Source organism: Salarias fasciatus, chromosome 18, assembly GCF_902148845.1.
Source record: "Salarias fasciatus chromosome 18, fSalaFa1.1, whole genome shotgun sequence".
NCBI classification, from domain to species: Eukaryota; Metazoa; Chordata; class Actinopteri; order Blenniiformes; family Blenniidae; genus Salarias; species Salarias fasciatus.
In genome coordinates, this window is record NC_043762.1 from 16,595,698 (window position 1) to 16,719,443 (window position 123,746).

Sequence of the window (123,746 nt, forward strand, 5' to 3'; positions counted from 1 at the left end):
TTCTGGAACTGGCTAAACTGTAACCATCATACGGTGTCAGTGTTTCCAGTTTTCCAATAAGAATGTGACTGAAAAGTAAAAACTATGTAAACATCCCAAGTGATGGAAACGTCCACACTTTTGTCTTTTCTTCTTTTTTTTTTATGAAAGCAGTAAAAACAACTGGCCAGTGCTGGAGCTCTTGTCTGGACTGCTTCTCCTCTATGAAAACATGTCTGTTTGCATGATGACTCGCAGTAACAAACATTAAAAAAAACTATAACAAAAAAAAAAAAAAAAAAAACTCAGTCAAAATCCAATGTTCCATTGCACAGAAATGAAAGTCATTTGCAAACTACAGCATGGGACGAAAGAAAAAAAACAAAAAAACACTTGATATGCATACACAATATTTATCATATATACAAACGTTGGGACATCCTTCACTGCTACTTAGAACTAACCTGTACAATATGTCTGCTCTAAGAACAGCTGCGCAAAATACCATTTTGATATAATCTGTAATACTTTTTTCTTTTACAATGTACAAATTTTTTAACTGTCCACACAATAAAACGCAAAGCACAAGCCCCAAAAGGCCACAAAAGTGCATGTCATCAGGTCAGTTGGAAGCCACTGGAAGGAAGGACTGGTGTGAGTGTGGGACTTCACGCTCCCACCGGTGCCGTTTCGGCACGCTGCCAGATTAATGGTTAGTGGAGGGAAATCTGGAGCGCGTTTTGCCATTCGGGCAGGCGACAAAACGACTTCAGACGGACACAAGAACATCCAGCTTGTTAACGACACGTACAGACACACAAACAATGAGGCAATAAAACTCCGTCCGAACACTTCCGCCTTCTCCCCAAAGCGTCACATTATATTCAAGTAGCGTCATTCTCAGAAGATGCTCTGTACCGTTTCGGGCGGTCGCGCACTTCGCGTGGCGTTGGAGGACGAACAAGGACAAACTGGTCTCTGGGTTGTTGAGTCCTGAACCGTGACTGGAGACTGAAGCCGGCCCCTTTTAATGAAGATCAACTGTCAAAAGTAAAAGGCCACCTTCAGTCAAACCCAGTCACCACCGAGCCACAGAGGAAGAGAACACTGAAATAAGTCAGTTTTTATTCACTTCGTCTTCACCAAAATAAAAAAAAACAAAACAAAAAAAAAGTCTAGTGTGTGGCGGAAACGCATGATGAGCTCATGTGTTACTCCGTGTGCGGACCGTGGCTGCACCGCTCAGAGGAGAATGCTAGAAGTCAAACTCTCTGTAGTGCAAAGCTCCAAGAGGCTCAGGTGACCTTTCTCTCATACGTGGATCCACCGTGACAATCTACCTTTAAAGAACATTCCTGAACCATCGCTCCCATCATACAGCAGTCAAACAGCACCGAAGCAAGTGCCGGCAAGTACAACCAAGCAGCGCCAAGTGACGGATCCTGAAGTATTATATTTGACCTACATTTCCTCATCTAACCTGTCAAGTTGTGTTTGCCTTCCAGCATTCTCCTTTCACAGCTGTCTATATGAGAATTAAGTTTTTTTCTTCTTCCCAAAAAGTGACTGATTCAAAAACTCCCTGTTTCCTAAATTCTTCACCAGTATTTCAGTGCCTTTTTTTCTTTTCTTTTCTCATAAGCACATCCCCCTCTCTCTTCCAGCAGTCTGGGAAAGTGTGAGGGAATCCTTCCTTTCGTCGTCATCTGGTCCTCTTGAGTCTCTTCGGGGTTCCTTTGGTCTTCATTTTCGACATTCCTTCCACCGCTCCGTGCCAAAGGGCCTCCCTTCCTGTCGCTGGCGAACAGCCTCCCCCTCCGGACGCGAGGGAGACGTTCCGGGCCGCGCTAACGGCTGAGCAGGTAGACCACCACCTCGTAGGTGCACATCATGATGGCAGTGTTGGGGATCTGTCTGACGAGGTGGGTGGTGAGGCCGCGGTACAGCGCCCGGTAGCCCTCCTCTCTGGGTACCGTCAGCAGGGTTTGGAAGAACGAGCGGTACTTGCTGCCTTCCTCTCGTAGTCGCGTCCGTATAACCTCTGCGAACGAAAGGAAAAGGGAGAAATTCCCGGTTGACACATGATTTCCAAAATCTCAATGAGGGAAAACCAAGGGTGAAGAACTAAGAGATTCGAGGAGTTTGTATAAGCGTGTTTACGATCCGATCAGTTCTAATTTTTTTTACTTGAGCTCTCCTGCTGTGAGTACATCATCGAAATGAGTCTCCAGTGAACTAAACTTCCTGTTTCAGAGTTGTTTGTAAGACCAGCAGCTTTTAGCTGTTCCAGCAAATTATTCAAGCTTCCCCTCCTCACAAATAAAAATCGGCTATTTTCCTGGAACTCTAAGCGGACCGTGTCAGCAGGAAGAGGACTGATGTAATCAGCCGTTTGTGTACATGAGCTCTACCTTGTTTCGCAGAAAGAGGAGCAGAGTGAGTGAAGAGTTACCATGAGGATAGGCAATGGAGGTGGCGCAGGTTTTGGAGGTGGCCGCTGCGAGCATCATCCCCACAAAGTCCGAGGCGTCCTTGACGGTCTCGTCCTCTTCGTCCATGCTGGCGTGAGCCTTGGACTCCTGGAGTTTCCGTTTGATGCTCTCGTAGATGACAAAATGGATTACAGTCTCGGAGATGCCGGCGTACGAGGCCGACATGCCCCTGTAGAAACCTCGCAGGCCGTCCATCTGGTACACCCGCCGCACGCACTCAAACGCGTTCATGCGCCGCTCGCCGCGGTTTCTGCGTTCACAAAGGGAAAGGCTGGTTAAACTCCCGATTGTTCCGTCGTCGTTTCGAGGCGTGTCCGGCAGCGTTTAGGAGGGTCTCACCTGGCGTCCAGCTGCAGGCGCGTCTTTATCAGCCAGATGGGGTTGGTGGCTGTGATGGCGGTGAACCCTGGGGAATTCAGAGGAGGTCAGAGGTTCAGACAGATGCAGAGACACTCAGAAGAACACAAACAGCTAGGCTAAACATTCAGTCCAGAGCTACGGCAGTGAAAAAGCACTTCACAGGATCAAAAGGCTTTTGTTTTCACGCTACCACAGGCTGAAGCTACAGCTGATTCAACCCATTAAAGAAATTAATTCAGACACTATTAGCACCAGGTTGAAATACACTGTCAAACGAAATCACTCAGAACTGTTCTTCCAGGGAATTGTTAACATATTGATCCTCTTCATGTGAAATGCTACTCAAGTGCAAACCAATTTCCACATGAAGTAAACATCTCAGCTACCAACAGCACATGAAAGAGGCAGTCTCACGCTCTGAGTGCTGTTTATTTTTCCATTTTTTTAACTCATAACCCGAAAAATATCTCATAGTAAACACTGAAAAGTGACGCCAAGCTGGAAACTGAAAATGCGAAATTAATCTGATTCAATGAGTCTCCCTGGATTTTACACAGACATGTTTCCTTGAAATATTCTTTTGTTGAGAGGCTAAGCAACAAGCTTTCGTAGTTTTCAAGTTTACATATTTGTGCTTTACTGGATCCTTTGACTGGCTGGATCCTACAGTCAAGCTGAAGGCATCATACTTGCGCAGCTTGTAGAAAAGACCACAGCAGCACAGATGAAGAAAAAAATAAAAGGCATTTCTGATAGACTGAATAATTCACTGGGATGAAAAGCTTCTGATAGGCATGAATGTGTAGCCTTAACTCAAAATATTAGTAGAAAAGCAAACTCCATCATCTGCTGACTTTACAACGGGAGCTGACATGAAACATTTAGATCTTTCCACATGGACGAGCGCTAAATCAAAGCTGATTAATACATATTTCATTGCTGTTAATGTTAGGTACAGATGCTAGACCAAAGACGCTGCAACATAAACCTGTTGTGTGCATGTAGTGATTATTATTTGTGCACTTTGTATCATTAAGAAATGACACAAAGTGTCTTTGAGCACGACCACTTGCAAGAAAACAGCTAAAACCGGAGGGAGTCTACACAGAGAGCTCAGTCGCTTCTAGTGTATGAGAGCTACGTTAAGGCAACCGTGTGAAGAAGAGAAGGAATTCACAGGTCTGTCCAAGAGCAGAAGAAAAGAACGAAAAGAGGAAGAAGAAAAAAATAAAAGAAAGAGGGAAGTAGAATGAAGTAGCGTCTATGGCGTGTACTCACGAGGGAGGGGCAAAGCTCCTCCAGCTCCTCCCTGCTGCAGCTAGTAGCCTGCAGATATGGGGGGCTCAGATGGCGGGGATGTCCCACCCAATCACGCAGGGGTGAAGGCTTTACAGTAAAGCCCTAAAATAGACACAGGCTTTTCTGTACCACAGTCACACACAAGCAGCAGTCACATCCACCCCCAAAACCCCACCGACCACCCGCCCAACCCATCCCACCGTCTGATCAAGTCGATGGAGAAGAGATGAGCGGCGAAGAGCCGAAACCCCGCCCCCCTCCCCACCCACCCCATCTTTCCCCAGGAAATAATCCCAACCTCCACAACCCACCCCCAAGGAATTAATGATCTGTAAAGTTTGACATTTCTTACTTTCAGTTTATTCCCACTTTATCAAATGGAATTTAAAAAAAAAAAAAAAAAAAAACTGAACAGGAGCCAACCCGATGAAAAAAATCCTGAAGCCTCATCTCACGAGAGAAAGACAAAACTGAGAAGGCATTCTTCAACATTGTGCCGTTATCCTTTTCTAATCCATAATTAGCAAAAAATGGCATCTAATTATGACTAAGATGAGTTCTATAAAGGGAAGCGGGTGGAAATGCTAACCTTGCCGATCGATTGGATACAACGAGTGAACGTGATGTTAGTACTGAAGTGAAGGATGGAGAAGTGAAGCGAGACGATGAGACGGAGCGGTGACTCTCAGCGAGGCTGACACATACCTGTCTCTGCACTCACCTACACTGTTTTATAGGCGTGACCAATTTAAGGCTCACGTTACACTGTTAAAGAACAGGTTTGCGGTCAGGAGACTCATTTCTCTCAGCGTGTGAAATGGCAAACACGCCGAGTGACTATGAAAAGGTGCTTCACAGTACAGTTACAGTGAAGACTGATGATCATGCAGAGTGGGATTCTTTACTCATGAGACAAGTTAATGTTTGAAATGTCAATACAAGACCACTGATGCTCATTTTGTGGTTATAGTGTGGAGATCCAAGTACTACAGAAGACAACTCGACAGGAAAGCTGGTAGTGATTATTCAGTAATTACAGAAAAAAAAAAAAAGGGGCAGATTTCCACTGAAAGAACAGTGAATCTACTGTGTCCGAAAGACCCAGTGGAAACCAATGAAGTCTTAGTTGGTAAACTTTCTAAGTTCATGTTTGTACAGAAAAAAAAAAAACTGTATGGCAACTAAACAATGTGACAGGAGATGGGAGAGCAGAGGCTGTATCTTGTAATTATTACAATATCAATTCTAATTCAATGAATCACTAATTCAACATATCACTATGCAATGGAATAGATGATACGGCAGTAACAGAGCAGCTGTATGGAGGTTTGTACAACTAAGCTGTTAATGCTGGCACTTAAATTTAAACCGCCCAATTTATTAAAACATATAATCATCATAATAGCGTTAATACATCAACAGTGAAGCACTCAACCTGCAAAATGCAGGAATTACGTTTCTCTCAAACTTTTCAAAGAAGTTCTTGCTTGCTTTCACATCTAAACAAGCCGCAATATTTATATCTTACAAATATTTTGACACAGTTTATAGAGTTTATACAAGTGCAGATCCTGAGTTGAACCTCTGCACACCGACATGCTTGTGCATGCCGTACATCGGCAGCTTTCTATAGACTGATACAGACATTCTTTTACGAGCGCTCCTCGGCGGTTTGACCTACATTCAGAAAACACAGTATGGTTTAGATTAACTGCTAGGGGTGGGAATGATGGAAGCCACGTTGGGGGATCGGCTTCAACTCTCCAATCACGAGTAATTTTACAAACGATAACGGAGAGGACGCAGGAGGAAATCCACGACGATTGGGCAAAACCGAAGGCAGTTTTCCGTCGTCAGAATCATATTCAGCTTTTTACTTGAGCTCCAGGTTTTGGTTTTCACCACTGCCTGCTCTGGATCAAATCTACAATCCCCGACTGGTCACTACTGATAAGCCGGAGGATTTTGGAAAAATGTGCAAGCCAGAGACAGTGGGCTTATCGGTTCACCTTAAATACGAAACCTTTGTGCAGACCACTTTATGAGTTTTCCAGGACTTTTGTGCAGTGAAATCAGGTTATGTTGAACATCCTTTCTTATATTTGTGTGGCAGCAGCTTAATCAATGCAGGTAACTGCACTGCCAATACAGGATGAAGCAAAGACAAGAAGAAAAACTCAGCTTGGTGAAGTTTCTTTATGCGTCCTACATTTCACGGCATCTTTAAAGATTTGAAATGCAAACTAAACTCAGTACTCATGGGGTTAAATTTGTTCGGGATGTTCAGGAAATTCAGCAAGGGGAAGTCATGTGGAAATGGCTTCGGTCCTTCAGGAGATGGACTTCGGGATTCCCCTTGTAAAGGAATGAGTGACGCACAGATGGTGTTGATGAATGATGAGAAATCGAAACAAATGGAGCGCGGGCTACTGTGGTGGTGACAAGGTTAGCATTTCATTTGTGCTGAACAGCAGAGAATACCCACCAAGTGTCATGACTTTACCTGGACTATGTTGGTGAAACAAGCTGATGGCGAGGTGTGCAAAGACACAACCTCGCCATGGCAGCAGCCTAACGCTACACACCGGCAGCAGACGCACTGCTGGTAGCAACGGTAATATCATTACAAGTGAGTAACCATCATCAACGTTCTGATATTCATTAAAATCACCATGGATTTCATCATACCAGTGTAAAAAAATGGGGGTGCTACCTGACGTGTCCCGCCCGAGTGCCGGGGGCCCCGGTTGATCTTTGGGGGCCGAGTTCTCTTCTCTATACACACACAGAGCAAAGAAGGGGGCCCAGACCACATTGTTTAAGTAACAACTGGGATGTTAAATCATTTACAGAATCCTCTGGAGAGACCTCAAAATGAGATAATGGAAACGGGGGGAAAGAAGGGCGAAGAGGGGAGAAATTAAAAAGTAAATTAATTGGAAGACATTGGGGGAGGGGCGACAGGAATAGGAAGGAGGAAAGCACAACCTAAACTTCAAGGACCATGCTTTTGTTTGTTTTTTTTTTCTCCTTTACATAACAGATGAAATATGCAGTGACGCCAGCAGTGAGTGACCAGAGTCTGGCAACATGAAAATGTTACACTGCTGTTTAAAGTTGTCACTAAACTCTCACAACAACATCAGGAGTGTGGTTCGGCGAATTAAAAAAAAGGAAATATTTAGAGAGTAAGACGCGATGCATAAATATGTGACTGACGTGGCTCCAAAGCAGGAGATCAGCTCCCTGAAGACGATCCGACATATTTCGAATACTGCGATATCAGAGTAAACAAAGGTTCTTTTCAAGGTCAGTTAGATCCTGAGAGTCTTAAATTGTGCTTTCTGAAAAACCAATTACTTATATTTAATATTTCTATAAATGAAACAGCGAGTAAGCGCCTTCATAAAAACATTCTTAGCATTAGCATGCTTCAGGTGTGTGGGTGGGGGTGGGGGGGTTGTATACTCCAAATAGAGGGGAAAACGATGAAAAGAAACAAATGAAAACTTTGTGATGAAGACATTTATTAAATTCACTATCATGTCTTTTTAAAGATATGTATATCTATAAAATGAAGCCCATCAGGTAGATAGACTGCCCAAGAAGACGTACAGACAGATAAAACAGACAAGGACAGAGAGGCAGACACACAAACAGCAGGGTGGGGGGGGGGGGTAAAGAGCCATCATTACCTGCCATCCCAGCGGACACCATGTGGACCTGCGTAGAGTCTGGCTCCAGCACGCCATTCAGTTTCTCCTTGGCTGTCGAATATGCTGCAAAGTAGATCGCTCTGTGGCAAAGGACACAACGAGAGAGAAAAACAGCAACGTTTTACAAAAGAAGGAAATGAAAATTACCGCTGCATTCCAGGATTACAAGTTTAATTCAATCCCAAAACCCAAGGCTGAGCGCGGAAAGAAACTGTGATTGATGCAACTCCTGCTGGTTTTATAAGCTACGGTTTAAGCAGAACAGCTAAAGTCATATCACCCTGAGCATCCAGGTATTTAGTTTGTGTTATATAAATGACTATATAAGAAGAAGCTCCATTCAGTAGTGGCCTATAAATCATATTCAATGGGTAGTTTGATGATGTTTCCGTCATTCTGATATTTTTGAGAGAAACAACAGGTGCCTGAGTTTTATAAAATTCTATTTAAAGTGTCTTTTCAAAACAGCCAAGGGCAAAGGAGAGCGCAGTGAGGTGGAGGGGGCGATGCGTGAAATTTGGTTTGGAGGGCAGGTACTATATTGCCATGGGGAAGGAGACCGCTCAGGACGAGAAGGCACCCCAGGACAGAGCCCTGAGGTAATACTTTGTTGAGAGACGTCTCAGGTAACAACTATTTAATGTTTGTGTGGTACAACAGTGTGAGAAGTATACAGATGGAGGATTGCCACACTAGATGTGGAGCCTATTGACTTAAACACACATGGTTCATTTTTTATGCTTCTGAAGTAGTTAATCATCATTTTTTTATGAATACACGATACAGGTCAAATAAACATCAGTTTATTGGGAAGATTTTTTTTTCTCTTTTTAATGGGAGCATATGATGCAACTATTCTGCAAACTGACCGTAACAATAAATTAAATGCATCAATCATTATTCACCAAAAGAAAATTCAAATCGGATAAATCTCAACATCAGGGCACACAGCAGAGGTAAGCTGAGCTAATATCTTTCGGAAACAGAGAGCGTTGAAATGAGTTATCCGACTGAGCGTGTAAAGCTGCAGATTTATCTCCTATGATTCTCCCTACTCGGCGCTAAATAAAATCATGGGATTTAGTCAATATCGCTGCTTACTGGAATTAAACCCTGATGCCCTCTGCTCCTCGCCCTCATTCTGAGCAGCATGTGTGCAGAATGGTTTCGCACTGCGATGCAGATGAAGATTGTGTACATCTTTTCCATGTAGCCAGTCACATGGCCGCCGCGAGCCGTCTGCACACGAGCACGTGTGTTATGAATAAATGCCAGCAGCGTGTGCGCCGGTGGATCCTGCTCTCGTAGCAGAACGCTGTTCATAATTATAGCAGTTGAAGGTAACTTTAGCCCAGCGACAGAAAGCCCACCTCGAGGAAATGTAATTAATCAGTTATTACATATAGTGTATTTATGATTAGATATTTTACTACCTAAAAGCAGAAAATTCTGTTCATCATTTGATTGCAATAAGGTCATTAATTAATTCAGCGCCCATTGTCTGCAGTCCAGATAACCTTGAGCCAACACCGAGTCCTTATGTAACGCGATCCTCCTATAGCACCATGGGCTGCACAGCTGTCGTGACGGGCCATTTCAGCAGCTTTATAACTGCACCACAGGACTGACACACACACACACACACAACCAACAGCAACTGTTCCCTCTGAAACTGTATGAGCCAGACACACGAGGAAGGCCTGAAGGACAAAACATCAAAACATTCCTGAATTAAAAGTCACGTGGGACACACAGAGACAGCAGAATTGAGGGTGGGATTAATCGCTCGGGCACAGACCACAACAAACCGATGAGTCGGGGGGGGGGGGGGGGGGGGGGGGACAATGGTCATGTGATCCAGAACAGCAGCTCGGGAGAACTTAACATGGCAGAGACACAACTGCTACGCTGCAGAATCGCCATTGTGAAGACGACGGCTGTCACGACGCGACACGGTCACGGCCGGCTGCCGCCTTCTGCTGCGGTTTCATTCTCATTTTGATTGACTGAGTTCAGGCCGTTACACAACCTGCTAATTTCCGCTCAGCTTTACCACACAGACTTGCACCGCGCTGCTGTTAGTGTCGTATTCATTTCTGTGACTGCAGTCACATGCGTGCATGCAAACTGTGAATGAATGACAAACTGAATGAAAAACAGAGGACAGGGAAACATGGGGAGTCGTCAAGAAATAAAATACTACTGCTGATCCATTCTTTCATGCTGGTGGTTGATGTGGAATAATGCTTTGTTTTCAAAGTCCTCAGGAACACAGTGTGAAGGCCGCTCTGTTTTGTCTGAAGTCACTTGGAAACAGCGTCTGCTAGTCTCGTGAGATCTAGCTATATGAGATGGCATGGCCGGAAGTCATGCCAGAGTCGGGCTGGATTCTCCCCGGAGCAACAGCCTTGCTCTCAATCAGCTGATTTGTGTGTGCTTCCTCTGCAATCCTCAATAAATCCTCCTTGTGCAGCGTCAACACCTTGACTCGTCATCTTTGGCTCTGATTCACCAAAAATTCCACAACAGTTTGGGGGCTCGTCCGGGATCTAAATACAACATAAACGAGGTGAGTGCAAATGTTTCCTCTGTTAAATATTTAACTCAGGAAGTAATGCCTTACCTGTGGGGATGTTTGACTAGATAAAAGAACTATTTCATGGTTGATTGGAATTGTTAAAGCAAATTTCTAAACATAAAGAGCCAAAGATGTCCCTAAATTTTTTGATTGATTTTTATCAATCAACTGCTAATCATTGATTAGTAACAATTGGGTTGTAATAATAATTTTATCCTAATTCGGAACTGTGGCTGAGAGAGCTTAGGAAGAGTTTCTAGACTTGGAGTCTGGACGGCCCTGGGGGCCACTGGCGTGGAAGGGCTGAGCCCCTGAAGCGACTTTGTTTTCACTCGGATTGGATCCGAGATTGGCGTGGAAGGGCTGAGCCCCTGAAGCGGCCTGGTTTTCACTGGGGTTAGATCCGAGACGGGCGTGGAAGGGCTGAGCCCCTGAAGCGGCGTCGCCTGAGGAGATTTCTGCTGGTGAAGCTTGTTGAAAACTGGGTGAGTGTGATTCTGCAGGTCACCTCACGACTCTGACTCTCTCTTTCACGTTAAAAAAGGGGGTAAATAAAGAAGAAGGTCATGATGCTGGGAGGTTGTTTAGGTTTGTAGAGGACATGTGTTGCTGTTTGTGTTGCTGTTTTGTGTGCAGTTATTGTTTGTGCTAACCGTTTGGTAAACACCAAAGTGTTAAACATAGGAAAAGAAGAGACAGGAAGTAGAACAGCACGGCGTGGTCTGATCCCGTTGAAAGTTTTCAGCAACTATTCGATAAGTTCACACCGGTCGGGGTGGTCGGCAGGACCAAGATATTGGAATGTTTAGAAGAGTCACAATCTACGGCCCGAGCGATGATTTCTGGCTGGTTACGCAGACCACCGAGTGATCTGAGAACACCGAGAGAATTAAAGTTTACTTTAATGCATGGTGGTTTTGATTTGCTGGTTCTGTGTAAAACACGGATTGCGACTCCTCACTCGTGCCACAAAACCGGTTGTTGAAGAGAAGTGTGAGGATAGAAATGCTGAAGAGAGAGAGACAGGCAGAGAGAGAGAGAAAGAGGTAGAGAGAGAGAGAGGGAGAGAGGCAGAGCAGGTAGAGAGAGACAGAACAGAGAGACAGGCAGGGTGAGAGAGACAGAGAGAGAGAGAGAGAGACAGAATAGAGAGACAGAGAGAGAGACAGGCAGGGTGAGAGAGACAGAGAGAGAGAGAGACAGAACAGAGAGACAGAGAGAGAGAGAGAGAGAGGCAGAGCAGGTAGAGAGAGACAGAGAGAGAGACAGAGAGGAAGAGAGGCAGAGCAGGTAGGGAGAGACAGAACAGAGAGACAGGCAGGGTGAGAGAGAGAGAGACAGAGAGAGAGAGACAGGGCAGAGAGAAAGACAGGCAGAGAGAGAGCGGCAGAGTGAAGTGAAGAGATGAAGGGTTTGATGAACAGGGAGGAAGAACAGGAAGTTAAGAAAAATAAGCAGGGTTTTAACCAAAGGGAAAGGTTTTCAACCTGTTTGTTTTGTTTCCTGTTTTTTACATGTTTAAGATAAGGAATCCATCAACGAGTCAACAAATTTGCTTGTTGAACATGTAATCTACTCCACTATTTTTAACCTGAAGTCTACTGAGGACACCCAAAATTTGAATTTATATTCAAATCATTGAATCTAATAGCCTGTCTGATCACGATGGGTTGATTAATCTATGATGTGATTGATGATTGGTTCTCTGAGAGAGATTCACTCTGCAATCTTAAAAATTTGATTAATCTAAAAATTGAATTCATCTGAAGCTTAAACCAAAATAAAGAAAAACAGTAACTGTTTTCTAATGAGAGGGAATTCATTTAATAGAAATAAATTCCTGCTTATATCTACACACAAGACAAGCTGTCTTGACATAGTTTTTCATTATTCCTCTGAGGAACAAACTTTGAATGCAGCATTTTATCAGATGAATCAAATAGAATGTCTGCTACTGACAACACAAAACATCCATTGGTTAAAAGTAACAATACTTTGAGCAGTTTGTCTAGAGACATGCTTTGCACTCATAAGTATTTTCTGACACTGGTACTTTTACGGGTCATTGAGCATTATTTGTACTTCAGTACTAAATTTTCAGAAACCTCTGCCTCTGGAAATTTGTCAAAATAAATTTCTTTTTTTCCATCTTCAGTAGGTGGGCAGAGGCCAGGAGAGCCACCTGTGAACCGTTTCCTGGATAATGCTGTAAAGCAGTGATTCAGGCCTGTTTGAGAGAAAACTGATTTCTCCAAGACTGCCAGCTGCATGCAGGGTCAGAGGTTGCTGCTAGAGTCATTGACAGGTTTGAGGATGGTTCCCTGAGGACAAACTCTCAGGATGATTATTCATGATTTTCTATTGAATTCACTATTTTAAACCCTCCAAAGTGAACTGCAGAAAGCAGTTCTTTCAGTGGTTCCTCCTTATCAGACTGCTGAGGAGCTGAGGACCCTGAACAGAAAACAATCCAGAGAAAATATCAGCACTAGTGAGAGAATGGAGACGAAGGTCCACCAGTCACATTGTTTGATAGACAAATATGATAATATACTAATATGTTTTTCTCTTTTGAGTGTTTGTTTTGTTATAAAGTCCTGTACAGGCACTCGCCGCTCCGATCCACAGCCCCGATCCTCACGGCCAGCTACACTGCGCCAGCCAACCGGGAGGGAGAAGCTCTGTCAGCGGCGGGAAGTACAGACACACGCACACAGGAGTGATGAAACTCAGATTTTAGCGAGAAAATTGGTTTTTCTATGATGATGACATGTGTGGTGATTCTCTGTTCTTCTGTTCTGCTGAGACTTTCCGTACAGGAGGGGAGATGTTGTGACTGCAGAAGCAGTGGACGCATTCTTGGAGAGGGCTGCTCCTGGTGGCTGGGTGGCTGGCTGGGAGGAGGCTGTGGAGGCGGTGGGTTTGATTACGACGTGAAAACATCGGACGTGAAAACATCGGACGTGAAAACATCGGACGTGATAACGACGTACCGCAACGTGATGGAAAATATGAGGCAGCATGACCGTGACAAGGTCAGGCCATGAACACACACACTGGGGGGAAGAGAGATTAGACTTTAAAAAGTTTTAAATTCCTTACTTTTTTAGCTTTTGAATGAATTATGTGTTTTGTTTGTTTTATAAGTCACTAGGAAGATATCAGTGGGTCGTCGGGCTGAACAGTCCTGATCAGACTGAACCAGAGGCAGCAGGAAGCCTCCATGATGGTCACTTCTTTCCCCACATCACTGTAGCCTGAAGACAGGGTGCGGGGCTTCTAGTTTTAGTGAAATGGTTTTAATTATCAACCAATTGCTCAGTTGGGTGAAAAATTAAAGTGAATTAATTAAATGAATTTGTTTCAATACAGTTTCAATGAAATAACTTGGAGGTCACATTCCGGGTTTTCAAACTGAGTGAAGGGGGAGACAGAGGCAACAGGTTTATCTCGACCTTCCCCTTCGACATAACAAAACTAGCATGACAATGTTTTTACATGACTGTGCTACAAGAATTTGTTACTCTCTATGAATCTACATTCTTAATTTTGAAATCTACTGAAATGAATTACATTTTCACCTTTATTTGATTTAGTTGGAGTATTTGTGGGCTAACTAAGAGATTAATCAGATTTAGCACTGACCACACCTCACAGAATCACACGGGAGCTAAATGTCTAACTGATACAGATAGACAATAGAATGTTTGTCCAGAAGTCATGGGAGGTATTGAATGTCTTATGAAGTCATTGAATGATTCAATGATGTTTAGTACCGACTCTTTTTACACCAAGATGAAGAGGACCTGATGGGTGGACATTTTTTCCAAGATTTTATGGAAATCAACTGAACTGTACTATCTTCTACTTCAAAATCTGCTGATGTTAAAATCATTTTGTCTTTTGGACCTCTGACTCATGCTACTGTCCAGTCGTTGACCTGTCTGACCTGTCTGCTGCATTATTTTCACTCAGATTGGATCCTGAAAGGCAATATTTGCCTGCATTCACCTAAAAAGGTAAATAATGCTTCACATTTGGCCCAGGACTTTGTCTCTGGTCTGGGAGTTTGTGCATCGGCGGTGAGGGGATCTGGGTCTGGACCTGTCAGGTGGGAAATCTGATACAGTATGAGGATAATGTTTTCGGATTAAAAGGTTGAAGGAAGCTTGAAGAGCCTGACACTGTTCTACTCCTGAACCGTCTTCCTGAGGGAGGCCGCCGAGCATCCTGAGCCCAGCTGCAGCTGAAAGTGACGTTCCTTGGACAGGTTCTGGAGGAGAGGATCTGGAGGAGAAGAATCGGTCCTGGTCTTCGGGAAGACCTGTACTGTGGTCTAATCTGCCGCTACAGACTAAAGGAAGAGACGTCGTCTTTTCTCGGTCTGGCAGAATGCTGTCGTCACTGGATTTTTGGTTTGCAGCTGTAGACTCTGTGTTCGAAACAACCACACAAGGATGTTTCTGCAGGACTGGAGTGAACAGAGACCAGGTCACAGGAGGGTCAACATCTGGAGGAAGACTAAACATCGGCCTCTGGTCTGGGATTACCTGGCTACGGACCGTCCTGTCATCTCTATTCCAAGAGAAGGGACGGTTCTCTACAGGTATTCTGGTTTGGACACATGGATCACGGTTTCACCCTGATGCTTATTTCTCTTGCAGACTCCTGACTGGGTTCCTGGGCTTCTAAATAGTCTGTGAGCAGCTGATGCTCCAGCAGAGATTATCATTGCAGCAGGTTTTGGTTCGGGGCGACGGATGCGTAGTACATGCGTCACATTCTGCTGCTGGTGAATAAAGCACAGAGTGCCTGTCAGCAGGGGGGTCGGGGTGTGAAGCCATGTTCTGTGGTTTTAATTTTACCTTGGAAATATCTGCTCAATTGAATATGGGTGAATGTGGCTATGACAGTGTTACGGCTGACAAACTAACTTACTAACAAACTAACATTGACATTGATGACTGACTTTGAGAACGACCAGATGTTCAGTGTTTTATTTTTGTGTTCAATGTTTTTGCTGATTTTAAGGGTTTTTCTTTCTTTTCTTAGTTTAGCTTGATTGGACACATCGCGGCCACTGATTGTCTTTTGCCTTCCTGGTTGATTGGCCTGGACCAGGATTGATTGTTTGGCATGAAGGTATTTCCAGCTGTCACTGTCCCATGGTGCTGGTTTGTTTAAATTGTGCATCATGACTGAGTGCTGCTTGGTGTTTTTGTGACAGTGGGTCAGTTGGAAATGGTCGTTGAAACATAGGTAACTTAGGACATATAAAATAAAAATGACAATGCACTTGGAGGAACTGATCTTATTGATGTTTATGGAGAACATTAATATTGACGTGTGATGCAAATGAAAAGTGGTTTTACTTTGTCTGGCTTTACTGTCTCCGATAGTGAGTTAGATTATTGTTAAAATTCGAATTTATTTTGTGTCTGGTTTTGTTTAAATTGAAATTTAACAACAGGAGGGATTGATGTGGAATAATGCTTTGTTTTCAAAGTCCTCAGGAACACAGTGTGAAGGCCGCTCTGTTTTGTCTGAAGTCACTTGGAAACAGCGTCTGCTAGTCTCGTGAGATCTAGCTATATGAGATGGCATGGCCGGAAGTCATGCCAGAGTCGGGCTGGATTCTCCCCGGAGCAACAGCCTTGCTCTCAATCAGCTGATTTGTGTGTGCTTCCTCTGCAATCCTCAATAAATCCTCCTTGTGCAGCGTCAACACCTTGACTCGTCATCTTTGGCTCTGATTCACCAAAAATTCCACAACAGTGGTAATGTGAAACATGTGCAGATTTTGATTTCTTCTTGTCGTACATTTATACCCAACAGGTTAAAATAAGCAACAGACGAGTCACAAGATGATAACACACTACATACCTGGAAGGTGCCACACCTACAAGGTTGGGACCAAGTCCTCTGAAGAGTGAACGAGGCCCTTCTCTCTCCAGGATTAATCTGCAAAAACAATCGTTTCACTTTCTATTAGTCATTCTGTCAGAGCACTGAACAAGAAAATAACAACTCCAGTACTGTTTCCTTTCCTGAAATTCTGTTGATTTTAACTCGACATGAAAACAAAACAGTGAAACAATGAAAATCCAACCAAGTGGCTCAAACTGACTTCTACTCTTTGCATCCATTTTCCTTTGATTTTGAAACACTGAGAACCACTTCTACTGCCTTATTTTTAATACTGAAGCCATTACAGTGTTAAAGTGTGTCAATTCAATGTCAGGAGAGAAAGAGAGGACTGACAAGTCCCGTGTGACAAAAAACGAGATATAAAAAAAACTGAGCTATGATAGGAATGGGAAGATCCTGGGAGCTACACCTTAAGCGCCATGTTAACAAAAAAAAAAAAAAAAGTGGTCAGAAAGAAAATGAAAATATTGGTTAACAGCATGTGAAGATACAGACATTTTTGGATAAATTTTTATTTTGTGGCTTCAGAATTGTCTATATCGTTCTTTACCTACAGACTATTTTCACGATAAGCTATTTTAGGTCATGCAAACAATGTCACATTAATGGGAGTCACTGTATGATCGCAGATGAAACTTTCATTTCACAAAACTTTTCTATTTATAGCTAAATCTGTCCATCGCGGCAGCGCTGAGCAGATAAATTTGACAGTGCTGGGCATCAGTCCCGGGACACTCCAGTCTGGCCTCAGGGTGTAACCCAACACCTAACGGCGGCCGTGGCGACCCAGCATAACTGGAGAAACAGGTGGGCAGAAGTGACACTTTCCAAAGACATTAACATAACAGCTCACGTGTACATTTTCAGTCGTCACCCAAGCTCAAAGTCTTGTCCCCACATTAGCCTACTAACCTAATTCGGAGTGAGCGTGGCTCATTGTTCACCTCCTTTTGTTGGACATTTTTAAGGACAGTAAAAATAAAAGTCCGAGGTCAAAGGAAGTGATCTAAAAGGTTAAAAAGTTAAACGATCCTGTAGGGTTGATCACACTATGACTGAGTGTAAGACACTGCCTTCATGCCTGCTGAGGAACATTTTGTGCTGCTACACCTATTTTTTCATTGATGTGTGAGAACAGGTTTGTCTGTTTACTTTAACTCAAATTGTTTACAGTGAAATCCATAAAAACCTAAACTTAGAGAGCACCCAGAGCTGAAGTGATGTTCAAAAACCCAAAACCACAAGCTTGCATGCTCGGCTCTAAAATGGATCTTTGGTTTTTTTTTCACCGCTGCAACGCTGACCCACTTTTTTTTGTGTGTGTGTGCGTGTGTGTGCTTTGCTCTACATGCTGTTCTTCCCTCTTCTGCCCTGCTCTACTTGTAGCACGTGATTAGTTCTGTTCCATGTCTGCCTGTGGCTTTTCGTCTCAAGGACAACACAAGAAGCTGCATATAATGTCGGCACAAGACCAATGTTGAGCCAAAAACAAGACCCAGATTAGGTGAAATCTATCAAAACGAGGCGTTGGTTTGGTGCTACTATACAAAACCTGGAAGATGACACTGAAATTAAAAGCATCAACCACAGAAACACACCGGTTTCATGACCTCGATGCTGATGTGTGAAAACGCTCAGTGCATCTGAGACCTTTGGTCTACCCATCTTTCTTGATCTGAGCTGAGCTATCTAGTCAAACATGGTAAATCTATCAAAGACTCGCAACGACTAACGAAAGCTTTCTGCGATGGAAAATTCCACGAACAGCAGCATGTGCATTATGCAATACGTTTAGCACTGGGTGATAGGAATTCAGAAGGTTTGACAGAACCAGTGTAAAGCTCCCGTGCTGAGATGCATTCATTTGAACACTGAATTCTTATGTGTTAATTAAAAGCATCAAGCAGCACCAACTTGAAATGAAAAGACAAACCCGAAGTCGAATTAACAACACGATCTTCATCTTTCTGGTAACCTTCTACAAGAAGAAGAATTACAGAGCATTCTTTCTGGAAAGGGTTTCAAATAGAAGACAATCTTAAAATGGTAAAAATTAAGTTCATATACATTCACTGTAAAAACTTAAAAGTCACTTTGATAACTGAAAGAGTTTCTGATCTGCATCTAGTTTATTATGAATTATTCTCTAAAACCTTTTCTTAAAACAGGCGAAGAGATATGACAGGAACATTTTACTGATAGATATGGTTTAATAGAGCTGTAGAAGCCTACAATACATGTAGTTTTATTAGTCTTTGGTTTTAATTTAAAACAAACTAAATACAATATATGTAGTTTTATTAGTCTTTGGTTTTAATTTAAAACAAACTAAATGTTAGTTAACCATCAACAGACAATAAAGTCAAACACGACACAAAGCAGCACCGCCACACACACGTTAATAAAATGTTAATATAGTTTATTTGCTACACTAACAATTTATTAGATGAGACCTTGTCAATCCTTAGGTTAATTAAAACAGGTCTTTCCGAGCTTAAACCTCAGAGAACATCCAGGAAAGTAAAAGGCAGTAAAGAGAACGTTAAGCGGCGTTTTCCTTACTTGAGACAGTGCAAAGGTCCCGGTGGAGCAACGCGAGCGACACTGGCTCCATTGACAGTGCTGAGCTGGACTTCAGAGATGTACAGGGTGATCGTGGAGGCTTGCAGTCTGGTCTTCACCACTTCCAGAGGACAAGTCAGAATAGCGCCCACTGTGCCACCACATCTAAAAAAAAATAAAAAAGGAACATTGAGGGACATATATGTCATTTAGTAAGGTTAGTGCAGATCTGATATGGCTGTGAAACTACTGCAGAAGCGTGTTGAATTTACGGACCAAGTGACCTATGCCAGTCCAATAACGACCTGCCTGACCTGCCAGCAGCTCCCTTTATCTGCCTTGTCCTGTAGCTACGGAGCATGAACACGCTCGCACATCATGACAAGAAAGATATTCGGAATCGGAAACTAACAGCTGGTTGGGGAACTGGCCACAAGTCCGATATATAACTGTGACACTTGGCAGGCTTGTGCCACCTGAGATGGTCAGAGTGAAATGTTTGAAAAAATAGACTGTAGTCCAGCCAATTGATTGAGCTCATATCCAAAGAAAGACACACCAATGACCCAGCAAGGCATGTCGACTAAGCTAATACCAGTAGATTTGTGCTGCATCATCTTAAGAGCACAATCCATTAGTGGGTTCATTGGATCTGGTTCACATATATGCATTCAAAATTCCATCAACATTTCTGATTTGATCATCTCTGCGTTCACTAAAAGAAAAATGAGTACTTCCCATGTTTCATTTGTATAAATTATGTTTCGCAAGATAAAAAGCTCTTGGTGCTCAGTGTGAAAAGTTACACCATTGCTTTCCATATTGGATAAAGTGCTTGGTAACCACAGCCTAACAGAGATGTTTCTTGGCATCCTTGCAGTGAATTCCTCTTGACACAGTCTCTGCAGACTGAGCAGCACCAGTTATATTTACCTTTCAAAAGAACGACCCACATTCACAGTTACAAGCGGCCAGCAAGTGACTGAGTGAGTGAGTGAGTGAGTGAGTGACTGAGTGAGTGAGTGAGTGACCCTTGGCCTACTTTCTTCTGTGCTGGCTGCTGCATGTGGGAGGCAGTACTATGCCAGGGCCTCTAGTTTGAATTTACTGGAAATCCATTTCTGCAGATTCAAAATGCCATACACCCTTAAAGTGCTCAGATTGGATATCCTTAACTGGAGAAAATGCCCATAGGAGCTGGGAAAAGTTACTTTCTTGGAACAGAAACTATTTTGTGCACAGATGAAATATTCTGCAGCTCCTGCAAGGAAACTGAAGAAAAAAAAGGCTGTTGGAGTTGAAAAAAGCATAAAAAAATTACATTTCTATTTTTACAATGACATTTACAGTTTTTTAGTTGACCAGGTCAACTTATTTACAGTGCCGATTTCCATCTGAGTGGTCCAGTGTAACCGTATTGTGCAAAGCTTCTCCATTGCCAATATTTTCTTTCCAAAACGACCTGTTTTCAAAAGTGTGCACAGTTGCGCAATACCAAGTCTTCTCAGATTCGTTTCTGGGAAAATTGTGAGCAGATTGACTGTCTGCAGAATAAAGCTCAAGTCATGAATTCTGGAGATCGTTCAAAAGCAACGATTACTTATCACTTAACTGCCCGAGAAACAGATTGACAATCCGGGTATCGATTCCGCTGGAAACGTTCAGCATTGATTTGGCTGCTTTGGCTGCTCCACTTTGTCAAGTCATTGGAGGAGAGCATCGTGAGCCCCCGGAAATATATCACGTTTCCCAACAAATTAAAGACGGACACTGGACCAGAACGCTCGGTTATCAGAAATGCAAATTAAAACGCCTTGAATTACAAGTTTAATCGTGTTTTTTTTTTCAGTGCACAAATCGTATCTGTTGTATTTATGCTAACATATGTAGCACCGAGCTAATACATGCAAGCGTCATCCGGAAGCGCTGCTAGCATGACAGTAGACAACGTAGGACAGTAAAAGGCCCTTTTCGTGTATCAACCACAAAAATTGCACCATTTGTATTTTAGGCTGCACGTGTTAGATTTATGGCACGTCCTTTGTGCGTGTGAGAAAGATGCGTCGTCGGACTTACCCTCCAGCGAACAAATGAACCAGTGTGTCCCTTTGGCTCATTATTTAGCATGCTCCGCCAAGCAGCGCGCCTCGGGCTGCGGCAGAGGGCCAGACACGGGCTCGCTTCCCGTCCTTTCCCGTCGCTTTTCCGCGCTCCGTGAGGATCAGCGCTTCAACAGACACCACAACGTCGACACCTCACCGACCAAGCAGCGGTGGCGATGGGGCGAGTCTCCGGTGATTCACACTGCAGCAGGGGCCGATCAGCCTCCGTCTGTTATCTTGTCAACCTGTTTCGACAGAATTCATGTAACTTCGACCTACAGCGCCGGAAAAGCTGAGGGCAGCACCGGGAGCAGCTAAAGGTGGAGGAGGATCTCGGGTCTGTCAAGGCGTTTTATGGCACATCCGCAGGTTTGGCTGGATGGTCTCATCTGCGCTTCACATCTGCAGCTCGAGAGGGTTAAGAGAGGAGACAGGGCTCATAGTATTTACCCAGACGTCATAGGCTGAACGCGGCTCTGCTATTGGTCGGCTGGTTGCGTGACGTCACGGTGTCCCCGCCCTGATCATGCACTGTTCACATGCCCCTTGAATGAATCTGCAGTTAACCTTCATACAGTGAGTGTGCCTGTGTCACCCATTTGTGCCATTAAATGCAGTTTGCCTTCGCTGTCAAGCACAGTGGAAAAGAGTGCACAAAGGTTGTTTTTTTAAAGCATGCCTTCCCTCATGCTTTGTTGACAGGTCTTATATGAGCAAACTTAACCCAGATAGCCAATCGGGAGCACCAAATGAGAAATCAGTGTGTTGTTTCCAGGGAAGGAAGGCCATCTATCTTCTATACCACTTTATCTCGTGCAGGGTCACAAGGTGCTGGAGTTAATCGGTGCTGCCTGATAGTAGTATAACTGTATTTGAGAGATTTCTGCAAGTGTATATTTTACACTGTGTCTCCTTTGTTATGCTTAAAAGCGTTTAAAAAATGTTCAACCATTTGTGTTTGCAGTTCTGTTTTCCTTCTGTACAAGTAACCTGATCTGGATGCCTGCTATTAAAAATACAAGTAATGTGGCTGAAGGGTAAATAATGATTTGAGTCATAATAGAGAACAGTATTTTGTACTTTTGCTCATCTATTTTTTAACTGTCAGACAACACATGCTCAGTCTTCATTTGACCCCTCACTGACTTCAAAGAATGAACTGAAATGCAAATTACAAACACTGTAAATATCAATAGCACTGATCAGTCTTGGATTGAGATTGTAATCATAATGGGGTGCCTTATGCATTATTTGAGCATCACATTGGGTTAGTGGTGGTCTCAAATTAAGAATATGCCTATTTATCAATCGATGATAGGCATGATATGAACAGGTCAGTAGTTCATCACAGGCCAAACACAGAGGGACGGTAATGCAGTTATATTTTATCTGTATTCAAATACCCTCAGTTTTTGGACTGCGAAAGGAAACCGGAGAATCTCGAAAAACCCACACATGTACAAGAATTACATTCAAACTCCACAAAGGACAAGACAACAGGACATGACCTTCTCACTAAGCAAGGACGACTTCCCCACAATGCACCTCGGTTTTCTCCTGCAGTTCAAAAACATTTGAGGTTAATTGGTGACACTGAAACTGTCTGTAGGTGGAAATGTAAGAGTGTGATGGATAGTAACTCGCTCAAGGTCACACTGCCTCCTCTCATATTCAGCTGGAATAAACTTCAGCACCCCATGACCCAGAGCTGGATAAGGCAATCAAGAAGATAGATGGATCAATGTATTTTCCTTTGGTCCACATTTTGCTTTCACGTGCATTGTGTCATCGAAGATCAAGGAAAAGCACAAGAACAAAAGGAAATTTATTGAATACATTGATTCTTTCAAATTGCAGCCATGTTTATGGACGACCATTAAGAAAATAACATTGAGTGTAAATATAATAACACTGATTTCACAAAAATTAGTGTAATCAATACGTTAATGTCACAATTGTGCAATTTATTTTTATTTGATTGCATTTTAAATGTAGTACCTGATCTGTTTGCAGCATTAAATTATCAAATTATAATGATGTTATCATTTTAAAATGATATTCAAACAGTAAAAACATGAAGGCTCTTGCATGCGAACACATTACACAATAAGACAACGATTACAATCTTTCCATTGATGACAACTTAATGATGCTCAGGAGCTACACAACCCTCCTCATCAGAATTCTTCCGAGACCTTTCTGTCATGAGACTGACATAAAATCACTAATGCAGGACATCCTTGGTTTTGATGCTACAAATGTGAGCAGTAAATCTGAGCACATGACTCTTGACAACTTGTCTTTCTGTGCTTCCCAATTCCAAAATGATGTGGCTTTGTGCTGCTCAGTCACTGTGATCAACCAACTATGCTGAGTAGAATCAGCTGATGAGCACTCAGGAAAAAAAAAACAAAATAAAAAAGCAGCTTTGCTTCATATACAGTTTCTGAATAGGGAGATGAAATCAAGTAGCTTCTTCTCTACGTGGCCAAATGTTAATCCATTTGTGCTACTGACCACGAAAAAATTGTGAACTTTGATGTGCTAACATCAAGTTTGAGTTCTTTTTATATTCAGGAGGACTATTTGTAGCCTAAATCAATACAACCGGTTCCCAGGTGAAAGTCCAAAATTTCACAAGTCACTGATGGCTGGACAAATATAGCACAGAGTTGACAAATTCTTTGAAGTCCTTGTGGAGTTATGATTGCAACTTAAACCAGGAAGAAATGAAATGACACGTGTCTGTATACCATCATAAAGTAGGATCAAAATTACCCCAAAATGATAGATGTGAGACAACTGAATCACCTGAACTAGCGACCTAAGGGTCTGTCAACACTGTTAATAATATATTCAAGCAACCTCTTGCTAAACTGTGAACTCTTCAAGCAAATAAAGCAAAAATCAAGTTGGTCTGATTAAACTGGATTTTCCGAGCTGCTAGGAACTAAATGTAGATCTCCCTTGTGAAAAATATTTCACAGTCAAGTGTTCCTCTAATAGGAAGGAGAGAGAGAGAAACTGAATTACTGGATTTCATTTGGTGCTCACGAGGATTCCTTCTGACTGTTAAGAATCATGAGATAGAAATCCAACAAATTAAACTATTACAATCAAAATGCTGCAGTTAGGTTATATAATCTCTCAATTTCTGGCTGCTATTTTTTGCAAAATATCTGTGCAATTTTAAAGATGTTATTTACTCTGAATTATTCTACAGTTTTATACTCTGAATTTGATCTCAATTCAAAAATTTGGAAAAAAAAAAGAAGAAAAATCTACCAAAAGATTGCAGTTTTTCCAAACATAGTGTAACATTCTTATCATAAAACCGCTAAGAACCAAGAACCCTCATAATTTACGGTGCATCAAAGTCTTTACTGAGTAAACTGGCACCCATGTGATCTAAATATGTTATACAGTAAGAACATTTGTCAAATTATGAAACAAAAGGAGAAGACTAAAAACCCCAGATGTTGAATAACCTCATCATGCTTTCATGAAGAGGCAATGAAAATGCCTATTTTCAAAATTACTTTTAGAAATTACTGGTGTATTCAGTTCTCAAATGTCTCAAAAGAATCTGAAAAAAAAAAAAACTAACAAAACAGTGAAAATGCATCAGTTCCAACTTGTTCAGAACATGTCTCAACAAACCCAACCAAGTGATTCTATAGAAAGAATTTCACCTCAAACATTGCATTAATGTATTTAGTTTCCCCTGGGTTTGGTTAGAATTATTTAGAAAACATTCAATATTTTATATGCAGTTCAGATTATCCAAACCTTTTTGGATGTGAGGTTCCATTTGAGAAATATATGGAACTCTCGTTTTGTTGCGCAAATGAGTTGTACCGAGTGTGTCGGTTTGGTTAAAGTCCACTTACACATGCCACATGGTATCCTACACATGCAGAGCAGTATAGCAAGTCCTGATTGATGTGGAACTTTGACCAACTGTATAGTATGTATGAAAAAACTCATGATTAGGTGTTTGTATGTTGCTTTGTTCTTCTGTATTCAGTCTGATTGTACACTGAAAAGAGGCTCGTGCCACTAAAATGGAGTAGTTTAACAGAAAAATAACTTTTAAGAAAAGTCATTTACAGGATCGAGCATTTAGGTACAGAGTTGTGTGCGTGTGTGTGTGTGTGTGTGTGTGTGTGTGTGTGTGTGTGTGTGTGTGTGTGTGTGTGTGTGTGTGTACTCTGAGTAAAGGGTCGCAGTCAGGTTAGCTGTTAAGATTAGACAGTTCAAAGTCAATGCATTGAAAACGTGTGTCCTTACTTGTGTCAATTCGTGTGTCCATGTACGTTGAAGTTATTTTTACTGTTGTGTTGACCTGGCATTATTCAGGCAGGCAGGCACCAGTGATCTTTATGATGTGAGCTTGGGCCAGTTGTCAGGAAAATATAGGAAGTCAAAAACAATTCCTCTGAAATCAGTGTGTGCTCACTGTGATGATCCCTTTTCTGCCTCATTGTACTGCGGTCACATTCACAATGAGCGCACCTCTTCTTTATCAGTGTTTGGGTTCAAAGGGAATGAAAAGTGAGGGGTAAAGGCAAGGCAGGGTGATATGACAAAAATACACTGTGTTTACTCAAAGGTTAAAAATTACATGCTCACATCATCAGTAATGCTAAATAGACATTTACATTTTTATTCACATTTGTACTTTAACCATCTCTAAGGTGGCATAGTATCAGAAGTGTCTCTGTAAACAAATACAATTTTCTGTGAATTGAATGATTAACAACGAGATGCTCCAACAGAATAGACAGGACAGAAGCACAGGAAGGCACTGACTGGAATAACGTTGACATCTTCATCAGATGAACTTTGCTTTTCAAATGTTTGCTTTCGCTGGCTTTTGGGCCACTCACTGGATTTGTTGTTGGCAGAGAACTACTCGGAAATGTTTCAGACATTTCTGCAGATATGATTCTAGTTTGCTTTAATGCTCTGTAAATCAATTTCTCATTTCAAATGCACCATATTCACCAGTAAATAAATACTCAATGGGGAATTTTTGTACATTTTGCTACAAAATAACTAATTTAAATGTGTGAAAGTGTTTAAGGATTTAAACTATTAAAATTGTACTTATGAAGAAGTGCTATATATAAAAATAAATATGGATAGCATCTCATAAAACACACTATGGATAAGTTACAAAGTGAAAAAAGAGGGTTAGACAGGTCTGTGGAAAACAATAAAATGTGGTTACAGGAATTTGATCTTGTATTTTATGTCTTAAATCTACACAAACTATTTTAACTGTTTATCTTTTCTTTTTATTTAATAAAATATACTGAGAACATTGACAGCATAAGGGCTGCCTCACATCCTTCTGGACTTATCAAGCACTCCTCACACAAAAAAATCTTTCCGAATCATCTCGATCGGTCAAGGGTCAAGTGCACCTCTATTTTGAAACAGAACATTGACAGCATAAGGGCTGCCTCACATCCTTCTGGACTTATCAAGCACTCCTCACACAAAAAAATCTTTCCGAATCATCTCGATCGGTCAAGGGTCAAGTGCACCTCTATTTTGAAACTTCCAGCAATTTTCAGTCTACAGTCACATTTTTGTTAGAATTAATTGATAGTAGACAAAGCCTTCCAGATACATTTCACTTTTTTTTTTTTTTACACTTATCATCAGATATCTGCCTACCCCATGAGAAGCCCAAAACCTTTACCACTTTGTTGTACCTCCAAGCATCAAGATTTCATCAAATTTCACAGGGCTCATCTCTGGAACTCTATGGACAGATTTATTCTGCTTTTTTTTTTTTCCATCCTTTTAAAGATTAAAATTCCTCCAGCCTAACTAGTGCAGTGTTCTCTGCTTGTCCTTCCTTCCGCCCTTTTAATTCTTATTTTCATTATGTCCGTGTTTATGATGATGATTTAACACAAACCCTTGGTGTCTTTCTCTACTGCACAGTCAGGTTTAATTTCTTGTAATCTTGTATTGTATTGTGTGTGTATTGTGTTGATTTGTGAACATAAAAAAGTGACTGTAGATAAAGATATAAGTGTTTCTGTTTGTTTGTTTGTTTGTTTTTTTATTTGTTCGTTTGTTTGTTTGTTTTGTAAGAAATTAAAATCCATGAGTCTTTGGTGTAGGAGCCTTTCGACTAAATTATGACACCTACTGGTTTTATATTGCAATTCCACGTCGGGTGATAATGAACACCAAACTTGTTGAAATCAAACATATAATCACAGTTTAAAAGGTGAATTTTAAAAAAAAGTGCATGAAAACTGAACAAATTATAGATTCTTTATCTGTTGTTTCATTTGTGCTGCGTTCACTGTCAGTGGTCAACAGCCCTTTCTGACCCTGGAATCGTGTTTATGTCATATACGCTCAAACAAATGACTTGTGAATACAGTTGTTGATTATCAACACGTTGACTTTTAAACGTTTAATTTGAGATATTAACTTTGAACATTCGTATTTGCTGCAGCTTCGATTAGCGATTTAGGAGCGTAACAAGTGTACTGTAAATAGCGAATGCAGCACGGCGTCACGTGACCAACGCACAGCTGAGAGACGCCGAGGTAGGCTTGCCTGATGCTAGCCAGTTAGCCGCTTTAGCTGTGGCCACTAATCCAGGAAGAAACGGCTTTACCTTCCGCTTTTTCGATCAGTATCACCCACTGGAGACAGGTCGGCAGCAATGGAGGGGCTACAGCGCACACCTGGCGCATCTCCACTCGTTATTAACATTTGCTTAGATGTCAGTGTCATAGTTTGTAGCTAGGGCTGCCCCGTTAGCTCAGCTAGCTACCGTTAGACCAGCGCAGGATCAGGCCGAAGCGAGAAAAGGAAGGCCTTGGGGTGAGTACATTTAACATCCAGTTGTTTTATCCTCCTCACAGGCTTTTCTTTTTTTGTCATCGTATGTCAGCTGGTTGGTTGCCACCTGCTTGTGTTCATACCAAGCAAGGGACTTTTGCGTTTAGCTACATTTCGCTTCCTCTCGGCATTACATTTCTACTGTAGCAGTCATGCTCGTATAAGCATAATGAATGCTAACTGTGAGATTTAATCTGTAGCAGCAATATATAGAGTAGATTTCTTAATGTCACGCTATTTGACAGTTTAAGATTTCCCTTTTTTAACGAGTAATATGGGGAGTGGTCGTGGTAAGAAGTGAAAGGCTGTAACATGTCAAGTGGCACTACCTGTCTTGTTCAGGTCTGATTTAGTGCTGTCTGTTGTTACTTAAAATTACGATTGCAAGGTTTATTCCTTCGACATGACCACCCGAAACCCCCAGGCTCAAGGTGTAGCTGGTAAATCAACATATTCACTGCGATGTGCTGATTGATACTCCTCCATCCCATAACCCGTATTAGTCTTTTTTCTGTATTAAATGTATGTGTTGAATAATGTACACAGACTGTGTTAGTTTTATAACCTCTCCACACTCTGACTTAAATGTCCCACGCGACACGTGCATTTCATCGTAATGTAGTCCGGCATTTTTGGGGAAACGGTGAGAGCACATTCCTACAAAGATCAGCTGTTGTGACCGCCACAAAATACACTTGGCAGTCCCTTCACTGTTTCTATGTCTAATTCAGGGGTGTGGCACTCATTTACATCCTGGGGCCAAACGCATACCGGTTTGACCTCAAGCAGGAAATAGAAGCAACATTTTGTCATAATAACTTTCGAAATACTATTTTGTTTTCAACTGTACACTTTTTCTATATTGTACAATAGGTGCAAGCACATGTGGAAAAGACTCACATTTAATAAATTGTAGTCTCACAAAAACCTGAACAAGGTAAAAATAAAGAAATACTGTAATTTCAACAATATACACTCTTTTCACACTGTGCACTCTGCAAACTGCAGTGGAATTTTAAATGTCAATCCCACCATTTGCATAATTCTGCAGCCCCAAGCATACATATTTGTACAGATTTATCTCTTTGGTTTAAATTATGTAAGATTCTTGTCAAAGTCTTTTAAATCATTTTTACAACTAGAAATTTCATCTGTTTGGACATTTAACCCTATCAAATGACAGTTTTGGCCCAAGGACCTTATTCTTGGTGCATGTGATGCAGTAAAGCCGGCAGCAGATCTGATGTAAATTGTGTATTTACAAAGATATCTAAAATAACTTTTACCTTAGTTGGGCAGCAAGTTTTTCTTTTTTTCCCATGGAAACAGGAAGGATAATATGTCTGATTTATTTTATTTGGAATAATTGAATAATGAATACAGTTTTGATTAAATTAAAAACACCATGTAACTGTGGCCAATGAGATGTTCTTTTACGGCAGCAGAATATGTTGCCAATTCAGGTTTTAACTGTTATTGTCTTAAAAAGTTGTGAAACATCACTGTTAAAACATTACATCTTAACTTGCACTATTTATGCTTCTGTTTTACAGCACTGACAAATTCTGATGTCAAATGAATTAAGAATTTCATAGGGCACTTGTTAAAGTACTGAAAAAAAAATTATATATGTATTTGAACACGTTTCCTGTTTCTGAGGTAATTATGTAAGTTATATAAACAGAAATGTGTGATATTTATATGCAACTTTTTTTATGTGCCAAATTGGCCAAAATCAATCAGTTGCCATCACTTAAAACTTAAAAGTGTTTCTTATTTGATACTCAGTGTACGTCTGTTTAGCCAGACTGTTTTTTCATATTTTGCACTACCAAGTCCTTCTCTTCTTTAATTTTCTACACACTAAATATGCAACTGGCCAAAAAAAGTCTCAGACTATTACTCACTAGTCACGCTGTGGATGCTTTTGCTTGTATGAGCATGAATTCTGTGACTGTCATCACTCTTGTTATTGTGAATTTGGAAATATGTAAGTCATCAAAAGGCTTGTTTGCCTAATAACTGGATGAATCACAGTCACAACCTCTGTAATATTTATAAAAAATCCAGTTACTCTGTAAAAGCAAACTTTATAAGGATCATATAAGTGCATGCCCCATTAAGTTGTTGATGAACATGTCACTACAGAGAGCATTAGATATCAGACTGTTTTATGAATGGTCAAAGTGAGAATTAAACAATAATAAATGAAAATATCAATGGAATAGTAAGAGGCAGAGGCTCACAGCCAGCCTGAAACTGCTGTAATATGCTGCTCATTTTAAGTCCTGGGCATCTCTCAGTCATTTGAATTCTGGAAGAAATTGTGGTTGAATTAAAGCTTTTTATAGACCAGAGAGGAGAGCAAAGCAATATTATTTGTCAGCATGAATTGCACTTCAGAGAGATAAAAGGAGAAAGCAGTTTGTCCATTACTGAGGCATATGAAGAATCTAAAATTGGTGTTTCATGAGCTGTTGTTGCATTTATGTGGACTAATACTTTGTCTTGTTTATGTGTTGTTCAGCAGGCGTCTGGTCTGTAGGAGGACAGCGGAGGAAAGGAGGGGACTGAGAAACCCGTTGTTGGAACAGACCTTCTTTTGAAGTTGCCTCCGCCATCATCCTCGTCACTGTCAGCCTCAGATGAGTATGTCTTCGTCAGGGTGCTGCCACCTACCCGGCTCCCTGTGTGATTATTCTGGGAACGCTGAATCGGATGCCTCCAAAGATTCGGAGGAGTCTGACTCCACCACGCAGGCCCAGTATATCGCCAAGGTTACAGCAAAAGATGGCCGCCCACTCTCAACCATTGTCAAAGCAGTGAGCTTGCAGAGGTAAGCGAGGGAAGATCTGCAGTCGTCCACAAAGTACCATTTTTTCTTCAATCAGTTCAATTTGGTTTATTCTCACATTTTTGCCTCCAATGCTCTGTCGTCATTGTCCACAGTGATGTGGGAATGTGTCGGATCTGTCATGAGGGAGCCGGAGGAGAGACGCTGCTCTCGCCATGTGACTGTACTGGTACACTGGGCAAAGTGCACAAGAGCTGCTTGGAGAAGTGGCTGTCATCCTCCAACACCAGCTACTGTGAACTTTGTCACACAGAGTTTACTATCGAGCGGCGGCCACAGCCACTCACACAGGTGAGAGAGATTTCACGGTTTCAGTTCATGTCTCCTTTGACTTTTTTCTTCTTCTTCTTCTTCTTTTTTTTTTTTTTTGATAATCAGTGAAAATGAGCAAAGCTGACTAGTCTGACGCCGGCGATTTATCATTCAGCCTTGTGCTGATGTTTTGCATTCTTTGTTAAAGCCTTTGAGATTAATCATGAACTACAAAGAATGCGATGTCGCAAGTGGCTTCTTCAGTTTTTAAGATAATTTCCTCTTATTGATGAGTTTTCAGTCTGATTTCAAATAGCTTTCACACATTAGATTATTAATCCGTTTATGCAGGTAGCAAAAAGCACAAAACAGCTGTTTTACAGCAAAATTCATTAGTCATTGAAAATCCTAAAATGACATGAAAACTGTCCGAGATGACTCAGAAGAACGCAGATTTTTCACGTTGACACCACTGACCTCTTCATTTTCTTGTTGCCCAGTGGCTGAAGGACCCCGGCCCTCGCAGTGAGAAGCGCACGCTGTTATGCGACATGGCCTGCTTCCTCCTCATCACACCCCTGGCAGCCATCTCTGGGTGGCTGTGTCTGAGGGGGGCCCAGGACCACCTGCAGTTAAAGAGCAGGCTGGAGGCTGTGGGCTTGATTGCCCTCACCATCGCCCTCTTCACCATCTACATCCTCTGGACACTGGTAAAGCACCGTCGACTTACTCACTTTCACTCTCACTTGTACTGGCGTTAATCTTTTTCTTCCTTGTCACCCTTTGTCTCTCCCCTCCCCACTTTCATTGTGTTCAATTGCAGGTGTCATTTCGATATCACTGTCAGTTGTACTCAGAGTGGAGGAGGACCAATCAGAAAGTGCGCCTGCTCATGCCCGACATGAAAGGGGCGCACACCACCCAGCGCTCAGTGCCAACCAAGTCGACCAAGAAAATGACTGACGAGACCATCGTATGAGCGGAGCGGTGACAAGAGGAATGCTGAAAATGAAGTCCTCTCTAAAAACCAGATTAATCATATTAATGAACTTTTGCACTTCATATGGACCATTCTGAGAGGGAGGAGCTACTTAATCCTTCTGTTTTGTTTTATCGAAGCACTTGATGTAAAGACCTCTGTGGTGTTGGGCGACCACAGACCTGATATCGGGAAGAACTCATTCCGGAGTCACAGTTGAAAACACAAATTGTCACCAGACAGCCAGTGCTGGGCTGTGAACAGCTGGACACGTGGATAATGGACTAACCAGCCCAACGCTATGTCAGTGACACAAACTTATGAAATACTAAGACACAAGCTAATGTAGCAGGATATAACTGAATCAGCATGCTACTACAGTATAATAAGAAGCATATTCACTACCTATAAACCCCCCCCCCATGCCCCCTCACAGTGTATTTAGCAGTTTTTGAACAATGGGTGAAACTTCAGCCCTGCGGAGGAAAATAATCTAAAAATGCGATTGACAAAGTCTATCTGTGAATAGTCCCTTTTTCTTTTTCTTTTTTTTTTTGACAAGTAGAGAGTGACAGCCACTCATTCCAATGTCCTTGTCCATAATTTCAACCCTTTTTAATTTTCCAGGTGAGGCTTTTTCATTGCTTTTTGAAGACTGAAAATCAAATCATTTTCCTTTGTCGGCAGCAGCATCATGTATTTGTTCACGTGTCAACAGGGCCAGTGAAGGTTGTGTATGGACAAACATTAATACTAACCTGTTACACTGCAGTGCAGTAAAAATAGTATTTGAAGGTGTGGAGAAGCGTCTGCGATCTAATTGGACGATGTTCCTTCTTTATTCATAAAAGTGCATTAGCAAACAACCTTGCTCCACTTGTAAATGCACCATCCATTGATTGACCTGCGTCTGCCTAGCAAAGACTAGTAATAATGTTTTGCATCGCAAGAGATGCGTTTTTAAATAGAGGAGATAACAGTGTTTTGGAGTAGGGAGATTGCAGACTGCTGACCGATCTGAAAACGCTGACGTATCGGAGCCGGCTGGTGCTTAACGAAGGTGCAAAAGAGAAAATGTGTCTGGAGACGTCAGTTGATGTATGCAGCGTTTGCCGAGAGTATTTTGTGTTCTTGTAGTCTTCCTGCTGCATCCCCCCTGGAAAGTTGGGTTATTGTGCAATAAAACGTGAGGGACTCCTGGACTCTGTGCGTTGTGGTTTTGTTTCCATCTTTCTTAAAGGAATAGATCTGCTCGTGTCAAGAGGTGATCTCAAGTATATTACTAGCATTAAATTTATTCTTGGCAACACACTGTTGAGTCACTACTCACTGATGTACCTAAAACCCAAGCAATGGATTTGTTTTAAGAAGATGTTACAGCTAGAAGACTTTATTAGCTTTACATTCAAGGGACTTTGCATCTGCAAAGGCATATGCATAGGTTTGGAGACTGCTGAGACTTCCAGTCGCAGTTTTTCTTAGAGGCGTGTCCCTGCTCAGTTGTTAGTGGTTCAGCCAAAGTGACATGTTTTCATTCACATATCTGATTCAGACCTAAGTGGAAATCAGTACACATTTATATAAAAGGCCTTGCCATAAATGTATTTTCACCCAGCGTGTTTTTATGGCACCTCAGGCTGGAAACCCATTGACTGAATTATTTATTATGTGAACTATATCTCCATTTGAAACAGCAGTAAAATCCTACTTACAAGATTTAGCACTGCAAGAGGAAAAGTCACAAAGCAGTACGGAGATAAAGATGCTATTTTGTCTATGTTATCCTCCCACCCCCCCTTCCAAAGAAAAACAAAAGCAGACATTCACATAATACTGTAAAATTTAATTCATGGCATTAATATAATGTATGTGAGCAGACAAGCTATCAAAATCAAACAAAAAAAAAAAAAGAATATATTTTACACAAAATGAAATAAGCGTCAGCAGCGTCACAACCACTTTTTGAGATGATGACTGAACGAGGAGGAGAGAGGCCCAAAAACAGGACTGCCGATACGACTCAAACAAGCAGGCTTTGATACCCAGGACCTCCTGCATGTGGTAACAACCATTTATAAGAGCAAAAAACTAGGCTTACACATTCTCAGGCAAGGCTTTTCTGCTACACTATCGTGGTTAACTGTGGCAGCTGCTTACGTGGTGGCACCAGTCCTGTTTTTGCCCTTGGATGTAGCAGACTGAACCTGGGTCAGATTACAACGTGAAATCGATTCAAACGCTTCTCTCTGGGACTGGATCGTTTGTGGCATAATGGAAACGACTCCACCGGTCTGAAAAGTGCAGATTCAGGCAACGCTGCACCTCGAGCAGATGGAAGCATATCAACACTGCGGATTTCAATTAATAATTGACCCAGGTGAGGAGAGGCGGTTGCCGTTGGTTACAGGTTCTGACAGCACTGCAGTTTGCTCCCCCTCTGGCCGTCCGTGGTGGGTGGCACGCTGATGTCCACCACGTTGTTTCCCGGAGACTCGTCGTGAGCAGACCGCTCGGCGATCTGTTTCTGCGATACGATGCGGTATATTTCTGTTTTTTTTTTTGAGGATTGAATGAAAAACAAAAGCCAAGTTTACTTGGGATGCACAAATTTCACTTTTTTAAAACCACATGAGGAATGAAAAGTACTTAATTAAACGAGGTATACTCTTCCCTCACTTGGGGCAACAACACTAATTTTACAATGTAACTGTTTCAGTTGAAACAGACAAAATAAATGCAGGGACAATGTAAACAATTAGGGTTTCAAACAATCATTTCATTTATACTTTTCTTAGATGATACAAACGTTCATTAACTTATTTTGGAGTTGTGGTGAGATTAAACATTAATAAAGTGACGTTTGCTTTCATAAAGAGACTTAACAATTCAGCTTATTCATATAGTGTTCACTGATGTACCTGTAAGGATATTCTTGAAGGCTTCTTCAACATTTGTTGAGTCCAAGGCTGAAGTTTCTATGAATGACAGATTGTTCTTCTCTGTGGGATAGTAAAAAAAAAAACACACAATTATTTAAACAATAACACAAGATGAAATTAATTGATTCCATGTGGACAACTTGCTCAAAACAAAGGTGTCTTTCATAATGATCACCATCTCAGAGAAATACAGCTATGATCACTAACATATATGCATGTTTACCTGTATTTGCCAGTTTCATTAATTTTTTTATTCAAAAATAATGTTTTCTGATGGAGGCCAGGAGTTAATAAACATCAATAAAAGTTTAAAAACCAAAGCAGGGATTTTACAACAGAAATAGAAGGAGGGCAACGACTTATATTTGTGTTTTTATGTTGCTTAACATAACTTTTTCTGTGCAGTTTGGATTGTCCCTGTGTGCATGTATGGGTACTTCTGTTTCCCTTCCACAGTCCGAAAACATTTGAGATTAACCGGAGACTCTAAATTGACATCTTATAATGATAAGGAAATCCTCAAGGGAATCCAGCTTGAACCAGAAATGGCGTCTTGTTGCAGTACCTGCAAAGGCGCGAGCTTCATCCGTGGGCACGGCCCTGAGGTGGCGCAGGTCGCTCTTGTTTCCGACCAGCATGATGACGATGTTGTTGTCAGCATGGTCCCTCAGCTCCTTCAGCCAGCGCTCCACATTCTCATAGGTCAGGTGTTTGGCTATGTCGTACACTAGCAGTGCGCCCACCGCGCCTCTGTAGTATCTGTGACAGGAATAAAGATGGATGAACTCAATGTTTCGGTGCAACTGCAGACATGCAGAAAGTGATACGAGATGCCACATATTTTGTGCCACTAAGATTACATTTTTTTACATGTTGAAAGACTTTATGAGATATTTTATGTTCTGAGGTAGATGTAGAGTTTTTTCAAAAAGGTAATTTCAGCTGTTCAAGAGGTATTATTATCATCAATCATTGGCTGATGGAGTTCAGATTTTATACCAGAGCAGTTTTCATATCATTATGTGCTGCTGAAAGCGCCATAACAGCTGCTGGTTATTTGGTTATTTCCTCATTTACTTTGGTATCTAGTCCCTCTTAACATCTGATAAATTCCTGAGATCAATATTCCAATTTAGCGAATCAGATTGGCTTAAAGATTTTTAGACTTTAAGTACTACAAGCTAAAGAGATTGCCTGACAGTATGCTGCAGTTTCAGTGATCTGGTCCGAAGGATCGAGTGTCAGTTGTGACTGCAGAGCTGAGGTATTTCCACACATCGTGATGTATTAGGTAACATGCAGATCTGGACGGACTCACGCCGAGGTGATGGCTCTGTAGCGTTCCTGCCCCGCTGTATCCCAGATCTGAGCCTTTATCGTCTTGCCATCCACCTGAATGCTGCGCGTGGCGAACTCCACCCCAATAGTGCTCTTGCTCTCGAGGTTGAACTCGTTGCGTGTGAATCGAGACAGCAGGTTGCTCTTCCCCACGCCCGAGTCGCCAATTAACACAACTGTGGAGAGAAAGGGGAAACGATGAAGTAAGTGTATCTGCAGTGGAGGTGCGATGGGAGAGGCAGGGGAGGATCCATTACGCAGAGCAGTGCTGAAAATGTTGCCATTTAGACCTCGTGTTTATATCTCAGTAGCAACACACACACAGGCAACAACACACAACAGTAAAAATACATGAAATGAGCAACATCAAAGCTGAAAAAGGCAAAACTGATCAAATCATATGAACAGGAATCAAAGCCAGGTGTTTCCTGAGAGATTCCCTGTGTGGAAAAGTTACTTGTGGTTTTGATGTCTCTCCACAGAACTGCTCAAAAGCTAAACATGAAGAGTAAAAGCTTCAAAGAACTTTGTTTGGAGAATAAATTCCACTGAAAAATTGATAGTTCTAAGGGGAATGATGTAAGTGCTGCAGTTATTTCAAATGCACTTTAAGGATTGGTGTTCTTGTTACAGGGTTCAGATTTTTCTTTTATCTTCTATACTGCTTTATCCAAATCAGGGTCATAATATGGCAATCTGAGGTTACATTCTAGATAGGCCGTCAGTAAACCACAGATCACACACACTTACGGCACATTTTCTAACTGCAGGGACAAAAACCAGAGTACCTCAAAACCCACACATGTACAGGAAGGACATGTAAACTCAGAAGAAACAGACCCACACAGACTACAAACCACAATATTCTTTCTGACATTCTAGTTTATATTGAACTAAAAAGAGAACTGATGGATGGATGGATGTCATGAATAAATGCTGTATATTTTGCAACTTGCACTTGCATGCATAGTTGGTGGATTAAACTTGACCTCTGTTTGCGTTCAGGGGGTTTTATATTTTATGTAACTAATATTTCATCTCATCTCAGATCACTCAAATAGAAGATCACGCGGGCGCTGCCATCAAAATGATAATGCAGTCTGCCAACGTTGAGGAGTGAGAGTGAACATTATGCTGGATTTATTGGCCCAAAACACCAGGGTGTGGGGATGAAGTGAAAACTGTGCCAGGAAGCTGAGCCTCTATCTTGCTGCAACATTTCTCTGTTCAATTGTTTTTGGGTAGGTCTCAGCATTTGTTTAAATCTATTTATTTATTTTGTAATCAGTATCCTAATAAACAGGACAAAGACACGATTGGGTTGTTCCATGAAATGAATAAATGCTGATATGTGGGCTTAGTTTGTGGCAACAAATCTCAGGAGATGTTGCAAAGTCATAGGTGATGAGTTGCGCAACATATTACTTTCTAGTAATCACAACGGAACGGTGCAGTAGCGGTTTGTGCCGTTGAGGCTCCATCCCAGGGGCTTTCTTTGTTGATTTTCTCTGCATATTGTGGCTCTGCATTGGACTGCTGACCTGTTCAGGAAAGCTTGCACCCTCTGTGGCCTCAACTTGGATGAACTCATCATAGCAGATTGATGTATCTACAGAAATACACAGTTTTTTACTATGTGGTGCATTTACTTGTTTATAATAACAAACAAAGCTGTGCCATGCTTACCACTGGATTGACTGTTTACAAATCAAAAAATACGATTAAATGACCTTGTGAAATCACAGGATCAGTCAGGCCAGGGCCCTAAATCAACTCTAGATAAAATCACAAGACCTACAGTGGATAGCACAGAGAAATCACATAAACCCCATCCAGAAAATGTCATGTGGTTGCAGCTGGTATTCTCAATATAAACACACAGCATACACGGTTTGTTAGCTATACTGGTTGATGTGAATGGATCACAGGAGGAGAAAGGTGATTGATGAGGCGGAGGGAGCTGCTGCTCACAGCAGCAGCAGAGGTGGAGCCTCTCTGTTTCCTCCACTGAAGGAAACACAATCCAAGTTTGTCCTGGCCGACATCACCGTCGGCCCGGGCTGCAGGAAGCTGATAACAGACTTCATCAGAACCTGAATCGACAGTTTCGGGCCGTCTTGCCCTTCCTGTTTCGGGCCGGTGTGCGCAGACAACGACCCGGGGAAAGAGTGGAGGGAGAGAGGGAGAGAGAGAGAGGAGGGAGAGAGCGCGTCGCCTCCGGCAGATGCCCCATTCATCCCACAGAGGATACTTTGTTACATCTAAATGGCCTTTTGCCTTTTACAGGCCCGGGATGTTAATGTGCCACAGGAGCAGATATCACGATCAAAGGAAGGCTTTCTGGATCCGAACTGAGCGCTAAAGATAAACACTGGACCCGAGTCCAGCCTGCAGACAATCCATCATCCCTGTGATCATCATAATAACCCCGAAACGCATTAATAACACAGGAGCTGCTGCATTTGGAGGAAGCAACATCCTGATCTGGGGGTGAATCTCACTGACCAGCAGAGGAGAGGCTAATAGGCCCTTAATCAACCTCAATAAAGCATCAAATGTAGCAATCGAACTGTAAAAGTTGTTTTGTGAGTTGATTAAAGTTCCATATAAAAAAAGAGGCAGGGCTCAGACAGGGTGTTGCATCCTTTACCTATAAATACAGCCGCAGGCGTTGTGATGTTACAATGACAGCATTATGAGGGAATAACAACAGCCGATTATCACCCGGGAGTTTCTGAGAAAATAAATACAGTTTCCAATAAAAATGCGCACAGCCGCGAGAAGAAAACGAGACAATAGGAGATTCACAGGCACTTGTAAAGCATAGCTTTGTCGCTGTGAGCCCGTGTAAAGGGGAATGCAGTCATCTTTTTTCCTTTTTTTTTTTTTTTTTTTTTTTTACCTTTGAACAAGAAATCGTATTCATCGTCTCGGTTCCCCATTCTAGACGAGGCCGCTCCTACGCGTGCGTCCGGAGGATGTGCGGAAAGTGTGGCTATGAACTGTCGCTATATGGCAAGAAAAAAATATATCTATGTGGAAAAGGTTTGAGCCCAGACTCTGCGCCAGTTTTGGCTGTCAAGGCGAGCTGGCCGCAGAAAGGGAGAGCTCCCAACTCTGCAGAGGGAGGGGAGGAGTCCCTGCAGCGCGCATAGCTGCCTCCGGGGGGCGCGCTTTACTGACATGCCAGCAGACCCTGCGCTCAGACTCCGCTTCTCAATGAAAAACAGCCACACCGCCTTCAGTAACCGCATCACTTCTGTTTACACGACGTTGTTTCTGCTGGTGTGGAGGCATCTAAAATGGTCAGGAAAAGTCAGTCATGAGACTAATCAACCAAATCCCAAGTAAGTATGAGCAGGATATATCTTTAAATGAATAACGGTAAATAATATCTATGATATTATTAAAGAGTCCATCTCTTCATCTGTTATATTTATTTTTTCCCAGAATGGGATGAAAGGGAGCAGCAGTAAAAATAGCCTTCTGAATAATAAATGACTTTAATTCTGGAAAGAAAAATAAACAACTACAAATGTTTGTGTAATTTCTGTTCAAATGATGAGGACAGGTGCATTTACATCATAAACGACAGACTGAGATGTCTCACTGCGAAACAGAGATAATGTTAAATATATCATGTTTTGTTCGTGGTTTATTAGTGGTGTGCCTTGTCTAATATTTTTAACTTCCTTTTCTATTATATTGTATTGCTAGGCAATGATGTAAAGGATATTCCTCTGGGATTAATTGACTTCATTCTATCCTATTCTGTTCTATTAGGTATGGGTTTTTATTTGAAATTGCTTTTGGTTTGAGCATTTTTGTGGTTCTGGGTTTTCACTAAAAAGCAATTTGTCGCTTCCGTGTGTATTCTCCTTTAATATCGTGCTGACAGATGGCCCCGCCCCCCGCTATCATCGCTGCTCTGATTGGTCGAGGCGTAGGTCAGCTGCTGCGGTGAGGAAACACGTGCTCCTCCGCGCATCTCCAGATCAAGATGGCAGCCTCCGTGTGTCGGTGCTACGAGGTGAGAACATCATGTCTGTCCTTCAGTGCACCTCGCATCGTTTCAGGGCCTCATCTGTTAATGAAAACAGGCCCGCGCGGTTTTGTAAATATTATTTTAGTTCCGCTTGTATAATTGTGCGTCTGCAGGGTGGGCGTCATGCACAGACAGGCCTCCAGTTGCATCAAACTAAATATCAGTATTATTGATTAAATATCATCGGCACGTCGTCTCAACATGTTTACACTGCTGTGCGTTGTTTGGGCTACGTTCATTCATTCGGGGCTGTAGAAAGCTGACGACAGTTTCCATGCGAAGGTGTTACACAACATTACAGCAGCTGTAGGGAAGCTGTCAGATTCATGGATTATAAAGGAGAACGCATGTGGGACACAGTGTAGCGTTTCTCTCTCTCTCTTTTTTTTTGATAAATTAGACGGGTTACTCATGTCCAAACACACATTTATTTATTTATTTTTTTTACAATAATACACACTACAGTGTGTGTAAATGAATGAATGAATGAATGAATGGCTAATGTCGGGCCATAGTTTAACAAGTATAAAATACAAACACCATCATATATTGTTCACTTTACATCTGAAGAACATATTACAGTATCATAATTCATAATGTTCCTTTTCATCATCTGTCTGATCTGTAATCCCTGAGTTATTCTGTGTTTGAAGGTGGAGCTCATGCACATGGTGGCCCAGTGTCACTGTTTCTTGAATGAAACTTATAAAATGGTCTTAAGCAAAGTGACAAATTGCTCTGTGGTTAGACTGTTATTTTAGAAAACTGCGGACCTCATGATCTGCAGAGTAAAGAAAGGCAACAGATCATGTTGCTAGTTGTTATTTTATAATTGTAAAAGTCAGCATCTCTGATGGTATGGAGTGTTTATGTTATTGGTAACTTACACATCTGACAAGGCTCTGTTGGTGAATATTACCTTGTAATAATCCATGTATGTCCTTTAGGCTACTTTAAGACAAATAATGAGTCCAAAGAGCTATTAAGCTTTTTTAACCCCCATATGTAAACAAAATGAATAATGTTCTCAAACTGATCTTGACGTTTGTTGCCGATACTTTTCAGGATTGATTTTTATTGATTTGTTGTTGCAATCTGAGACTCAACTGTTCAAACAAGTTCATGGGTAACCTGTTTCCTATAAGATCTGCATCTTGTGTCGTTCGTCCACGAGCTGTTTGCATTTTGTTTCCCTTTCGATTTTTTTTCACTTTACAGTGGTTTTCTGTAGATTCCTGCTTTTTATTTAGTCTAAATGGTGTGTAAACTAATTGGCGGGTTGTCTTTGAAACATATTATAGAAATGACTGTTGTTGTTCTTTTTTGATATATATTAAAGACATTGTGTTTAACTCACTCTTTTATTTTTGTGACTGGCTGACTGACCTTGTGTTAACATTGCAGCTGATTGGCAGAAATGCCTTGGCCCTGTGCTCCCGGCCTCTGGCCTCCTCCGTGTGGAGAGGAGATGCCTACAGCTTACGCAGAAGTCCAGCTGCAGCTGTGCAGGTACAAACTGAAAAAGTTGGAAACAGTTTTTTTAAGACCGTTTTTATTCTTATTTTTTGATCCATCTTTTACAGTTTTAATATCTCTTATTTCACTGTTTCCAGTAAAGAAAGCCTTTTGCCTATTGCCTCGTGAAAGCCTTATTCGTCTAATAATCAGTGCAGATCAAGTCCTATCCTCCATTTCGTTGTTTAGGTGCGATATTCTTCAGGTCGTAAAGGTTTTCTGGGAGAGTTTGTCGATAACCTTCGCCAGGAGTTCAGTAAGAATCAGGAGATGAAGGAAAACATAAAGAAGTTCCGAGACGAAGCCAAGAGGCTTGAAGAATCCGATGCCCTGCAGCAAGCCCGCAAAAAATATGTGAGAACTTTTTTTTTTTCTTTCAGATATGACTCCAGTCTTTGACATTTTTTTTAAATACAGTACCTCAAATATGGTTGTGTTTTCACAGAAATCAATAGAAGCTGAGACGGTGAAGACATCAGAAGTTTTTAAGAAAACCTTTGGCTCTCTGTCAGAGACTGTCAAGGAGGTAAAATTATATGTTGCCTTTTGTATTGCTCTAAAGTTAAAAAAAAAGAAAAGAAGAAGGTATAAATAGAGTCAGTGTCAGGTCTTGGTGCATGTAGTAATCTACTGGCTGTGTTTTCGTGCGGCGTCTGTGTCTAAGGGCCTTGAGGAGGTGAGCCGTACCGACATTGGGAAGAAGATCAAGGATGGAGTGGGGGAGGCGGCTCGGTCGGCCATGCACTCAGCTGAGTCCATCTCCAAAGGAGGAGAGAAACTGGGCCAGACCAGCGCGTTCAGAGCCATCTCACAGGTCAGAGGAGAAACTGCCAGTTTTAAGATCCTTTCTCCAATATCTTTGTCATGAAAAGTTCCAAGTCTTACTTTTCACTATTATTTGAGGTTGCAAAATGAAATGCATCACTCTTCTCTTTTCATGCAAAACTTTATATCAATTATTATATATGTTTTTTAAGTAAATATTTATTGCTTTGTTATTATTACACAAGACATGATAAATGCATTTTCGTTAAGATATCTAATGAAGTTATGATTTGATTTGATTTACAAGTAAATACATTTCTATCACTGCCAAGGCTGTGGAACTATGTTCATGTCTGTATACATTTTGAATTAAAGTTATGTTAGATGATAGGAGGGTGATTAAATAGCGTTTTCTTCTTCTTGCTACTTTTTGAGCATGTGTATTGAGGAAAAATACATCTCCATGTGCATCCACAACATGAGTGACCAAACTCTGACACAAGATTTCGGGGATTTATAATCTGATTCTATACATATAAGTGAAAATCTGTGCTTTTTCTGCAGAGTGTGGAAACCATGAAGAAGGAGATCGACACAGGCGACGCCGGCCCTTACAGGGCTCCTTCTCAGCTGAGGAAAAGGAGCGATTTCTCATCTAAAGGAGCAGACAGTGACACCAGAGTGTTCGAGGCCAACGAGTGCGTAACCATTCCAGCGCCAACCTGTTCCTCCACTCGCTGCTGCTGTAATAAAATTAAACTCACAGCTGTTATCTGCCCTTGACCTCCTTGTGTTGTGTCGTTCTGCAGGGAGGCGATGGGCGTCGTTCTTCACAAGGACTCCAAGTGGTTCCAGCAGTGGAAGGACTTCAAGGATAACAATGTGGTTTTTAACAGTAAGAAAACCTTTGGGATGTGTGTGTTTTTAATTTCGGCAGCAGGTGGCAGCACTTAGCATGTAGAGTTTGCTCTCATCCTTGTTTCACTTTTTTGTTTCTTTCAGGATTCTTCGAGATGAAGATGAAATATGATGAAAGTGACAATGTGATGATCAGAGCATCCAGAGCTGTGACTGACAGAGTCACCGGATTTTTAGGTGATCACAATCAGTGTTTATATTATCGCTCACAAACAGAGACCTTGCAGGCACACATCCACTGACATGTCGGTCTGTCTCACAGGGGGTCTCTTCTCCAAGACGGAAATGTCTGAGGTGCTGACGGAAATCGTAAAGGCAGATCCAAACTTCGACAAAGATTCTTTTCTCAAGCAGTGCGAAAAAGACATTATCCCCAACATACTGGAGGTAAACATGCTCCTTTAGCTTCCTCCAGTTTTCTCATTCTTGTATTTTCTGAAAAGGCTAAACAGAGACATATTGGTGAAAGTCTTCATTCATAAACATTTATTTTGACTGGTGAATGAATTTGTGAATCACCTTGTTTCTTGTTAGATTTGATAACTTTTAAGCCACTGGCGGCAGGAAACTGAAAACGTGTGCTGGAGAGCAAGAGCTGCTGGTGCAGTTTTTCCTAGAATTAATATTATATTAAAAGAAATGAATAATGAGTCGGTGTGAATAAATCAAGCTAAAGAAGGAGCCTAACAGCCTGACTTGCTCTATAGTCATCTTGTTCCATTTTGAAAGTAATGTAATGGAAACTCTGCTGTCATGTAGACAATCAGAAGGACTCTCAATGATCCATGATGTAAAATGTATATGTTATATATGGTATGTAAACTACCTCAGGTACCAGTGAAGCTGTAATGACTCGGTGTTGTTCTCTCTCCAGGCTATGATTCGAGGCGAGCTGGATGTATTGAAGGACTGGTGCTATGAGGCAGTAAGTTAAAAAAATCAGCTGACGTTTGTATGTAATCACTTCATGAGTCCTGATCATACTGCAGCAAAGACGAGGACTACGGAAGTAATACAGAGGGTCGGTACTGTCTAAATAAATAAATAAAAAACAGTAAAGATGGAGAGACCAAAGAGAATTGTCATTCTGTGAGGCATTGATTGAACATTGCTTTGTATTTATGTAAGTGGGTTGTAATAAAAATAATACGAACTCTGTAAGTTCAAGAGCTCATTTTTGATTTGAAGTCGCAAGTATTCACAACCACCCTTCAAAAGTAAAAACCCATCAGAAACAGTTATTATAGCTGATGTACACTATATGTGGATTTTCCTTTGTAATCCTTGATCTCGTGTTTTCTTCTGCAGACCTACAGTCAGCTCGCCCATCCCATCCAGCAAGCCAGAGCTCTGGGGCTCCTCTTCCAGTCGAAAATCCTTGACATTGATAACATAGATGTAAGTGAATTCATGAGTACAGATGGCCACAAAACATCAGCAGAATAGATCTTTTATCTTCCTATGTTCACCCGTTTCCTTCGTAAAATACTTTTTTTTAAATCCAAAAGCAAATTATCCTGTTTGTCATTAAAAAAACATCTTATTGAGTTACAAATAGTTACCATTTAGTGCTAGCTTCTTACATATTTCCTTTTGTGTTTGTTTAGCTTGCCATGGGTAAGATGATGGACCAAGGCCCGGTGCTGATCATCACCTTCCAGGCTCAGGTCGTCATGGTGATCCGCAGCCCCAAAGGAGACATAGTGGAGGGAGATCCGGTAGGTCCGCTCGTAACACGAACAAGCCCGCTGGCTGAAATCACAAATTGGGTTTTGCATGGCAGTGGCTTATTGCAGGAGAATGTTGACATATCTCATGCCACAGGCAATAAGTGTTACAAAAGTGTCATAAAGTCTCAAAAATACTAACATATGCATGCATAGACCTTTCTATGCTTTTCTATAGTGCGTCTCCCAGCCAGCTGCTCAGGTTGCTTCAGAAAACACAGTTTGCATGAAGGATTTAGTAAATCAAATGTTCAGATAATCTGCTTTACAGACCTGCCTGAAAGTAAGCTGCAACCGCTTTCTCCAATCACTTTTCTGGAGCAAAATTTTCTCAGCCCATCATTTGTTATGTTCTATTTTTTTCCTCCAGCGATGTTGTTGATGAGGAGTTTTTTTTTTAACTTGAGTAGCAGATCATGTCACCCTGACCCTCCTGTCTTCTGCTCCATCTGCAGGAGAAAGTGATGAGGATGATGTATGTTTGGGCGCTGTGTCGCGACCAAGAGGAGCTCAACCCGAACGCAGCCTGGAGGCTCCTGGATATCTCCGCCTCCAGCACCGAGCAGGTCCTCTAGGAGAGGGTCAGCACCGTAGAGAAGGTTGATCTTGGACATAATGGATGCAAAGACGTACCTGAACTACATGCACATCCCGTGTACGTTACCTTGGAAACGCAGAGTGAAACTCTGCCGCCCTGCCAGAGTCTGTTTTTGCACATGCTCCCATTCCCCATTCGATGCCTGGAGGACCCATCTGCAGATGTTCATATGTGACCAACCTCTGGCACGCCATCATATGTGCCCACGGAGTTCAACAAAACAACATGTTCAATTAAATGTGCGCTTTCTCACACTGACTAGATCAGTGTTGGGACTGGAATGTGACCATAGGACCGAAACGCGGATGGAACCAGCTTCCCCATCAGATAACCAGAGCCTGCACCAGTTACTCCTCACCATCTGTGAACGCGTTTTTAAATGCCACGAGTAGGAATAAACATCGCCCCCATCTTTGTAAAACATGACTGCAAGCGAATGCAAATGTGAACAGAAGGTATAAATCTGTAACGTGCGTCTTCACTGGAGGCGAAATGTGAGCAGCGCCATCTGTGTTGGTCTGTGCAGAGAAAGGCTTAAAAATATGCTGCTGGTTCGTCTTGAGCTGAAGATCTATTTTCCGTCAGATGTGTGTAAGATAGAAAAGTGAAATGTAAAAAACAATGCTACATTGTCCAACAAGTAACAGCCAAAACCACATGGAAAAAGTTGTTAAAAGAAATGTTGGTCTAATAAAACCCAGTATATTGTATTTATTGATTCTTATCACTCATATGAACAGAAAATATTGCTACTTGATGTTCGTGGAATGACATTTAACTCACCATCGTTGGCTTCATGGCCGAGGGGTCTTTCTTTGTCTCGTGTTGCAGATTTTTCATCCATTTGTCTTAATTCGACGACTTGGTTGACGTTTCATTTTCAAGAAGTGAGGATGGACTTTCTGAGTGGAGCATTTCATTGTACTGATTGTTTTTATTCATTTATACTGAGTGACTGTCCTCCATTTACATCATATACAACTGACATTACTGTACTGTTGCTCCGTTGCCCTGCTCCATGTGAAAAACCTCATTGTTTTGTCTTTTTTTTTGATTATTTACAACAGGTATCTTTGTCAAACTGTATGTTTTATTTTTGTTGGTGAAAATCCTGACGATAAAACCTTGCTCTGTCACTCTCTCGGTTTGTCCTGGGTGGGTGCTCAGGATATGTAATCCATCACATGGCTTAGCTGGTTAGACATTACGTGCAGCTATATTCGTGCAACACCTGTGAACAAAAAAACTCTACCGGTAAGACGATCGCCATAAAATGTGCACTTTGACCAATAAAATTCAAACTATAAGAAGCTCATTACTTGGCCTGTATTCAAATTATTAAAGGAAATTGGCGCTGAATAGTAACGTGTTTTCCAGAGTGCAGCAGACCCTGAACATGGTGATGCTCTGTGTCTGTTTGGGTATGAGGACACAAGTTTACGTCATTAAGCATTTGTGTAAGATGTTTTGTTATTCAAATTCTTGATAAACAAAAATCTCCATTCGGCTCCTGTACCGCTTTTTCTAATTCCTGATCTCAGGGTGCTGGAGAAGATTCAAGCCGACTGGGTGAAAACAGATGAGAGAAACTAACAACCAAACACATCAAGGTAGCCTCAAATGTGTGTTTTTGGACTGTGGGAGAAAACTATACCTCGAACATGCAAACTCCACTGGGAACACGAACACGATTTTTAGGTAAAAATCACATTTCATATGTTAAATTCCAACCATCCGAAGCTTGTGGAGCAGAATAATTTAGCTATCAGGATCCATATTCATTAAAAAATGGATGCTTGATTGACACATATCCACAGTGATTATTCTTATTTTATCAGCGAGTTCATAAAATACACATCAATTCAAGAATTTAATCTTGTGATATGTCGATATGTGGAATAAAAAGCTATATAATAGGTTTGACTTCTTTCAAGCTTTCTGACTGTCAACCACTCCAAATACACTACAAAAATTAAACATTGTGTGCGCGCGTGTGTCTGTGCACGCGTGTCTGAAGTTTTCTCATTTCAAAGCTGACAAGCGTTGATAGATGCTCATGGATCTGGCCATTGACACCGGTTGATAAACCTATGGATTTGGTAGTATAGGGATGATAGATCGGGCTTTAAATAACGCGTGCCGGTAGATTCACACACTGGGCCAATACACTTCGGACCTCATCTCAAAGCTGTCTGTCGTGATGAATGACTCGGGACGTCCTTATACTAACTAACCTCTCTCAGTCCTCCAAAGTCTACTCACTTGCCTTCAACTGAAGCTGAAAGGAGAGGGAATGCTCCACAAAGCACAGTAACCACGAGCTTCATCATTCCCGAATAATGGCCTCACTCTGAAGGTCCTACAGCACACTGTGTTCGCATGACATTTGCTTTCTTGCACCATGTAGCTGAAATTACCAGTAGAAAAAACCTTTTAAGAGCGTTCTTCTGCAGAAAGGTCCCTTCAAGCTACGGGCACACTCACTGTACCTACATGAATGGGCTTGAATGTACCAGCACAACAGCTGGGAGGCAGAGTCGTGCTTTGCTTTATCCTCTGTTAAATTATTACAATATGTTCTTGGTGACACACTGCCATGCACACACCAAGCTGTGTTCTATCCTACATAAGAAAAGGCCAGCATTGTTGGGAAAGAGCCAATGTAACACTGTTATATAAGCAGACGTTACACAATTTTTGAATTTTGTTGATGATGATGTTCGTATTTTCTCCTGTTGAATGCAGATTTCTAAGTGAGGGGTTTCATTTTAGGCGTACAGTGTATTTGTTTGAACTCTCTCTTCATAGACAGAATTTTCCCAGTTCCAATCCAGGTTGGGCTTAAATGATTGTTTTGTGTAGTGTGTGAATGTGGGGGTTTTGTCCAGGTACTGCGGCGTCCTCCTACAATCGAAAACATGCAGTTGAGCTCATTTTGTGCGTCGAGATTGTCCCTCTTGCACACCTGTAAATAATCATGGTGTCTAATCAGCATCTTGGACTGCCACACTTCTGAGATGGATGAATTATAGCGGGCTGAGATGTGTTAGTGAAGTGAAGTGCAGTGAAGTGTACAGAGAAATATCTTGAAAGAAATATCAAAGTCGAGTCCTGCTTGTCAAGTGTAATCCAATCCATTCTTTTTATTTCTTGAAGGCATGCTTTTCTAAATTGTACAAGATGACTCAGCGACAAAAGGTGCGCTCATCTACAGGAAATGACATGATCACGATGTGGAACAAAACATGTTACCAAGTTGTGCCTGTGGCTATGCTCCAGATACTCACTGTGAGAAGTAATTAATTGACACAATTAAAACCCTGCAAACACTGAAACAGATTTCAGTCCCTACACATCCACATCTCCCCTGCCTGAAGCTGCATGGGCTCTCCCTGTAGGTTTAATTAATCGTTAGTGGATTGTAACACTGCCCTGAAGGTGCCCTTAATCTAATCACACAGAGCAGAGCTCCAGCAGGCCACCAACTGTGGCCATAATTGGCAAGACCCTCTGGCCTGCCAGGTTATGAAATCTACTGTTTTCATTGTTTGTCTCGATGGCATAGATGGTCGTCAAGCTGATGATCAGAGAGATGTAGGCTGGTGATGCAGGACACCTGGGACATGAGACTGGTGGTAGGGAGTTACATCTTACGTCTTTATAACACTTTAAAGACACTTGTTTTAGATGTCAAGCTATAATATTGCTTCTAATAAATTCAGTTTTAAAATTGTGAGTGGTAACTTCAGGAGAGTGTTCTATCCCAAAAATATCCACCCGAAACAGCAGAGGTGGTACTTCTTGGGTTTGTGAAAGCTAAAAGATGGGAACTTGGTCAGGAGAACTGGTGAGATTGCAGAAATGTCCACCAGAGCTTTCTTTATGATAGAGTAATCATGTTTATACATATTCATTTGACTGAGTGCTTACAACTTCAATGAGTTAAATAAGTATTACAGTTACATTTTTGGGGGAAATATTTCCCCCAAAAATGTGATGTTATCTTATATTATGTTTTTAAGCATGGTTGTTGGAATAAGATAAGATAAGATAAGATAAGATAAGATAAGATAAGACTAATTTTTTCCAAAATGGAAAAATGATGCCACTGATTTAGCAGCAAGGAACAGGAAAATCTGTAATATCACACTAAAAAGAACATAAAATTAGAGTTAAAAGGTTGCTTTACATTGTAATTTCATTTGTTCTAGATGTAAGCAAAAAGTAATTGGATTAATATCTTTGTCATCTTGTGTCTCTTAGACTATGAGGACCCCTGGTTGTCCACACTCCGTGCGTCCCTCTTATATAATGCAAAAGGCGCACAGGGCTCTCGGCGCTCTACTCATCCAGAGGAAAAGATTATGTGTGCAGTCCGTGCAGGAGCAGCCATGAGTGGACCTGGAGGGAGGGAGGTGGGGCGGACCTCACAAAGTGAGAAGACTTCAAAAGCTTGTGACAAAGCAGAGGAGGTGCTGCAGGATGTGACAGGAGAGTTCAGACCTGGAGCTGTCCGCGGTGCTGAACAGCTGCTGCTGCTGCTGCTGCTGCTGCGGGATCATCTTCATCTCCATCATCATCTTCATCACCCTCATCATCATCAGCATGTCCTCACCTGTGATTCCAGCCTGCAAGTAAGTTCTAATCTCATCTCATATGATGCTTTCTATTGTCTGCGCGTGCTGCATGTGACCATATGTTTGTGCTGTGAATTAAGCTGCATAAGCTACTTAGCTTTACTTTAGTGTAAGTTGCACAATAACTGAACTCTTCTGCATGCTAATGTGTGTGTGTGTTGGAGTCTTTTAACTGTGATTGCTGCTCTCATCTTTTGAGTGAAATATGAGAAATCCACAACAGCGTTTACAAATTGTTACCAGATCAGGGAAAATGAGCACAGCAATGTTTACTACTGTATGATTATATCATATTACGCATTACAAATAAGGCCTTTTCATTAGATTAAATGCCATAATGTGGATATATTACAGTGACAAAGAATATCTGTTTGTCATATGCTTCATAATCGTGATTTTTTAATGTTGTTAGAATAAATTGATATTATTCAAATTACTTTAAATAAATAAAGACACTGGTTATTTGAAGATTTTGTTTTGTGAGACTGATCATATTTGCTCAATAATTGGCCATTTGTACTTAGAAAGCAGTCGACTTCAATAACCTTTGGTCTGTTTTGTGCTGATGCAGGAAGAACTGATGCAACATTTGGTCCATTATGCCTCTTCCTTATTATTAATCTTTAGTTATTTGTCTCTTTTGAGAGACTCACACTAACATTTTTAGTTAGTTACAAGTCAATATACTGTAAAATGTAAGATTTCCATGTATTTTCCTCAAACAAGCACTTAGAGGCTGGCCACTTGAAAATAGAGTAGTAGTATAGTATAAGGAAAAAAATAAAGATACAGAGCATCAAAATAACACAAATCAATCATCCCATACTCTTTGTCAAACAAGGCATGACAATACACATATAGATGCAAAAACTGTCCAATGTTTCTTACAAAATCATGCAAATCATTGAAGAACACACACTGAAACACAACTGATGAAGTAGAATATCTTACTAACGTTTGTGCTTGATTTTAATAATCTGCATCGACCCGCAGCTCTCATGTTCTTCAGAATTATCCTAACTTCCCTTTTTCAAATTCCACCTTATGCTGAGCTGCTGTGAGACTTTTTTGAGATTTTGGAGGACTTGTTAACCATTTGCTGTAATTTACAGGCTGTATTTTTACAACGTAACAGTCCTTTGCTCAGGGTTCACTTTAGTTTTCAGAAAAGTCCTTGACATTTTCAAAGCTGCTGTCATAATCCACAGGTATAAATGGGAGGTATTACAGGAATTAGAGCTCCGGGGAACGCCATATGTCACAGCTGTGTGCTCTGTCGTCAGACCTCGGCGGGTAGCCGTGAGGCGCTCTCCTGGATTCACCCTGTTTTGGTGCAGTTAAGTTGGGGATGCTGTGATTCTGTGATACAGTTCTCAGCACAAATATCTCCAGCCTGGAGTCACAGAGAGTCATCCAGTTTTGAATTTTGTGTTATTGGCAAATTAGATGGGTTTGTAACACAGTGTGATTCATCTGAACCAAAACACTTATCTTACTGATAATCAATGAGCTGTGAAATCAGTGCTGCTTTTGCTTTTATAATATTAAAGCCCAAATTTACTTTGATTTAGTCTATTATATTTTTGAACCAATATGACCTTTGAATAAACCATGACCTTGAAATAGCATAAAATTCACCACCTAAACATGCATCAAATACTCGAAGGCATTTAGAATGACAAAATGTATAACCCTGAATATAGCTGATTGTTTTTTCAATCAATTTTTTCATTACTTGTTTGGGGAAAGCTGTCTTTTCATATAATCCAACTGGGATTTGTTTGCTGTCATTTGCAGCCCAGTTTAGAGTGATTTGTATCTGCTGGCTCTGACCTGTGTTGCCATGTAGTGTCAACTTTATGCCTGCCTTGTGGGTCTGTATTGAGTGTCGAGTCTGTCTTGTTCGTGCCGTATTCTTCCCCACATGCTGCTATCTGAACTGTCCAGGCCTGATGTAACCACGGGCCATTTGATAATTGATACTGAGGCAGGCAGTTTTTTTCATTATGTCTTGAAGTCCCCTATTAAAGCTTCACTTGGCCCTTTAGTCCTATCATGGGGAGAGCCGGGGAGCTATCAACGTGTCTTTGCGAGGATCAGCGGGGTGGTTAGCGGGGAGACGAAGCCTCCTGGAATAGAATCTGCTGACTGGGGAGTGCACCTACAGCAGGAAATGTCTCTCCACTCCACAGCCCATTAAAGAGGCTATGGAGAGTGTTTTTGTGCAAGAGTGCGGCAACTCTCAGAGGATTCTCCCCACATTTTTCTGTTCCGTCAGAGCTGTCTGATTTATTTATCTCATAGCATACTGTACCTGAGTTCAGGGAAGGAGAAGTGCTTGTGCCTCGTACTCCTTGTGTTTTACACAAGAAATATTGGAGAACATATGTAATATCAGTTTTTTATATGAGACTGTATTTCGCTTTCTGTGCTGTTAGCGGCACTGCAGGGAATTTGTGGAAGCACTGAAAATACACTGAAGCAGTATAAATCTATTGCCCTTAAAGTACTCCGAGGTCTTTATATTGCTTTGAACCACCAAAATCAATTACACTTTTTCCTCCATTCAGCAATTCCTAATGCTGGAAGATCACTGAGGTCACTTTTTAACTTTGCTACTTTTCTCCCTTATAGGCATCCTGATGAGTTTAAACGAAGAGGATCTCTGTGATGCAGAATGAAGAAGAAGACATAAAAAAAATAGAAGCCCTTTTTGAGAAAAATCAAGAAAACGTCTTATCACGAGAAGTTTACCTGGAGCTGCAACATTCACAGCTTTCAAGTGCTTTGATTAATCTGTGGAAGTTTATCAGTCGCTCAGCAGAGATTTACGCTTCACTTTTTTAATTATATTAAGTCCTCTACTGGATGGCACTTTAAGTATTGACAAATAAAGTGACGAGCATCCCAAAGACGTTAAAGCGGAAACTTCTGCTTCCATATTGTTTAGTTCTTCCAAGAAACATGACGTGAGAGAAAAGAGTGCGAAAGAGGAGCATGCGAACATCAACCAGTGCGATCTAATTAAGCCATACTGAACATGTCTCAGCTTGTTACTCCCTGAACCCGAGGGTTTATTAATTTGCACCAGTGATTTGCACTCTGTTGTTGCTGCGTTCCCCGTGGCTTGTGGGAGACGCCGCAATTTCATGTAATCTGCTGACAGCTGTCATATTGTACTATGTGAACTTCCTCTGGCTGTGAAGCTCACACTCAGAAACTGAAAGGACCGGGCCGTGCCATGAAACTCCCCACGGCCGCTGACCGCAACACAAAAGTCTCAAAGTAAGCAGTCTCAGCCTTCACCCGGTTACAAGATGAGCGACACAAACTACTGGGTCGTGGACTATGAACTCTCCTCTCCGGCCCCGCCTGGATTCTCCAAGGGCCCGACGGTGCTGCAGCCCATGCCAGGGCACCCTGAGCAGGGCTCGGCCCTGTGCTTCGTGGGCCTCCTCGTGTTGCTGTTGCTCTTTCTGGTGGTTCGCTGCGTCCGCATCTTGCTGGATCCTTACAGCAGCATGCCGGCGTCGTCATGGACCGACCACAAGGAGGGGCTGGACAGAGGGCAGTTTGACTATGCACTGGTGTAAAAGAATGAGGAGAAGGATGAAAATGGAAACGTGGTCAAATGCAGAAAGTTTCATTGTCTGAGAAAGGAAGGAAATGCAACATTTTGCAACGAGCATGGCTGTTGTTTGTTTGGTGGTAAAAGAAGCTACAAATAATCTTCTGAATCACAAGATAACAACGTGGAAGCACCGAACAGCTGAAATGCACTGTAGCCATAAGAAAGGGAGCGGGCAGACCCACCAGAAGCCCTGTATCCATTTTCATTTGAAGTCATTAATGCATTATTGGAGTCTTGTGGCGCGTGTAATGCTTTCAGTGACAAACACTGCAGGAAGAGAGTGATCTGTATCGCAGCAGTAGATTATGACTCCTATATATCATGTCATTTAGTAATTCTATAATATTACTTCAAATCCCAAGGCAGAATCAGAAACAGAGAGCAAAGCTGGAGCAACAGATGTCCTGATTCAATAAAAGAGAAGTGAAAGGAGTTGCGAGCAGATATGGATGTAATTTAGACTAAAGTAACAGATAGAAATGTTTTTTTTGGGGGGGGGGGGTTACAGAAAATCTAGCCAACAGACTATAGCATTTAAATGTTTATTTATGATGAAACTATAGAAATTAAGATTATATTTCTGAGACTTTTTATTTTGTTGTTTGTTTTTTTAGAATAGCAACAAAACCAAAAAATGATGAAAGATGTCATAGTGTGTTTGAAAATGAAAAAAAACAACAAAAAAAAAACCTTTCCAAACGTCTTTTTATTGTGAATCGTGTTGAATTTTGTGAGGCATATCTGCCACCTCTCAGATAATCCTCAGGTAAAACAATTCTAATTAACCAAAGTCTCGAGAATTCAAGGGAATCACTCAAATTGCCTGCTGATGTTGAGACTCAGCTGCTGTTCGTATCGCTCTATTTTCTCTTTTTAATTGAAATGATACATAAAAGTGATTACAGCATATTTTGTTTGGAGTTTTACTATTTCATGTCGCCCTCTCTATAAGAGGCTTAGTTAGGAGGTTCAGTGCGGAGGGTCATAGCTCTGGCTAAATATGTGTCATATAAAGTTGTTGTTATGAAACGCACGTACACCAATTCTCTCCTCCCCCTAATCCCTTTTGCCTTTAGGCTCCATCCAGTGCACCAGCCAAATCTGTTCAACAGTGCCTGTAGGAAAATGAGAAACTCCAGCATCTATTTCATACTGTTTCTGCTCCTTTTGCCACTTGTTTTGTAAAATTGTTTCTGTCCTTGATATACTGTAAAGCCCTTTAAAACATGACTCTGAAATGCTCTTTATAAATAAAATTTAATATTGCTATTTTAATTATTGTGTTCTTTCGTGAATACAAATGAGAACAAATTTATACTGATTTTATAAAAAAAAAAGCTGTAGTCTTCTCTTGTGGTGTTCAAAGATACACTCTAATCATTCTAATTGTATCTATGAGTCACAGTGTTGAGTGTTTTTCGCTTATTATTTGCCTGATGTTTATAGTTTGGGGTCTTTGGACAGTCGATGTTGTTATTGTTGAAGTGAGTTTTTTGTTGAGCCCAGTGTGTAAATGCTGTCCTGTGTACACTACACCACTGTGCTGCAGCCTAAAACTTCAGTCATTGTATTTTAAGACTGAAAGGGTTCTTAAACGAGGTAGAGCAAGAGAGAATTTCTGATTCTGGTCGGTTTCACAGCAACACATCACAAAATTTTCATTGAGACGTATCATGGTTGAAATCTGATCTCATACTGATCAATATATGAGATTGTTTTGGTTTGCATGAAATAAATTTAATACACTGGACATTGAAAGAAAAAGTCAATAACTTATACAAAACAAAAACACTTCACTTAGTGCTAACACACACTTTTCCTTGCGGGAAGGTTGTCCTCCTGCTGCGCTAAAATCAATATTCCCAAGATTTAAAGCAAATGTAGTCAATTGAATAATCAATTGGGGGCTCGTAAAGAGACACATCCCGTTAATTCACGAGCGTCCTCCCTCTCAGAAGCTGGGCCAACGCCCCCTTCCAGGGAAATACACCCCGGTGCTGATGGACTGAAGTCCTCATCAGAGTCTGACCGGTTCAGTCTTATCTATTAGATATTTCATGTGAGTTGGTGAGGATAAAGTTTCATTTTCATAGCTTTCGAATCGGCTGATACAATGTGATGTGTCTTTACTTTAGTAATTTCAAAATATTTAATCTAACATATTTGAATCATTGCAGTATCAGGTACTGTTCATTTTCATGATTTAAAGTTTGTGAAAAGACAGACAGAGTTGATCGCTTCCAGGACTCCTTCTTCTCCACGATGAGGGAAACAAACACTGCTTGTTTTCCTTCACTTGTAGAATAACCTGGAGCCAATCAGATAGTTCCATTGAAATCCTAAAATGTTCACAGTTTTAGTCAAGTTTACAGACACAGGGGTGGCTGTGGTTCAGTGGGGAGAGCAGTCGTCTTGCAATCGGGAGGTTGTTAGTTCGATTCCTGTCTCCCCCTGTCTGCATGTTGAAGTGTCCTTGGGTAAGACGCTGAACCCCAAATTGGATGGACTGAGCGCCCTGCATGGCAACTGCCTCCACTGGTGTGTGAATGGGTGAATGTGATAATGCAGTGTAAAGCACTTTGGGCTCTGTCAATGCAGTGTAAAAGCGCTATGTAAGTGTGCATTTACCATTTACACACAGTTCATTCTTCACTTTGACATATGGTCACATGTTGGACCTTTAACCTACCAACTGAGCCATAGCCACTGTTTGTTGAAGTGTGCAAACCGTGGCCCGAGGGCCAACTGCAGTCCCTGGTCCATTTCTAGTTCGCCCCCAGCAGAGACTAAATTTACAATGGAATATTGCCCACATAAGAAATTTGCATTTAACTGTAGTCCCCTGAAAAGGACAGTGAATAGATTAATAGATACAGCACAAAGAATGGAAATTCTTGATCCTCACAGTCCTCCCTGGCTCTCTGTTCTTGTGTTCGCCTCAGGTTCTGTCTGGTTTGGTCTGACCTCTTCTGGAGGTTTTGAGAAAAACAACCAGGATCAATCCATCCTTCAGAGTTGGTGGAAAATGTTTTCTGTAATCCAAGCTTGTGGGTAAAGTTTTATTTGAATTGAACCAAGTAGATCTGCCCAATACTGTATAACTTAATAAGATAATTGGTTATATTTATGTATAATTTGATAAGCTCACACAGGAGGTGATTGTGATATTGATCTTAAAAGCCTCAAACAACTGGACTTTTAAGTTTTGTGTGATTAGTTTATTAAAATCTTAATTCCATTGTTATTGATCAGCAATAATTAAATTAGTAATGATAGGTAGAAATGTATTTATCTTCAAATCAGAAGTTATTTGTGGTTATAAATGTAACACATACACTAAAAATCCATGCTTTATCAAGTGCGCTAAGACAATTCTCTACAGTCCAGTTTATCAGGATCCAAATGATGGCTGCAAAACACCCCCACCTCATTAGCCGGGCATTCACCGGCACAGGTTTTGCTTCACTGGGTTCACACAATTTACTTCCCTGACAAAACAACAAGGCTATTCAGTTCTCTGGCTCACACTGTGGATATGATATGCAAATGAGGCAGGAAGCAGGAAAGAAAGTTGACCTGTGGAAACCACATGAATAACTCATTTTCATGAATTTCCCATCTGATCCTGTTCAAGCACGGCGTCTGTTTCTCTCTTTCAGTTTGTCTTTACGATTAATAGATTTATTACAAAATAAATATACTTCCATATTTTTGGAAGAGACTCAGACACTGCACCACCACCTAACAAAGCATGATCCAGTTCAGCTCGTGTGTGATGTCCTAGCCGAGACACACACTCACACACACACATGCAGCCCACATGCAGCCACATGCAAATAATAGTACCTTTTCAAAATGTGAGCAACCCATCTCTTCTCCTCAGTCACTTGGTCAAAGACATTTACATGTATATGACTGAATCACACACCTGTGTTTGAGGCAGCTGCGGTCCAGACAAAGAAGATCATCTCATCTGCATAACAGTGATGTTATCACATTATTTTGGGAGATAAGCATACTGAGTTTTGTTGGCAGACGACAAGGAAGACAGTTTGATAAAGGCTGTGTGTTTGTGTAAGCTGATGTAGCTGTGTGTGTGTTTTAAGGACTCTGCAGCAGCACACAGAGCCCCAGGTGACAGGATCTACTTTTGTTTAAGGAAAAGACTGTTGATCTGACAGCAACCTTAAGCAAACACATACACATTCAGAATGTTTACATTCAGACTCTAAAGTCCTGGTAATATCCTGGCTTTTGTCTTGCTATATATGGTCTCTTGATACTTGGAGAAACACTCATTGAATTTTTAAGAGTTTCACTTTTTTTTCTTCTGAATCTCTGGCACCTTCAGGAGAATCCTTCCCAATCTTTTTAATTAGACAAGTGATGATATTTGACTATTTTTGTGTTTTCCTAAAAACTAACACCTATAAGATAAGTAAGACAATAAACTAATTCAGAAATGAGATGCTAAAGGTGTTATCTGTGCTTAAAATCATGCATTGAACTCAATAATGTTTAGGAATTAAGTATCAGAAAGTGGAACAACAGAGAAACCATTGAGAGAAATGGTGACACAGGTTTCACTTTGCAAAAGACTGGAATGTATAATTGACATTTTAATGATGATGTCTCACTGTTTTCATTCCGTCAAAAAAAAATATTAACACGTTTATAGTGCAGTGGTTAAATCATGTCGTGTTTTGTGGTCTGAACTGTGATTTCTTTACTACAAAATCAACACAGCTATTTAAAATGCGGAAGGGAAAAAAAATAAAAACCATAGACTCCCAATCTTTCCGAGCTGGAAGGTGTGTTGATGAAGGGGTTACCCACCAGTGCCTGTGAGCAGGAGACGCCCCTGCTGGCGTTTGGAGGCCCTCGACCATCAAGTTGGATCCTTCAGAAAGAGCGATGATCTCTGAGGTCTTCACAATAAATGCGCTCCTGCTGGTCAGGGTGCTTCATTCCTGTCAATTAGGAGCAAAACAAAATAAAACTTAGTTAGGTGTATTTATATATTCTCAAAAAAAGCTAAATGAGTAGAATACGCTTGTTATTTCCTCGTGAAATGACAGGAAACCCGCAGTTTGAGTGTGATTTTGGAGATCCGCCGCTGCGCTTCCTGCTGCCGCGCGACTTGACGGCCGCGCGAGGCTGATGACGGAGGAGCGAAGCACTGCTGCCTCACGAGAGGCGCATCTCCATTTAACACCCGACACACACAGCAAAACAGCCTCCAGCTGGACTCCCAGTGAAGCTTCCGTCTGTACTGCGTTCATACGGCTGCTGACTGGTGAGTTTCTAATCCGGAGGCTCTCTGGTCGATGCTTTTCCGGCTGCTGTACTTCACTTTGATTTTAAGTGTCATTTAAAAAAATAGGCAACGTTTTTTTTCTTCTTCTGAACCAACCCATCTGTACTAGACTGTGTACACTTGTATTTTACAGCTTTTTTTCCCCCTGTTATTTGTGGTGTTTTTCTATTTTAGGGCATGTTTGTGTTTCACAGCTCGGTTTGTGTGTGTGTGTGTGTGTGTGTGTGTGTGTGTGTGTGTGTGTGTGTGTGTGTGTGTGTGTGTGTGTACATGTACATACATTTTGTGCATTAGTACTGACTTATCAGAGACACACCTGTACTTAGGATAAGCATCTCATGTGGCTGTTATTTTTTTTTCATGGTTTCTTGTTTATTATGCATTGATTTCTTATTTCTCACTTATTACATCCCACCTGACAGTGCGCGCACACACATAGGTTCAGTCAGATTTATTGCTTACTGGTTCAGTTAAGTTTCAGCCTAAAAACTGCATAACATTGGCCATTTGACTGCTGCTGCCATGCCAGGTTCTTGTTGAAAAAGAGTTTTAATATCTCCATGAGGCTTTTACCAGGTTGAACTTAAACTCAGCATATTAGACTTTTAATTGTATTTAGTTTGACCTATATGCATGGTGTTGCACTGATCATGAAATCCCCTGGGAGTACCGGTATTCTCTTCTTTCCTGCCTGTCTTCTCCAGAAACACAGGTTTTTCATCCAACAGTCCAAGCACAAGTGTTTTAGGCTGAATTGGTGTTTCTTGGTTAAATGGGCTTATATCTCTCTGTGTTGACCCTGTAATGGACTGTCCACTTGTCCAATGCACCTCCTGCTCATTGTAATCCCTGACTGGCTACAGCAACTGGATGAAGGGTTTAGGAGATGTCTGATCTTAGCACTTATTATTAGTACTTGTGTGTTTACAGGACCTGCATGACTCTTTCCTGTAAACCACACGCATTTAGAAATCCTGAATGATTAACCGATTCTTCTTTTCAGAGAGGCCTATTATAAGACACTATTTCTAAGGCATGGAAGGCCTTAAAAGAAATGGAAGCTGGATGCTTCTTTTTTTTGTAGAAATGAGACCCCTGACGACCCATTGTTTGTGTTTGTTTCTCTGATTATCTTATGATTGCAACTGTCTTCATCAACATGGAGATAAAAGATATATTTTCAGTGTCGTCTTTATATCGCCTTATTGGGTTTGTGAAGAACTTGTCCCAGCTGTTAATAAACCACACATACCGGTACTTCTTTTTATACTTAACATCCAAACAAAACAGTAAACTTTGATTATTTTTTTCTGCTCCAATAAACAGTTTGAATTTAGTGTTTAGTGTTTTACAGAAAAGTCACTATTACACAGGCATATCAGGCAACTGTTGGTTTAAATTGCAAGCAGTTGTGACTGAAACTGTGTGTTTGTCCTGTGATGTTCTGGTGACTGCTGCAGGGCGAATCCTGCCTTCACATATAGTCAGCTGGGATAGATCTCCTGGAGGGTTTTGCTTGGATGAACCTTCCCGCCTCATGTCTCGTCTTTCACTTTGCCTGTCCCTCCACAGCAGGATGGACCTGCTGCCAGACGTATGGAGGCAGGACTACTGGCTTCCTCCCGGTGTAACATGGGAAGACATGGAGCGGCTGGAATACTCCGATCGACCTCGGCCCCGTGACCTTTTGATAGCGCTGCCCCTTGCTCTGGGTTTCGTCGCCATGCGCTACGTGTTTGAAAGGTGCAAAACACCTGAGCTCTTCATTCTGTCACTTAGAATTTTCAGGAAGAGATTTTAAACAATTGAACACTTCCTCCAGCGGAACCTGAAACTACTACATCTTCTTCTTTTAAAGATACTAAGTTATCTGAAAGGTTAAACACTGAAAAAGACTGCATTGTCAATATAGCGTGTTTCCCAACAAGACATGCAGCATTTCCCAAATATGACTGAGTCTCGGGTGTCATATAGAGGACTTTGTGTCCATGGTAAGAGGATATGAGCTGTGGGATTGTGCGCAGGTGTTACGGCAGAGCAAAACAGGTTTGTTATGATCAGGAAGTAAGGCTTTTCTACTTGAGAGAGAGAGAGAAAGACAGAACAAGATATAAAACAAATGTCTTTGACTGCATCAATCATAAACACTGAACTATTAGAAAGTGCTGGTTTTTGTGTAATAGTACATCAGTACCCCATCCTAAGAAAAGAAGATGTTTTCCAAAATGTCATCAGCAGCCTTGCTTCTTAAAAGGGCCTCTGTTTGTTTTAAGAAAGTGTTTGCTGGTGATGCAACAATCGCTTGCAAAGCACAAACACATTTCTGTTGCCAGGTTTGTTGCGCACAGGGTCTGCAGATCGACCATCCAGCATCCTTTCTGCAAACTGTCCTTTGTTCTCCTCGCCTCCAGGTTTTTCGCCCCACCCATGGGCAGATGTCTCGGGGTGAAGAATAGATTGCTGGTAACTGCTGCCCCCTCCCCAAAGCTGGAGTCGTTTTACACCCAGAGGAGCCGGCAGCCGACGCAGGTGAGAATGACAAAGACAAATGGCATTTCATTGCGGGGCGTGTTTTTAATGACATGATGAGATGAACTTGTTATTCATAGATCACAGTTTACATTAAAGTACCCGGTACATCTTTATTTTATGGTAACGTCTCAGAACGAAAGCAACAGCAACAGAATCTTGCTTGGGTCACGTTTTTTAGGCTCCTGGGTTTTTTGAGGTTTTAAGCTTTTCTCAGACACATCTCTATTATTTTAAATAGCTTTAATATCATACATACATGTTCAATATTAGGCTAAATAAAGGGTATGAAATGGATCCGACTCACCCTACATATTTTTACGGGACTTGAACTTTGATTTAGAAATATACAGATTAACTCGGGCATGTTTGACATCAGTATCTAAATGCCATTAGTTGGAAACTTATTAATAACCTTCTCCTTTGTGCTGCATTTGAAGTTATGCCTTCATTTGCTTTGTGTTTAAAAGGGTCAAACAGTGTTGAATTGCCTCCGATTGTCTGCCAACTGAATTGTCAGGACTAAGGTTTTACCCGTGTTCACTGCCCTTGTATGAGTGTACAAAAGAAAACGGAAACGTTTGTGAAATAATCCTTTCGTTGATTGAATCGTGTTCCTGGAATGAGGGAGCACAGCAACAGAAGTGGCACAGATGTATTCTTCATCTCAGACAAAGCTGGAACGTAGAAATTAATTATACATATTTGCTTTCTGTTTATGTGCGCACAAAATAATGAAATAAAATGTCCCCAGACTCGTTTGCATATGATAAATACTTCATTTTAAACAGCTGTGCATTTATTTCTCTCTTTTTATTCTTTCGTTGGTGTAATGTTTTTTTAATCCCATGTTCATAATCCTCTAAAGATCCTGCAGCTGTTTCTCTGCTGTGCTTCTGCTGCTGCCGTTTCAGAGTGAAATTGTTAGTTTGATGCTGTCAAGCGGAAAAACCCAGAGACAGATCGAGACGTGGTTCCGGCTCCGCAGGAACCAGGACAGACCGTGCCAGACCAAGAAGTTTGGGGAAGCTGCGTAAGTGCTTTCTTTTCACCCCCTCGTCCCTGCGCAGGTTACACATGACTGCCTTTGAGAGTACTTCCTTCACCACGCACTACAAAAATCACATCAGCGGCAAAAAACAGTGAAAGTTTTGCTGCATTTGTTAGAGGAACCTCTGCAAGGGAAACTCATTTTGTCTGGTGCAAATTTTTAATCTCGGGTCTTTTCCTTCTTTGCAGATGGAGATTCTTTTTCTATCTCACAGCATTTATAGCTGGATTATCCTGTTTGATTGATGTTAGTATGATTTTTATTTTCTTCTTTCTACCATGTACTTTTAAGCAGTCCATCTCATCCCCTTAAACTCCCAACCCTTAATTTACTAATTCATTTTTTTCTATTCTGTTCTGTTCAGTGATAATATAATAACAGAGCTCTGCAGTTTTCAAAATAAATGAATATAGAATAAGTTACTTTTTGCTTTTCTCCCATGCAGTTTGCTCTAATTCTGTTTCTTTTCTGTCTCTTTTTTTTCCTGCAGAGATCATGGTTCTGGGACCACAGGGAATGCTGGAGAGAGTATCCAGTTCAGGTGAAAACAACACTCAGATTATCTGTCAGCTCTGCATAAACACAGTCAGCAGCAGAGGTTCATGCTTTGTGCAAAACTGGTCATCTAACAGATAATCGGAATCCTTTTGGAAAATATTGATGATATCTGAGTTAATATCAATATATCAATGTGTTTAATTCTTCATTGGAGGTGTATGTTACCATTCATCGATTACCCATATTTAGGCCACAACATGCGCCTCCGGCTGTTTTTGAAGCAACCTTTTATTGATTTCCTCCACAGCGCATGGAGCGAGCTCACTACTGGTACTACATGCTGGAGCTGGGATTTTACGGCTCTCTGCTGCTCAGGATCTCCGTTGACATCAAGAGGAAGGTGTGCACGTTATCACTCTGACAAATGACACTAATCCTCCGACTGACATTTGTTACACAACTGATCTTTTTTCCCAGCTCACAACACGTTTGCCCTTCAGAGAAACACTTAAGTCGAGGCATTAGGATTATTTTTTTTTCACTGTGGTCATATTGCATACTCTTTTGATCTCTGCTTTATTTAGCAGCTTGTCCCTCTCACGGTTAATGAGTGACCGGCAGAGCAGGTGTTCAGATTATTCAGCTGACAGATGAAGGTTGACTTGTTTTATATACATTTCTCCGTGTTTTGTTTTCCAGGATTTTAAGGAACAGGTGATCCATCATTTGGCCACCATCTTCTTGCTCAGTTTCTCCTACTGCGCCAACTACATCCGGATCGGCACGTTGGTGATGCTGCTCCACGACTCCTCAGACATCCTGCTGGAGGTATCATTTCATTGGTTATCGATTCAAATCTTTTGGCAAATGGTTTTTACAGTGTGTACCTCTTGAGAAAACGAGACTTTCAAATGAGCAAACAGAAAGATATAGAACCACACACAGTTTTTTTGCAATTCTTTGAATATACAGTATATATATATAAAAAATGTGATCCATATTTCATGTTTTGTACTGATTTGTATGCAATATTTTCAAATTTGTTCCTTTCAAAAAATATATTCATGACTTTCCTCAACATGCCACTAGAGGGAGCATGCACTACAGTTTGAGAATCAGGTGTGGCCCCAGGGCCAGAGCTGGCTTAACATTGAACTAACAGTTTTTAAAACACACAATTTAAAACTGATCATGGTGTAAATGTAGTAAAGGTAAATTATGGTTATGAAATAAACTCCAAACAGGAGTTACCCTGTAGGAGACCTTAAGTCAATCTCTGACCTTTGCAATAATCTTAGCTAATATGTTATTTATTTTAAGAACCAGACTCTTGTGACTCCTGGGGGCTTTTCTTTAGAACTGGTTGTGGATAATCAGAGGAGGAAGGGTAAGGGCAGATACAGAGCAAGAAACAGGGTAACCAAAGGTCAAAAGGGAAAATTATGCTGGTCATTGTCATTTTCCTGACCCGTCTGCCTCCTGCTATTACAGGATAAGAACAGCAGGTTTGTGTTTTCTTTACAATCTGAGCTGATTTAAAAGTATCTTTCAATCTAAAAATTCAGAAAGTTCAACATTTAGAGAAAATGACATGTCTGTATGTGTGACTTTTTATGCATCACGATGGCAGCCACCTCTTTAGAAGAATATTTTAAAGACTAATTTACTCATTTTTTGATGATAAATAAGCAAAGCTAAAATAGCAGAGTGGATATACTGCATATGAAATTGCGGCTCTTTACTCCAACCTTTGCTGAGTTGTGTTTTGAAAAGGTGTTCTCCTGTAGCCTGCAGGACGCTGAACAGGAGAGTCCTGTGACCGAGTCGTGACTGTTTAAAACAGTCTCGCAGTCGAACGTGACCTTTAACTGTACATGAAGAACAAATGAAAACATAATACACATACTTTATTGTTGGTTTTACAGTCGGCCAAGATGTTTAATTATGGCACCGGCTGGAGGAAAACATGTGACACTCTGTTCATTGTGTTTGCTGTGGTCTTTCTCGTGACTCGACTGGTGATTTTCCCGAGCAAGTAAGAGATTACTTCTTCTTTTTTGTCAACAAACCACCTAATTATTGTACTGTGACTCCAGCTCTTTGTTTTACACTCAGAATCATCCACACCACTCTGGTGCTGTCCATGGAAGTGTTTGAGCCGTTCGCCGGCTACTACTTCTTCAACGTCCTCCTGATGGTGCTCCAAGCTCTTCACATTTTCTGGGCAGGCTTAATTTTACGCATGATATATAAGTTCCTGAAAGGCAAGGTAAGTACTGACAGTGAAGCCAGAGATCAACTATGATTATTTACAATGACTAAACGGTACAGAGCCAGCAAAAGTAGCTTTTATTTCCAAGAATTGCAGTCCTATTTATGCAGTCTTACAATATTGGCTGCAGTTTTTCCATTTGGAAAGGATTATTTAAAACGCTGCTCCTTCCTGTAATAACTTATTAAATTATAAGCACAATGTTACATTATTTGTTTTTACAAAGCAGCAGGAGAACATGAAATCCTCACACAGAAGGTTCATGTCTCTAGTGCCTATCGCTGTTCAACAACAACATTATTAACCTAATTACTTAATAGCAGGTGAAATTTTGTTACTAAGAAGTTCACAACACTAAGGAACATTGATGGATTATCCATCAATATAACATGGAATAAATCTTGACCTGTAGCCCTCGATTCGCTCTGACAACAAAATATGTAATGATGAGATCTTTAGATTTAGATTAAATGTTTAAAAATTGATGATTTGCTCAGTTTTGTGGCTCACTTTAAACCGCCAGCGTCTTCTTCTCCCCTCAGCTGGAGAAAGATGAACGCAGCGATGAAGAGAGCGAAGTCGAGGAGGAAGAGGAGGATAAAGGAGGAGATGTGGATCAAGAAGGAGAATGCTACTGGGAGAAAAGTAAAGACACTCTTAACTCCAAACTGTCCATGCTGACCAACAGCTGCGTCCTCAATAACCTGACGAACCACAGGTCGTCAGTTGCCGACAGAATGCGTAAAGCTCAGTGAAGACGGAGACAACTACTAGTTTGTTTTCAATGAGATCCACTCCTGACTTGACTCTTTTTAAGGTGACACCATGTTTCACTCTGAAGTGAAGTTGAGTGCATTTAACAAAGACATTACAGTAATTTTCCAGCCCTCAGGTGAGTTAGCAGAGGATGGTTTCGATCCATCGACCTCTGGGTTATGGGCCCAGCACGCTTCCGCTGCGCCACTCTGCTTCCTGTGCTGAGCTCCACCGTCCACCCTGAGCATCACTAACACCGACACAATAGTTTAGAATTCAGTTTTCAATGGACAGGGATTTCAGACTTTGTGTGAATAAAATGGAGGAATCCGTGCTTGCTGTCACCCATCGTGTCCTGTTCTGTAGACTGTTTAGACTTTCAATATCACAGAGCTAAACAAGGTGATAAAACTAAATTAACATAAAAGCTGTAAACTAAGTATGCTGATGTAAGTCTCACTGGAAAATAGTAAAGATGTTATATAATTGTAGGTAGTATTTAAATGCCGAAAATAAAGTTATCTTTTAGTCTTTCTAAATCTGTCTCCTGTGATGTTTAAGATATTGAGATGTTGGGTTGTTTTATTTATCACTGTTTACTCATTCAGTACCTGAACTGTAAAACCTGATATGTTAAAATGATCCAGAGGGGAATTATTGTTTTCACCTGCTTAAGCATCACATTAGATATTAATATACACAACAATGCTGATCTAAAGAATTAAATACACACAAGAACATTAATATTTTATCTAGTACAATAGCACGAATTAAAATACATGGAAACAGAATATAATATTAAAAAAAATGTCTGTGAATGAGGTGCACCTTGTTCATTGTGCGATTTCTGATACGTAGCCTGTGTTGTGTGTGTTAAGAGAATGATGTACAGTCAGAACATTAGTCCTTCTCTAAACAGGTTGCACATGTTCAGTGTATTGACATTTTACAAATATATTTTTCTGTGAACAAGCATTTGTACACTTGTAATGGTGCATATTTATAAATGTGAAGAGAGCGAATCAAAGAATAATACGGAGTGTTTTTTTCTGGTTACAGTTTAAATGCTTTAAAATGCACCTGTATAATGACTGCAGCCAGTGTTTCACCACAGCGCCATCTGGTGGTTGTTACATTAATTACTCTAACTAGACATTCACCTAATAATAGTAAATTTGTCTAGAGAGATGCACTATAATCCTACTAATTTATTGGAACTAAGCTCACCCTGTTGCCAGAGAATGATTATTCAAGCTTTATTTTATTTTCCATGCATCGCTTTATGTCATCAATTTATAACACTGAGCCAGGTATTACAGATAATCACATTAGACAACTCCACGCTGGTGTAACGGATGTGATGAAGGATGACAGTGAAGATAAAGCTTATTCTCTCAACTCCTTCCCCTCCCTTGCTCCCCTCTCACCTGTCATGTTCCTGCATGGACAGACTAATCACTGAATGCTCACTTAGACAGAAGATAAACCAAAACCAAGGAGGAGGTCTGGAAATATAAGCTGTACAGGCTGACCACCTTAAAAAAACTGCACTGAAGACTGAAAGGTAAGGATTACTGAATCTCTCCTATCCAGCTTGATATCTACTATCCACTGAAGTCCTCAAAATTGATATTTCTTGCAGTCGCTTAGCATAAGACGTGCATAACGCTTCAACAGTAGCAGCAATTTGCTACTAAATCAAAAACTTTTCTGTTTATCGACAGTCGCAATTTTACAATACTGAACTGAGCTCTTAACTTTGCAGCACATTGTTATCTATATGCATACAGTGATTTCTTTGAGTAGTGTGTAACTTAAAAGCGTAAAAGAAAACTATTACAAATTGTGTGATACTGCTTGAATCAAAAGTAAAAGTACTGTAATGAAATTAAAGTACACTGCACTCTTCTCAAACCGTAACTTCTAGTATTGGTCCCTTTTCACTGATTTATCTGCATAAATATAAACGTTCAGGTGGAAATTTTCAGTTCATTGCAACCAGTCGTGCAGAGTACACATTTCTTCTCTGTCTGAGACTAATAGGCTTTATCAGTTCTGTGACTGATGCAGTTTTGATGAGGACCTTGTCAGTGACAGCTCAGCTGCATCAGCTTAACCACTTCCAGAGTGAGAAGAAGGGGTCTCTTCATGAAGAATATTAGATAAACACCCTACAGATACATCTGTTGTTCCTATCATACATTTTTCAGGAAAATTAAACTGACTTGGACAAAAGGAACATAGGAATGCTGCTTGCTCTGACAATGGGAAGCTATATTAAAAGCTTCTTAATAAGTTTCCTGAAAAATAAAAGAATACAGTGATTCTGTCTTGAAAAGATACATCTATTAAAATTCATTTTTCAGGGTTGCAGAAAATTAAAATTTGACAGTGCTATAGAAGGAAAACAGAATTGGAAAATTATATCATATGTCTCATACGCACATACATAAGAAGATGAGCTGTAGCTGCGTGAGGGACTCTGTAATCTCAATCTAATCTGATAAGTAAACTTCAGCCGTGAATGTTTGGGACAACAATGTGACCATCTGCAGGGACTCACGCCATCATACGCATTCAGTAACAATAAATAAAGGTTTGTTTCTTCTACTTCACTCTATTTTGATTCTCAGTATTGAATTTTAGATGGACTTGTGACATGACTTTTATTATTCTCACTAGTTTCTGTATTGTGTGACTCATTTTAACCCGCTTGAACGTCCCCTGCATTACAGGCTGCTTCCAGGATGTCTGCCTGCACCCAGGAAGAAGAGGATCTGCCTGCCAACCACACAGGTCAGAAACGTCAGTCAGCGATCCAAAACAAACCAGCAGTCTTTAGTGACAATGTATTTTTGCGGTCATTTCCTCTTATCTAGGACCAAAAGGTGTAATCAATGACTGGCGAAGGTTTAAGCTGGACAGCGTGGACCAAAACGTCCCTCACAGCAAGAAAGAGCTGCTCAGACAGATGTCAAACCCTCGAGAGGATGACAAGGAAAGACTCAACAGAAAGGTGCCTGCAAGCGTGCTCTGGACGCCATATTACTGTCGCAGAAATGCATGGAAACCACTTAATCTGACCTACCTTTCCTCGACTCCAGATGAGTGTCCAGGAGTATGAAATGATCCAGGACGAGGATGAACGCTGCCTGAAGCGCTACAGAAAACAGTGCATGCAGGAAATGCACGAGCGCCTGAGCTTCGGACCCCGGTTTGACTCGGTCCACGAGCTCCAGAGTGGAGAAGCCTTCCTGGAAGTGATAGAGAAGGAGCATCGGTTGACTCTTGTGGTCGTCCATATCTACCAGCATGGTGTCAAAGGTCATGCATTTATTTAAGCATGTTTGCGCTCCAGATTGACTCATACAGCCATTCGGTGCTGTTTAAAGATGAATGTCCGTTTTCTGCTGTTTCTCAGGCTGTGAAGAGATGAACTCATGTTTGGACTGTCTGGCTTCAGAGTACTCCAGTGTTAAGTTTTGTCGTATTGATGCTGTGGCAACAGGTGCTGCTGAACGCTTCTCTGCTGAGGTGAGACAACTGTTGAAAAAGCAAATAAATTAAACCCAGGGAAGTTTGTCATTATAGCTCAAGTAGTTACAAAGGTCTGTGAGCAAATTATGATGAGGGTCTCTTGGCATCCACTGTCAATACTATAAACAGCAATAACAGGAACTACTTATAAACTACCTATAAATACATTTGGATTGTTGTCGTGTTTCCTCCAGGTTCTTCCTGCCCTCCTGGTGTATAAGGCTGGCGAGTTACTGGGTAATTTCCTGGCTATCACCAAACACTTCCATGAGGAGTTCTTTGCGACGGATGTGGAGGGATTTCTCAACGAGTACGGCCTCCTACCCGAGAAGGAGTTCGCAGCGTGTGCTGATGATGAAGATGATGGAGGGGATGTAGAGTAGACAAAAATGGAGGATAAGACGGGAAACAGATGAAGATAAAGGGAAGTGAAGGAGTACAAGAAAGCAGAGCTCAAGAAAGGAATTGGCGGAATAAATCAACAAAGGCAACATTTCAGTTTACACAACTGCATATACAGATTAACAATAGTAAACACCCTGCAGCAGACAATGAATTCTGATTATGATTGTAATTAGAGGTAGTTCAAAGGCAGACCACATGTGAGGACATCTGTAAAGATACTGCTTGGCAGTCATATCATAGCTGCCCCAAAAAATAAAATAAATGTATTTACCAAAGTGCTTTCTGTCTTGAGTTTACTTGCTGAACAGGTAAAAGTTCCTACAGGACCTTGTAAATACATAAATAAGTTCAACCGGCTTCTTTCCCATTCAGCGTACAGTTTTCAAAATCAGAAACTTATCCAGGTTCTTCTTCTGATATATGAATGTGACTGTGAGTTTAAAAGCTGCATCTAGTTGCAATTTTCACCACATAGACAGAATAACCTCACCGGCTTTATTGTTTGAGTGCTTTAAAAGAAGAAAATGCAAAGAAAACTGAACATTGAATTCTCACAGCAATGAGAGTGAGTGTGTGTGTGTGTGTGTGTGTGTGTGTGTGTGTGTGTGTGTGTGTGTGTGTGTGTGCACGTTCTCGTATTTCTATCCTTGTTGGGGCCAAATGTCCCCACAAGGATAGCAAAACGTGAAACGACGTGCCTTGTGGGGACCTTTTTCCGGTCCTAAGTAGGAGAAACAGTGTTTTCTTGACCATGTTGTTGTTACTGAAAAAAGTAAAAGTGCAAAAACATTTCTTTAGGGTTAGGCTGTGTTGTGGTGTGGGTTAGGGTTAGGGTAAGGGTCAGGGTTAGGGGCTAGACATGAATGGGAGTCAATGGACGGTCCCCACAAGGATAGAAATACAAGACTGAGCGTGTGTGTGTGTGTGTGTGTGTGTGTGTGTGTGTGTGTGTGTGTGTGTGTGTGTGAGAGAGAGAGAGAGAGAGAGAGATATGAGATGCACGGAAGAGGTTGTCAACATTGATGAGGTAAAGTACCTGTGGTCTAACATCCAGTGTGCAGGAAGGATGGAGAAAAGCATGATAAAGTATTTGCAAGAGCGAAAGTGAAAATTCACAAGATAATAGTGAGATCTGTCATGGTGCATGATAGAAAAAACAAACAACAACAACAACTGGAAACTGGGGGTGAGCAGGTCAGAGGAACAGCTAAGGTTGTAATGTTTAGAGATAAAAGGCCAGGTCTCTGTGATTTGTGCATGTCCTGAGGAGAATCTGTGCCTATATTGGACCAAAAGGAGCAGCTAAAAAATACTGATGCAAAATACTTTACACTGCATTTTTCCCCCTCTCCACAGTGTAACTGGATTTGGAACATTCAATCCAAAACATAAAAAAATATATAGAGAGGGTTTTGTGTCCATGTGGCCCTAAAATACTACTATGTTGGGCATTTACACTCTGAGGGTTCTTTTCCCTCAGTTTAGTCTTTCAGGTAGTTTGTCCCTTTTAATTCAAATTGCCGTTAATTTACTGACGCTGAAGTGTTAAGTTACTAATTGTTTTAATTATGGAAACGATTGAAGGGTTTTTGTGTTATATGTATGTGCAACAACAGGAGGAAAACGCCTGTCAGTTTGAATTCCGGGAAAATTTATCCCACCTCCATATTTGTAGTCTGCAACATCCTGTCTGTCTTGGTCGGGCTGCGGTGGGTCACCAAACGGAATTACTGTGCCAATATTATTTAGATTTGTCAAACGGGATTAAGTATATTGGTGTATTTAAACCTAGGAACCTGAAAAAGGGGGAAGATGCAGGATGACCCACGCTACCTCAAACGGTGAGACATTACGAAGCTACGACTGATGCAGATTGAGTTCAGTATTTGTCAAAGATAAGAAGCAACATTCCCACTTGGCTAAACACACATTTTAACTTCAGTGATGTGTATCCTGTTCCTATAGCTTCATAAGAAGTACCTGTAGCCGCTGAGCTACCTGTCGTGATAGCTAGTTAGCTTAACGTGTGGTTCCGCTTCAACGACGGACGCGCACACGAAATCCCACTCAAAAGTCGGTCAATTTTAGTTTGTCTGTGTTCTTTTAAGGCGTAGACATGGACTGTGAGATCGGTGAAGACCTTTTTTTGAGCTAGGATTACCATCCGGCCCTAACGGCATGCATATAATCAACAAAATATGTATACACTTTTTTTAAAAAAATCTGGCATTTCACAACAGACGCCTGCACCCAGTCTAGACCGACAGACCCTCCATTAGCAGAGCGACAGTGCTAATACAAACAGGCAATTAAAACCCACATACCACGGGTAATAGCAGTGCCGAATTTCGTATGAGGGCATCTTATTAATCAGTCTTCCATTATATCTTCGGTCTGACATATATTTCCAATTGTGACCTCAAAGACTTAAAACATCCGGTTTTTAAACGGGGCCTGGCATTAGGTTCCACCGTTAAGGGGGGCAGGGATGTTTTGGTTACTGTAGCTCCAGCTAGCCGTGGCACGATGACTGATAAACTGCATATCAAGCTAACAATCGCCTAACTGACTGCGTGGTGATTTACATTGTTACTTGAACTGATCTTTGGGATTATTAAACCCTGGACGACATTGTAGGATTTCTCGTTTGTTTCTGACCAGTGTAGTCATTGTGGTGGTATCTGGGCGTGTCTTCCTGACTGTTACTCTGTAAGAACTCTTTTGCACTGATTTGCATGGCTCATTTACAACATAAATCTGCAGCTTAACGAGCTTTGCATGTCTGTAAGTGTAAGTCACCAAACAAATACTTGCGTTTGACTTATTGTTTCCTGTCCTGTCTGTTTATTATCATTATTCCCTAAAGGAGAGTGACGGCAAACAGCTTGGATGTCCATCCCACAGAGAAGGCCCTGGTGGTCCACTATGAAGTGGAGGCCTCCATTCTGGGAGAGGGCGGAGGTCAGATGCTGGGTGAACGCAAAGAGGGACAAAAAATGTAGGTGTTCTTCCCGTTTCTTTGCATCATCTCTTCATTGTCTGTTTGAATGGAAATGGATTGGATTTTAGATGATACCACAAATTGTCACAGTTGTCTAACCCATTCAAATGAAATAGGAAATCATACTCTACATTGCACACGTCAGTGGTATATTGTTGTAAGGTTCTCCACTGGAACAGTTGACAAATCAAGCACACTCTTAACCTGAGACAATAGAAATGATTCTCTTTACTGAGATGAAATGCACATTTCAGATTCAGCAAAGCTCACACTTTCATTAACTTTTGCAAACTATTTTGCTTATAAAGTATAAACAGGTCTTATTTAAAGTGCCCCCAGTGGGATGTGTCTTCATGTTCGTTATCTAGAAGATGGTATGACATGATGAATTAGCCATCTTTAATTCTTTTTGTCCTTTTTTTTTTCCAGTATTCGTGTGAAAAGCCTTTCCCCCAGTACAGACGTGGGAGCGCTGGCCAAGAAAGTGTTGGAGGAGTGTAAACTCATTCCTTCTTCACGTTTGCCCCAGGTGGAGCAGCTTCTCTATTATCTTCAGACTAGGAAAACATCTCCCGTTGAAGGCAAAGGTACATAATTGCTTTCACCATCCTCATGTTCACCATGACATTTAGTTTCAAACGTAGATTTGGCAGTATGCTAAGCTCTGTTTCATATTTTACTTGTATTCTAATTAAACATAGTACAGTACGTTTTACCCTTCATGTTTTTTTTTGTTTGTTTGCTTTTTATTTTGAGACAGCTTCATGCATTGACTGAACTGTGTTTATTTCTGCTTTTTGAGGAGTGGAAAAGAAAGAGAAAAAAACCGTGAAGCCCAGAGAGCTGACTCCATTTGAAGGGATGGAGGTAACAACTCAGTTTGTTTCATTTTTTTCCAGAGGTAATATTCATTTTTCCCAAGGATAAACAGATCAGAGGAACAGTTAAGATTGAATAGTTTAGAAGTAAACATTCAGACTGAGATGGTTTGGAAAAGTACTGAGGAGAAACAGTGGATAAAATGGACAAGAAAAAGCTTGAGGTTGAGTTAAGGAGGATGTGGAGATGACTGAGAACAGACATGAGGCAGAGGATAGGGTGAGATGGAGGAGAACAGCTATAAGAAAAATAAGATTTAGATTTTTTTTTCTTCACTCTTTGTTAACTTTCATAGTGCACTTCTCTTCAAAGCCAAAAATACTGTGACATACTTTGTTCCTGCAATACTGTTTAATTTCTCCCTACACTGGATGACATCTAAAAGAACAAAGAATGAGAAGCTTTGTATTTGTGACTTGTTATTTTCTATTATTGTGGTTCGTTGTTCACAATTGACAATGTGTGTGCCCGTGTGTTGTCTGTGTAGCTGAATGAAGAGGCCAGTATAACCAAAGTTGATGAGTATGTGGAGCTCCTCTATGAAGGCATTCCAGAGAAGATCAGAGGCTCTGCTCTCATTCTGCAACTCGCTCGCAACCCTGATAACCTGGAGGATCTCCTGCACAACGGTAACACTTGCCAACAACACTCAACACAGATAGCTAACAGTGTAGAGTGGGAGTGGTACAGTATACACTATTGTTACTACTGCACAGTCTTTTGACATTATAACAGTATTGATTTACAACATTTTTGTGGTGTTTACTTTTTTCACTAAGCTGAACATCTGTTTGGTCAAAATAAATAAACCTTGCTCTTGTGCTTCTGTGTATTAGAGGCAGCTTTAGGTGCTCTGGCCAGAGTCCTGAGGGAGGACTGGAAACAAAGTGTAGAGCTGGCTACGATCATCATTTATATCTTCTTCTGCTTCTCCAGGTATGACACACCCACAGCCACAGCCACTCACATGCAGTTTCCTTCAGCTCCGTCTGGTTTATTTACCCTTTGTGCTTCCACCTCTTCCAGTTTCTCACAGTTTCACGGAGTGGTGAGTCACTACAAAATCGGCGCGCTGTGTATGAGCGTCGTAGAACACGAGCTGAAGAGGCACGATGTGTGGCGTGAGGAGCTACGCAAGAAAAACAAAGCTTATATCCTTTTTGATTTCACCTCCTCCACCTGGTTTTATTTAGCTTGTTTATTTTGTGTACCTGTGTGCTTGACTTTCCTTAACGATAGCTTGTGTACGTGAGTCTGCACCTGAGAATGGCTCTCTGAGAAGAGACCAGGATAAAGCTCAGAGGAAGTACCAGGGTCTTCTGGCCAAGCAGGAGCAGCTGCTGAGAGGTACCACAAATTCATGTTTGTTGTTGTTTTTTTGTAGCTCTCAATATTTCAAACACTTCATAGCCACTCATTGTCAATGAGACATCAGACATCTGATTTATTTCGGTGTTTTTGCCACATTAAGTCTTGTTTTCCTCCTCTTGTGTCTCTCAGTGTCTTTGTACCTCCTGCTGAACCTTGCTGAAGACACACGGACTGAGCTGAAAATGAGAAATAAAAACATCGTGGGCCTTCTGGTCAAAGTTCTGGAACGGGACGACGAGGAGCTGCTGGTCCTGGTGGTGTCATTCCTCAAAAAACTGTCCATCTTCCTGGAGAACAAGAACGACATGGTGAGCATTAACGGAGTGACTTTATTCTTTAAGGAGCGAAAAATTCTAACTCAGTTTTTTTATGCATCGGTGAGCTGCAGAAACAATCTTTTCCTCTTATCATCAGTGCTGAAACAGATATAAGATTGTCACGCGGTTTACTTGTGGGGTCTTCTGAGTACTATTATTGTCCCCACACTCTGTTACACTCTTGACAGAAAGCCTCAGTATTGGGTGTGATTTAACATCAGAGAAGCTAAACGGCACCGGAAACTACTTCAAAAACATTTCGTTTGTCTGCGACTTGCAGGCTGAGGTGGATACTGTGGAGCGATTGGCTCGTCTGATTCCCTGCGAACACGAAGACTTGCTGAACCTGACACTGCGTCTGCTGCTCAACCTCTCCTTCGATTCTGGACTCAGAGCCAAGATGGTGGAAGTTGGACTTTTGCCTAAACTGACAGCTTTGTTAGGTATTATCATGTCTGTCGTCGTCTGTGTGTCCCTTTATATCTCCGTCCATCTGAATATATTTCTTTTTCTATCTTTTATATCTCTCTGATATTAACTGTGTACTACACATACAGATGTGTTGTTTTCCTCAATAGTGTTGATGCCAATGTTTTTCCCTCTACATTTCTTGCGATCTTGAGTTATAAGAAGGTAAAAAGTATCGTAAAATGTTGATTAATGCATCCTTGTTGACCTGCAGGTGATGAGAGCAACCGTCAGGTGGCCATGAGGATCCTGTATCACATCAGCATCGATGACCGCTTCAAGGGCATGTTTGTTTACACTGACTGCATACCTCAGGTACAGTGAGCTCCTTCAGATGGAAAAAATATCTAAACCGTTTGGTTGTAACATTTCAGGTGAGATTTGTTTTTTTTTTTTTTGTTTTTGTTTTTGTTTTTTTCCGCGCAGCTCATGCAGATGTTGTACGAGCACGGTGAGGACGAAATCGAAGCTGAGCTCATCTCCGTCTGCATCAACCTGGCCGCAAACAAGAGGAACGCACAGCTCATGTGTGAAGGTATTTCCGTTTTTGCACAAGTACAATTTTTCAGTGTCACTGTGCAGTCTGGTCAAATCTGTGTTTTTGTCACGGAGAGATGAATGTTTGCTTCGATCCGTCTGTAGGAAATGGACTGAAGATGCTGATGAAGAGAGCTCTGAAGATGAAAGACTGCCTTCTCATGAAGATGATCAGAAATATCTCTCAACACGATGGACCAACCAAATCACTCTTCATAGTGAGGAAGACTGCTTAATGCTCCAAATACACAATAGAGCAAATTAGTGTTTGGGTTTGCTCTGATCCACATTCACAGTAAATATCAGTGGTTCGATCCATCTTTGCTCAGGACTATGTTGGAGACCTGGCAGCAGAGATTCGATCAGAGGAGGAGGAGGAGTGGGTTTTGGAGTGTCTGGGAACGCTGGCCAACCTCACGATCCCTGATCTGGACTGGGAGCTGGTGCTGAAGGAGTATAACCTGGTGCCCTACCTGAAGGACAGACTCAAACCAGGTATAACTGACATTTACAGTGTTTGTTTTTAACGATTTCATCAAATTGTGTGTCAGCACTCGAGCAACCTTCAGTTGTTAATGAAAAACAATGAAATCTCAAATAACACTTTCCCACACTTTTATGATGCATATTTTGCTTCACAGCCTTGTTTCAGCTTGAGGATCAGATTCGATTCAGACTGTGCCTTTCCCACCGTTATCGCCTCAAACTTGTGTGTGTTTCAGGGTCAGCGGAGGACGATCTCATCCTGGAGGTGGTGATCATGATTGGAACGGTCTCCATGGACGATGCCTGTGCTGCCATGCTGGCGAAATCGGGGATCATCCCTGCTCTCATTGAGCTGCTGAATGGTAACACAGCTCTAGTTTTTCCTCTCACAGTTGCTAAGAATTGTTAGCAGCTCTGGAATGCCACATTTTAGAATCAGCCCCTTTTTTTAAAGACCACAGAAAATTAATAGTAGAAACCGCTGATATATTTGCAGTTCAACTCAACACCACTGAAAACTATAACCTGAAACTGAACATCAACTGAAATTAAAGCTTCCTGCTTGAACAAGATTAGATTTATAAAGACTAAACTCAGGCCAGCTGTGCTTTAACTGATCACATGAGATAATAGGTAAATCTAATGAACGTAACTCAGTTTTGAGATTTCGTGTTGTTTGTTTTCTCTTCCGAATAATGACTTTCTCTCTCTGTCGAATGTAGCCCAGCAGGAGGACGATGAGTTTGTGTGTCAGATCGTCTACGTCTTCTATCAGATGGTGTTTCATCAAGCCACGCGAGATGTCATTATCAAAGACACCCGTATCCTTCAGTCTGTTGCCACAAAGTTTGACGATGCACTTATGCCTCAGCGGACTTTCAACGGGTTGAAACAGAGCAGCTTTTACACCAATGTCAAAAGGTTTGACCTGAACTCTTCCTGCAGAGGCTCCGGCGTATCTGATAGATCTGATGCACGATAAGAATGCAGAGATCAGGAAAGTGTGCGACAACACCCTCGACATCATAGCAGTGAGTCGCCCACAGGTCGCAAAGCACCTTGTCCTCCTCGTCTCTGCCTCGGGACTCATTCCGTTTTGTCCTCTTTCCCAGGAGTACGACGAGGAGTGGGGAAGGAAGATCCAGTCCGAGAAGTTCCGGTTCCATAACAATCAGTGGTTGGAGATGGTGGAGAGCCGGCAGGCCGACGAGTCCGAGCCGTACCTGTACGATAACGACAATGACAACGACAGGACGGATCTGTTCTACAGCGCAGGTGTGTAACCCCAGAGGCACTCGGGCTGAGCGCCGCAGGCCATGTTTACCTCATGGTCACCAGCTGAAAAGAGTGGTTAAAGGTCCAGAACATCATGATGGTTTAAGAAGAGTTTTGGATGCTTCACAGCTAAATGTGTCTACAAATTGCACATTCATTTCTGTATATAACCTAATCACTGTCTTTTTAACTCTTTAACCAAGTTCAGCTTGAACAGACTGATCGATCACGTGCTTCAATGTATTTGTTTTTCAGATGGGATAACTCCAGGAGACGGTTCAGTGAGTCCGGACTTCTTCAGTGACCTCCAGGCTCAGAATGGAGACTTGCACCACCCGGGGTGAGTTAGCTGCTCTCGTACATTTTCATCAGTTCAGACCTCAAGATCTTAAATTCCAAGCACGTCTCCATCAACCTGCCCGACTTTGCTTTGCAGTGACGTCTTCGATCAGACGACTGCGTCACCCGGACGACCCGTAACCGCGTACGGCTTCAGACCGGACGAACAGCCCTTCTATCAGTACTCATAGACACAAACACACAACTTCAGACGCGTTCAATATCCCACCATCCAGCATGTCATGTTTTTCCAGCTCCAGTCCAGACTGTTGTAATAAGTAATACAGATGAGCACTGATGTACAAAACACTGCAGGTCATTACTTCTGTTCAAACGCACACCGGTAGGTAGGTAGTGCTTTCACTAAAGGATTGAAAGGATGCAAACAGACTCGACATTTCTGGTATTTGTGAAGAACATTTGCATGTTTGTGAAAAGGAAGATATGTTACCACTTTATAGCTAAAGTAAAACCACCCACTACATTGTCAAAACATTTAAGGTGTCCACATTCCACTGTTGTTTCATCACCATGCACTACACTGTATGTTTTTCGTCATGGTTAAATGAGCGTGTTGCTACAACAGAGGGCGAATTCACATTCATGCAGACCAAGACGTTGCTCCATAAACGTCCAAACTGACATCGCAGAATGAGATGACTACTAAATTGTGGATGAAAATAATAAAAAATGTCAAAGTTTGCACTGATAAAGAATTTTGTCAGCAGTCCAGCAAGCTGAATGCTAACATCATGGTTTCTTTTATTCAAGTGAAGCCGCAGCTTTCAAATGCATTAAAGTAGACGTCCAGTGGCTTTTTCCACGAGCTTCACGTGTCTAATAGTTGGTGTTTTTAGAGGTGTGTGTCTGTTTCTACAAGCAGGAAGTGTTTGTATTTAAATATTCTCCACTCGAAGGCAGAAGAGAATCACTGCACTGGATTTCTTTCTGTTCGGTAGTTATTCCCAACACTGGAGCAGAGATGCTCAGCCTCCTGCTGTAGGCCTCATCTGGAACACTTCGACTGCATCCGCCGGCCATATTCAGGAGAAATGCCTGAAATGAACAAATTGATTTGTGTAACGTGTGACGGATATAAAATGCCTCGTCAAAATAACTGTCGTGACGCAAATGGAAGCTGTATTGTGGTATTCAGGTTGTAAACTTCTTGATGGCTAAACATACAGAACTGCTTCAAAAGTTGTTTACAGATATCTTTGTTGAATGTGAATTTTTTTTTTTTCCAGCATGTAGAAAAACTTATTTCATAAAGATCTATGATGGTAAATTATTGCACTTACAACTTGCTTTTTTGCTCTGAAAAATAAAGTCAATGAAAGTGAAATGTCTCTTATTTAAATTTCTTAAATATTCTTGCAAAAATTCGCCCGTCATCTTGCTCCATCTAAGCTGCGACGGCGTGCTGATCGGTTGATGTTTTGTTTTCCCTGTGAATGGACGGAGGTTACGATACAGAAGCTGACTTGATCATGAGTGAGGAACTTCGGAATCAGACTTTATTGGGAATGCAAACATTTCTAAAGAATCAAAACAATACAAGAGATTTCAGCTGCTCGAGGTAATTTTTCTCTCGCTGTTCTCCTGTCGGCACAAATAATTTCTACACAAAAAGAAGGAAGATGGATCCCTGGAACTGGACTGAAGGAGACCATCACATTTCTTACAGTGGACATGTTTAGTAGTGTTAATAACCACCACCACCTCCTCCTCCTCCTCTGTAGCCGCCTCCACCTCCCCCATAACCTCTGTAGCCTCCTCCTCCTCCACCTCCACCATATCCACCATAGCCGCCTCCCCCTCTGTATCCACCCCCTCCTCTGTATCCCCCACCCCCTCCGCCATATCCTCCCCCTCCTCTGTATCCTCCGCCCCCTCCGCCGTATCCTCCTCCACCTCTGTATCCGCCGCCGCCTCCGCCGTATCCTCCTCCACCTCTGTAGCCTCCCCATCCTCCTCTATATCCACCGCCGCCTCCTCCCCCTCCTCCATCGAAGCGCCCCATCTTCGGAGGTCGCGGCCCGTCGCCCATCCTGGACGGAGACACAGAGGAGATGATTTCACATCGGCCGGCGGCTCATTTTTCACGAGGTTCTGTGACGTTCCCTCTGTCGGAGCCGCAGCGGTACCTCTGGTTGCTGACCATCAGGTTGAGGCCGCAAGCCGACGGTTTGGACACGTGTCTGATGGCGTTCAGCAGTCGCTCGTTCGTCGGGTCCATCTGTCTGATGTACTCCGGGTCTTTGGTCACCTCCACCACCAGAGCCTCCAGGGCCGCCCGGAGGGCCGCCACGCCCCCCGCCACCTCGTGAGGGATTCGCAGTTTGATCCTGTGGTCAGTCAATATGACAGATCAGCGATTTCTGTAGCAGGCTGTAGGCAGGGCCACCACTTGCAACCGTTGGATGCTGTTTTTGCAGTTGTGCTGTTTTAGTAACAAACGGTGATAAATTTAAACTGGCGAGAGGTTCTCTACATTGTAATGACAGAATTTTACTGCTTCGAAAGAGGATATGAGAACGATAGTCATCACAGAATCTCACAAATCACAATTTTTAACCTTAAATCTTGAGAAAACGCCTCTTGTGCAAAATTCAGAAGATGCAGGACGTGCAGGTGCTTAGAGGCTCGTAAAGAGGACCTCATCATATAAAAATCATGACACAGTCATTATGCCATCAAGTGGTGCAAAAAGACAGAAGTTATTACATTACATTACTCTGACACGCGCTTCCTCTAATAAATTTATATAGAATAGACTGATGATCATCATAAATGCCGTCTGCCTTCAGCAGATACTGAACATCAGATTGCATTAAATATATTTCAAACTGACGTACTTTCATTGGAAAATCGCTGAAAGGTCCAATATGGACTAAACCCTGCTGTGTTTGCCTTCTGGTTAGTAGCTGAAATGAGTTTCAGCTGCTTCCAGTCGTTCATGAGGAGAATCCTGCATCTCACCAGTCATCCAGTTCCATGATTTCTCCGTTGGAGCTGATCTTCTTGCAGGCGAACAGGAGCAGCTGCAGCGGGCTCGCCAGAGTCATACCTTTAGCCGAGATTGCCCTGGTTCGGATCTGAACGCACAGAGTTAATAAGAGTGAGACAGGAAAACATGAAACGATGAGGATGTGACTGCGTGGGACGAGCCGGTTGTACCTTCTCGCTAAAGACAAAGAACGGGGATGGGTAGGTCATGTCGTGGCTGCTGAAGGGGCAGTTAACCGAGGATTTGTGGATGAGAGCATTGCGCCCCTCGGTGGTCAGGATCTTCCGCTTCTCTTTGTGGTAACAGACGTTAGGGTAAAGTCCGAAGGTCAGCAGGGAAACCACCAAGTCCAGGTTGTTGTCTGGGCCCACATTGTTGAACATCTGCGTCAGCAGACACTCTGGCAGAAAACCACAGGAGAAGATGATGTAACCAGGCTCAGCGTCAGCGCTAAGCAGCCAGCGGTGCATTCAGGTACCTTCGGGGAATCCGGTGTTGACCAGGATTTCTTTGAGCTGGACTTTGGCCTCCCAGGTCATCCTCAGAGTGGACATGTTGAGACGTTTGTGCTCACAGAAGCGGTTTTCTGCCTCCTCGCCATTGATTCTGAGGAGGAAGATACAGGAGTAACTAAGATCTCAGGCTGAATGAACCTTTTTACTACATATACGATAATCGCATCACGCTCTTACATTATCAAGGGTTTATCAGGTTTTTCCTGTTGTAGGTTGTCAAAATTTTATCTTGACCACGTGAAAGTAAAACTGTAATAATGTAGTTTGTGTCCTTAATTATCTCTCAGAGGACTGACAGAGACCCGGCTCCACCCACCTGACCTCATCCCACGCCTGGAAGACGGACAGCAGCGCCACGTGGTCAGAGAATCGGCTGCCGGCAAAGTTTCTGTGGACGAAGCCGAGACGTCTGCCTTCGCTGATGAACGGCTCGGGGAAGCAGGAGGCGGCGGAGATGGTGCACATGGCGTCGCCAACGCTGCGTGCGGTGAAACACAAATTGGAAGGATTTTTTGTGAAGGAAACAGGCTGAGCTGATGGGATTATTCAGCTGCTGGGTGCAGAAAAGGAAACACAAACTGACTGGAAGATGCAACCCATGATCATCATCTTCCCCAGACGAGGTTCGATTGGCAGCTTGGCCAGAATGCGCCCAAGAGGGGTCAGCTCATCGTTGGCGTCAAGGGCGTCCAGCTCTGAAACAGACGCACAGAATCACGAGCACATATGGTCAATTTCATCATTTTTTTTAGGGGGTAAAACATCTTTATATTGTGTTCTGAAACCTTCTGAGCTCAGCTGTACCTCTCAGAGTGTGTTCAGCCTCGATGACGGCGTCCAGCGGTGGCGGCTCGATAGCTTTGGACAGGAAATGCCCGATGGCTCCGAGCCTCAGCAGCTTGATGCTCAGAGCCACTTCGTGCAGCGGAGTCCTGAAGATCTCTGGAGTCATGTGAGTCTCGAGCCTGCAATGACAAACGCAGAGCCATTCAGCTCCCTGATGGAGCTGCCAAATCTGAATGGTTCTGCTGGCCGGTCCTACCTCTCCAGTCGAGCGCGGCTGCACAGGTGGAAGCAGAATCCCGGTCGGACTCGGCCGGCTCGACCTTTCCTCTGCTCCAGGTTGGTCTTGGAAGCCCACACGGTGGCGTAGTTGGTCATATTGTTGTGGGAGGTGAAGAGCTTCACCTTCTGCCTGAGAAATGCCGAGGTTGAATCAGAGGAGGCTCCCTCACAGACGCCTCAGTCAGCGGCGGGCTTCACACTTACTTGCAAGAGTCGATGACGTAGACCACGTCATTGATGGTGATGCTCGTCTCTGCGATGTTGGTGGACAGAATCACCTGGAACATCAGTAAAGCAACCCATGGGTCAATAATGAAGTCAAAACGCTACAGTGACGCTCCTTCAGAGCCTTTCCAGCACCGACCTTCGTAATGTTATCAGGAACTGGCTCGAACACCCTCCTCTGCTCTTCCCGGGGGATTTGAGAGTGAAGCGGCAGTATCCTGTACCGGTTACTCGCTGACGGATGGAACGGAAATCAATTAAAACTTCAGATTTGATGCTCAAGAAGCAGATTTGCCCGACGTCTTCTAGCAAGTTCTGCACCAGTGGGTCCAATTAAAAGCTTAAAGATGCTAAATGTGACTGAAGTTACATCTGCCAGCAGGCCCACGCCAGGGAGCTGTCCTGAGGATTGCTGTCGCCGCTCACCGAAGTGCGGGTTGGTCTCCAGGTGCCTCTGCATGGAGTAGATGAGATTCCAGCCGGGCAGGAAGATGAGCACGGCTCCGGCGACCTGCAACGTCTCGATGTACTTCAGCAGAGCCTCCACCAGCTCGAAGGACGTCTCCTTCTCGTTGATCTGAGCCATGGAGCGCTTCGTCTCCGCCGTGTACTCCTCCCCACACACCAGGTTACAGTTGGTCTGCAGAGGGAGAAACAGGCGCCGAGCCGAGAGGTGTGAACGCTGAAATATCAGACGCAGTGTTAATAACTTAGAGTTCACCGAATTAAGTTCCTCACGTCATCGTCTCCCCCCTCCTCTTCTTTGTCCTTCTTCTTGCGGTCCATTGGTGGAGGGACAAAGTTGGTCATCTGGATGCAGTCCTCCAGGAAATATTCTGAAAGCAAAGAAACCATTTTCTGAAGTTATGACTGCAAACACCGAAGGCCACTATGCAGGTGATCTGTATTTGAGCTCACCCTGAACGGGGAAGGTGCGTCCGAACACCTCGATGATGGGACAGTTGAAGAAGTACTCTCTGAACATGGTGGTGTCGATGGTGGCCGACATGAGGATGATGCGCACCTCCGGAAAGGCCTGGACCACGTCTCTGAGGACCACCATCAGGAAGTCGGTCTGAGCAGAAACACACCCCGAGGGTCAACATGACTGCAGCGCCACCCCCTGCTGGGATTTGTTTTTAATGCTTGAGAGCTTTCAAGAGTTGACGAATGAACCCACGTTGATGTCCCTCTCGTGGATCTCATCAACGATCACATGGCTGATGCCCCTGATTCCTGCTTCAAGCTTTCGCAGAAGAACTCCTGTGATGCAAAAAAAAACCATGAGTGGAAAGAGAACAAAAGTATGGAACCATCACGAACGTGTTTTTTCTGACAGGTCTTGAGATCGCATTGGAAACCAACAACAATCCAATTATATTTGTTTTTGTAATTATTTATGTAATTATGACTCGTCCCGACTTGATAATTATTTGGTTTTACATCCTATCTTTTTTGAAAATTTGACAGAATTTATTTAATCTTGTTTCACTTATTTCAAATAAAAAAAATAAATTAATAAAACTTTAGTTTAAAATAAAATCTTTCAATTCAAACAATTTTCGTGTTGAGCTGTGTGTGTGTGTGTGTGTGTGTGTGTGTGTGTGCGTGTGTGTGTGTAAACGTACCGACAGTGCAGAAGAGGACGCTGGCGTGGGGTCGAGGGAGGACGGACTCGAAGCGGACGCTGTAGCCGCAGCTTTTCCCCAGATCCTCTCCTCTCTCATAGGCGACCCGCTCGGCCACAGAGACGGCGCTGATCCGTCGGGGCTGCAGTGCCGAGACGACGAAGACGTCGTTACCAATAATAATCGTGTCACTGAAGCATCCGATCGGCTGGATTTGGCGCCTTGCTCTAAACTCTCCGCCTTCTGAAGCCACACGTTACCTGGGTGACCACGATGTTGCAGTCGGCCGCTCGGCCTCCCTTGATGAAGCGGTCCATGATGTACTGAGGGACCTGAGTGGTTTTACCGCAGCCTGTCGCTCCTCGAATGATCACCACGGGGTTGTTGTCCACAGCCTGCATGATCTCCTGCTCGAACTGTTTGACGGGCAGCTGCTCGCGGTCCGACAGAATCTGAGCGAAGAGATGTTTAGAGTGAATGCTCGGTGGCTCAGCGACCAGATGAGAGAAGCAGGAGTTTGTGAGAGGAGCGCTGCACCGACCGCCTGCAGGTTGGTGTCGTGTTCAAGTTGGTACATCAGCTCATTCTGCAGGTCGTTGCTGATCTGCTCAGGGGTGCACTTCAGGGGGAGAAATGGTAAAAAACAAAACAAAAAAATTTTATATTGTGGTCTTTTAATTCTGTATGCAGATTAAAAAAAAAAAAAAAAACAACACCATACATTTTATAGGATTTTCAGAACTGTGGTAGTAAAACCAAAAGTGAAAATTCAAGATGCTCCATGCCCCACCAACTACTACTGTCCTGCTGTTTTTTCAGCTTCTTTAGTAACTCACAAAGGCCAGCGGTCCCTCGTCGATGTTGCTGCTGGTCCAGGGGTTCCAGTTGACCTGTGGCGGCGACCATGGGACGACACCGGCTGTGCTCTGACGCTGCGATGGCTCGAACGTCGCCATTTTCCCCTGAATCAGGGACACGGGGCTGCTGGGGTCTGAGGGCTGGACGACACAAGCTTTGTGTTGGATTGTTCAATTACCCCCTTTGAATGTTACATCACAAACACACTGTGGAGCACCTCTGAGGGCAGCTTTAGATCAACACCCTATGCTCAAGGCTTCTTCTCTTAAACCGAAGGTTTAAAGAACAGAGCTAAATCCTCTTGGAGCCCTGCTGGGAACACATCCATTCCAAACTCAGTGATCCACAACATCCCCACCATGTTGGAATTCATTAATGGACATAATATACAAAAAATATGCAGAACCAATTATCACTGAGGCAACAGTTTTAAAGAGTCTGTTTCGCTGTCAACCTCACACTGGATTGCCTGTCGCCGAAATATGATCATCCTGATATGACTCACAGGTGGAGGGATTTGAATTCCAAGCTCCTGGACCACTGAGGCCAGCTGCTGCTGCAGGTCCGCGGACACGTTGACATCAAACGCCTCCAACTGGACACAAAGGAAGCATAACGAGGGTCATATACAGCTTCTGCTGTCCACATCAGCCTGGCAAAACATAAAGGAAGCACACAGTGCCGGTGGGAGTAAAGCTGCAATGACACAAAATAAAGGCTTTCATCGTCGTGAGGAGAGCTGTGCATCATGAGACTATAGCAGAAGTTATATTAGAGAATAAACATCACAGCAGCATGTGGTTTCTACGTTTGGGTTCAATATTAAAAAATCTAGTGTGAGCCACAGTGAACCGACACCAACAGCAAATTTTCCTCACTTTCTTTTCGTTGTGCACCACGAAATAATACCACAAGCACTGATTTCATTGTAAAAGGGTAGAAAGTTGAAAAGAAGTTTCTTCACATACAGCTTCTCCCTCTTTCTTCTTGGTGACTCCAGAGTAGGGCTCGATGACCCCCAGGTGGTACAGCTGTCGGACCAGAGACAGAGCGCAGGACTGAGCGGCCAGCTTCTTGTTGGAGCCGTGTTCCCGACCAGTGATCCCTGCAAGTGCACGTATGTGTACACACACACACACACACACACACACACCTGACTATGCAGTTCTTCACAAGTTGCACCTGATCACAGTAACAGCTGCTAAACACTGTTTTTTTCTTACTTCTGCCGAGCTGTTTGACAAACAGCTGCATCTCTGCGATGAAACTCCTGCAGATACAAAGCAGAAGCATCAGCGTGACTCTGTGTCGAACATAAAAACGAAGCCTTCAACTCCAGTGACGTTTTCCACTCGAAGTGCTGCACTCACCTGCTGTGGCGGCAGGAAGCAACCTGTATGTTTTTCTGCCAGACTTTGAGCTTTTTAAACACCAATCAACAGCTCTGACTCTGGATTCTCCCTCAGCTGCTTTCTGCCCTGCGGTGAACAGCGAGACCAGAAATCACAACCAGACTCCACTGAGCCCCCTTGAGCTGCACCCATGGGGCAGCTTTAGTGCACCTAAATGCTGCCCCATGTCTTCCTTCAGTGCAGTTGTGAGTTCTGGTGCCATCGCCGTGCCACCCGCTACATTCGCTCCAGTGTTCCAAACACACTACCTGAGTGCTGCCTTCACCAGCAGTATCTGATATCGTCAGTTCAGTTTCTGTCAGCTCTGTTTAAACTTGGTTCAAATAACTAAAGAAGGCTTTGCTGGTCTTTCTCTTCCTGTGCTTCGGTAGATCGGTGAGAGCTCTCGGGTGTAGCCGACACACTCCGGAGGTCTCTTGGTTTATTGGCAGTCCAGCAGAAAAACATACAGCAACATCCCCGACACCAAGTGTGAGATTTCAGCCACAGCTCTGCGGTGCGACACACACCAGCTGTGTCACAGTCAGACCCGGGGCGGGATGGGTCTCACAGAAAGACGACAGGCAGACTGACACAGCTGGTGTGTGATGCCCTGGAGAAAGAGATTGGAAGCTCTGGCAGGTTTGCATCCATGTCACAGCAACGTACGGGTTGGAACACCACAGCTTCTGTTATACTACTGAAGAGCTTAGTAGTTTTCCATTTGCAAACCAATAGTTACTGGTCTATGTTCCACCAATTCGATTTTGAAGAGTTTCTGCCCATTATGATTTTGAAGTCATCTTGTTTAAAAAAAAAAATAAAAAATTGGATAACAGTGTGTTCAATACATTTTACCAATCTTGACTTTTTCCATCGACAGTGCATCATTACTCGATGTTTCAGGTACGTATATGGACTTCAGTTCTAGGTGCACAAGTTGAAACATCAGACCGGATCTGGCTGAAGAGTTTCCAGCCAATCCAAAAGCCTCTGACCTGTTGTGGTCCGGTCCCACTTGGCTGTATTTATACTCAGCACTGGTTTTTTCCTTTTGGAAGAACTGGTTCAGACGGGCTTTAGCGTTCTCCAGAGTCCAGTTACCGTGAAGATTAGCATTCAGATCCACCTCTTCTGATTCCAGAGTCTGTGAACAACATCCAGACCAAGCACAGGGGTCATCGTGAAGGCAGCATTTTGAGTGGCATTTTATCAAAGCATTATAAAAATAATGATTATTATCATCATCATCATCATCTCATGAAGATCTTTCATTCCAGCTTGTATTTTCTGCTCCTGTTCTCTTACGTTCAAAAGAACAATTACAATTCAGGACATTCAAGAAACTGTTTCAGAAAGCTTTACTTTTGTAATCTTACAATACAGTGGCCCAGATAACATTTATTAGAAAAGCTGAGTAAATGTTTTTCAGCTCTGTCTGTTAGGAATTATTCAATAAGCTGCATTTCTCACCGCCTGGGCCTCTTGCTCATCTCTCTTGGTGTAGTACTCCTTTAGATTGGCTCCTCGGTCCCACTGTGCCCCCCCACCACCAACTCCTCCTCCTGAATAACCGAGGCCAGTCACTCCAGGGACTGGGCCACCGCTGCCTCCCTCCTCCCCTGGAAAACAAACAATGTTGAAACAGTGAAACCAGGAGTGACTGTGAAGGAGAGACTCGGTCGCTGCTCCTCTCAGTCAGATCAGACTTTGTGTTTTCGTGTGCGACAGAAGTAATTCTCTCATCACCTTGCTCAGCCTTCACTACAAGGTGAGGCGGTAGAGGACCATGAGAGGGGAGGTTTCCGAAACCGCCATTATCTCCTCCAGCGTCAGGTGCATCTGCCACCGGAGCGCTCACCTGTTGGTAGAACACACTTTAGAACACCAGCTGGAGCCACAGCGTCATGACTCGGTTGGTGTGCATGTATTGATTTAACTATTCGTATCACTTGAATCCAATGTTTGCTTTAGCACTGTCTTATTGTGTTCCTAACATGTTTTTTGGAGCTATCTTTTGATTGACAAAAGCAGTTACAAGAGTTCAATTGAGTAACAACAAAGTTCCATCTTACCTGAATACATTCAGCAGATAAATACAAGAACAGCAAACAACATGGCCCAAACCATCTCTTTATTTACATCAAACAATATGAAAAAAACAAAAAAAAAAGGCACACTGACCCCAACAGCTGGAACCTCAGCTGCACTCATTTGTCCCACTCGAACCAGATAATTAACAAAATCCCTGGCAGCGTTGGTCTGAGCATCCTTCTTGTTGGTGGAGTTTCCCATCCCGGTGTAGTTGAAGCCTTCAACTCGGACCTACATAGAGGAGCAGTTCAGAGTTGGCAAGGTGGACCCTCATCTGAATGGGTGTGGCAGTCAGTTTACTGACCTCACACAGAAATTTCTGTCGGTTCTTGTTTCCTGCAGCTCGGATGTCATAGTTAGGAGTGAGCTTCTTCTTTCCACACCAAGCATACAGGAAGTTTTTGATGTCCGCCATGGTGGACCCACAGGAGGGGCGGTTTCCTCCTCTGCTAACCCTTTAATCTGAGAAATAAGAAACTTCTATCAGAAATCGGCAGAATCAAATACTCCACTGGTTAAGTGTCTAGATTGTAACAGCATCATTTCAAAGAAGCAGGTGGACTGAAGTGATATTTCAAATAAATACTGATGGACATCCTGGATTTTTAGCTGTTTTGTGTCATAACACAAGAGATGACCACGTCTTGATTTTTCAGGTCGCTCTTCGATCAGGAGTTTCTGAGAAGACTTTAAAGTTCCAAGTTAAATTGCCACACAGACAACTCAAACGTCTTGGATGTGATGTAGATTTCTTGAGGGGTGCAGAGTCTGAGAACATTTAAAGTGTGTTTGGATTTATGCTCGTCACAGAAAATGAGCCAAAGCAAAAAAAAAAAAAAAAAAAATCACTTCATCTGACGAGCCTTGTTGCATCTTTGAAAAAGTATTAAGGGGCAAAATACAGTCTTCATTCTGATTCAGGAAGAAAATAATGAAATTCAGATGACAGAAGGTCACATCTGAATACAAGCCAAATGTACACATTGCACATGATAGATAAGGATTCAGATATCATGTAAACATGCTTTATGGTGACTTACTCCAGCTACATGAATTATTTATTTTTATTTGTTGTTTTTAGATAAATCAGAATAAGTATGTCAAATTCCAAATTATTTATTTTTTTAACATTTTATGCTTGTAATGCATATATGCAACTTTATACTTGCATATTTCAGACATTAGAGGTTGCAATTACGACTGGTGTCTCACACCAAATACCTCATTAGCCATCTGAACTACGCCCCAAGGAGGACAGGTTAAAGGTCATTTTGACAACAAATCAAACCGGATGTCTGGGTGTTATTATGAATTCAGACCAATTTGAAGCATTTATTTTGAGTAAACTGTAGTGGTGTGTTCACAAGAATCAGTCATACTCTAAACTGTTGAAGACTCTTGATCGCCTTGTTTTGATGTATTTCCTTTATTCCCTTGTAAAACGCCGTTGATTGCTTCGCTCCTCGGGAATCGGACAAAGTATCGTTTGACATGTCCGGAGTCAAGCAGGCTGCCTGCTAACGCTCACTGAACACTCGGTTCACGTGAAAACTTTCAGACTCAGAACGACGCGGTTCCATGCTAACGCTACAATTCGTCTCTCTCACACACAAAAGTCACCAGGAGTAAACTGTGCCAACATTTTCATTACTCACCAAGAGGGCAAGCGAGAGAGAAGCTGCAGAACCGTGCACAGCTGGGACGCGTTTATTTCCGGTGAAGGAAAAAAGTGGCTTTGATTTTCACAGCGCCGCCTAGAGGCCGGGAGGAAAATAACAAGTAACTGGAATCTACCTCTACAATTTCTGTTTGTTTGTTTGTTTGTTTGTTTGTTTGTTTGTTTGTTTGTTTGTTTGTTTGTTTTTTGTGCGTTTATTTCACAATTTTATAAGCATTACAAAACTGTAACTTAAAAAAAACTGCATTGCATATTGTGAAAAATGACACCTTAGAAGCTTAGAGCTTCTCACCAGGGGTCCAACCCACCACCAAGTAATTGCACTGTGTACAGTCTGAATTCAAACTCTAGGTCATTAAAAGTAATGTCAGAAAATAAAACATAACAGTGCACACAATGACAGAGTGAGTGGTTAAGGTCATATTATGTACTGTAATTGGTCCGAGGCAAGTGTAAGTCCATCCCATGATAATCTGTAAACACGAAAGAATAGTTATTATTAGTCAGTTTTACCCACTCATGTGTCGAGTTTTTCATCATTGGAAAGCGAGCGAAACTCCGTTATGGTATTATATTTCAAATAAGCCACAAAGTGGATTTTTTTCTCCAAATATACGCGCAGGATGTGGTGGTTGGCGCCGTTTTCTGAATGAAAATCAGGAACTTTTCTTTATAAAGCCACTTACTTGATTCTTTAAAACCCTTTTCTATATCTATTCTTTTTAACGTGTAAGTAAACTGTGAGACCGTTTTTTTTTTTTTTTTTTTTTTTTTTGTTTCTTTTAATGAGTCAGAAGGTGCCATCAGATAAGATGTTCTGTTCGTGACCGTTACACGAAGGTAGGGCCCCTGCTGCAGCTGAGGGGGGGAGAGAGAGGGGGAATTGCTGACTGACCTGTGTCCCTGTTTCCACAGAGGGAGTGTATCTCTATGCATTTCGGCCAGGCCGGAGCCCAGATGGGCCACTCCACTGCTGGGAGCTTTACTGCCTGGAGCACGGCGTCCGGCCTGACGGTCAGATGCCCAGTGACAAAACTGATGGAGGAGGAGATGACTCCTTCAGCACCGTCTTCAGTGAATCTGGAGCTGGGAAACATGATCCCTGAGCTGTGTTTGTGAACTGGAGCCCACAGTCATCGGTGAAACTGTTATTTTACTAGTAAGTAAGTAATTTTTTATTTATACAGCACCTTTCACAGGTAAAGAGCCACAAAGTGCTTCACAACATAATAAACAACAATAAAAACAATTAAATACAGACAAATAGTCAGATAGATAAATAGTCAACATTAAAAAGAGATCAAAAACAGGCCCGAAAAACTAGGCAAATGCCTGAGCAAACAGAAAGGTTTAAAGTTGTGATTTAAAAGTGTCGACAGACGCAACTGCGCAGAGAGAAAGTGGGAGATCATTCCAGAGCCTGAGAGCAACGGCCTGGAATGATCGGGTTTCTCTGGTCTTGAAGCGAGTACGTGGCACCTTTAAAGGGCAACTTCGGTTTTTTTGACATCTGGACCTTATTTCTAGGTGTGTGCATGCTCATATACTCACTCAGACAAACATTGTGCAGCACGGAGTCCTTCAGAAGTTATTTAGCTCCAACCGATTTAGCCGCACTTAGCGGGGGCCATGGCAAGGGAGCTTCAGCGTGGGACATAATCTCTGCAAAGTCGCTCATTTCGGCTATATTTTTTCATCCATCGCCAGTGTTATCATAAAGTCAGCTCGTCTACCGTACAGTTTCCACTAACTTAGCCACAATTAGCTCGGATGGGAATGTCGCGGAGGCACTTTGGCTGGGCCTCGGCTGTCACATAGCGCGGGCATCTGACTTCCAGGGCCGAGTTGGTCCGAGTCGGGGCCGAGGTGGGTAAACAGCCCGCAGCTTGCTCCGCGGAGACCATCGCACGCGGTGCGCCCAGGCCGGCTTGGAGACCTCCAGAGACCCTCGTGAGGAGAGGAGGTGAGGAGAGACATCCAGGCGGAACACGGCGGGTATCTGCGCGCACTGCGGCCTGCGCGCGGTGCGGCCAGGCCGGCCTGGAGACCTCCGGAGACTTCCTTGGAGCAAGCTCCGGGCCATTTACCCATCTCGGCCCCGACTCGGACCAACTCGGCCCTGGAAGTCAGATGCCCGCGCTATGTGACAGCCGAGGCCCAGCCAAAGTGCCTCCGCGACATTCCCATCCGAGCTAATTGTGGCTAAGTTAGTGGAAACTGTACGGTAGACGAGCTGACTTTATGATAACACTGGCGATGGATGAAAAAATATAGCCGAAATGAGCGACTTTGCAGAGATTATGTCCCGCGCTGAAACTCCATTGCCGTGGCCCCCGCTAAGTGCGGCTGAATCGGTTGGAGCTAAGTAACTTCTGAAGGACTCTGTGCTGCACAATGTTTGTCTGAGTGAGTATATGAGCATGCACACACCTAGAAATAAGGTCCAGATGTCAAAAACCGAAGTTGCTCTTTAACAAGACCTGATCTGCAGACCTTAAAACCCTCGCAGGGGAATAAGGCTGGAGCAGGTCACAGATGTTGCTGAATTGAATTGAATTTTGCAAATTTCTATAGCTGTGTATATATACTCACAACACATGCATCCAGATCTGAGGCTGTTTTTTGTTCTTCAGATGAGGTCCACACGGGAACCTCCTGCAAACTGTTTCACCCCGAGCAGCTGATTACTGGCAAGGAGGATGGAGCCAACAACTACGCCTGTGGTCACTACACCGTCGGCAAGGAGATCATCAACCTGGTTCTTGACAGGACTCGCAAATTGGTGAGTCTGAGTCCTGAATAGCAAATTCTTTGTTTAGCTTTATTTAAAGGTGCAGTGGTTTGAGTTTTTTCCCATACCACTGATGCTCATGATTCCTAACCCCCCACCCTAGGCTGAACAGTGCACAGGACTCCAGGGTTTCCTCATCTTCCACTCCCTTGGAGGAGGAAAAGGTTCCAGGTTTACCACCCTGCTGATGGAGCGTCTCTTGGTTGATTATGACAGGAAGTCCAAGTTGGCGTTTGCCATTTAACCTGCTCCTCAGGGCCCAGTAAAAATTAAATCCAGATTAAATTGATCCAGATTTCCAAATCCCACTTTCCTGATCCATGAATCAGGATCTTCTATCCCGGTATTTTGAAACTTTGCTAGATTGGATCAGAATAATCCTGATCCTTTTGGATTGAAATTTTCAAACCCATCCCGCCCCTAGGATCAACCCACCCTCAGGGTCACAGACAGGAGACAGAATGTGTGCTGTGTAAATCTTAAGGCTGCAGAGATCTTTCATAAATTAATGTACCAAAAGCAAAAGCATTATATAATCATTCAAAATATTTTCTGTTGCATGGAGTCAATGTTCACTTCAATTCTCTGTTTAAGCAATTGCCTTTTCACTGACCTTTCATATTTTGAGATGCATTTTATAGAAGGACATCACAGACTAGCGTAAGAAAATAAAACATAATTTAAACCAGGCTCCATCCGCCATTAAAATTTGGATCTAAAATTTAGTTTGAAATATAGACAATTTGGACCATTTTGGGAAATAGTTTTTTTTTTTTTTTTCATCACATTTGCTGTAGATCACTGATGTGACGAGAGCCAACACAGCTAAGCGACAGAACTCCTGTTCTCGCTGAAAAATGACATTGCCACAGTGTCTGTGCACATATCCATCAGATATGAACTCACAAAGGTGGACGCGGACGTGCAGGAGGCAGCCTGGCAGATGTCACCCACCGTGACACCTCTGCACAGGGCCGCAGAAGCCGCCATGCTCAGTGTGGAATAAGCGCGAATCACCGCCGGAGGCGGGCGATTCAGCGCCTCATAGGCAGTCGCAATAGCGCCCCCCACCCAGTGGGTGAGACGCTGGGAGGACAGCGGGGCTCCACGCCCCCTGGTCCCAAATCTCACAAACAGCTGGTCTGTGGTGCAAAAGACAGCCGTGCGCTCAACGTAACAACGCAGAGCCCTGACCGGACACAGCAACCGCAGCCAAGGATCGTCTCCAGATGAGCCAGGCAGGGAGCCAGGTGCCCTGATCCGGATCACTCTCAATCGGAAGTCCAAAGTGATCACCTTGGGATGAAAGGCCAGGTTAGGCCAAAGTTGCACCAAGCCCCCATCCTGACTGAACACCATGCAGGAGGGCTGGACCGACAGAGCGTAGAGATCACCAGCTCTCTTGGCGGATGCCAGCGCCAACAGGAGAGCAGCCTTAAAGGAGAGAAAGCAGTCCTCCACATGCTCCAAAGGCTCGAAGGGGGGCTCCCTCAGACCATCCAGCACAGTCTGGAGGTCCAACGGGGAGACCACATGCCGACACGCCCCACGCAGAAACCGCTTCACCAGCGGGTGACTGTGCGCAGAAAAGTGGCCGAAGCAGCCGTGACCCGCTGCAATGGCCGATGTAAACACCGCTAGCGTGGATGCAGCACATCGCTGTCCAGCAGGGCCTGGAGAAACTCCAATACTCCACTGATAGCGCAGGAGACCGGGTCCAGACCCCTCTCTGAGCACCACGACGTGAAGAGATGCCTGCATGTATAAGTGTCCTTGGGGAAGACGCTGAATCCTGAATTGCCCCCACTGTCGTACGTCTCTTTGGACAAAAGAGTCTGCTAAGTAAAATTGTAAATTGTAAATGAGTTAAACTAACACTACCTGAATAGTGAAAAGAAACTCAGAGCAGTGTTATTTGTCAAATCTCTCAGTGTTACTTTAACACTGTTTCATGAGTTAAAGGATGAACCCTGGCATAGTGTTAAATGTACAACTATTTTGAAAGTGTTATTTTAACTCTGGAGAGTGTGGAGCTATATAAACCCTGAAAAAGTGTTAAAATCAACTCTGTGAGAGTTAATTCAACACTGGTCTTTTCGCTGTGTAGGATCTCCACCGCCTTGCGATGAAGGGGGGGAGACCGCGTCCCCCCTGCCTGTTCAGGTACGCCACCACCGTGGTGTTGTCCGACCTGAGGAGCACATGGCTGCCCTGCAGCCTGGTTTGGGAGTGGAGCAGCATCAGCTGCACCGCCGTCATTTCCAGCACATTGATGTGAATGGGCGTGGAGTCCCAGGCACCGCCCACCGCGAGGTGGCCTAGGGTGCCCCCCCATCCTGCGAGAGACGCATTCATGAACACCTCGACGTGATGCGACACGCAAACCATGGGAACTCCCTGCATAAGGAGAGCAGCATCCATCCAGAAGAGGAGATCCTGGCGTGCCTGGGGCGGGATCCAGACCTTTCTGCATCTGTCACGCTTCCCCAAGAGGCGGAGGCGACAGAACCACCGCTGGAGCCTGCGCATGTGCAGAAGGCCCAACCGAACCACAGGGTGGGCCGCGGGCCCGCGGCCATCAATCCCAGAGCGGTCCTGATCAGGCGGACCCGGGTTATGGGCACCACTATCAGGGACCTCAGGGTCGACAGGAAAGAGGCTCTCCTGTGTGTGTGTGTGTGTGTGTGTGTGTGTGTGTGTGTGTGTGTGTGTGTGTGTGTGTGTGTGTGCGTTCTTGTATTTCTATCCTTGTCGGGTCCAAATGTCCCCACAAGGATAGCAAAACGTGAAACGACGTGCCTTGTGGGGACCTTTTTCCGGTCCTAAGTAGGAGAAACAGTGTTTTCTTGACCATGTTGTTGTTACTGAAAAAAGTAAAAGTGCAAAAACATTTCTTTAGGGTTAGGCTTTGTTGTGGTGTGGGTTAGGGTTAGGGTAAGGGTCAGGGTTAGGGGCTAGACATGAATGGGAGTCAATGGACGGTCCCCACAAGGATAGAAATACAAGACTGTGCGTGTGTGTGCGTGTGTGTGTGTGTGTGTGTGTGTGTGTGTGTGTGTTGCACACACACACACACACACACACACACACACACACACACACACACACACACACACGCACACATAGAGAAAGACACAGACAGCCAGGTGCACATACACACATACAAACAGACACTCTCCCATTATAATTCGCACAGAAGGGGAGACATGGCCTGGCACTGAGCGTCTTAGGAAACACCACCAGTGTGGCCGCCCACACGGGGAGAAGTCAAAGGTCATTAATACTGGGCCTCCAGCGCCCAACCCCCAGCCCTGCCAGACCAAGGGAACCTGCACACCAAGGTGTGGAGACCCCCGGGATAGCCGGGACCAGAGGACCCGAGCACAGTAACCCCAGCAGTGGATCGGAACCAACTCCTGGTGTGAAGGACCCCCCTCAGGAAACACTGGAATTAAACAACTAAAAGATACGATACATAGTTAATATCAAATAAGTAAGATAAGATTGTAAAGCAAAAAAGTAAAATGAGTTTGAAGTACATAATGAAATTGAATAAAATTACATAAATAATGATGGAATAAGAAGACTGTAAAAGGTCAGTTAAAATCCTAATTAAAAAGGTGTGTTTTTAACCTCCCTTTAAAAATATCAACAGTCTCTGCAGACCTGAGGTTCTCCAGCAGGCTGTTCCACAGGTGAAGGCCGTATCTGCAGATCTGCAGATCACCTGTGACTCCCATAAATCAAATCAAATCAAATCAAATCAAATCCAATTTCCTTAAGCACAACTGACAACAGAAACTTATCTTACAACAGATACATTTTTTTCTAATGGTTAGCACTCTGTTCTCTGACTCCTGTGATTTGAATTGGGCTCCTAAATCTTGGTAGGTCTTAAATCTTGTAAGAGGAAATCACATTCAAATCTCTTGACTTCAAAACTTACAGTTGAAGCTCCACTCCGCGCCGCTGGGTGGCGGTAAACGCTCCAGTTCCGCTCTTCACACACAGCTCGGTCCGTCTGCAGAGGAAGAAGCAGTAAAAACTTGTCTTTACAGGAAGCCGGAGCCTTAACGCTAACAATTTATGTATTAGCTTTTATGCACAGCCATAAATTAACTCCGGGGATTCTAATACGTGTCGATTGCTCCAGAGATCAAGATGTTTAACAGACAGACGAGCTTGTGGATGGGAGATGTAAGTTTTGTTTGCTTGTTCGTTAGCTTAGCTGCGCGGCTAGCTCGGTTCTGAAGTGAGCTCCGATACGTGTCCAGCGTGTTGCAGAATTTGACATGAAATTCGCTCCTAGACATTGATCATCAATGCTTTCGTTCGCAGTAACATCGCTAATTAAGGCCAAGCGGTCAGATAACGTCCACAGTTCAGTGTTTTGAATTCCGGATGCAAGCGTTAGCTCACCAGCAAGCCCTTACACGTTTTCAGATTTGATAAATTAATCATTACATAAATGTGCAAGATATCCAAGCCTTATCACACGATTGTAACGCTTTAATTAGATTGTCAGGGTTATGAAGCCTGTACGGACCGACCGAGTCTAAGCGTCTCCCACTCATGTCATCATTATCAGTGTCACTTGTCTAAAGCTACAATTTACCAGTTTGGTTAAGACTGATTCAGTTCTGAATAAACCAGTCTGAATTTAAAGTTTTAAATAAACATGTGTATCAATCCCAAAATCTGTAATCAGGTTGTTTTGTGTCGAGATGAACCAACATTAATAAAGACGGCAATACTTATTATCGTGTTATTATTATGGTCTGGAAATTTTCCACACTTTTTTCATTTCTCGACAATTTTCACCTTGCTTTAAATCACTTTTTTGTCAAAACATTGTGCGTACAGTAAATGAACTGTGCTTTTTTTTATGTGCAGTTGGATCCATATATGGATGAGAACTTCATCAAACAGGCATTCAGTGCTATGGGAGAGTCCCCGTTCGGAGTGAAGATCATCACTCACAGAATCACAGGGTGAGCTCCTCTGTTCATACTTCGTTCTGTGCCCAACCTGCAGTCAACATAATTGTATGGAATGAGTGTTGGCGATGTTTCTGTTGTCTGTCTGATCACTGTCTTTTCTTAATTCACCAGGTCTGTGTAAGTAGCCTTACTCATGTCATGGAAGCTTAAAATGAGCTTGTCAGTAAACTATTTAACTATGTAAGATTTTTCTTTTTATCATTTATTGTTCAAGCAGTTGCTACAGTGTTGTCTCAAGATTCATCATGACTACTGGGTTTTAAATTAGTATTTGAAGTGATCAGTCTGAAATTATGTAAAGGTGCTTGTATTTCAGACACATCGCAGATCAGTTTGATCACATGTCCCCTAAACTTTCTGTCTTCCTTTGCAGGGGTTCAGCAGGTTACTGCTTTGTGGAGCTGGCTGATGAAGCGAGTGTGGACCGCTGTGTCCAGAGGCTCAATGGGAAACTGGTTCCTGGATCAAACCCGGTCAGTCTCTTACAGTAATAGCAAAAATACAACCTCATATCAAACTTCTAAATATGAATGCATTTGCTATATATATTTTTAAATAAACGTATGATTATTATTGACAATTTGTTTTCGCCTTCCTTCTTTTCCCAGAACTAGATTTATGTTATCAAGCAGTGTTCAGTTGTTGGTTTGACTGGATAGTGGAGCGCAACCTGTCTTGGTCTTGCTATATGTCAGAAACAGCAGTTTTGAAGACTTGTTAAGCAGCTGATATATTCATAAACACTTTGCTCTGATAATCAGACTCTTTTAGAACAGTTTTTAAATAGACCAGATCTCTTAAAATTCTCTTTGCACATTGAGGACAACTCGTTGAAATGCTCATGTAAAAGCGAGCCTGCTAGATGGCCTTGTCATGTGGAGCAAATGAGGATAAATTCTAAAGGTAAACACTGTGTGAAGCTGTGAGCTTTAGCTGTCTGCCGCTTTGTTAGAAATGCTGTCAGCACTTTGGGCTGGCAGAGCTGCTGGGCTCCCCTGTTCACCGGCCTCTATCTGCTGCTGAAGGTGGCCCAGAGGCTGCTTGTACATGAATGCACTTTGTTTGAAGCCGGTGAATAGAGACTCTGATAGGAACTAACTGAGGAATGGGCTAAAGGCTGGTCTGGGTGGTGGAGGTATGTAAACCCAAATAACCACAACCATAATAACTCCACTCTCTTATTTCCAGCAATACGAATGCTGCACTACACATCTTTGCTCGGCTTAGTATTTCTTTTTTCTCTCCACGCAGCCCCGGAAGTTTAAGCTAAACTATGCCACCTATGGGAAACGGCCAGAGGCAGGGTAAGCTGGTGTTAATATTTTCAACTTTTGCGTCTTATTTCAAGTGAACAATGACAACTGTGTAATGAAAACTGTGTAGACTCTAATTGGTTACCACAGGTTCCCCACAATCAAAGTCGAGGCTTAATCCTTTCCATAAAAATATTGGCAGTCACAAAATTTCTGACAAAATTTTAATGCACCAATATGATCATCTTATTGTTGTTGGTTTATTATTGGGCAGATGCTGATAATAATAATAATCAAACAGAAAATTTTTATGAGGATGTCGACTAATTGTTTTCAGATATAGAGCGTACAAATAAAATGAATATATGACTCAGACATCCTTTCACTGGTCCTTTAGGATACAGCATAATGTTAGTTTTTTTTTCATTAGTTATTAAAATATGGGACGAGATGATATTGTTGTGAGTCTTTATAGTCTGTGTGCTTAAAACTGTTAAGTTTTACAACAAGAGTTTGTTGATTTGATATTTCAATCTTCATATTTATTCAGTACCGATAAAACAATACAAATTATTTCTATCATGTTTAACCGAAGACTATCTGTCGTCCCAAAGGAAATTCCTCACTGGGAACATTGTACACCACTGGTGTCATTTCCACAAACCTCCTGTGTGTTTTGCTTCCCTCAGCCCAGAGTTCTCAGTGTTTGTGGGCGACTTGGCTGCTGAGGTCGACGACTTCCAGCTGCATCAAGTTTTTAAGAAGTACCCTTCCTGCAAAGGAGCCAAAGTAGTCACAGACCAGTACGGATACTCCAGGTACGTCACGTCACTGAAGAGAGCCTGGCACTTCTGTTTAGCATGACAACATTTTTAGACTATTGTCTAATTTCAATGAGCATTTTTTTTAAAATATTTTTTTTATATTAAACGATTATATCTAAATTGTTTCCTTTTTTTCCTCTGTGTGATAACTGTTTGGATAGCAGTGCTATGGACGTTGACCACCGGTGCATCTTCATCTATTTTCGCAAAAAGGCTGAAGAACTGTTTTCTTGCCGTCTTATGCTGAAACTATTGTTTTCCCCATATAGGCTAAGCAAGAGCAACTCACAATTCAAGTGATGCTACCTCATGTTAAAAAGTAAAACAACAAGTTTCAGTTCTACCATAATAATACCCATTATATTCTGTTTCTCATAAGTGGCTATTAAATGCCAAGTACGGAGCCTGTGTGGGCGTGCAGAGGAGGTGTGACTGTGCTCTGACTTGCAGAGGCTACGGTTTTGTCAAGTTCGGGGAGGAGAGTGAACAGAAGAAGGCGATTGAGGAATGCCAGGGCACGATGCTGGGAGGGAAGCCGCTCAGACTCAGCATCGCTGTGGCCAAGAGGTGAGAAACGGAAACCATTTCCTGTAAACTCATCACAAACGCATGACAGCTGTGATTATACAAGCTATTTTTATTTTTAATGAAATATTAATTAAAATGTAACTAAATTTTATTCAGTCAAATAATTTGTATTTATGAATTTTCTTCCTGCAGCCAGAAGATGAGCACCTACCACGCCGGCCCGGGCCAGAATTACCATGGCAACTACAACCAGACGCAGTCCGGTTACTACGGCGGCCACGGCGTCGGGGGTCAGGCGGGCTACTACTCTCAGTGGGGGGGCTACGACCAGTACGGCGGCTACAACAGCGGTTATAACAGCGGCTACAATCCCGGCTACAACGCTGGCTACAACTACAACTACGGGCCCTACGGATACCCCCCACCCGGCCACATGATGCCCCCCCCTCCCATAGGGATGCCCCCCATGTCCACCGACGCCTCCGGAGCCGCAGAGGTGAGGGAAACACTTCCACTCACCCGCTGAGCGGAAAAGCAAGAGATTAAATCAAAATGCTTCCGTAACAGGGTCAGGAGGACGGGGAGGACGTCGAGGAGGACAACGCAGAAGGTCAGAGTTTCTCTGGAATAATATTTTTTTTTTTTTAAGGAAACTGAGAATGCTCTTACAAAGCCTTTTCTTCAGTAAAATGAGAAATTCGTATCTGATCATTATGAAAACTGCAAACAAAAGTGTGATCAAGTTCTTTTTTTTTTTCCTCCTCCTATTTCATGATTTCTGAGACCTTTCTTCTGTTTTGTGAATCATGTAACAAACTGTAGATGTGTTTTATTTTTCCTCTCCAGAGACGATCTCTGAATGCGACATAGACATGTGGAACAAAGACTTCATGCAGCGCAGCGAGGAGGTCTTCGACGCCATGATGAACAGCCACTGGGAACCTCTGGAGTCCGACGTCTCCGTCCCCTCTCTGTCTTGATGCCCGGTTTTTATGTCGTCTTCTGCTTCCTCTTTTACCCCCGGGCTTTTATTGGTTTTATATTTCCCCAATCAGACACGTAAAGAGATCCGGTTCCGGTTCCTGGTCCGATGTGTTGGTAATCTGGACGTTAGTCAGTTTTCGGTGAAATTGATGTCTCTTTTTTGCACCAGTTACTTGGATGACATGTTGGAACTGAAGCGTCTCAAGGTGAATGTTCTGTCTTGTCACTATTTAATGTCACTTCCAAAAAAAAAAAAAACATTTATTTTTTTACTGACTCATAACTTAGTAACAAGCATCTTACTGATTTAGCTTTTTCCTGATTCTTATCTTGTAAAGACAGAAACCTACACTATGCCTTCATGATCTTTTACCACATCTCTCCTGTCCGTTCAGGGAGGCCTTTTGAATCATTTTGTACAGACAGGATGTCACCGTTGGTCATCTGGCTAATATTTTTCTCATTGAAGGATTTTTCCTCTCGCCTGAGGACTTTTATTGAGTTTGACAGTTGGGTTGTGCAGAAGTGTTTCCGTGTGCAGATTCACCGGAAAACAATCAAATAGAAATGTTATTTATCTCAGTGTGTTTCTGTGTAATTGCTGAATGGTGCAACCTTTCGATGTGTGTGTGTGTGTGTGTGTGTGTGTGTGTGTGTGTGTGTGTGTGTGTGTGTGTGTGTGTGTGTGTGCGTGCTGTGAAACTCTCTGTCAGGACTTTGAGAGGCTGGAAGCTGCTCTTTGATGGCTGAAATTTTGTACATATTTGTGGAGACATTTTATGAATAAAACTATTATGGGAGGAAATCAGTCTCTGGTGAATGAAGGTTATGCTTGACAGTCAATCACAGGACAGACAGACAACCAAGTGCATACTCGTATTTACACCAACTAGTCACTTATTTGCCACAAATATATTATTTTGAGAAAGTCAAGGACCCAGTAAGTTGAACATTGAGATATGACTGTTGATACATTTATTCATCTATTTTTTAATTTAACTTTGCTACTATAAAATATTAACAATTTCTATCCTTAAATATGACTATTTGTATTACATTTGGGTAAATTAAATGTTGGACATTGAAGTGTTGATGGGTAGTTGAAGAGAGAAGTAATGTTTTTCCAACTTCTTTAGCAGAAAGATTTTTTTTTTTTTTAATATGTGGAAGCATCATGTCTGTCTACATTTCATCAGTTATTAGTTTTTTTTCACATTTTGTTTGAGCTCTATGCTAAAGCAATAAGCACAATGATTATATGGCATAACCTTTAATGATCAGCTCGGGTTCAACATGAATTTCTTTAAAGTTTGAACGACTGATGAAACAAATCCCCACAGTGCATTTGAACAAACGGGATACTTCTTCCATTCAGCTACTATTACCTCTAGTTTGTTCATAGGTGTTTTTTCTTTCGTCTTCTCAGGCAAGATGGTTTTTAAAACACACCTTTGACTTCATCATAAATATGAACATGGAAGAAAAAACATCAGAAGGTATGTTTTAGAAACCGAATTGCCTGAAGAAGAGATATTAAAAGATGTTAACATGTAGTCGACGAGCAGCTGCTGTCTGTTTAGTCTGAAATGACACAAAGACCACTTGTTTATGTTCTGCCACTGCATGAAGAAAAATGGTCCACAAATAGTTCTTTTCTGTCCATCTGCGATGCATTGTACTTTTAGAAGATGGATTCTTTTTGCCTTTTCTTCAGTTAACTGCTGTGATTGGCTTGTGCGTCCTCCACCCCGTTGCTGGGGGTCTTGGTGTTGAGCAGTCCCAGGCCGGGCCTCCCGGGACAGTACCAGCTGGGCCCCAGCCGGTACCAGCCCTGATACAGTCCCCTCCAGCTGAGGCAGCCCAGAGCGCCCCCCAGCAGCTGAGTGGGGAACTGTGGGAAGTAAGCCAAGAGGCAGAGCAGCAGGAAGATCCAGAGTCCCAGCAGGAGAACGCAGAACAGGAAGAGGATCCTGAGAGGGGCCCCTGAGATCCCCCCGAGGCTCAGATAGGGGCCGAACACGGCCGTCTCCTCCGCCAGCAGCAGGCAGCACAGGCAGAGGAGGAAGACGTCTTCAGAGACCTCATAGCCCCTCCACAGCATCCCGGCCTTGACGCACACTGACTTGCTCTCCCCCTCCCGGAGCACCAGCAGAGGCTGCCCGTTGACCACCTCGGGCCCGGCGCTCAGAGGCTCGTAGCAGCTCCCCGTGGCGTTCTCCAGGACGTCCAGCAGTTTGCAGAACGCCAGCCAGAGTCCGCCGGCCAGCCCCAGCCTGGACAGGTGGCGGATGGAGAGAGAGAGGGAGCGACGGATGGAGAAGGAGAGGAGGAAGACGAACGAGCCAACGAAGATGCAGGTCCAGCCCCAACCGGAGCGCAGAAACACCCTGAAAGCAGAAGAGAGGGAGAAACATTCAGACGCTCCAACTGGACTGCAGTGTTTTGTCTGAATTCTTATCAGTGATTAATAAATCTGGCTTTTAGTTTTTCTTTAGTCTTCCATGATAATTACTGGAATGTTTTATGTTCCTGGATGTTACAATGGAAAAAAAGGTTTTCTCTTTTTTAACTTTCAAAGAACAGTTCTATTCTGTGTCCATACACATTCACCTCTGGTCGTTTAAGACAACTTGTTCTGTTAGATTTTATGAGAGAGGACGGATCATATATCATCTCTCTCGATCAGACAGTCAGCAGTCATTCTCTCATCCTAATCTGTCCTAATCTGGGTTGATGGTCAGTATTCCATCACCTCCAGTTACTGTAAACTCCTGCATGTATCTGTCATGATTATATTTGCTAAACTAATCCTGAAAATCCTCTGAAAGGTGAAATTGATCATTTCGGGCTCAACCTCTTGTCTCTAAAAAGAGGTGTCAACTCATTAAATTACAAATTACAGAGCCACATGCAACCTGACCTGATCTCCAGTGAAACTGTTGTAACCTTTCACTCTTTAATGATGCCTCCCAGTGCAAAATACAGTCAAATATCCCACCAAAATGTTCCCTTTATTTACATCTGTATTTTCTCTTTGAATTTTGTTGCAGTCAGAAATGCATCACACTATTTAACTTTATGCATCATTTGACAAACTTGCGCAAAGATCTAAAGTCACACCTTCCATGGTTTTTCCACAGATGGTGGCAAAACACAAAATATCTGAATGGTTTGACATGCATGTTTCCACCATGAATGCTAATGTTTCCCAGCAGAGTTGCAGCTCTGAACCCTTGTCACACGTCTATATGTTTTGTCATGTTCCCTAAAATTAGTGTTTTGATTGTAAACCGGTGAAATGTCATCCCTGCAGCGACTGCTTTTGGCCCGTGGGCCACATGCATGACTCCCCTGCTCGAAAATATCCTCTTGCAAAGAGGAATAAAGCTGCTGCAGGGATCAGCCATTTTTAAGCTCACAGTGTTGACATTTCAGAGGCTGCTCTGCTTCGTCATTGGTCACTGGAAGAAACACCCCCAACATTTCAGGGCAGATATTGCCACTTGAAGTTCATATATAAATGATAATAATAACTGATTTTCTATGCATTACATAAAAGCCACCTTTACATACTCTTAAACTGTTCCAAATCAAAAAGCCCCTGTGTAAATAAATTTTCTTTGAGTTTAAATGCACAGGCAATGTGGAGGCCTCCACTGTACAACAGTGATCAAAGAGGGATCTCACCTGTAAAGGAAGTGGCTTCTTTTGGCGAAGATGCTGTGCTGAGACACCCAGAAACTCAGTACAGGGCCAAACATCACCACCCCCGACAGCAGCAGGTGGAAGTGCTGCCGGATCACCTTGTGACCCAGAAAGCGGGCCGCCAGGTCCGTCAGGACCACCAGGATCGTGTTGAGGAACATCTGGGCCCGGGACTAAAAACGCCGACTGGATTTAAATTATATACGAAAGTCACCGACTGCTCACTCTGATTCAACGCAAATTAAAACACATTGTTCAGATATTCAGATGTAATCCATTTGTGCATTGATGGTTTGATCCTGCAGGAATTCAAAGCCTCTGAATGTGCAGCAGAAGTCCACTGGTGCGAGCAGCTCGGTTTCGGCATCCATGCACGAACTGGGTACTGTATGAACATGAATGAAGTGACAACTGGCTTCTGGCATTTCACAGGCTCCAAATATGTGCAGTGAAGATGTCTGCTGACTCAGGGCGACGTCCTGCTCCCAACTTCAGGGCGCTTCCCCTGTAGTTCAGTGGCTGTAGCGGTCCGCTTGCAGCTGCGATCTGCTTTTGTCTCCTCAGGTTTTCTTGCTGCACACTGACCGTCAATGGTCAGGATTTTGCCACTTCTGGAAAAACACAGCCTCTCTTTCAGTCCCACGTCCCGAGACGTCCGGCAGTGGTAGATTGAGGGTGTCCTTCAGGCCATGTCTACTGTAACTGTAGCTCCTCTGCACCTCTCTGTGTCAGCAGCAGGCGTCCTCTTCAACACACACACACACACACACACAGACATAAAAATACAGAAAATGTTCTCGCCCTGTCATCTGGGCCTTGAAGGTGTCGGGTTGCTCCTACTGAGGTTGCTGAAAGGTTGAGCCAATGACACCGACTCCTCCTGCTGTTAATGTGAACATGACCTGCTTTCTGAATGGACCTCCATCAAGACTCAGCACTGACAGAGACAGCAGCCGGGGGCACGAATTAATCGTGCGATCAATTAGAAACAAAGTGTTTCATTGTGTGTATGTGTGTGTCCGTTTGTGTTCACGTGTATTAATAGCTGTAACCTTTGTCGTGGATCCAGCCTGAGACTCAGCTGTTACGGCAGTCTGTCCCTGTCAATCAGTGAATCGCTACACTCTTCACACACTTCACACACATTTGCTGTCCTTTCTGTCAAGTTCTCGTCCCTTTCTGATAAATCTTTTTAGCTTCTTTTGGAGCATGTTTGACTAATATAACTGTCTCAACAAATCACATACAACCTTCCAACAAACACTAAAACTTAACAGAATAATCTTCCTCATTGGTACCTTATACACACCATGTAATGTATTGATATCTGTTCACTTTATAGACATAACTTATTGATTGAATGAGGAGATCATGTGCTTAATTCTAAGAAAAATCAAGCAACAGTCCAACCAGTGATAGAAAGACTGAAATAGAGACTGTCACAGATGTATAACTTATTATTTGCTCACCTAAATAAATACATTTATATCTGCTTTGAACTTTGTGTTTTACCATCAGATCCCAAATATATAATTGTTGGATCTGAATCAGTCTTATCCCCATGAGACTGAAGTTCCATTTACGATTATGAGCTCCAGCACCAGAACATGGATATGGATGAGCAGGGCGGATGTATGCAGAACTGATGTGAACTCGCTGTGTTATTGCTCCACCTGGCGGCGAGATGCCTGTATTGCTTTGACTTGGCAAAATGATGTCAGCTGTTTTTTGGGATTTGAAGAAACAGCATCTCTGAGAGGGGGCCAACCAGAAAGCATGAGGAATAATCAGGTGTTTCTCTCTCTTTCAATAGTTTGATCACAATCAGGCAGCACGGACAAAATAAAGGAAACAGTAAAATATTTTTTGCACAAGTTTCTGTATTGTGGAGTGGTGATTTACACTCGTCGGTCCTTTCCCAGGATATTATGCTCATCCACACCCTGGCAATATAACAGTAAAATAACAATTAAAAACAATGCTGCCACAAGCAAAAACATAGCATCGAAGCAAAATATAACCTGCTATAACCTCGTGTTCAGCTACTGCTGGGCTCATAGATGCTGGGCCACAAGAACCAATCAGCTGAAGCAGTGGAGACAGAGGTGGTGATGGTGGTGGGAAGAGGAACAGCGGAGAGCTGTAGCGGAGCCAGAGTGGGGGCAAGCATAGATATATATACAAACACTAGATGGCTCATGCGCGCTGTAACCCAATGGGGACTGACGTCGTCATATGGCGGCCATCTTGGTACAGGGCCGCTCACTCACTCATCACATTAATGTCAATGGAGCGTCAACTTTGAAATAACTACTGATTGCTAAATTTTCAATCGATTTTCAAACGACTTGGTTTGTTAAAAACGTCAGACATGTAGATATTACACTGCATGCTTACAAATAGTTATAACGACAGACTTTGATATGAAAATCACATTAAGTGGATTGGTCACGTCACTACACACACACAGACACCAAAATTCTATTATCAATATTTAATATGTAAAATAGACCCAAAATATATAGGTATTTATAAAATAAATCATAAAAACAAATATTGTGAAACAGAGAAACAAACAAAAATAAAAAAATACATTACAACAAAATTAAAAAATATATTAAAAAAACAATACAAAATAAAATGATATAATAAATAAAATACATATAAATAAATCACAGGCTTTGTTTTTATTTTTGGTTTAAGATAAACAGACGAAAGCCATACTTGCTTGCCTTTACTGAACCTCAAAACAAGACCAAAAAATAAATAAATATAAAGAATTAAAACATATATACAGTACATATACCCAAGGGGGACCATATTTTGATTTGCAAAAAAGAGGACAATCGGCAGGGCCTCGAGACACAAATTCAGATAGGCTTCTTGGAAGTTGATGAACATGCTTTATTATGCTTGAATGATGTGAAGGAAAACTTCTGTAATAAAATACAATGAAATATGTAAACTTCTAGCAACAGCCCTCTTGGACTCTTTTTAAATAAGTAGAAAGTTTTCTAACTATGAACTTCTCTGTTATGAAATCCAGCTTCACCAATACATCTCTTAGTAACTGTAATATAAGATAAATAATAGAAGAGTCTCACCACAATACTAACAAACACAAAACAGAGTAGAGGGGAAAACAGTAATTGTCCTATGAAAAAAGTTGAATACTGGACATTTTTGTGAATTTATGAAACCCGCCCAGACCCCCCAGACAGGACCTAAAAAGTGGAGATGTCCAGGCAAAAGAAGATGCTGGGTCACCCTAATATACATATGTACACACTGACTTTGGAATTGCACTAATGTCCTTTGAAAAGAACGGTTTTGTTGAGCTTCTGCCTCTCATTGTTACGCTGCAGGCGAAGCGATGTCATTTTGGCGATGTGGTGCAGCCTCAGTTTGAAAAACATGGAGACAACAAAGCTCAACAGTGTGTGGTGGTGACTTTCGATGCCGTATTGCGTGTCATTGATGTGCTCCCCCAGCAAAAACACGTCTTCCGAACCGATCCTCTCCCGCACCATGTACAGGACCTCCAACAGCTTGATGGGGTGTGATCGTTTACAGTCTGCTGCTGCCTGGCGAACGACCCACTCTGCTGCCCTGATGACCTTAACCGTCCCTTGAGATGGAATGACCAGACCTCCATTGTTCTTCAGAGTCAGCAGGTGGTAGCTCTGGTCCTTGTGGGCAGATTCAGCATCCATCACAAGACTGGCCCGGCAGACATCACAGGACAGCTTCTCAAGAGTGCGTCGCACCACAAATCCTGAAATCAGCGAAAAACAGATTCATGTTATAACTTAATATAATTAAAAAGCCTTGAAAAAATAATCAGCTACAGACTACATCTACCATTAATCGACCTCTACCTGAAATGTACACAAGAATGTTGTCCACAAGACCATCGAAATGCTTGGGAAGGTAGCTGTGGTCATGCACAAGGGCAGGAATGTCAGCGAACGGGGATGTGAGATCTTCTCCTTCTGCAGAGGACATGTCTACAGCCGACAGGTTGGTAGATGTATCTATGCTGTACGTCTGAGCAGTAGATGACATTGCTCCGGCTGCTAGGAACTCCATGTCATCCTGTGCTGTCACATTCCCTTTGCTGCTTGGTTTAACAACCCCGCACCTGGCCATCAGCTTCCGGAAGATATATTTGAACTGGCAGGCATTCGGGTTATTGTTCCAGCCACCTTAAAAAAAAAAAAAAAAAACAAAAAAAAAAAACAAAAACCATGATATATAGTACAAAAAACCATGAACCATGACAAATAGTTACATGACATAGATATTCAATATATTTTCGCAGTGAAAAAAAACAAAACAAAAAAAACCCAAAAAAACCAGCCACCTCTGAATGATCTTTTCTCACACAAATTAAAATGAATGACATCATACAGTTCAGACTGTATCACAATGGTGAAAATGTATGTGAAATTAATACAAGCATTTGCTGACACTACATGTCATGTAGTGTTGTGACCATACCAGATGCTCTGATGGAGTTGAAAAGCAGCTCCAGGTGGTCCTGGCTAAACCTGTACGTCAGGACATACTTCTGTTCTTCGAGCAGCACAGGAATCATTGACATCAACGTGTCAATGTTGACGATGAAGCCGAGGACAGAGAGGAACCTTCAAAATAAATTAATGTATTACTGTGATGATCCTGCCAATGACACAAGAAGACAGGGATGCAAACACACGGCATAGGGTAAAAATAGTCACTGCTCACAGATAATCATCTGTCTGGGAGATGCCAGGGTACATAAAATTCCCTGTTTCACGTACTTACCACATTCTGGGGGGAAAAAGCAGTCCATAACCTACAGCTGACTAGTTTGCATCCCTGATCTTCAAAGTATAAGCAGTGTAAGGTTTAGGATCCTTAAATTTACTTTTAGGACACTAAACCTGCTTGTATCAATTCTTTCAACAAAACATGCAGACCATGCAATACATACCAGCTAGATACTTGTACCTGGGGGGGCTTAACAGAAGAGAATTGCAGCATAGACAAATTCACAGACATCTTAAACATTATCACGTGTGAATAATACATACCGTCATGATCTTGATGCAGAAGAGTAGGGCATCTCATGAACTTGATGCAAACAGGACAGAACATCTTACAGGAAAGAGCATCTTATGAACTCGATGCAGACAATGAGGACAGAGCATCTGAACTTGATGCTGAAGACAGTGGAGCCCCACATAAATTTGATGAACAAAAAGAGAAAAGACATCCATGGAATTTAGGGATGCACTCATACCGGTAGAGATGAGCTACTGGTAACTGTTTAAAAGTGTCATACTAATTAATACATTATAATAAAGATTTCATCGTGGATATAGTTACTACTCAACAGTTGAGGAGTTGTTCTTGTGTTGGGGCAAAAATAGTATCAGTGCATCACTAACAGAAAATTCACTTTTTTTTTTTTCGATAAAACCTCTTTGTTTGGTACAGGTGTGTGCCATCTTCCATCTTCAAAGTAAGCAAGTACGCCCTGGCCCTGGACAAGAACTCCCTGGTGCTTGACCAATTCCTCGAACCAAGAGGGGCCTTGAACCCTTTGGCTCTGGGATTGCGGCTGTTCAGGATGTCGAACAGCTTGTCTGTCATCTAAAAACAGATATCTAAATTAACTGGAAGCACTAAAATTATCACCATAAGTTTGTGGTTCTCAATTGGGGGGGGGGGGGGGGGGGGGGGCACGCCCCTCCTCCTCTCCTCTCCTCTTTTTTTCTTCTTCTCCCCTCTCCATCTTCTTGTCCGGCTTTCAAAAGATGAGGAACCCCTACCATAACGTGGTGTCAAAAAGGATAAGATAGTACACATCTATGGATGGTACGATGTTGGTAACAAAAAAATATGAGATATACAAGCAAGTTCTCACATTTTCGATAAATCTTAGCATTTGAATTGTCTCTCTTGTGGTGGGTGCCACAAATGCCACCAGGATAAATGCAATGAATCACTGACATGTTCCTAACAAAAACACTGAAGAATGACTTAGTTACAGATGCAGCTATCTTACCTCAATGAATTCTGCTGTAGCCTCGCAGTCTTTGAACACTGCATATTGCGGTTCCTTCAGATCCTGCAAGGTGCGAAGTGCCACTGCAACAGAATGACTCAAAGTCTGAGCTGCCAGGGAGACCTGTATGAGATTAAAGAGTGAAAACGACAACAATGATGACAATATGCAAATATCAGGATAACAAGAAGTCCTAGAGTGCTTTCATTTATCAACTTTCTATACATACAGTGGATTTATGCATTTAATATATCCTTGGGTTGTCTCTGTGTGATATTAAAATTGGTTGGATGATCCGAAACCTTGCCAAGTGTACAACCATCTGACCAACCTACCTTCATCTTCTGATTAGCAAATTCCACATGTTTGTCTGTGACGCTGTTGGCTGCATGTAGTCCGCTTTTCTTCTGGACATTGTTCAGATGAACGATGTATTCCCAACTGATGCTGCCAGTGATGCTTCTAATTGGGCTGTATGCCTGCAGAATCACAATTATTTTTCAGTGTTAGCACACATGACACCTAAAGTACCCTATTCTCCACAATTATGTACATGTACAGATTTTATACATCAAAAACTGAATATGGTATATAACATATACCAGCATATATATATATAATATGCAATAATGATGAGCATGTACCTCCAACATATTGCGTGTGAGCTTCAACATGTGGCATGCGTCCAACATAACAAAAACCTTGTCACGGGTTCTTGGATGTGGGAAATGAGTCTTCAACGGCTCACATGGTGTTGCTTTCAGGTCACATCCGAGCTGGGTGCACATGCTAATGTTGGATGCATGGCCATCCATTGTAATGCACACCACCCTTATCTGGCGCTGCTGAAGTTCTTCCAAAGCGTGCACTACCAAGACTCTCTGTGTTTCTGGTGTTAGGCTCTTGGTCAAATAATACCCAATTGGAGCTTTCCAATAACCTTGGAGCCCAACAACCATGAAGACAAGAGCCTCAGAAGCAATGTCAGTTTGATTCAAGTGATCCCCCATGTCCACGAATCCACACATGGTTTGTGTCTGTGGATCATACTGAATATGCTTTTTGATGGCCATGGCATCAAGCATCAGAGTGACATTGCCATATTTGGCTTCATTTTCCTGGCGCCGTCGTCCAAGCATGTCAAGCATCATTTGGTTTAGTCCAGGTTGTGCATCCAGAGAGCTCAGCCACCTAGATACAATTAAAAGACATAGGCCATTTAGTCACTTACCAGATGAACCGCTTACCCAATAACCCTACTTTGGACAGTGGAAATACCAAAAACTACTGCAACATCAAAATGTATCAACAGTTCAACCAGTAATTTTAACCATTGATTATACTGCAGTCTGTAGCTTTAGTTGTTAATGCAGTTCAACTTAGAGATGAAGAATACCTTTGCAATGAACTAGGGTGTGGGAGGTGAATCTTCAGAGTCTCTCTCAGGTAGTCATAAGCCTTAGGGCCATGCAGATGCAGGGTAAGTGCAAAATCTCTCTGGGCTTTCGTGTATTCCACACCCTGCTTTGAGAGGAGATGAACTGGAAGATCTGAAATGCAATTAACAAAAGTGATTGAGTAAGTCTCCTTAGAGTGGTAACTAGGAAATCTAATAACACACCCAAAAGAAAAATATATATTTAATGTAATTGTTTATTTTACCTGAGTAACATTCAAGTTTGTCTTTCAGTTCTTCATTTATTAGGTTTTTGTCTTTCAGTTCCTCCAGAAGAGCACGCATGTTTTTCTTTGCCCTCCGTTCCCTCGCCATGGCATTACCCTTCTCCCGCTGCAGTTTGCGTACCATTTGTGATGCTGCATCAAGTTTGGATTTTAGAGCCTTTGGGCACGAAGGCAACGCATACAGGTGGTCACAGGATTCCCTTTTCCGGGTCATTTGCGTCTCTTCAGTGGCTGCCTTTTGATTTTGAAAAACATATGAACACAATAATAACAATAAAAAAATATATATATTAATAATGGGATTGTGTATAAGGAAAAAATATGTTTTATGTCTTCTGAGAAAAAAATGTCTGTTCTGAGGGTAAAGGTTCCCCTTTGGCATAGTTTATACATGCTTATTCATCACAGTGTATGTGTGGCATAGAGCATGCGACAGAACCAGTGGTTCTCCCTCCTTTTACACAGAATACCACTTCACATGATACTGGGCTCTTCTAACAACACCATCATAGCCGTTCCTGGGCACCACTGTGATGAACGGTGTAATGACAGGCCATAAGATGCTCTCATTTGTTAATGACATTCCACATGCCTTTAAATACTCACAACATCAGGCGGAGGTTCACCCTGCTGAGTTTCAGGCAGGTTTCCTTCTGCTCGTCTTGAAGCAGCTGTGCTTCTTGTTACTGTAGGCTAAAAGAAACAGTTAAATATTCAAATGTTGTGTAAAATACAACATTTTATGTTTCCCTTAACTTACAGGAAATGTGACATTAAATCAGATCTTTAAATATTAATTTATCCACCTCGAATTCTTGTGGGCCAGTGATAAACATACCCTTTGAAGATGAGCAGGGAAATTAAAGATTTTTGGCACAGCACCAGCCTTCAGCCTGACAGTCTGCCCGGTCCTGTCAAAGTCCTCTTTATGAAAGTGGTCGCTGCAGACCAGGGACCGATTGTTAACCACGAAATCATCCCTTTTAAGTGCAAGTTCCCATTGTCTTCTAAGCTCTCCGCTTTTAGGAAACCTTAAAAATGGAAGGAAAAGTACACAGACATAAAACCTATTGTCAACATGTTCCACCTTTTTTCCTGTAACATTAAGGATAAGGACAAAAATACATTATGTAATATATTGGGGTCATTTTGTGTACATATTCAGCCGATGCAAAAATTGAGAATTTGAGAAAGACAAAATCTAATTAAATAAGATGGAAGTAGATGGTAATTTTTTTTAAAAAGTTAGGGTCAAAACCAATCTTGCAATATTATCACACAGCCATGGTGTTCCTGTGCAGCATAACTTTACATAACTGTACATAAACAGTGTCCTAATAAAAAAAAACAGTCATTATGTAGTCATGTCTCACCTGTGAAAGGTGATTCCACAGGCTCTGGTCTGGAGGCTGCGCTCATTGGAGCAGCCGTAGGCGGCACAAAAATCAGGCATTTTGAGACGTTTCTGTAAACACAAAGATAGCATGAAAGAATATAAATGTAAAGATGTTTTGATAAACGAACCACTTATATTGAAACTTAAGATCTCTCCCACCAACGTCAAATTGCTGAGTCAACTTTGTAATATATAGGTCAAAGTTCTCATTAACAGCTTCATAACTCAATCAAAAAAAATGCAACCGTGTAAAAAGGGCATTTTGACAAAAGATTAGGTTGTCAATTAATGTTATTGGTCTCAAGAAATCCTGATAATTGAAAATCTTGACTGTGGTCTCAGGCAGCAATGACACACACACTACTATAGACTAGTTAAACACGCTGAACAAGCGTTTTTCAAAAAGAAAAGTCATGATTTTAACATTTAGTCTGAATCATACCAACGCAACGTTAGTCAGACATTAAACCGTTTGTAAATCCGTCAAGAATTCAATGAGTTACGAGTATTTAAGTTTGTATAAATCACTCACCTTCCGTTCAGTGACACGACAGCGGCCAGAGAGGTCCACTGTACCAAGATGGCCGCCAGTGAACGACGTTGCTGACTCCGCCTTAAGGCATCTAGTTCTTATATGATGTCTATGGGGGCAAGGGGGAGGTCGCCCCAGGGCCCACAAGGTCATAGGGCCCCAATTCATGTGATATGTTCACATTTAATCGGAAAAAAAAATATTACAATAAAATGAGCAGTGTGTGCCAGAAGGTATACACATATGATTGTGGGCTCCAATTCACCAATTCTTACATTACGACTGTCCATGAATGCATCAGAGCTGTAAGCCAGCGCTGATTGGCTGTGCGGCATGAACCAGTTTTACTCTTTTGCACTTGATCTGAACTCTTTGGCGGGAAGTTAAACAGTATGCTAAACACTATGCTAGCTGCAGAGTTTACCGCCGTCCACTAGGTGGCAGTGCAGGGCTAGTATTGGGCTTCTGCTATGTTCTTCCTGTGGGAGGGAGTGAATGTTGTTTTGAGAGAGTCCGGCTCTGGGAACGTTCTTACTTCCCCAGAATATATTCATGTTGATACATATTACTATTGTAAGTATTTCAAGTTTGTTAGTAGTGCAATCTATCAAGCCTAGCTAGTCCAGTATGTTATTTCTGTGACTTATTCTTGTCTTAGAATGACTAGTGATAGCTTGTTGCTTTCTGTTTGTATAGTTAGTATCTGTTCATGTTGTTCACAGGTTCACAAACCATCAACGAGGGAGCCAATAGTAATATGTCTTCATGAGGGAGCCAATAGTAATATGTATCAACATGAATATATTCTGGGGAAGTAAGAACGTTCCCAGAGCCGGACTCTCTCAAAACAACATTGACTCCCTCCCACAGGAAGAACATAGCAGAAGCCCAATACTAGCCCTGCACTGCCACCTAGTGGACGGCGGTAAACTCTGCACTAGCCGCTAGCGGTACTACCCAAAACCTAACATCGGAGCCACTGGTGAGTTACTGAAACCTTCAAAAATATCATCTTTATCAGAGTGCTGTAATCTTAAACACCTGGCTAATTTGAATGTGCCTTGTGTTGCTTTCAACTACAAGAGACCGCCGAGTCTATTTTGTTCTAATATATGTGAATTCCAAAAGATATAGATAGCTGTGTCTATATCTATCCGAATGGATTGTGTAATTTTAGACCAACTGTGTTCATTTTATATTTAGGCTGTATCAAAGATGGGACAGATGTAGACCGTGACTTTTTTATCCTATCTTTCAGCACCATGGACAGCGGACACTCTGAGATTGACAGTCAGGCTACATTTGTGTGTATGTGTATGTGTGTGTGCGTGCATATGTGTATTTGTTCTTCAGAACAAGTTTGCAGACTGGTTTGTGACTTTATTCTGCTTTCTGAAGCATATAGGTTTGCTTGGCTCAATAAAAGTGAGCTTTAGTGTGTTGTTTGATGGTAGGATGAGGTATTGTTTGAATGGTAAAATTACTATCATAAGGGCCGTGGAGAATGCTCCGCCCCCTCTGTACTGAGAGGCACGCTCCGCCTCTGGCGGAGAGGTTGCCGAAGGTGGAATGTGATGCACAAGTGGACTGGTATAGAAGACAAGATGACCTTTAGGAATAAACCACTGAAAGAAAAATAATATGGTACCCACGGATTAACAGGAATATCCCACCTGAGTGTGAGACATGCGCCTGGCTCTTGGCAGACAGAGAAGAGGGAGCAGCAGGTGGAGCAGAGGGAACACTATGCAGTGCAGAAGGACCAGCAGGGGGAGCTGTAGCAGGGGGCAACAGTGGGAGGGAGAGGAGAAGAGTTGAGTTTAAAGCCCCACACTGGTCAACTTGGTCTCGACCACTTTGGGCCGTTGTATAACCAGGCCACCAGCCAGTGACACAATGGTGCTTGCTCTGGCCCAGGAAAGAAGTGGGGCTGATAGCCCCGCCTTTCATGGCCTGGGGCTGGGGGTGGTGGAAACACTAAAAAACAGTGCTGAGTCTGACTCTGGCTTCAAATTAGCACTGGAGCCAGTTTGGTGGAAAAGGGCCTCATCAGATACCTCGTGTCCTGTTCATTGATTTGGTTCATGGGTGATCCACCTCCTCATTATGGACCCAAACACAGTCCTTTCTCCTGCTGATGAACCGGGCAAGTTCCTCTACAGTGAGCTGCAGCAACTCCTCACCTAAAGCAACTTTCTGAAAGTGATTCAGGATGTAGCTGCAAGCTTTAAGCTCCACTTCAGGCACATGGAATGAGGAAGCCCAGACACTTGTGGGGGTTGACCCTCAAGCCGATGTAGTCGAGGAAGTCACCCAAAATGCAAAGGTTTGCCCTCATGCCCTGCCAAGACTAGATAGAGAAACTTGTTGTATTTCCTTTCGGAAAGATGGATTATTGTAATTATGTGAGTAATAAGTCTGACAGCTGCGACTCATCCTAAATACTGGAGCCAGAGTTCTCATCACACAAAGAAGGCGGAGCACATTTTACCCAAGCTTTAAGGATTGAATTCTGAATCTTACTTCTTGTCTTTAATACATTTGTCTGAAAAAAGCTTTTACTTTTTTGTTGTCCTTTTTATGCATTTCTTAATCTCTTTAACATATTTCATCATCTTAATCACTTATTTTGATTGTTAGTTTTCCTTGCTTTAATGTATTTATTTTATTTCTTTGTAAAGCACTGTGAATAGCCTTGTGTCTGAATGGTGCTATTAAAGTACATTGTCCTCACCACAGACATTGTGCTAAATTTAGCAACATCAACACCACAATTGGCAATGTGGATGACAGTTTATTTAACACGCCCCCATGTGGCCATCTTAGGAAACTGCAAAACAAAACAAACAAAATGGAAATAAATAAATAAATCAATTAACTAACAAATGGGGCATTCATTTATAAGACATATAATTTTATTTGATTGCAAACATGCCTAAAGTTCTTTACTACAGCTTTTTAAAACGTCTCAAAGCAACTGAATAAGATCAACAAAGACATGAAACTTCCCCTGACAATTTACAAGAAGGATGCAAAACCTGCGGTCTCTAAAATATCTGCTTGCTGACTGTAAATGTAAAATAACATTTCTACCTGAGTTAAAGTGCTGAAAAGAATACACCTTTAAACTCGGAGATGTAACACTAAAAAAGGAGTGGAACTGACCCTCGACAGACCCATCGGTTCTCACTGATACCATCCAAAGGGTCGTGTGCATTATTCACACAGTGTCTCTACTACATTCACATAAACGTCAGTTACTTTATACTGTGCTACTCCTGAACAGACTTGAACATCATGATTATTACCATCATGTAACAAAGAGTGATTGCATCCATTGATATATAAAACAACTTTGGCTATCCTGTTCTGTTTACTTGTTTTTAATTTCGCTAAAATCTTCATTTAATGTGTGATATTATTTGAACACAGCACACCGTAGCCCTGCACTCACTCCTGTGCTGCGTCCGGGCAGATTTAAAGAAACCTCTGGGAACTGTGGCGTCCATCGGGCCACAGGCCGTGTCAGCTGTAAACTCTCACCTCTGATCCTTCTTAAAAACACTGACAGACAACACAGACAGCTGCCTGTATGAGCCTCACTTAGCCAAGTCCTGGCGGTTAAAATGTTTCAAACCAGAGAGCTGGAGAGGAGGGGCTCAGACATGCTGGAAACATCATGAAGGGATCAATACCTCAAATGTTTTCATCTCAGTGATGGTTGTGTGTAGGTCACCACTAATAAAGTACTTTGCTCCAAACATAGGAACAACATGGTGCAGTGCAGATGGACCTTTTTGTGGGAAAAGATGGGAAAGATCATCAATCCAATGTGTTTCCACCTCAAACACATGTTTTTGCACTGGAGGAGCAATCTTGAGTAAAAAACTTCCCCCTTTAAACTTAGCTATACTCAAACTGACAACGCTGACCAACACTGCACCGTGCCATCCCGAGCAGCCTGATAAACATGGGTCAGAGTTATCTGTTTTTGTCTATCCGAGGTTTTTTTCTTCCCTTGTGACCACATTTTCCTCGAAAGGCTGTGAATGTGATCCTTTATCTCTCTGAAAATGCCACTGATAGTGTGCCCAGTAAACAAGCGCAAACACAGACCGAACGGTGTGTCTGTCCAGTGGAAAAGGCTGCTGGGGGCCCAGCAGCATATCAGACAAAAGGTCTAATAATACCCACCCATCAAAGCCCGAGTATTAATAGGTGCACTACCAAAATGAGAGAACAATGGAGAGGGGCTATAGAGGGCTTTTATTTCAGAATTTACTGACAATAGGTTTGAGGATTATGTGGATAGGAATGGGCTTATGGAAGTTCAGGTGTTCGCTTAAACGAAGTCGCAGGAACTGCATGTTGTAACCGCCACTGACCCTGCCATTGTTCTTCAGATTGAATTTGCGACTTTTCTGGACTTTTCTCTGTATGGTTATTTACTAGGACCAAACCAAGTCGACTCCTACAGTTCAGTATTATCTGCTTTAAATGGAAATACGCTTGTATTTCTTCACTGCATGTGCAGGGTAGATGAATTCCACATGGGACATTGTTTTGATTCACAGCTACCTTCTGTAATACGTAAGAAATCATGTTAATGAAATGACAAGCCCAGATTTGTAAGATTTCAGAGCCTCCCAAAGCACACATATATAAAAGGCTGTGCTAAAAAGCCACTGAGTATTAGATTTTAAGTCACTGAGCTTAATAGCTCTCCGACACAAAATCAATAATCCCAGAGCACAGTCACTTTCTGTATCAAGGGATCATTTCTCCACCCGCTCAAAGCAGACATATTTACTTCTGAAATAAAAGGGATTCAAATGCAAATGCGTCTCAATCTTCCTGGTATGTGCAGCAGCATTCTTGTCTGTCATACATTCGTCAGTATTATAAAAAACTGCATGAATAGGATTTCTTTTTTCACTTAATCAATTATTTTTTATCCTTTTTAAAACTGATTACTAACAATGATAAATGGACTGTTGAAGGATGTGACAGGAGTTCAAGTCATCTAACGACTGAAAAACAACAGAAATGCATCAAAGTTATGTACAAAACTATAGGGATGACATAAAGTGACCAAACTAAAATGCAAATTAAAAATATACAAGGAAAAACAATTAATTCCAGCAATAAATGGATTCTGTTTCATGGTTTTGTCTCTGTGATTAAAAATGCTGGATCTTTGAGGAACTGTGTATCACATAACTGACAACATTTGGCACCTGGATTTCAAAGCATTTGGTCAGGAGCACTTGGTTCAGAAGCTGCAATTTGAAACACATGAACCTTTGAAACTGACTGCAGTCCAAAATTCTGTTTCACTGAAATGTCTCCATCCATGCTTCAGTGTGTAAACAAGCAATCACGTTCGAGGAGACTGACAATGGATGAAACCTAACTCTTAAAAGGCGTGCACCGTCGTGGTTTGCAGCAATGTCCACCAACACTGGTGTTTAAAACAATTGTCCCTGCACAGATGATGTGCATGTGATGAGAAACTGCCTGCATAGAAACTGAGATTTTCATCACTCAGCGTTCATTTTTTTGAAGTCGGTGCTTCGCTGCCAGCTGGACCTCAGGGGTCTCATCCAGGAGGTCATGATGAAGTAGAGGCTGAAGTGTCAGTAGAGGCTGCTGACAGGACCACGAGCTCATGCAGCTCCATCACCCTGCAGGCGAAGAGACCACCCGAAAGCTTGGCAACGCTAAACGCTGTAACTTGAGGAGCCATGATTCATAAGTACCCGGACGTTTAGCTTTAAAGAGAAACCAGTTAATGCATGGTGACAGCAGGAAATGCTTTTCAGTCTACTTTCTGATAAGATCATACTGGAGATCATAAACAGTTTAATTTAAACAACAATATCACCTGACAAGTAAATCTGTAGCATAGTTCTCCAAGGACAATATTGCAATATTACAGCAGCATTGTGATAACTAAAAAAACAAAACAAAACTGTTTGGGAACAAGCGTAGCAACATACAGCATCTATTGCTATGTACTGTATATATAGGATATAAAGATCATTAGCTCTGTGATGGACTGGTTTCATGTCAATCATTCAGAGTCAACTGTGATCAATACCTGCGTTCCGAAACCTAAACCTGAACCAAACGGGAATAGGAATAGCATGGGTGGAACAATGATTTGATATAAGAAAGCTAAGTTGGAATATGTGCAGTCAATTATGCTCATATGAATTCAAAACTGATTATATTAAAACACTTTAAAACTATGGACTGAAACATGGAAAGTCCTGTAGGGCTGCAGGCTGATCACATAGTCAGTTTCGACCCTGAACAGCTCATCACATGTGATAAAATCAGTTAAGACACACATGCACAGCAATCACATACAAACTGTACCAGAAAAGACGCCAACTAATCTTGAAATGAGATTTTCTTGCTGTGAGGAAAGATCATTGTTCAGGACACCCCCAGTTCTACACACCCACTTCTGTTTGGTTTAGTTAAAGTGCCGCAGTGTTCTTTGGTCATTTTATGAGCTGTCGCCAAATCCTTAATAGGTAAAAATCCAACACAATCAACTTATATGCAGTGTGCCGCATGGGTTGTTAAGAAAAAAATCACATTGAAACTGGACCGACGAACAAATTTGAGCTTTATTCCCCAAAACATTTTGATCAAACGGCACCAACACAGGTGAACCATAGTTTCTCTGACAAATCTGGACTTAATCCTGCAGTTAAAGAAAATTCAAATAATTGTATTTTCCCAGACAAAACTACTGCCACATTCAGTAAAAATCAAACCTATGAATGGACAACAATTTCAGTTTTTTTCTGAACTAAAGACAGCTGTCCACATGTCATATCACATGAAACAATCTAGTTCTGAAAACGACATGTACACTTTGGAAAAAGTTATTCATTTAATGAACTAAGTTCTTTCTTATCGGCAATAAACTATTTCTGGTTTGGATCTATGACCAATCCTCACTTGGAAAAAGAATTTTAGCACGGGAGATGACAGGAAAGACGTGTTGCAGAAGTGGAGATAGAGAGGCTCTGCTGTGATGAGTCACAGACGAGTTATGCTGCAGAAAGTTCCTGGCACTGCTCCCGAAAAATCACATTATTTGGACATGACAGACAAACAAGCAGAGGGCAGCCAGGCATCCAGAGAGGGCTGTCGTAAGTGATGAAGAAAATGGCCATCATGTGAGAGTGTGTGTGTGTGTGAGTGTGTGTGTGTAGAAGCAGTGCACCTGATGAGGATGTGTGTGTTTGTGTGTTTATTATTCAGCAGGTCAGGGTGGTGCCCTTGGCCTTGTGAGGCAGGGTTATCTGGGTTTATAAATTTCCTGCCTGCTTGCCCCGCAGGTCCAGCAGCTGCCTCTATTTCACCTGAACTCTGTAAGTCTGTTAAAG

At 42.3% G+C, this 123,746-nt stretch overlaps 11 protein-coding genes, 1 non-coding gene and 1 pseudogene across 15 annotated transcripts; 8 read left to right on the forward strand and 5 right to left on the reverse strand.

The window, feature by feature from the left end:
• Positions 1-506: 506 nt before the first annotated feature.
• On the reverse strand, positions 507-21,429 carry LOC115406162 (solute carrier family 25 member 36-A). The gene is made up of 7 exons (XM_030116069.1): positions 20,991-21,429; positions 18,915-19,079; positions 16,308-16,385; positions 7,826-7,926; positions 2,811-2,877; positions 2,432-2,721; positions 507-2,020 (listed from the first exon to the last, which is right to left on the reverse strand). The coding sequence occupies exons 1-7, from the start codon at positions 21,029-21,031 to the stop codon at positions 1,827-1,829; spliced, it is 936 nt and encodes a 311-aa protein (XP_029971929.1). The 5' UTR covers positions 21,032-21,429; the 3' UTR covers positions 507-1,826.
• Positions 21,430-27,579: 6,150 nt separating this feature from the next.
• Positions 27,580-33,179, forward strand: LOC115406163 (E3 ubiquitin-protein ligase MARCH2-like). 2 transcript variants are annotated; one of them, XM_030116070.1, is made up of 5 exons: positions 27,580-27,874; positions 30,420-30,728; positions 30,842-31,037; positions 31,499-31,708; positions 31,822-33,179. In XM_030116070.1, exons 2-5 carry the CDS (start codon positions 30,538-30,540, stop codon positions 31,975-31,977), a joined length of 753 nt encoding a protein of 250 aa, XP_029971930.1. In that variant the 5' UTR covers positions 27,580-27,874; positions 30,420-30,537; the 3' UTR covers positions 31,978-33,179. The 2 variants fall into 2 exon arrangements, with proteins under 2 accessions (XP_029971930.1, XP_029971931.1); XM_030116071.1 differs by having other exon boundaries at positions 30,423-30,728.
• Positions 33,180-33,805: 626 nt separating this feature from the next.
• Positions 33,806-39,390, reverse strand: LOC115406165 (ras-related protein Rab-11B). Of its 2 annotated transcripts, XR_003933495.1 has the most exons (6): positions 39,157-39,390; positions 36,235-36,430; positions 35,482-35,675; positions 34,896-34,976; positions 34,044-34,524; positions 33,806-33,996 (listed from the first exon to the last, which is right to left on the reverse strand). XR_003933495.1 is itself a non-coding variant. In XM_030116072.1 (5 exons), the coding sequence occupies exons 1-5, from the start codon at positions 39,194-39,196 to the stop codon at positions 34,379-34,381; spliced, it is 657 nt and encodes a 218-aa protein (XP_029971932.1). In that variant the 5' UTR covers positions 39,197-39,390; the 3' UTR covers positions 33,806-34,378. The 2 variants fall into 2 exon arrangements, 1 of the variants encoding a protein (XP_029971932.1); XM_030116072.1 differs by having other exon boundaries at positions 33,806-34,524.
• Positions 39,391-40,168: 778 nt separating this feature from the next.
• LOC115406161 (mitochondrial import inner membrane translocase subunit TIM44-like) lies at positions 40,169-47,067 on the forward strand. Its single transcript, XM_030116068.1, has 13 exons — positions 40,169-40,284; positions 41,704-41,808; positions 42,004-42,168; positions 42,260-42,340; positions 42,479-42,628; positions 43,144-43,277; positions 43,389-43,474; positions 43,582-43,674; positions 43,760-43,884; positions 44,372-44,422; positions 44,806-44,895; positions 45,105-45,215; positions 45,680-47,067. Exons 1-13 carry the CDS (start codon positions 40,255-40,257, stop codon positions 45,797-45,799), a joined length of 1,341 nt encoding a protein of 446 aa, XP_029971928.1. The 5' UTR covers positions 40,169-40,254; the 3' UTR covers positions 45,800-47,067.
• A 6,709-nt stretch (positions 47,068-53,776) lies between these two features.
• Positions 53,777-54,052, forward strand: ctxn1 (cortexin 1). Its single transcript, XM_030115073.1, has one exon. It carries the CDS (start codon positions 53,777-53,779, stop codon positions 54,050-54,052), a length of 276 nt encoding a protein of 91 aa, XP_029970933.1.
• Positions 54,053-59,153: 5,101 nt separating this feature from the next.
• LOC115405815 (ceramide synthase 2-like) lies at positions 59,154-67,046 on the forward strand. The gene is made up of 11 exons (XM_030115519.1): positions 59,154-59,386; positions 60,980-61,150; positions 61,819-61,936; positions 62,851-62,969; positions 63,176-63,233; positions 63,478-63,528; positions 63,793-63,885; positions 64,185-64,313; positions 65,411-65,520; positions 65,601-65,754; positions 66,300-67,046. The coding sequence occupies exons 2-11, from the start codon at positions 60,984-60,986 to the stop codon at positions 66,510-66,512; spliced, it is 1,212 nt and encodes a 403-aa protein (XP_029971379.1). The 5' UTR covers positions 59,154-59,386; positions 60,980-60,983; the 3' UTR covers positions 66,513-67,046.
• On the reverse strand, positions 66,656-66,727 carry trnam-cau (transfer RNA methionine (anticodon CAU)). The gene has a single exon. It is a non-coding gene; the product is annotated as a tRNA-Met (tRNA).
• A 902-nt stretch (positions 67,047-67,948) lies between the features above and the next one.
• LOC115405602 (phosducin-like) lies at positions 67,949-70,440 on the forward strand. Of its 2 annotated transcripts, XM_030115221.1 has the most exons (7): positions 68,062-68,081; positions 68,912-68,918; positions 69,247-69,309; positions 69,393-69,529; positions 69,618-69,837; positions 69,935-70,047; positions 70,245-70,440. In XM_030115221.1, the coding sequence occupies exons 3-7, from the start codon at positions 69,261-69,263 to the stop codon at positions 70,431-70,433; spliced, it is 708 nt and encodes a 235-aa protein (XP_029971081.1). In that variant the 5' UTR covers positions 68,062-68,081; positions 68,912-68,918; positions 69,247-69,260; the 3' UTR covers positions 70,434-70,440. The 2 variants fall into 2 exon arrangements, with proteins under 2 accessions (XP_029971082.1, XP_029971081.1); XM_030115222.1 differs by lacking the exon at positions 68,912-68,918 and having other exon boundaries at positions 67,949-68,077; positions 69,249-69,309; positions 70,245-70,433.
• A 1,692-nt stretch (positions 70,441-72,132) lies between these two features.
• On the forward strand, positions 72,133-80,460 carry LOC115405867 (kinesin-associated protein 3). The gene is made up of 20 exons (XM_030115617.1): positions 72,133-72,296; positions 73,322-73,453; positions 73,886-74,043; positions 74,259-74,323; positions 74,823-74,964; positions 75,172-75,271; positions 75,362-75,486; positions 75,584-75,682; positions 75,836-76,014; positions 76,304-76,466; positions 76,706-76,806; positions 76,918-77,026; positions 77,134-77,246; positions 77,358-77,523; positions 77,751-77,876; positions 78,237-78,335; positions 78,460-78,545; positions 78,627-78,789; positions 79,045-79,129; positions 79,226-80,460. The coding sequence occupies exons 1-20, from the start codon at positions 72,268-72,270 to the stop codon at positions 79,317-79,319; spliced, it is 2,334 nt and encodes a 777-aa protein (XP_029971477.1). The 5' UTR covers positions 72,133-72,267; the 3' UTR covers positions 79,320-80,460.
• A 169-nt stretch (positions 80,461-80,629) lies between these two features.
• On the reverse strand, positions 80,630-91,622 carry dhx9 (DEAH (Asp-Glu-Ala-His) box helicase 9). The gene is made up of 28 exons (XM_030115352.1): positions 91,570-91,622; positions 90,219-90,376; positions 90,005-90,145; positions 89,570-89,681; positions 89,294-89,442; positions 88,819-88,967; positions 87,653-87,699; positions 87,398-87,534; positions 86,935-87,024; positions 86,408-86,569; positions 86,113-86,190; positions 85,832-86,023; positions 85,572-85,713; positions 85,124-85,206; positions 84,862-85,018; positions 84,682-84,779; positions 84,370-84,583; positions 84,083-84,177; positions 83,923-83,996; positions 83,696-83,848; positions 83,458-83,618; positions 83,237-83,348; positions 82,970-83,131; positions 82,617-82,744; positions 82,309-82,538; positions 82,111-82,226; positions 81,276-81,476; positions 80,630-81,179 (listed from the first exon to the last, which is right to left on the reverse strand). The coding sequence occupies exons 2-28, from the start codon at positions 90,327-90,329 to the stop codon at positions 80,834-80,836; spliced, it is 3,840 nt and encodes a 1,279-aa protein (XP_029971212.1). The 5' UTR covers positions 90,330-90,376; positions 91,570-91,622; the 3' UTR covers positions 80,630-80,833.
• Positions 91,623-92,377: 755 nt separating this feature from the next.
• LOC115405487 (tubulin alpha-2/alpha-4 chain-like) lies at positions 92,378-94,672 on the forward strand (annotated as a pseudogene).
• Positions 94,673-98,405: 3,733 nt separating this feature from the next.
• On the forward strand, positions 98,406-103,781 carry trnau1apb (tRNA selenocysteine 1 associated protein 1b). Its single transcript, XM_030115639.1, has 9 exons — positions 98,406-98,580; positions 99,277-99,374; positions 99,757-99,856; positions 100,635-100,687; positions 101,326-101,454; positions 101,911-102,027; positions 102,181-102,484; positions 102,556-102,598; positions 102,835-103,781. The coding sequence occupies exons 1-9, from the start codon at positions 98,545-98,547 to the stop codon at positions 102,966-102,968; spliced, it is 1,014 nt and encodes a 337-aa protein (XP_029971499.1). The 5' UTR covers positions 98,406-98,544; the 3' UTR covers positions 102,969-103,781.
• A 529-nt stretch (positions 103,782-104,310) lies between these two features.
• fitm1l (fat storage inducing transmembrane protein 1, like) lies at positions 104,311-107,340 on the reverse strand. The gene is made up of 2 exons (XM_030115392.1): positions 106,660-107,340; positions 104,311-105,359 (listed from the first exon to the last, which is right to left on the reverse strand). Exons 1-2 carry the CDS (start codon positions 106,836-106,838, stop codon positions 104,687-104,689), a joined length of 852 nt encoding a protein of 283 aa, XP_029971252.1. The 5' UTR covers positions 106,839-107,340; the 3' UTR covers positions 104,311-104,686.
• Between the last annotated feature and the right edge of the window lie 16,406 nt (positions 107,341-123,746).

Excerpts from the sequence above, each read along its gene's own strand:
- LOC115406162 (XM_030116069.1), bottom strand. The coding sequence starts at position 21,031 with ATGAGCCAAAGGGACACACTGGTTCATTTGTTCGCTGGAGG. Across the intron at positions 16,386-18,914 it reads GGACCTTTGCACTGTCTCAA|ATTAATCCTGGAGAGAGAAG; the intron begins GTAAGGAAAACG and ends TTGTTTTTGCAG. Across the intron at positions 2,021-2,431 it reads CTCCATTGCCTATCCTCATG|AGGTTATACGGACGCGACTA; the intron begins GTAACTCTTCAC and ends TTTCGTTCGCAG.
- LOC115406163 (XM_030116070.1), top strand. The coding sequence starts at position 30,538 with ATGAGTATGTCTTCGTCAGGGTGCTGCCACCTACCCGGCTCCCTGTGT. Across the intron at positions 31,038-31,498 it reads GGCCACAGCCACTCACACAG|TGGCTGAAGGACCCCGGCCC; the intron begins GTGAGAGAGATT and ends CTTGTTGCCCAG. Across the intron at positions 31,709-31,821 it reads TCTACATCCTCTGGACACTG|GTGTCATTTCGATATCACTG; the intron begins GTAAAGCACCGT and ends GTTCAATTGCAG.
- LOC115406165 (XM_030116072.1), bottom strand. The coding sequence starts at position 39,196 with ATGGGGAACCGAGACGATGAATACGATTTCTTGTTCAAAG. Across the intron at positions 34,977-35,481 it reads TGAAGCTCGCGCCTTTGCAG|AGAAGAACAATCTGTCATTC; the intron begins GTACTGCAACAA and ends ACTATCCCACAG. Across the intron at positions 34,525-34,895 it reads CTTCAAGAATATCCTTACAG|AAATATACCGCATCGTATCG; the intron begins GTACATCAGTGA and ends AAAAAAAAACAG.
- LOC115406161 (XM_030116068.1), top strand. The coding sequence starts at position 40,255 with ATGGCAGCCTCCGTGTGTCGGTGCTACGAG. Across the intron at positions 42,169-42,259 it reads AGCAAGCCCGCAAAAAATAT|AAATCAATAGAAGCTGAGAC; the intron begins GTGAGAACTTTT and ends GTGTTTTCACAG. Across the intron at positions 43,675-43,759 it reads CAGAGTCACCGGATTTTTAG|GGGGTCTCTTCTCCAAGACG; the intron begins GTGATCACAATC and ends TCTGTCTCACAG.
- ctxn1 (XM_030115073.1), top strand. The coding sequence starts at position 53,777 with ATGAGCGACACAAACTACTGGGTCGTGGACTATGAACTCTCCTCTCCG.
- LOC115405815 (XM_030115519.1), top strand. The coding sequence starts at position 60,984 with ATGGACCTGCTGCCAGACGTATGGAGGCAGGACTACTGGCTTCCTCCC. Across the intron at positions 63,529-63,792 it reads GGAGAGAGTATCCAGTTCAG|CGCATGGAGCGAGCTCACTA; the intron begins GTGAAAACAACA and ends TTTCCTCCACAG. Across the intron at positions 65,521-65,600 it reads CTGGTGATTTTCCCGAGCAA|AATCATCCACACCACTCTGG; the intron begins GTAAGAGATTAC and ends TTTTACACTCAG.
- LOC115405602 (XM_030115222.1), top strand. The coding sequence starts at position 69,261 with ATGTCTGCCTGCACCCAGGAAGAAGAGGATCTGCCTGCCAACCACACA. Across the intron at positions 69,310-69,392 it reads TCTGCCTGCCAACCACACAG|GACCAAAAGGTGTAATCAAT; the intron begins GTCAGAAACGTC and ends CCTCTTATCTAG. Across the intron at positions 69,530-69,617 it reads AGGAAAGACTCAACAGAAAG|ATGAGTGTCCAGGAGTATGA; the intron begins GTGCCTGCAAGC and ends CCTCGACTCCAG.
- LOC115405867 (XM_030115617.1), top strand. The coding sequence starts at position 72,268 with ATGCAGGATGACCCACGCTACCTCAAACG. Across the intron at positions 74,044-74,258 it reads ATCTCCCGTTGAAGGCAAAG|GAGTGGAAAAGAAAGAGAAA; the intron begins GTACATAATTGC and ends CTGCTTTTTGAG. Across the intron at positions 78,336-78,459 it reads TGTCATTATCAAAGACACCC|AGGCTCCGGCGTATCTGATA; the intron begins GTATCCTTCAGT and ends CTCTTCCTGCAG.
- dhx9 (XM_030115352.1), bottom strand. The coding sequence starts at position 90,329 with ATGGCGGACATCAAAAACTTCCTGTATGCTTGGTGTGGAAAGAAGAAG. Across the intron at positions 90,146-90,218 it reads GACAGAAATTTCTGTGTGAG|GTCCGAGTTGAAGGCTTCAA; the intron begins GTCAGTAAACTG and ends TCCTCTATGTAG. Across the intron at positions 85,207-85,571 it reads CGTCCTCTTCTGCACTGTCG|GAGTTCTTCTGCGAAAGCTT; the intron begins GTACGTTTACAC and ends TTTGCATCACAG.
- trnau1apb (XM_030115639.1), top strand. The coding sequence starts at position 98,545 with ATGTTTAACAGACAGACGAGCTTGTGGATGGGAGAT. Across the intron at positions 99,857-100,634 it reads TGGTTCCTGGATCAAACCCG|CCCCGGAAGTTTAAGCTAAA; the intron begins GTCAGTCTCTTA and ends CTCTCCACGCAG. Across the intron at positions 100,688-101,325 it reads GGGAAACGGCCAGAGGCAGG|CCCAGAGTTCTCAGTGTTTG; the intron begins GTAAGCTGGTGT and ends TGCTTCCCTCAG.
- fitm1l (XM_030115392.1), bottom strand. The coding sequence starts at position 106,838 with ATGTTCCTCAACACGATCCTGGTGGTCCTGACGGACCTGGCGGCCCGC. Across the intron at positions 105,360-106,659 it reads AGAAGCCACTTCCTTTACAG|GGTGTTTCTGCGCTCCGGTT; the intron begins GTGAGATCCCTC and ends TTCTGCTTTCAG.